General features: G+C 39.9%; 1 protein-coding gene across 3 annotated transcripts; it reads right to left on the bottom strand.

Moving 5' to 3' along the window:
- Positions 1-48,383: 48,383 nt before the first annotated feature.
- On the bottom strand, positions 48,384-106,865 carry KCNK10 (potassium two pore domain channel subfamily K member 10). Of its 3 annotated transcripts, none has more exons than XM_064714423.1 (8): positions 106,654-106,865; positions 105,739-105,796; positions 82,438-82,778; positions 76,929-77,046; positions 73,813-73,973; positions 61,789-61,975; positions 57,749-57,891; positions 48,384-55,848 (listed from the first exon to the last, which is right to left on the bottom strand). In XM_064714423.1, exons 2-8 carry the CDS (start codon positions 105,788-105,790, stop codon positions 55,216-55,218), a joined length of 1,635 nt encoding a protein of 544 aa, XP_064570493.1. In that variant the 5' UTR covers positions 105,791-105,796; positions 106,654-106,865; the 3' UTR covers positions 48,384-55,215. The 3 variants fall into 3 exon arrangements, with proteins under 3 accessions (XP_064570493.1, XP_064570494.1, XP_064570495.1); XM_064714424.1 differs by lacking the exon at positions 106,654-106,865 and adding an exon at positions 106,341-106,484; XM_064714425.1 differs by lacking the exons at positions 105,739-105,796; positions 106,654-106,865 and adding an exon at positions 99,238-99,303.
- Positions 106,866-113,615: the final 6,750 nt, after the last annotated feature.

Below are 113,615 nucleotides of genomic sequence, written 5' to 3'. Positions count from 1 at the left end.
TACTCACCACCCACTGACCAATGCCAGACCCCACTTCCTGAACCCAGATCACCCACCCTTCTGGGTAGCTTCCCCCAGGTTATCAACTGGGCAGGACATTCTATTTTGTGGGATATCCCTTTGGCCAGTTAGGGTCACCTGTCCCAGATATGCCTTTTCTCAGTTTCTTCTGCAAACCTCCTGACTGGCAGAGCATAAGACAAGAAAAAAGTCCTTTACTTAAGATAAACACTTAACAAAACCAAAACACATCAGTGTGTCATCAACACCATTCTCATTCTGAATTCAAAACACAGCACTGTAACAGCTTGAAAGGAACTTAACTCTACCTGAGCTGAAAACAGGACAGGGAGGGACAAAAAATCATGTGTAAAACTTGAAGCAAGAAGGGTCAGAGTTGATATAAGGAAGAGTTTCTGAGCTATGAAGAACAGATAAGCTCTGGAGCAGGTTGCACCAAGATGTTCTGTGTGCTCCATCCTCAGCAGTTTCCAATACCCAACTCAACAAAGCTTGAGCAACATCTGACCTTGTAGGTGACCTTCCCTTTAGCAGAAGGCTGCACTTGAGATTCCCTGAGGTCCCTTTGAATCACAATTGTCCTGTAATCCTGTGGGTAGTCACTATTCTGACCGCTGCTTTCCTCCCTGGAAAGTTACATTCCCTTCTTTTTTGTTTCCATTTATTGAATTCCGTTTTGATGTGGGTTTGTGTTTCTGATTTGGGTGGGGTTTTTTCTGTAGTTCCTTCTTATATATGATAAAGGAAGAATTATGCAAGCAGCAATGTAAGTTACTTAATCATGATCTTTTTCCACTGCTGACCTATGTATTTTGCAACAGAATGTGAAATTTCACACTGGCATTGAAATGAAAGCAGAACCAAACTTCACTGTAACTTCATGGAAAAAAGAACTCAGTGGTTCATTTTTAAATCTTTCACATGTCATAAAGGTTGGAAAGTTAATTCTATTTGGGCTTTAAATTTAAAGAATTTAAAATTAATTTAAAGAATAATGAAAACTGAAGCTAAGCAACAAAATTGAGTCAAAATAAACCTCTGTGTCAGGGAGTAGAGAGAGCTGGCAGCTCCCCAAGGGGCAGTGAGCCAGGAGCTGAGGGTGACAGCCAGGCAGACTGGGCAGCATTGTCGCCAACAAGCCACAGTGCCATGGCACCCAGCAAGGCAGAAAAGCAGGTGTGGCCAGCTCTGACCACCAGACAAATCTCTGGTGACAAGGCAGGTCACGGGTCAAGCAGGGAAGCCAAGTCAGGAAGGCAAGGTTGGGATCAGCAAGGTACAAGGCTGGACATGGCAGCACCATGTCAGCATTGCGCTGTGCACAGGCAGTTAATTCCTAATGTAGTAGGAGAAGAGACCACAGATATGTTGGCAAAGTCACCCTGAGCCTCTGCAAAAAGCTTCATTTCCACAGAATTTCACCCTGAGGTTTTATATTCTTTAATATTTCACCAATGCTCATGAAAGCCATAGCATGGACCAGCTTACATGGGTATCTGTGCATGTTTTTCATAGCATCATTTCCTGTGGTGCCTGCTGGAGATTCAATTCAAGATAAAGGGAAACCATGATTGTGGCTGGCCCCATAGGCTGGCCTTCATGAAAAAACTCAGATAAGTCCAGGGTCCTATCCCTTTATGATAATAAAATTTAGGTTTCTAATTTCTTAGACTGCTCAAAAATGCTTCTGCCTCAGCCAGCAGCTCCTGGCAGTCGCCAAGCCCTGTGAGATGGCAGCTTGCTCCTGCCCAAGGGCACCAACTCCTCTGCCCCTGCAGGGTCCCCAGTGGGGCTGATCCAAGGCAGCATCTGATAAGTGATGCTCTAGCACTGATAAGGGGAAAGAGCAAAACACATAGTGCATGTGTTTTTCATGAAGTTTTGTCTTTCATTGCTGCACCACAAATTGCTAGCCTAAGCAGACACAGGGAAATTTTGTCTGTTCAGGTATAAATTAAAAGTAACCAAGATATGTCACCTAAATCCTTTCATACCTTAGAAAGAGATAAAGTATGTTCTGGACTGTGACTTCACTTCAAAAGAGAAACACAAACCAAAGCAATAATAAAAAAAATTAAAAAAAAAAAAAAAAAACAACACAAAAAACACCAACAAAAACGAGACAGAAAACATTAGGAGAAGACTGCATCGGATGATATGTAAAAATCCTGATCAAGGTGAATTATGAAGATGCTGCACAAAAGAGTCAGATTCTCATCTCTGCCAACCTAGAGTAATTGCCATCAGTGTATCACTTACAGCCTGTATCCAGCCTCTGTACAGCAGAGTGTGAGTCCTATAGCATCTCTCACTGAATATCAGAGCACACACATCATATCACTAATGTGTCATGGAAGTGCTAAAATAGTGGGAGGTGCAAGAAAAAGTGGGCAAATAGGTCAATTCCTTTTTTGTTTTCTTTTCACAATTAACTTTGAATATTTTGGTGATGGGAGCACAGACTCACAGCTTCTTTAAATGGAGTGTGACAGAAATTGAAAAAAAAAGATGATGTCTCAAGAGCAAAGGTAGCTGGTACTTTGAATTTTGTATTTTGAGAAATGTTATTGCTATAGCAACTGCTAAAGGTTCAATACAGGGATAGAAGATTCTTTTCTTTACTTTTGTTTAATTTTCTTGGTAGTGTCAAGATCTGTTGCTGGATGAAAAACAGAGCTGATGACCGAGTGGGTAAAAGCACTGTGCTAGAGCCCAATCACATGTAACCTTTGTGGGGTGCTGGGGGATGAGAGGCTGGACATGACCCTGCAAGGTGCACTCACAGCCCAGGAATCCAAACCTGTCCTGCATCCAAAGCAGAGGGGCAGCTGGACAAGGGAGGGGATTCTGCCCCTGCTCTGCTCTGCTCAGACCCCACCTGCAGGGCTGCATCCAGCTCTGGGGTCCCCAGCACAGCAAGGACACGGACCTGTTGGAGTGAGTCCAGAGGAGGGTCTTAGAAATGATTAGAAGAATGGAGCAGCTTTCCTATGAAGAAAGGCTAAGAGACTTGGGTTTGTTCAGCCTGGTGAAGAGAAGGCTTCAGGATGACCTAATTGTGGCTTTCCAGTACCTGAAGAGGGCCTATGAGAAAAATGGAGAGGGACTTTTTACAAGGGCATGAAGTGATAGGACAGGGGGGAAAAGCTTCTAACAGAGGGAAAGTAGGTTTAGATTAGATAATGGGAAGGAACTCTTTTCTGTGAGGGTGGTGAAGCACTGGAACCCATTGCCCAAAGGAGTGGTGGGGGCTCCATCCCTGGGCGTGTTCAAGGCCAGGTTGGGTGGGGCTTGGAGCAACCTGGTGTGGTGGAAATCTTCCCTGCCCATGGCAGGGGGGTTGGAACCAGGTGATCTTTCAGGTGCTTTCCAGCCCTGGTCACTCTATAATTCTATGATGATTCTTCAGATCATTTAGATATGGCACCTTGGTTGCCTTTCAAATGACTTACTGAAATTCACTTAACATAAACAATGACTTGCACAAGCTTTTCACAAGAGATGATCCTAATATCCCTAAAGTTTGCTAAATTTCATACCTGCTGCAGCTTTACTTTGATTTCTTGTAGAATCTTGGTCTTACCGACCATTTCTCCCTGTTTAAAAAAATCTTCCTTCCTTTAACAACAGGGGAACAGAGTAATGGTTGTTTTACTGTCCCCACATGAAGAACTACACCAGGAACAATCTTATTTCAAATCCCTAGCATTTTACCACGGATGTTTTTTACATCTCACTCCCACTCATATCTCAGGCATACATTGAACATCTGGAGGAATTGTTACCACAGTTTCCTTCATCTGATAGCTGTTGCCTTACCAGATGTCCCAAAAAGTACTAAATCCAGAAAGCTACAGTCTAAAGGAGAGATCCATACACTGTGTTCTGTTTCACTTACTTAATTATATGTGTGATGAAACGCTGTGAGGAAAGTGCTGTTGATCCTGTAAATCAGGAATTCCTTAGACTCACATCCTTAGGCTCACATCCTTAAATGAAATGAACTGGTGAGGCTGAGGTGACTATCCTAATTTGAGGTACCTGGTCTGAATAGGCGGTCTGGCTTATGGCAGTTCATCTTCTTAGATATCATTATACCACAGGAGACCCAAGGACTCTTAAACAAAAAGATAGTTCTTAGTGGGCAAAAGGAATTCTTAACTCTGCCAAATACCTGAGATTCATTGTGTGCTCAAAAAGAGAACAAAAACACATAGCTTCACTGCCTTTGCTTATCCTCATGCAGTGCAGCCCAACGAATATTTCTCGGTAAACCAAAGTTTCTGTTCCTTCTCAGAGTGTGTTGCAGCAGAAAAAAAAAAAAAGCAGAAAAGGCCAAACTATTGAGGGCTGCTGTATTCATGGTAACCCCATGCAATCTTGTGAGCTCTCCTTCCTGGCATGCAGAAAACAAGCACATGTCACTGTCTGGCAGCTCAGTGTATGTGAGCCCAATATAGGCTCTGTGCATCACAACCAGCCTAGGAAAAAGCTTCATCCTGAGACATTATGCAGGAAAACAATGCTGCAGTCACATTTGTTACAGAGTTTGTGCCAGAAATGTGTGAAATTCAGGATATAATTTCTTGGACATCTGCTCTGATGTGATCAGTGCCAGTCTTCCTTCCCTGTCTGATGGCTGTTGGGTCCCAATGCAGGGTCTAAACCCTGTTCATGCATGACTCAGACCTCATAACAGAAAGATAAAGATACTCCAGTGTATTGTGAAGGGCTGCTGTGTATTGCCTGTGACTCTACATGTAACTTTGCATTGAATTTTGCAGCTGTGAAAATTCCCCATGCTCTAAAAAGACCATTTTATGGTGAAGTCTAGTGTTCAAACTTAGAGGATGATTTACTTTCTGTGGAAAGCAGGAAATAAATTTAGCCAGTAGCATTTAGCAGTATAAAATTAGACATGTTTAGAGAGGAAAAAAAAATCTTGAAGGTTTTTTTGATCCCTAGTACACTGCTAGTAGATTCCAATTTTGATTTTATATAAGTCTGACATATGTGGTTTCAAAAAGATCTAGAAATATTCATCGGCAGTAAGCACCGTAACTGTATCTCTACCAAGGCAAGACAAAGAAAATAACTTTATCTGAGGGAAAAAATCGCTGATTCTTCCTGTCTCACTGTTTTTTATACTCACATTTTCTTCAGAATTCGTTCATGTGGTTACCTGAAAGTCACAGCTCTTGTATTTGGAGGTTCATGTGTATTTTCCCTTACTCCCCCTTGTGTTTTATGTTCATAAACGTACAGTCTTTACAATGTTCATTTTAAAAGACTAAATGTAGGCCAGGAAAAATTAATCTAAAATATATTATATTTAACTGTAATTGATTTTTAGATAAAATCTTAAGAGTGATTTCCTATGCATTTTTTTAAACCTTAACAGTGATTTTATTTCTTCAATGTAACAGGAAGCAATTTACATATGGTGTGTCATGGTGGAAATAATAGAAAAGTGTCTTGATCACACAGATCAAGAAAAAGGAACCTGCAAAATGGATTTAGCTGGAAGCCCTTCAAAAACTTGCCAACATGGTACATAGGGATTTATCTTTTCTTGCACATTCACTTCAATTCATTACAGACATACTAAAAGTTAAACCACTTCTTGATCTTCTTTGGGTTTTGGCCAGTTATGCAGTCTGTTTATTTTTAGCAATTCATTCAGAGAAACAAGGAGGAGGAACTCAGAGACCTTTTGCAGCACTACCTGTGCAGAAGGCAAAAGACACCCAACAGAGACATTAAATCTGGCATTAGACACCCAACACAGACATTAAACCTGGCTCTTCACTCAAGATGCCTGTAAATACATTCTGAAGACAATAAAGTAAGCATCTTAATGATTGCAGGAACACCTGTGCTTGGATAGATATTATTTTATGGAAAATGCCTGTGTTCCTGTCACTTCAGCAAATACAGTTTTCCTTAAATTCTTGGGGTTTTTTTCTTGCAAAATATTTTTTATCATTATCACTCAAACTTAAATGCAGTGGAACATTAGGATTACCTCAGTTGTATTTACAAAAGCCTTGTGTAAAGTGAGTGAGCTGAGAGGCTGTCCTCACTAGGTGGCGATTTTGGCCTGTTCAGGCAGGCTTCATGGAAAAGCATGAAAGCGTCCCTAGTTAAAGCTGTGTTTCTAAACAGAAGCAAAGTCTGAGAAGGGAGCTGGCCGCTGTGCCCGAGCTCCCGGGAGGCTGCAGGAGCCACCACGGTCCCCTCAGCCTTGCCTTGAGCTGCAGCAAGCTGTCAGCCTGTCAGTCATCACACCCAGGAGCAAACCGAGCAGCCCAACAGGGAGCCCTGAGGGCTGTCTGCAGTAGTACACCATGAGCTCTCGTTTTTCTGGCTCAGTCATCTGTATCTAAACATTACATTTTACAAAGAAAAATGTTCCGTGTTATGCCATGCAAGTCCATCCAATAAGAAGCCTTAGGTTTCTCTTCTTCCTTCTTCTACCTCCATTTCACTAGTCCTTATGTTCATTTGCTTCTTTTTTATTTTTCCAGGGTTCATTCTTCTATATTGCTCCTCCCTGGTCCATTATGTGTCCTGAAGAATATTTATTAAAAATCTCTGCTCAACTCCTCACATCTTTATTACCAATACAAGCAACCCTGAGCCATGGCACAGCACATGGAACTGTCATGTTGTTGGGGAAGGGAAAAAAGAAGCTCACTAGGTATCAGTATTTTGGCTGGGTCAGGGAGAACATATTTACCACAATGCCAGCTGCAAGCAGGATTCAGGAGAATTTTCTCCGAGCTTAAATGAACTCATATGAACTTCATATGAATGTGATGGCAAAATAAATGGATGTCGTGCAGCCCAGGTTCCTTGTTACTGCAATCTTCTGTGCTTTTCCCTGCTTTTTCCCCCTTTTATTTGGGCTATTTTTGTCCCTGTTAGTTACTTCTCTGAAGAGCTCTTTAATATGCAACTGAAGTAACTTGGAAAGTGCACTTTTGAAAGTTGTTTGCTAGAATAAACATAATTTACCTTACCTTAGAATACTATGAGCATGATCTAAATTCGTACTGAATTTCAAGAGATTACTACAGAAAGATAAATTATCTTGGTCAGAAAAGAGAAGATCTTGCTGAGCTCTTACATCATATTAATAATTATGTGTGAATAAACACAGAACAACTGTAGAGGGCTATATTGGGCAGGAATAACAACTATTTATTTCAACAACATGATTTTTCCTCTTGCAATGAAAAGCATGGGAAAAAAGACATTTTCTCCATATTCTCAGATATGAGTGGCAATTAGAAAAGTATTAAATGTCTTTATTTGCTTTGAAAGGTTTTGTAGATATACAAGCATGGCAACAAGGTGCTCAAATAATTATATGAGCTATGCACATTGAAATGGTGTCCTAGCTATTGACCATGGAGCTTCATACAAGAGCACAAAAAACCTTCCCATTCTTCCCTTTTGCAACCTTGGAATAGTTGTGATGTGCAGAGCTGAATGCAGGGAGGATTCCTGCTCTCATCTCAATCACTATTGACTCTCTTGTGGTCTGTAGTTGTCAACAATGCCAACAATGCTCATCAACAACAAAAGCAGAACTAATCAATAATGCGTCAGGAGGACCAGTGTTATGTTCAGGTGCTGGGAATATAAATCTTTGTCAAGAAAACACAATTTAAGCTTCAGGCTCTGTTACTTCAAGCGTTGAAGTGTTGGAAACAGACTTTGTTTTTTATCTCAGAATATGTTTTGGTAATGTTCTCAGTAGCTCCCACCAACATTATTACTATTAATATTTTTAAAATAATTATAGTAGTAATAATAATAATTATTATTATTTCCCACTTACACAATCTTTTTTTCAAGAATAAATGGTTGTTTAATTTACCATAAGAGTAATACATCCCAATAATTCTCACTCTATGCCATTCAAGACAGAGCAAGAAAATATGTGCCCAATATTCTTATCAATAAGGAAGGTATCTGAAACATCTGGTTCTGTGGGAGCATGTTCATATGAAACAGATATGAAAGGAACAGAGAGCCCTGATGCTGTGCGAGTGTCTCATGGGCTGGAGTCACTTTGCCCACACTCTTCCCTTTCCTGCCCCACTGCCATCCCGGGATGGTGCTTTGCTCTTTTCTTGTGTTGGGCATCACTTCTCCTTGAAGGTGCAGTGCATGCCGTCAGCAGGGGAGCAGCATGTGTGCAGGTATACACAGCTGCCATCTAAGACTGCTGGAAAATGGCTTTGCAGAGAATCACTGTAGCCAAGAAAATTCCCGTAATTCCCGCTGAGTTATGGGAAGCCGTGATCCTGTGTTGCATAGCCACTCCTACCTAACCAGTATTATGCCATCTTAAACATACATCACTAGCACAGTCCCTATTTCTTAATGAATTTAAAATCACAGATATAATAGCTGTTATTTTACAAATACACTTTTTTTTTCTATATTAACTACTAGCAAACTGCAACTACCAATAGTATTTGCTTTACCAGTGACTGTGCCAAAAAGTGAAAAAAGGCTATTGCTGAGCTGTTCAGCCACACACCTGGATATAAATTTCCCACAGCAAAGATATAAATAAGATCAGATTCTGAATACAGTGCAGCTCAGAGTCTGAATACAAGTGCAGCTAGGAGTCCAATTATATGCATGTTATATATGTCATGCACATATCAAGTGTTATAAAAAACCAATGCCAAGCAGACAATACAGAGCTCTAAAAATAACTTCTTTGTCCTGAGATAATTGTATTTCTTCCTCACTGTCAGCTATTTGTGGAAAAGCATTAAATTTCATATGAGGTGCTAAACCACAAAGATTCCTATAAAGAGGATATAAAAGAAGTCATCATCTCAGCCCAGAAGGGAAGAACCCTCTTGTCTCCAACCTGGCTCTCATTTTTCTATCTATTTCAATTGAGAAGTCACATAAAATATGCAGCTATTACAAATTGCATGTACATGCTGACTTTTAACTATAGCATGCACTAATTCAATAAATTAACTCAGCTAAGTGTAAAAGTGTTTCCTTGGGTATGGCAACAGTGAAGGGAAGCACTTGTGGCAAGTTATATTACTTATTTCTCTGTCTCATCATCTTGTCTCACCTTGTTAATGTTTTTTTCATGCAGCAACTTTTTTCCAAAATCAATATGAGTGTAAAAAAGGCATAAACTAGCTCCTGTCAGATTGTGAAGAAAGATTCTTGGGGAGTTTGGTGAGCTCTGGGCTATGCTCTGTTTCATCAAATGAGTAGCACCTGTCATATTAGTAATGGCAAGTTCAAATTTTAAATAGAAAGTAGTATTTAATCAGTGTGATTCATTTTTCCACAACTGTGTCATTGCTAAACATTTCGTTTGGTTAGGCTGCTTTTATGGAGCATCACAAGTATTAATATATTGTTTGAGAACACTCTATTGCAAGTGAAACTATGATCTCTAACATTACCAAGAACTGCCTTCTTCAATCAAGTTGTGGCATTCCTGTGCTTATCACCATTTCAGGAGATGATGTGGTACAGTACCTTCTGCTGGCAATGTGCTTGTCACCTCGCTGTCACTGACTGCAAACTGTGGGCATCTGGGGAGCCCTGCCAGTCAATCCAGAGCACACTCAGGCACTGCAGCAGTCATACCTGAACACATTATGTGGTTTCTCACCCTGGCATTCTGTTCTGAAAGTGAAATTCTGCCCTTGGCTATTGCAGTGCAGCTGCTGAGCCCGTGCTGGCGCTGGGATGAGCAGCACTGTGAGCACTCCTGCCTCCTCAGCAGAGTTATTTTGGTATCTGCTGGGGATTGCTACAAGTGCACGTTGCAGGCTGTTCCTGCTGGCAAGAAATTAGCCCCAGTGCTCCGTCCCAGTGTAAACCAGTGCGTGAGACGTGAGCCACACCCAGATCCATCTGCTCGGATCCATCTCTTCCCATCTGCCACCCTGCTCTATGCTTTCCCCAGGACATGGCCCCAGAATTGTGAATCATCCTCTCTAGGCTCTCAATATCCTACTGTAACAGATGGGCACAACATATATTCCATAATATCCATTCTGGATATAGCTCCCTTTGTTACACTAATGAAAAAGGAGCCAACCACCTGGCATTTCTACATTACTGACCTTTCAGGTAAAAAAGGCTGAAGTCCAAGTCTGTGTTAGTAACCCCAGAGAAGGCACACCTGTGAAATAATGCATTTCTTCTTGCTTTGACTGGAAATCAATACGTGAGGTAGAGTCCAAATCTTTGTTAGTACCACAAACTATGGCAGAGTAATTCCTAGAAATAATTAGTGCTGCCTTATGAGCAGCACTAAGAATAAATAAATGTAATGTTCAACACTTATGACATTTTGTCAATACATCAGTAAAGAGAAATAAATATTTATTAGGAGTGAAGCACAGATGAGTCCACAATAGGAGAGAAGCATCTCTCTTGTTTTGTATGATAAAATGTTATGTGCATGCCAATTTTTAAGACATGTGAACTGCTTTCTGCTGCACAGTCTAAATTTCACAAATGAACATCCAGGTACTAGAAAAATATATTGCATGTCTTAAGAATTCAAGATATTTGATCACCCAAGAAGTAAGCTGAGGAGTAATTTAATCACTTTCTTACATGTTTAGACATTGAAAAGGTGTGTGTGACAGGAGAAGCTTATCTGACTGGCTACCCAGAAAGGATCACAGGTCCAAGTGCTTAGAAGGTGCAGTTTGACATATGGAAAAGGCCATTTCTGCACAACAGTGGTATTTAAACATTGTTAAGCTCCAAGGCAGCAGCACTGTCACTTGGAGTCTCTAAAATGAGGCAAGATGATTTCAAAAAACCTATAATCCATTTTTTCCCCATAAATATTCTGCATTTAAAGATGCAGGCTAGATAAGCAGGATGTGATGACCAATGAGTGACTGAATCTTTGCCACTTATCCTGAATGCAAGCAGAGATTTTCTACAGTGGCTGAAGGAGCTGCAGCAGCCAGCAGAGGAGTGTGTTTTACCCACTCTGTGCAACACAAAGGGGGGAACAGACTGTGCATTGAAGCTTCATTCCTGCTGCTCCCTCAATATCACAGCTACAGCCACTAGCACTGAAATCAGTAACTCAGTACTGAGGACAGGGACAGAAATACACAAAAGCATGAGGCTCAGTGTGTGCAGTGAGGCTAGCATAAAGGATTGCTGAGGCATTTCAAAACCAAAGAGCACAAAGGGATCTTCAGGCCTCTCACTACAAAAATCTCTGTTTCCATTCTCCAGCAACAGTGGCAGGGACTGGTTCCCATTGGGCTATCAGATTTTTCTGACTTATTGTTTCCACTGGATGTGAGGGGTGGAGGATGTGGGGTGTGGAGATATACAGAATACAGCAAATGGTCTCCAGTTCTGTTGAAGATAAACATTTCCTCCGCTACTTTGGAGATCTCTTCATTGGTGATGTGATTTTTTTCATCAGCACCTCAAAACTTCCAAAGAAAGCAGTTACTGTAAAACTGTAATTGGTGGTACATGTGACTCTCTAGTGGTGAAAGTGACAAAGCCAGGCTGCATTTTAAATAAGCACATGATTTTTGAAGGCAGTTGTCCATCTGAATTCAAAGGATGGAGGACATTGCTAAATGAGTAGCTTCCTTGACTTATATATACTGATGGCATCTCCATGAGAGTCTACTGTCCCTTGCTTCCAGGCAACAAAGCCAACTTGCTCTTAATATTGAAATCCAGGAATAAAATGTGCTTTTTTGCAATGGCTGTGGTAAAACTTAATTTATTTTTCTTAATAAGTGACAGAATTCATTATCATAATTTAACAGGTTTTATCTAAACATTTTATTTTGTTTTCAGTAATCTTGTATTTGCACTCAATTCTACAGTGGCTAATTAAGATTTACAAGCAAATCCAAAAATTAGACAAATTCAGCTGAATTAACTGATAAAACAACCATAATGCACATTATTATAATGCAGCTTTCTACTTATGAATACCCCTTAGAATGTGTAATTCCAGGCTATTAAAAAAATGCTTTCCCTGCATTTATTCAAGATTCATACTAATGGCTCTAAGCATGGTATCATCACTAATAACAATAATAATTACATTCACAAATCATTAAAGGAGTTATTTCTGCAGCATTTCATGCTGTTCTTCCACCTTTAAAAATCTATTTTTCTCCTGCATTGCTGAAGGAAGGGCTCTGAACCCCCCTGTGGTTTGCTGTGGATGGCCCCTAGCACACAAAGCAAACCCAGTGCACAACTTGTGGCTGAGGCACCAGAGGAAATCTGCCCTGTGCTAGGAAGCAGCTGGCAAGAGACCTCCTCTGCTGTAAGATTGCTCTTGGTGCCACCTTATTTAAAAATACTTCAACACCATCTAGAGAAAGGGCCTATGCTAGCAAGAAAACATCTCTCCTTACATTAATAGCACTTTCTCCTCATAATCCATCTAATAGGACAAAGAAAGAAGCAGCTGATTACTATGACTGATATACTAAAGGGAAAAGAACCTGTCTTTGCCACTATTCCCATTGCATGCCATTGCCATTCTGTAAGTGTACTGCACTTTTGCAAGAGATAATTATCTTCAACTTGTTTCTAGGGAATAACTTTCAAAGTTTCTCTGGAAACAGCACTATCATGATGGATTCATTTATTGAATAACCATGAGACACCTAATATTTCAATTTAAAAATTCCTCCCTCAACCTGCATTTCTCCATTCTTCTTGAAAAATGCTATGAAATACCTTTTGATAGAAATTATGTACTTTCATGCTTTCACCCATCCAACATTTGCTTCAAGATCACCATCAGTTAAACTATGTCAGACATCAAAGAAATAGAAGAGCCAGTTTCTGACTTGCTGTAATGAGATGCAAATCCAGATCTTGTTTATTCATTATCTGAATTTTTCTTGAATAGGGCAAAGTTTAGTGCTGGCTTTTTGCAGGATTAATTTGCAGATATCCAACTAAAGGAAAAGTGGGTAAAGATAGGAAGCAGTAGGTTTAAAGTTGTGATTTGGAGTCCAGAAAAATTTTAGCACAAAAGTGTGTGTTCAAAGAGACCTGATGTTAAAGGCACCCTGATGGCATGTATGAAATTCAGCTGTGGTTTGAAGACAAATCTCATAGCAATGAACATTACAAGACACTATTATGAGTTTAAAAAGGAACTTCTTCAGTCTAAAAAAAAAATCATTACTACTTCTGTGTACCCACATTGACAAACATGAGCCAAGTTCAGCCTTTTTTTGTCTTATAGACTTCAACATGAACAGATCAAAATCCTCTATGAAAAACAATCAAACTCTCACTTACCACACAAATGTTATGTGCCATTGGCAGACACGTGAGACTCTTGGGGATGGTGCTGGGCAGGACCTGGAACTGTACTCCATGATCCTTGTACTCAGCTTATCCCATAACTCTGTGAATCTGTGACATACTTGAGTTCAGAACTGGAAAGACTGAACACCAGAGTCATTTCGGGTCCCTCATTCATGATCCATATTCAGAACTATCATCCACTACTCAGACAGACAGACAGACAGACAGACAGACAGAGTTGCCCTAATGCTCTCCATCAATGGCAGAGGATGGAGACCACCCCCTTGTCCCCAGGCCCAGTTGTGCTGTATCCTCTGCAGCTGCACAGCTCTCTCCCCAGAGCTTCATAAAAGCAATGAATTGGTGACATGGTTATGGGTCTGTTGCAAAGTTTGTGTAAAATCTGTAAACAAAATCAAAGCTGGCTATTCTGAAAAGGAAATAATTGCCAGATTGAATTGGGAAACAGATTGTTATAATTAATTCACTTGGATGACACTTCAATCTCTATAAGCATGTCACAAAGACTCTTCATTCAGGAACACAGATGTGACTGTGTCTTTCTATTCTTTATCTATTCCACCATAATTGAGCATGAATAATGTGCACTAAAAGCCAATGTCACCCAAATTAATGCCATTAAGAAGGAACAAACATCTATCTGTTAGCTGAACTGTTGCTGAACCTGCAGGCTTATGTGATTCTTGTCATTAAACATACCATCAGCATTGCATAATGGCATGTAAATGAATAAGAATTGTTCTGAATGAAGATGAAATGGTTTGAGAAATAGGAGGCAAAAAACATTTGTGCTACATATCAAAATATACACCTAGAAAGTTCTTCTGTCTCTGGTGGGGGTTGTCAGTCTGATCTTTTTGCATTTCACTTCAGGTGAATCTGCTAATGGCCATCCATGTGCCCCTCTACTTATTCCCTTCTTTCTTCTGCTTAGGCAAGTAATTCTCACCTGTAATTTAACAAAATAGATATACTTAACTTATGTATTATTAGGTAATAATTGAACAAGACTAGCTTAAATACAATACACTTGGCCAAAAGAAATCTTTACATTTTTATGTAAACAGAAGAAAAAAACAGAAGCTAGCAAGACTCCCTGTTCTGCCTGTCCTCCTTGCCTGAAATATGTATTTAAAGGCTCCAGAATGCTTCACAGAATGAATTCATCATTTCCACTTTGAAGAAGGAGAAACTTAGGACACACTGTTCACTTCATGTGAAGTTCATATGGTCAATTATAGCTTTCAATCATTTTGTTCAAGCATCATAAGGTTTAATGTCCAACTCTGAGCCCTTTACACAGCCCCAGGGCTCACACAGCCTTTTAATCCACAGTGAATCTTGTACATATGCTCTTTTGTGTTCACATATAAATGTATATTTATACTTCATTTTCTTTCTCTGCCATATCTGTGTGCATACAGATAACAGGCAGAAAGGTACAATTTCAACATGAGAAACATTTTGGATTTTTTATTATATATTGAAATGTAAACTTACAGTAAAGTGACTATATAACCTAAACAAAAAAAATAGCTATGAAAAATACTTCCAAACCCACTTAAGCTTTTACTGCTTATCCTCCTCATCAATATGTGTTGATTATTAATTTTAAAGCAGACACAGTGCAGAGCCAAGACAGCCTCTTTACACTAATGGCTCAGAAGACACTGTTAGTATGCTTACAGCTCTTTTCTGAAAATCAAATTATTTCAGTTTCAAACAGCATTCAAGTAAATTACTGGAGGTGCCCTTTGCCACTTAGTGCACAGCCAATTACCAAATGCCATTAGTTTCAAATACAATGAAATGTTTTGGTACCACAAGGTTAAAGAGGAAACCTATTTGGAATGAATGAAAGGGCATAAAATGTCACACACAGAAACAGAAAGACAGATTGAAGAGCCACAGCAGGAGTCAGAGGTCCAAAGCACAGATGAGCTGGTTTCCCCAGCATGATTGCTGGCGGTGAATGAAATGGGATATTCACCTGAGATTCAGGAGGCTCTGCACAGCAAGGGATATTGAAGTAGATGCTAAATGCTTTGTGCAGCCTCCTGTGAGGAAGATAAAAGGTTTTTACTTTTATGTGACATTGTGTTAAAAACATGCAAAAGAAAAACTTTTAGTTGAAAGAGCTGTGCTGTGTCAGGTTAATCTTTCTGTATTTCAGTAATACCCTCTAAATATATGAATATTGTTGGATTTGTTGCTTTGTCTTTTTTTTTTTTTGCTTTTTGGTTTTTTTTTTGGTGAAACATGTATGACAGGTTTAAAAATTTACAGATTTACATTCTGTAATGTCAGTACAACAATCTGTAGATAAGAATTACCTTTGAGGAGAAGTTTGCCTGCTGTAGTTTCACATTCCCCTTTCATGAAAGGCATTTTGCAATCTAAACTGAAATAATTTCAGATCAAAAACAGTTAAAAAATCTGGAGTCCATTTTCCATGAGAGAGACTGTCAGCTTGAAGAATAAATATAAGTTTGGAGCATATTCCACCTTCTTCAAAACAATGATATTATTACATATATGAGAAATCTTGGTGGTTGTGTAGGTACACACATTACCTATCAAATCAAAGAAACTGCTGACATCAGAAGAGGCTTTCCAAATATGTTCTCCATGATCTGTCCACAATTGTAAGTAATCACTATCAAAATAAAGTAGCAAGCATGTAGGCAGAAATTAACCATCTAAATTAATGAAAATACGTCATCCAGGATATTTAGTTTCTCTCTACCCACAAATTGGCTCTGTAGAACAGCTGCAGATTTTATCTTTTGTTATTGATGTCATTTTAGCTGTACTAGTGCCTATTCCCCAGCACTGTCTCCATTTGTCATTTCATTTTCCTCCAGCTACTGATTTATGCTTCCCCTTCTGGCTAATAGTATCTCATTTCAATTATTTCACTTCCTAAGTCCAGTTCCTACAATTACTTGAGAAATGTCTGTTTTCTTTATTGCCCTGGGCAGTTTTTTTTTACCACAGCATTCCCCATACCATGGCATCTCAGAAAGGTTTGTGTCTGCCATCTAAAATTGTCTTTGCAGTATATTTCACCATTCACATTCTCTTTTTGGTTTGTATTCTGCCTTTCAAATCCTTGAAACTTCTTTAAAGACTCCACTTTCAAAACAAGCTTTCTGTGGTACATGAAGATGTGAAAACCTTACCAGATCAATTAAAAGGTACTGGAATAGTAGAAATGTAAGACTAAAGGTGAACATGTGAGCTTCAAACACGTGACTGCACAATGGTAGGCACAGCCGGACCAAGGAGTATTGATTCCCCTTTACTCCCACAAGCCATAAAACATTTCCCCAAACCTCCCTAACAACCTTAAACCCTTAATAAAACACATACAGGCACAAATAAAAATTTAAAAATTGAGATAGCAGGTGAAACCAAAGACATTGTTAATGCTCAGGTTCTTTCCCACAAGGGAATCTGTTTGATAAAAGAGACCCAAGGCTGCAATCCCACCCTACACAACCACAGACAAAACCATGAAGATATGTAGCCTAGACTGGCCAGTTACTGCCATGAGATGGGGAAAACTTCCTAACAAGCTCCACTCATGAGAATAATTTTTTTCATCGGTTTCTTTTTCAGCTTCACATTATACTTCTAGTTGTGTGTGTGAAATTTACTAATTAAAAAACTTCATCAGCTTATGTAATGCATCACATAAAGTCTAACCCTGCAGGCAGTGTAAAGTCTACTGTATCATATGGAGTCTAATTACCCTGCAGTATCCCTGTCATTGAAGGTTTATTTTGTTAATATACAGTTTAAAAGGAGCCTCCATTGGAAAAAACTTTAATCCCTTGGTATATATGTGGAAAACACGTGAGCCAGGCTAACTTACTTGACTGAAGGAGTATGTTCAAACCATGCTGCAGTGCTGCTTCCCTACAGGGCCAAGAGGGCTGCCTGCATTTAGGGCTAGTCCAGCTTGCTGAGGTGATGAAGGTAAGCTGACTTTGAAATCTCCATTTTCTCTCTGAATGACAGCTTCTCCATCTGGGAATGCACCTGGTCATGGGAGAATATTTCAGCACAGAGAAGCACAGAGAAATGCAGACATGGTAACAGAGGGATCTCCACAGGAGGTGTTCAAAGAAGAATGATGTGAGGCCAGTGCAAGCTTTCTCTCCAGTACAGTACCAAGTAAATCCTGCTTATAATACATCCTTTATCACAGCAGCTAAGAGCTTGTTTTTCAAATCTTGCACCCATGATAGTGGCTCTCATAGCTGAAGAAGAAAGGCAAGGAAGGTATTCAATGACATGAGTGGCTAAAGGAGTGGAAAAAGATGAATATAGGAAAGACCTGGTATGTGTCTCTGTCTCAAGCACACTAACATGTCTGCCACATGTGCCTTCTGAGAGCTGACTGACACTCTCTCAGTGGCCAGCCTGCCAAGCTATGAAGAAACTGAAATAAAAGTACTGCCTTGTTTAGAACTGTCAAATTATAGGTTAAAAGGGTTAAAATAGGAGTCAAAAGTTTCAAAATACCAATAATTTGTGTTCCTGCTTCCTTTCTGTGCCTTTGATAAATTTCCCCAAAAGGCATTTCCAGAAGTAGATGTGTTTCTCTCAGTTTGATCAAGCTTTTAAAGGCACAAATCAGCTAATAATCTGAAAGCGTAACTGAAGAGTAAGAAATTTAAAAATAAAATTATTAATATAATCCCTGCTTTACTAGAAAGAAGAAGAGAGAAAGCCAGTGGTTTCACCTGAACTGTGCATAATGCACTGCAGCCAAAGGTGCTTGTGCAGAAGGCTGAGCTTCATACCCCTCGAACCAAAGGCAGTGCTGCTTGCTGGTAATGAGCTGCACCCAGGTAATTAACAGCAGACAGGCTCTAAGTGCTCGGGACCAGGTCCGGAATCAAGCACTGAGTGACAGCTGTCAGTGAGATGCAGAGCTGCTGCCAAGGGCTCCTGAGCTGCCAGTCATGCCATCCAACCCACGGCTCTGATTTCCAGCCGCTCCTCCTTCCAGAGCGACGTACATCGGGAATGCTCTCCTGGAATCAGGTAAACAGCAGGAAAGGCAATGCAAGAATAATGGCATGGGCAATCAGACCTGTCATTCAAAGGGCTGCTCTGAAAAGAGACAGCAACCCTGAACTGCAGCATGTAAGGTGAAAAAGAACAAAACCTGCAACAATAGTAGTGGGAACAAAGTAAACCACAGATAAAGCACAGTTCTCTTTCTGCAAAACTGCCTATTTTCTAAACTTGCTCTAATGTGAAAAAGATATTTTGAAACTTCAATTACAAAAAAAAAAAAAAAAAAAAGGGGGAAAAAAAGAAAAATACAGCAGCAGGCTTTGCTTTTACCAAAGCCAGTTACTTGTTCCAATTGCATTTTAGTTTGTTTCAAAGTGTCCTCTACAAAACAATCCAAAAGGACAGGGATAGCACCTGTAAGTGAACCAGAGCTTTGAACCAAAATCAAAACCAGAAGATATAACAGTTTCCTTGTACATGCAGTGATCATTAAAGGAGAAGGGATTTTGATTACAGGAAGACAGCTGATTTTGTTTTTACACAGAAATAATTTTTTCAAAGAATAAGAACCTTTCCTATTTGATAGATCATAAAGATTTGTATATCCTATAATGCATTTTCTCTGTAATTACTCCAAACCTAAAATACACTGGAGACAGTGCAAATTCAGAAAAAAAGAGTTCAGTATAAAACTCTGAGTCTTTTCTTTCCATAATCCCTGTTGATATTGCTGGTTATTGCATACAATTTTAAAAACTTTGTGTAGTTTTTAATCAATTTCACAGTTATATTGTTCCCTTTATTTTTAATGGGATAAGAGAAATCATTGTACGTGGGGAAGCATCACTTTAAGTGACCAGGAAAACAAATGAACCAAGCTATCCTTCCATTAATCAATAAGAATAAGTAATTATTGCACAGAAATTCTAATTTCCTTGTTTCTTTTATATCCTTTATGAAGAGGACAGCTGAACAGTCTGACAAGCCCTGAACTTATTAATGTTATTATATTAACTGATGCCCTTGGAAACTGAATTATCCAATGGTTGTGTTGTGGACAGCTGGAGCCATGAGGCCAAATTTTTATACAATATTACATAAACCTGCAGTGGGCTTAGTGCCACATCACCTCATGTCCCTGTACATTTATTCATACATTAATTATCAGAGCAAAATGGGAATAAAATATCTCATAAGGGTGTATTGAAACTTAATTCATAACACAATTTGGGACCTGCAGATGACAGCTAATACATTAAATGTGTAAATAGTTACTATTTTTGTAACCACTGCCAAGGACTGATTTCCCACTTTCTCTTGTATTACATCTGTATTTCAGTGGTTTGCTGATGGTCCTCAGCAGCTCCATTCTCAACCTGGTTGCCAGGTTCTCGTGTGTCCATGAGAGACCCAAACACTGCACATTGTCCATTTTTCCATGGTCTTTTCTCGGTGCATCATATTGCTGCCATGGAGTTAGGTGTTTAATGTTACTGTAGTACAGACTCAGCCTGTCCTGAGGTTCTTCCACACTTTCTCATGAGGTGCCACAACTGTCAGAATAATACAACCAAGCTTATTCCATACAATATCCCAAAAACTATCTGTGCCTGATTTCTGGTCTGTTATGGCTCAAAATGCATTTGAACCAGTGAACTGGAAGACAAAGACTTGTTTTCTGGGCATTACTAGTCTTGTGATTAATCTGCCTCCTGGTTTATCATGGAAAATAATTATTCATTGTCACTATAATTTTTCTGATCCATAATCAAAGGAAAAGAATCCTGACAGATGGTCTGGGACTGTCTAGGTACAGACAAACACCCCACACAAGATTGTGAAACTCCCTGTGCTGTAACCTTTAGTATTTTGAAAGGATTATTCAAAACTGTGTAATACTTCAATAAATAAGACTATTGGACTTGCCTACATGTTGCCTGCTGCCAAAAGAATATGTTAAATATTCTGAGGAGCTCAAGCATTCTGAAGTTATTGAGCAATACTATACCTTTCTAGTATTCTTCAGAATAAAAAGGATAAAGAATCATTTATTAACATACCAAAATCTCATCACAAAAAAAACAAAAAATAGAGTTTGAATAAAGACTTTCTGGCCTTTTTAATGTTTATAATTTTGTTTGATACATGTGCTACCACATTTTAGGCATCTTATTTGCCTTTCTAAAGAGTAAACAGAAGATATCTAGTGAAGTTTAAATACAGACTTTCTTACTTTAGGTCTGAGGCTGAAAACCTGAAATAAGAAAAATTGCTGAAAACCAGGATTCCATAAAAAAAAAAGTCTTTCATGAGTTGTTGAAATTTCACCCTATTTTTTAATTTCTTTACAAAGTGACATTTTTGCTTAATGTTCCTGGGTTTGGTTTGTGATTGATCTTTCATCAAAAAATCCTGTTTTCCAGGAGTGCCTAGGCCTCCAAAGAGGTGCCAGATTCATCCTTCTTAGAAACAAGTGCATATTTCAATGAGCTGTGTGTCACAGCTTTTGACATTTCTGCATAACCTAACCTTTGTGGTTAAGCTCTGACACTCTGAAGGCTGCACCCATATTTTATTGGACAGGTAATTGACCCTGGATTAGGAAGGAAAGGTCTCCTGTTCCTCTGTGCCCCTTCCATCCCGTGTCAGTGCTGGGTGAGTGATTGAGGGGCTGGGCAGGCTGGCAGCTGCCCCAGACCCCAGCCCGTGCTGGCAGGCAGCACCATGCCAAATTTCACATCAGCAAAGCAGCCTTGGCACATCAGGAGTTTCAGCTTTCTCCTTGCCATTTTGCTGGAAATCTGTATGCTTATCTATTTCTGCGGAAAAATGATAAAGCAGGCATGGGAAACAGAAGGGAAATCAGATACCCTTTTAGCACACACCAGTGGAAACTCACAGGCTAGTGTTTCATCTCTGAATTGAATAATGAAATTAAATGGTTATAACAAAAGAGCAGCCTCAAACACAGCAAAACACAAAGAAAATCATGTTTATTCAACCATTTCTTTTCTCCATAATGCTGCCACTGGCGCCTGGCTGGGATGTGGATAATATGATCAGATATTTCATTGGTGAACATGAGGGGAAATCTCTAAGAGATGGGGGGGAAAAATGGACTGCAGTGCTCAAAAAAAATTTGCAGGCAACTCCTGCTTAGTGTAAGAGAAGGTTTTATGGATGATGGGAAGGTAAGGAGATCTCTGTCCACCTTCTAGCAGATATCCTCATGACAAAGCTCATGGCATTGTCCAGTACTATTAAGGCCAAGATGAAAAGGACAAACTTTTTATTACTGTAAACATTTATTCTGCTTCACAGGTAAGGCCAGTGGCAGAAAGAAGATGTCTGTGCTGTTTACTGAGTTTACCTGTACATGTTCTACCTGGGCTGTGAGTAGCCAGGAGAACAAGTATTAATAAAAATATAGTTTTTCTCAGGTCTGAGTTGTGTACCAGCACCTGAGAAAGCCAGTTTAAAATTTTCCAGATTAAAATGGTCACACAGGTCTCCTGTCTCACTACCCAAGGGCCACACGCTTGCAGCTCTTACCAAAACCAAGCTTTCACCAGTTATTTCACCATTATTTCTATCTGGATGAATTTTAGCCTTAATTGAATTATGTATTGCTTTCTAATTTTGCACCTCAAAGACATTGCACTGTGCAAAATGGAGACCTTGAGGGACTTTCAGCTCTTTTAAAAGGCACACACTTTGGCTTGAAAGAAATATAGAACTACTGAAATAATTTGAGCTACACTGATTTAATATATCTTCTTAGGCCAAATAATAAATTTGCCTTCACTTTCATCCATGCCCAAGGACTGTTTTTCAATAAATGTGAAATTGATACTGCCTTGATGAAGCATTAAGAGATGGAAATTTTATCCAAAAGCTATTTTCATGATGATAATAATAATGCTGTGGTTACTAATGATGCCATGGAAACAATCCCTATGATCTATAGGAATGTATCTGCAAACCTAATTAGCTAAAAAATGAAATTATCTAGCAAAGTCATCTGATAGGTTTTTCAACTTAAAACCACATATTTTCTTCTTTGATAGGATGACAACTTTTAACATTTTTCCTCTTTTACTCTGAAGTGACATCTTCAAAAGGTACCTAGTTTGATCTCAAGCCTGTAAAAATTAATAAGCCTTACTACTGAATTCAATGAGATTTATCTCTGGCCATTAATCTGTAATGATTGTTACTAGCTTATTTTGCACCAGTTCATTTAAAATGATAAAGCATAAAGTGTCATGTTGCAAAAAATATCATTAAATGCAAAAGAAGCTGTGTTTCCCTGCTGCTACCACCAAAGTCTCCCCTGTGAGCCAATTTATTCAGATACTTATCTCTGTTTATCACATTCATTGCCTTTAATCAGAGAGAGGTGGAGAGGAGGAGAGCCAAGGTGATGTCTGTGAGGTTCTTCAGGCTCTCTGCAAAATCCCTGCTTCCTGCACTACAGTAACTGAGCTCTGTGTGGAAATCTCCTGTTGCAGTCCATTAGATGTTCTGACATGGACATGAAACTCCATCTGGAATTGCACAGCTGTAGGTGGGGATGCTGGTTTTCCGTTGTCTTCAGCTGAGCCCAGAGGTGCTGAAGTCTCTGGGAAATTTGCCATCACATTTAAGTAGGCAGCTTTGCCCCAGTGTTTTCACAAAGTTCCTAGCAATACTAGGGCCTGTTGCAGCTCAACAAGAGTAATTACATGCAACTAATTTGTAATCATGTGGCAGGCTATCTTCTAGTCTGTCAGACACTTCCTCCCTTAACAGGATTTCCCCCTCATTTTAAATAGAAGGAAATTGAATATTTCATTACCTTTCTTTTCTATTTTTTTAATGAATGCTATTTTTAGGCAAAGAAAACTGAATTTTAGTCTCTGGTGCTCAGACAATTGAATCATCTGACAATTTCAGGAGAAAGAAATGCTGAGCTAATGCAATGCTGCAGATTATTCAGCTGGGTGCTTACGTGTTTGCAGGTACCAGGACCACAGAATGTACAGTGCAGCATTCAGATTGAAGAATTGTTCTTCTCTGAAACATTTCTGTAAGAGGGCCTTTTGTCTGTTTACTAGCAGGAATGTGCCTGTGAGTAGTGTGCATTTCCATTTCCCTTGAAGCCTGTCTTGCTGGCTCATTGCACTGTTGGAAGACAAAAATATTCAGAACTTGAGTGAAGATAAGAAAGGGGCAGAAGAAACTCAGAGAGGTGACATGACTTTTCATAGGAAAAATAATGAATTGCATGTATCTACCAAGATATATTTCTGCTCTTGCTTACATTACTCAGTTTCCCATCGTCTGAGCTTTAAATTAAAAACATTTTAGCTTTGCCTGATATATTTTATCATAAACAAGTACTTGATCACCATGACAACCATGGTACTTATTGCAATGATTTTCACTTTTAATGAGGGGCAGGAAAAGCCTCATTTGCATTCTACAATTTATTTAGTCCTTTTGCTTTTCAGTTCTGTAGAGAGTGAATCAAATATTTGGGGCCATTTCCATTTTAGTCCATCTCTGCTGCAACAACTCTGGTTCTACCAGAAATTATATTTTATCCTTTTTTTTTCAAACTGCAAAACAAAGCAAAGATTTCACAAATCAGGAGGAGCATTTAGCTACTATAAAGTGCTCTTGTTAGTCTGTACAAGTAGCCAGGATGCTCCAGCTTTAAGCAGCACTGGGATGCTGTGGCTGTGATTCAGAGCTGCTCTCATGGTGAGCAACGTCGGGATGGGCCCTGTTTGATGGAGCTCCAAAAAACACCTACATGCTGCAGGAAATGGTGAGTCAGATGTCAGCAGCTTCCCTCTAAAACACTACCAAACAAATGCCTTAGTATGGTGCAAGAGTGATGGAATAAAAATTAAGTTAAAGCTTGAGGTATGTCCTTTCAGATGTCACAGCTGTCGCAGCCATTGCAGCCAGAGGTGATAAAGTGTGGTGCTGTAGGCTCTCAAGCACACCTGGGTCAGTAAGAAGTCACTTCTAGCTAAAGATATCTCCAAAGTCTTTTGGCTGACAGGGGTATTGTGGGGGCATGGTGTGCTTGGATGTCTTGGCATGACAAGATTAGGTACTAGCCTGTGTCCTGTGTGTCATCACCACAGTGCTCAGGATTTCAAACCTGAGGCTTATGAGGCTCTGGTGGTGATGGATATAAGGTGATACTGTGGTCAGAGGGCCTTGGTTTTGACCAAAGTGGTTTTTACCTAATATCTCTTGCACTTTTCGCAGAAATGTGGGTGTATACCTGTACATTGCATAGGCTGGAATAACAAGCTCAATGCCTGGAGCAAGCTCCCATTCTAATGACCTCATAATTGCTCAGATTCACCCTTGCAGTCAAAAAACTGTTGTGTCCTTGCTCACAGCCTGCCTGGTGTTAGGCCCTGTGGCTCTTCATCATAACTCCAAAAAAAATCTGAGCATGGGTCCAGAAGGAAGCTCAGTTGCAGGGTTTTGAGAGACCACATTTCACAGCATCACCTGATATTACACACATGAAAGAACCATCAAGCTTGATTTCTGTCATGACCTTCATAGGCTTCAAAAGTGAGGGTGGCAAGAAATAGTATTCATCCATCTGAGAGATAAAGAGGTGCTGATTTCAGGGGTTTTTGAGAGTCTAGGAGCATCTGGCCCCCATCCTTCACACATTTCTACTCACACAGCCTGCACAATGCAGCTGTGTTACCTGTAATGATTTTCTTGCATTCATTGGGGCAGAATATTTCCTCACTCTACTTTAGTTAGGATGAGAGAAAGGAAGGCAAAAGATCATGCTTAAGGGTTTGCATCAAATAATCCAGCTGCTGCAGTTTTCTGGTTTAAGTATACCTACAATTCCCAGAGACTTTTTGAAGGCAAACCCTCCGTTGGGGAGGCTGTGGTCTTGACCTTTAGTAGCATTTGTTACATGTTAAAAGATGAATGTTAGCCCAAGTATTCTCCAAGGAAACCTTTCATGTAGTGCTGCTTTTGCTGGCAGTCAGTGGCAAGATGTACTATAATCCTTGGGTTATGAATGAAAGGACAGAACATGACCTCCCATAACTAAACTTACTCAGATGCTTATTTATTGCATTTCACAGAGGTTGCACCCTGAGAATTATTCAGTAAGGAAAATCACAAATCTAATAATTAACATATCCAAAGCTTTGCAATCTGACAGTCAACAATTCAGGAAAAGTAGAAATCTTCAAACGGTTATTTAATGAAACTCCTGTTTCCTCCATTGCATACCGGTATTTTTAGTGTCACACAGCTTTTATGGAGCAGTAGCTATTCTTATTCCTTACACAGATTCCTCTCCTGTACCCATTCACTAGGCACCTTTGCCAGCCATTCTCCAAATGTCTGCAGGGAAAGCTTTTCTTCCCTACCAATGTTTTGCTCTAAGACTGTGCAAAAATAGTCTGGAATGTGACAGTGGGAGGGGTAGATGAGAGTCAAAACTGAGAAAACAGCACATAATAAATTTCTAAGTGCCTAGTCTTTGTAAATAGGAATTCTTTTAAGTCATTCCTTTTCCATTGATCTCTTCCACTGATAAAAGATATTTAATGAAAATGTCTACAACCAAAAGAAAAACTTTTACAGCATAATCTAAACACAGGTTCTGGGTTTTTTTGCTTTCTCTGTTGAGAACATGCATGAACAGTTTTATGTGTCTGCCACAGGATATTTGTGACTAATGTAGTGTTGAAATATATTGCATGCTTCATTCATAAAGTCAACACATTCATGTGGACTGTCTTTTAGGTCTTTCATTACCTGAATCTGGTACATCTTGTCTAAACACAAATGTTGTGTGACACTTCCTTTTACAACTGCAGGTGAACTCCTGCTTGCTGCACCAAACTCAGCTTGAAATAAACATGGCTTTAAAATGAATGTAAATGAACAGCTTTAAAATAAACATAACTTTCATTTCACTGCCTTCTGACTTCAGGTGTGTTTGCTTCATGATTTCAAGATATTGGAGTCTTGGTTTTGGTCTTGGTCTCTATGAGATGCCTGTCTATATCCACTTGTGCGGCAGAAACCAGAAAAGGGATTTCCTTCATGCTTACTGTTCTTTAACTGGATTTAATTTTTCTTTAAATTAATTTTCATCAGAACTCTGCTCTGCCTCATGGACCATGCCATTAGGATTTTTCATCTGAACCATTCTGTCCATAGTTCAGTCTCTGAACACCAAGGAGCACCAAATCTGCTAAGTACTATACAGAAAGGGAGAAAAACAAAAGCATCTTAAACTCTCACTAAGGAGAAAATGAAATTATGAAGGTCAGAACTAAGGCTTGGTGAAATGAGCAAGACAAAAAGAGCTTTTTCAAGATGCCCATTTGTAGATCAAAATAGTCTGAATTCCCCTTGAATCAATTCTCCAGTTCTCTTTTTGCCTAGCCCCCAGGAGGTTCTCAAGTGACCACCTTCAATCTGGAAGAAGCAGGCACATATGGGCTATTTCCACAGCCATCTTCTATAAAATAAATCCTCACAATAATCTTCCTATTAATCAAGATTTTGTTATCTCAGAAGTCATGCAGAACCATCATCATTCTAGACAGCAGACGAGTTACTGACTGCGGAGGATGTGAGTGGGCAGCATGGGGACAAAACAGCCAGAATAAAACGGAATGAACTCTGCAAGCCAGCCATATTTGGTAACTGCACATTTGTGGGTTTTGTATTTGTTAGGAACACAGTTCAGCCTTGTACTAATTGTTGGCAGTTTGGTATGTGGAGTCTCACAACAGCCTTAGTCATGACCCAGCTGCTTTAGTCATGCAACAAGTTTAGATTCATGACTTCTGCTGCTCATTTCATTTCCCTTTGACAGCAATGTAAAGAACATATCCAGATGCAGAGATATCCTTCTCTTCTCACTGCCTGGCTGACCTTCCACCATTCTCAGACCTAACCCAGCTATAGAAACCGTGCTCTAAATAGTCAAGTGTATTTTTTGGAATTTGGTTGTCACTCCTAGCAATGGTTTTGGGTTAATTCTTTTTTTGTGGAAACCCACAATTGGGGCAATTGTTCCAGACATGCAAAATGCTGTATCTGCAGGACAGGTGCCTGGCACTGAGTGTGACCCACCTCATCCAGACTTTTTCTGTCTGTCACTGCATGCTCAGCTAGAAAAGAGGCTCCTTTCAGTGGGTATTGACAGACTGTCTCCAAAACCAAAACTTTCTAAAGGAGAATCTGGATTAAGTCAAAGTTCAGGCAGCTTCTGGAAGATGAAAGAAATCGTTTCCTAGGAAGATATCTGTCCTTCCTCCTGGAAGGAGAGGTGGGGTAGAAGCTGAGGATTTGCACACCATGGGGGCCCCTGGGATGGGCCAGCCCAGCCCCGTGAGAGGCTGTCCCCAGCTGCCAGCCGGGGACGTGGCCTGGGACTGACAGGGGTGGCAGCCTGCTTTATCAGGGACAGACAGACAGCAGCCAGCTCCAGTCAAAGCAGGCAAATGAGGCACAACCAAGGCCCAAGAAGAGAAATGCCTATCCCACTGAGACAGGCAGTGCTAGAATGGGTGCTGGGTGCCCCACTTGTGCATGGCTTGCAAACCCAAGGCAAACAGGCACAAGGCAGCATTCCCAAGGCAGTGTAGATACAGATTCCAACATCATATAGGCTTCAAAGAATACCTAACCGAAATGACTTTTAATCTACTTAAATTTTATTCTAGAACACCATTACAGTTTTTCAAAGCAGCAATTTTATGATTCATTTAGATCAACTGTTATAATAGCAAATCTTTTAAATTAGTGCAGTATCTTTGCACTAAAGAAGTGGGAACAGTCACGTGAAGTAGCTTACCAGCACGTTATGGAATTGTTCCTACATTCATGCCAATTCCAACAGATGTATCAGTCCTGTGTTACCCATTAACATTTTAAGTAACAGAAGATAGCACACAGAAAATATATAATTTAACAGCTGACTAGTAAAGAAAACAGCTCGCTGAAGAACATATTGAAAGGAAACTGCTAATAAATACATTTGGAAGCATGAAGTAGCATATTAACTCATTTACATGATCCAGAGGGACTTACGATTTGCCTTAATGAGATACCTTTGGGGCTTTTCCATTTGTTTTAATTTACCTGGAACACTACTGCAATCAAATGGCATTAAGGAGGACTTCAGAATGCAAATTCCTTACCAACTGAATGATGTTTAAATTATGAAATTAACCATACATCTATTAGTGTACCAGCACTCCAAGCTGGCAAGACAAAACCATATTCACTTCCAGATAGTTTCTGTAGTTTCTGCTGGGAGACTTGGAATATGATTTTTACAGATTGCAGGGAGGCATGGGAACTGATCCCATAATGAAATCTACCAGGTCATTATGAGCAGAGAAGTGAAGGTCATCAAATTTTTTACTCTGTGGAATAACTTCGTGAAATAACTATTCCATTTGCAGTGTTTTCCCTCAGAAAGTCAGGATTTCCCCTTAAATATTTCCCTACATTCATAGCAGATGCTGTCAGATACTGTGAGTGCAGAGTGGCATATGATGTAGGTAAGCATAATTTTATATTCTGGATAGCTGGAAAAGGTTGATGTAGTACTTAACTATGCAAAATATTGAGAATATATACTTACATTTAAAGTTGATAAAGATGTGAAAACCCCTCTGTTCAGCAATGTACTTACTCTCCAGTACTGTTGAAAGTTGTTTCTGCTACACAAGTTCTCCAATAGTAAGCTACACCCTCCTTTCTGAGAAAGGAAATACACTCTACCAATACAAAACAGTTTTGGTACTGACGAGGAAAGTCCTCAACAGACAACCAAAACTGAGCATTTTTGTCTGCAGAATGCTCATTAAAATAATGTCTGAGTATTGCTGTAACTCATAGCCAGCCAGAGCAGAACACATGGTGTACCTGAGGTAGCCACTGACCCCTGAAACATTGATCATTTCTCAATCATCTCTTATCCCAAAACTGTAAGAGTGACTCTGGGCCACTTCTCATTTCCCTGCTTTATGTACCATGGAAACATCTGCAATATTGAATTTCAATTCAAACTTTACTAATATATTTTTCCTGTGTTCAGTCTATGTTTAAGAATCTGTCCATATCAGCTGATATTTCTAAATCTTAGCAACACTTTCTAACAAGAAATGTATTGGATTTCATAAGCTATTTAAATATGAAACATCACTGAAATCTCCTTGATCTTTTATCTTTTTCTGCTAGCTATAGATATTTAAGAATATTTTCCTGTCTTTCCTTCTTCTCCTTCAGCTTGTCACAGAATTAAATCCTTCAAACAAGAACAGCATGGCTTGTGCAACAGTGATTATTATTCGCAAGAAATTTGGCGTGTCACACAGTATGTATTCATTTTTGTTGTGCAATTGGGGAGCTTTGGAGGTTTGAACATCACTGTAGAAAACCAGAAACTTAAGCATCTCTAAACCTGCAGTCACTGTACCCAAATCCTCTGCAGCATGTCCCTTATAGAAGTATTTGCATGCACTCAAACCAAGAGCAAACGTTTCAAATGTGGCTTTCCTGGTGCTGTCCAGGCAGAGCTCTGAAGGGTGAGCTGGTAAATAACCATGCTCAGCACACCAGTACTGGGGCCAGCTGAAACAGCCACCTTTGGACAGGGCCAGAACAAGTGAAAAAAGGTGAAATGCAGGAGAAAATACCAGAATCCTTCACTGAAAAGCTAAGCACAGAGAAGGTTGCATGCAAAAATGGCACTTATAAAAATGAGATTCAAATGTCCTTGGCCTCAGAGGACATTTGCAGTCACTGCTGTGCCACAAAATACAGAGCTCAGCTTATCTCACTTTGAGACACAGCTTCTCCTGAGTTTCTGCTTCCAGTTCAGATGGAAAAGGCTGCTCAAGAAGGCTTTTTAAAATTTGACCAACTGCATTCTACGGCAGAAAATCTGAACTTCAGCAAAATTTACCCTGAATTTACCTTTTATTTTAATGGGATTTTTAAATATTCACTATAAGACAGCAGCATTCTTTGTTGATCTTTAGGGGGATCTTTTAGGTTCTTTCAATATTGACTTAGAATACATGTGAAATAGTTCCCAAAGGATAAACCTTATCAGGGCTTGTTAAAGAGCCTCACTCAAATCTGTTTGGAACCTTGATGAGAGAAAGCCAGCAACTGATGGTGGGTGAAAAAAGAGCATAAGCAACCTGCTCCTTTACCTGGTGTGCTGTGCTGGACAGGCTATTCTTCCCTGCAGCTAAATGTAAAATTTCTTAGGGAACAAAACAACAGACCCTGTTCTCAGAAACAGAGCCATTTGTGACCCAAGCAAGTCAATACCAGCAGGGTTTCCACCACCCTCTGTAGTTTTTCAGAGGCTCCTTTTCTCTTGCTCTGAAGACAGAAATATCTATAGCTCTTGCAGTGCCCTTCTGAGTCAACCTTGTATCAGCACACTGGTGGTCCAGAACTGAAATGGGATTAACCTTTACTCCATCCTGCAACAATTTCACTCTGTTCTGCTGGAGTGGAGCCACAAACTATTTTTTGTCTGGGTTTTGAACAACTTAACATTGTATCATGAGGAGAGGAGAAAAGAAGACATTATAGAAAGAAAATGGGGTAAGAACTATGTTCTATTTTGAGGGGGAAAAGAAGAAACTGTACAAGCAACAAAGAACAAACTTTTTGAAGAAGGAATAAAGTATAGGCATGCAACTTCTAGAAACTTTTTCTCTTAAAGTTGAGAAAAAGGTTTCTCAGGAAAAAAAAAAAAAGATATATCCATAGAAACTACACACATTTCAGAGGCAGTTTTCAAGAATTTCTGTATAACATCTAACCACTTAGGACAAAGACCCCTTCACCTTATCACCTCAAAATACAAATCTGATGTGGTGATTTTGGTGCAGCTAAAAGCCATCCATGACACAGACGAGCATTAGCAAGGTCAGCACAGAGGTGTTGGCCAACACAGTTCCTGTTGCTTCATTCAGACAGGCAAAACCTGTATTTGAGCTCTACCTCATTGCAGAACTGGCTGGGCCTGTTCTCCCCAAGTCTGTAAATTTGTGAAAATGTCAGCCACAACAAATCTGTGGCTTTGCAGGTATGCCAGGAGCACGTGCCCATAACAGGACTTGGCAAGTGAATCCCTGGAATGCAGTTCAGCTGGACTTGAGCTAAGGGTAGCATATTCCCACAGTCACTCATGGTGAAGTAGGTTTCCCAAAGTGATTTTAATTCAAACTTATATGACCGCGGCTTAAATACTAAGGATACACTTCCTGTGAATTAATTACCAGCTTAGATGAATGGACAAATTAATATCTCTACAAAATAATTAATTCCCCCCAAAATCTCCTTTTCCTGTTCATTACTGAAAGCAGAATACATCTGCAGAACTCATCAAAGTAAATATTGCCATTAATCACCATTCAGGAAAGCCTTGGGGAGTGAGAGGTTTCTTTGGATTTTGACTGTGGCCTTTCAAACACATTTCATCAGAATTTGGTCAAAACCTCTGTTAGTTTTGCAATAATTGTCTTTTTATTCAAGCAGTTGATGAAATTAAAGGGGAAATGATACCAAGGCCTGATTTTGGATATTCCTATTTACACATTAATTTTAAAAAAATTGTTTTAATGTAATGTATTACATACATATGGAACATTAGTTCTGCATATATATCTAATGCTTTAGTATTATAATACAGCCTAACATGAGTCAATCCTTCCTCTCCCTACACTTTGGCTAAAAGATGCTAGTCACCTGTTTTATTGCAAATGTAGTGCTTTGGTTTCAGTAGGCTGGCAGTTTGCATACATTGATATTTTGTAGCTTTCAGTTAATTTTTTAGCTTATTACCAAACCTGAAATTGATAATCTTAGGTGATAGGCAAAGAGAAGATATTTTACACTGGGAGGACTCATTCTCAAAACATGAATTAAAAAACTCAAATTGTCCTGTCTGCCTGGAGTAATTGCAGAAGATTTAAAGTGTATTATTTAAAAAACTGTTATTGAAGGCTTCTGGTGATCTGTTTTATTTTCCTGTATCATTACATAGATATAAATTCCCACAACTTCTGAAATTTATGTTGCCCAGCATGGACCCCGCTTGTTATAGATCAGATACCTCCTTGTCTAAACAGACTATGCCTGTACTATGAAGAGATGCCCTGCACAGAATTAGCAGAAATAAAGCTCTGGGGTCTGCCCTTATTGTCCCTCTCCTCTGTGCCTTTGGCAGAAATGAGGGGCCCAGGTCCCAGCTGATGCTTCGTGCAGCTCTTACTCAGCAGAATTCGGCTACTAATAGAAATATCAAATAGGAAATGCTACAGAGTAGCTAGCTGGCACTGGCACACCTCCTAAAGTCTCTTTTCTTTTGGGCTGCTTTGTAAACTAAAGGCTTAATAGGACTCTTGACCTTAAGCTCTGTCCTTTTGGTCATTTGGACCCAAGGCAAAGGGAAATGTTCTCAAGCCAGAGGAAGCACCAGAGGTACGGTATTCACCTTAGAGGGGATCCCGGAATGAGATCTGACTTGCTTACATAACCACAGACTCAAATGCAAGCCTGAAGGTTATTATTAATTTGCTTACCAATTCTTTGGCAGCTGAGCTGTGTAGGGGGATAGAATATAAGTTCTCTTACCCCCTAAAGAGTTGCAGTTGGGTTAATTACTAAAGGTTGGGAGCAGGCCTGATTTACCAGGCCACAGCTGTATCCAATAAGAAGAGTGTTATAAAAGAGTGGATTGGTTGACTGAGGGGAGTTGGAGTCAGTTGGCTGCTGTGAGGACAAGGAAGAGGCAGTGCCTGGAGGAGCTGCCTGTGAGAAACATCAAGGAGGTATGACACTAGCAATATGGAACCCTTGCAATGTAATAACAATAGAACTCTTGTAGTATAATGACAACAGAGCTGCACCCTGTGATATCTGTAACGATCAAAGTCCCCTCAGTGGTCAGGCAGTGGGGGTAGGCTGTGCCCAGGGCCTGCACCCTGGGGCCTTGGGCTGCTGGGCCATCCCTGAGGCTCCGGCCCTGGCCGCTCCCAGCTCTGCAGGCCCGGCAGATGGGGTGAGCTCTGGCACTGGAACCCTACATACATTGGTGCCTCTCACTATTGCAAAGTTTATAAGGGTTCCAGCAGGAAGATGCTTCTCTTCATGTGTTAAGAGTGTGCACAATTATGCCTCTGGCATTTTTTGCTAGAATATTTCAATTCACTGTTTTCAGACATTTCCCCATAAATTTGATGTAAAATCAGTTCTGTAGGATTTTTGGGAGGAAAAGGTGCATTGATTTCTTTCCTAGCTCATGTCTGGGAGCAGCACAATATTTCAACTTTGACAAACAGAAGAAGCTTGTAACTGGATTAATAACTGCCTTGGGATTAAGGAAAAACAACACGAAATCAGGGTCTTTAAACAAGCTGTTTAGCAGCCATTAGACAAAGAAACCCCTGAACATCCCAGCTATGAACACGAATCTGAAACTATTGACCCAAAAATTCCTTTGAGCAGGTTACCTGAACAAAGTCAGTGATATGGATGTAACTTTGAGCATGAAAGCTTTTCTTCTCAAGTGGTCTAAACTAAAACTAAATAAAAATATTATTTCCTTCCTTTTAATGGTCTTAAGCAAGAATCACTTACCCATGACAGCATTTTTGAGAATTATGAATTTTTGAGAATTATGAATTTTTGAGAATTATGAATTTTTGAGAATTATGAATTTTTGAGCTATTAAAAAGCAAAGTTGTGGCAAGACAAGAAATTGCACACAAATTTACCCAGTGACCTTGTCAATGCACATCTCTGAGGACTCTCATTTGGCCACTGTAGGATTTTCAGGTTGGAGTCTGCAGAAGAGGCAGGCCCTTCAGAGTTTGGGCAAGACCTCACATAAAGAATAAACCCAGAGTTTTTAGATAGTTTTGACATTCTAGAGTGATGAAGGCTGAGATTTCAAGTGCATTTTGTGTTTTTGGCATTATCTGGCTTCAGATAGGACCATTGCAATCAGAGACAGCTTCCCACAGAGCAGCACATTTATCTCCTCACCATTTGTTTCACTTCACAAGGAACCAGATGCATCCATCCCTGATAAAATTCTGGCTGAGGAAAAAGAAACATTTAAAGATGACCCCATATGTGATTTAAATGAAGAATAAGGCAAGGTATCTTCACAAGTTTGTGTGAGATGTAGATTAGGACCTGCCTGAGCATGTCCAAGCACACAGGGCAGGTTCATGGCAGCAGGGATATGGGTCCTGCTGCTCCCTCCTGGCATCACAGGCAAGGTACGGGGACAGTGCAGACACAGGCACGCCCACACAGCTTTGCAAGCCAAGCACACCTCAGGTTTCCAGGACTGGAGTGTTTCCTTGGCACTAACTGGTGTATGCACTGGAGCCTTCTGTACCTGTAACAGAGCCCTCACCCTCATTTTCTAGTACTGCTCCTATTTACCTGTCCTAGGTATTATAAAGCTGCTGCTGGGCTGCCTTGCTCTCCTGGAATTGCTTCTGACAGAGATTTCTAACACTAAAAGGTTCACTCTCTCTGTGTTATCTTCCAAAGTTGCAGCTCCTGCTACTTGCAGAGTAAAAATTTAAATTCTTTTCCATTGTTTTTTTACTCTACTCCCTTGAGCCATCTGGATGATAAGCATTAATATAAATGATTGCTTCAATTATTAACACTGGTGACCTTTGCTAAAATGCAGCAAGGAGGAGAAAAGTGTAGTCAGGGTGCTTTGCTAATAGTAATAATCAGCAGAAGGTCTCAGTGGGAAAGGAAAAACATGGAGTTATTATCTGGCAGTTCAAGCAAAGAGGCAGAGGAGAAGCAGAAAGCAGGAGGAGAAGGATTTGATGCATGTTAGACTTCTATCTCTGTATCCCATGGTACTGTCATATAAAATATTACAGATTATTTAGTGAGACATGTAGCCAAGAGAGACACTTGGTCTGGCCCAGCACAGCAATATTCTTACTTGGCTTGGAGAGCTGAAGCACGTCTCTAAAATGCTCTAAATGGTGTGATTCCCAAATAGACAATTAGTTTCTCAGGTAGTGTTCTTGTGTTTTTGTCCTGGATTGAACCTCTGAGGACCACACACCAATACAAACCACTTGGGTATTGCCAGGCTTCTTTCAAGTGTTTGTGTTTATGGCAATGCTCAGGCAAGGCACTGAATAAGTAAACAACCTTCTCCCCTGGGGATGATGGCCTTGGTCTGTGCAATGTGCAGAGTTCCCTGGTTCCTTCTGATTGCAATCCCTATGCTGAATGGCAGGTGGGGAGATAACACAGAGGAGAGAACAGCAGCTCCCCCTCCCATATCCAGCTGCATTCACTCCACTTTGGGGTGAATGCTGTAGCTCTGTTTTAATCTCAGCAAGGAAACAGTCCAAAAAACACCAGAGAGTGAAGATTAACAAAACAGGAATCCAATATGGCAGGATGCTCAGGCAGAGAAGCTGCTCCCCTCCCCAGAGAATTTAGTAATTTTACCATCTGGTTGTTCTCCAGTTCTCAGTCAGTTTCAGCCACATGGTTTCCCCAGGGAATATGACAGCAATTAATGGTGATTTTCTCAAGTGGAGACATTTCTGTAGTGTTGTGGATGAGCTCCTGTGTGCTGGTTGGAGCAGCAGTGGTTTGGGTGATTTCCATGCACTCATCCTGAGCAGTAGGGTAAAGGCACAGCTTTGCTTCCCAGTGCATGGAGCCCTGGTAGCTCAAACATGGAACAGTGTGAGACCACCAGGATTTTCAGCCTATGTTCCAAGAGTCCTGGTACAGAATTTTGGTGCAAGACTAGCAACGTACTGGGTGAAATACAGTAAAGAGGTTAATTAGGGTTTATCCACTGACTTGTGAAAAAGTCTGTTCTCTTGTTGAGATGCATTGGTTTTGTTGCTCCCAGTAACATCACGGTTATAAATAGCTGTGCTGAAAACAGTGCCCAGGGCACTCAAGTCTTTTACCACACACAGTCAGAGCCATCTCTCATCCTCAGTTCCTTCCCCCGGCTTCTTCAATTCCCAAGCACACAGCTCTCCTAACCCAGAGCATGGGCAGATTCTCCTCTTGGCCATTCCCCCCCTTCCTCTCCAAGCTGAAGGAGGAGCCCTCGACTAGCCTGGAGTGTATCAGATGGGCCATCCAAGCTGATCCAGGCACAGCAGCTTTGGGGAGGGCACATACAGCACCACACCCACAGCTGGCATAGGTGCTCTGTGCTGCTGCAGGGGGTCTGAGGCACTTGGTAGTGGTTAAATCTCCTCAGCTGAACACTGAGGGTTGGATTTCCCAGACTACAGTTTTTATTAATTCAGTCTTCACAGTTTTAAGCTGGCAAAGCATGTGACTTGATTTGATGTGCTAATCCTGCTCCCCCAGTGTCCTCTTTGATGGGACAGCTTAAACTGCACCACGCCCTTTGAGATTGGGAGAAAAAATTGATAGAGGCTCATCAATTAGTCTTCTCTCTTAAGGACTGCACCAAACGCCTGAGAAAGGCTCTTACTCTTTCCTCTCCTGGAATAGAAGTGTTGGCAACATTGCCTTGTGGTACTGAGGCTCTCCCTGAATTAAGCAGTGGTGACTGCCAGCAGCACAGTGGGTTTTACCCAGGAGGGTGCCCACAAGCACATCCTGGGAGTGCTCCCTCTCCCTGTAACCCCAGCAGGATCTCTGCCCAGACATCAAGTGGGTGCTCAGGGACCTTCCCCAGGATCAGGGGCAGCTCTCCCCAGCTGCACTTTATCCAGGCACTGCAATTAGCTGTGGTGTAATTAGAAGCAAGGAGCAGAACATACTGTGTATGCAGATGTGCTTTGGGAACCTGAGGCAAAAAGCTTTTGTCTATCAGCTGGTGGGCTGAGTGACTTAGAAATTCTTAAATAACTGGTGCTGGGCTCTAGAAAGTATTCAGAGTTTAAGAGAAGGAATTTTTTCTCTGTTTTTTATCTGAGGAAAAAAACAATAAAGGGAATTAATAGGAAGTTCCCAGGGGCTTCTTTTAAAAAAATAGTTTGAAATACTATCAAAGACTTGTGTATAAAAACCAACACAACCTGACCTGTGTTGACTTGATATTTTGATAACAGAATAGTTGGAAAGCTATGTTAAAAGGAATATAAATAATCTAAAAGATATGGTTCAAGGAACAATTACTTCACTGTTGAGCTTCTGTTGAGTTCAGACAATGGCTGTGGTTTTCCCCACACTGAAAGAGGCATTTTTCAAGTGACTGTAAGAGCACCTGTTATCTTCTCTGTCCTTATTGTGAGAGCCGCAAGGACACAGCACAGACAGGGCAGGTGGGGCAGCCTGAGGTGGGGAGGAGCTGCCACCCCAAGGTGGGTCAGAGCAGGAACACCCCACAGACACCCAGGACTGCTCTCACCAAGGGTTAGCAATAAAGTCCAGAGCCACCCCAGCACATGGAAAGGAATATTCATGCAAAAATTTTCATCTCACCTCAGGAGCTGATTCTGCTTTCCTACCATCTGCTTGTTCTATATTTACTGTGCAGTGAAGACTGAAATGCTTTAGAACAAGTAAGTAGAAGACCAAGCCATGTGGGTTCCAGAGTCCTTTGAATCACCTGCAGGCTGATCAGGAATCACTCAGCTGCCTAGGTGGACACTAAGACCTCACAGAACCAGTGACTCTTGCATGGAGATAATTCCTTATCTCTTTCTCCTGTGGATCCCCTGAGCTTAGAAGGAATCCCAGCATTTATTTCACCAGTACTGGGCAATCTCTCACTTCAGAGCCACAGCTCATCAGCACTGAGGGCTGAAAGGGGTGCCAGAAGCCACATACTACACTAAGTAATGGAGGGCAGAACCTCTTGTCATGCCCTTGTTTGCCTAAAACCACTTTACCACAAAGCATCTGGGATGCACAATAGCATTGCCACAAGGGACAGCAGGTCCTCTGCCAGGTCCACTTTCAGCTGGAGAGGTCATCCCCTCTCCTGGCTTGTGTTACTGATTTCAGACCTCACTTTCTGGATGCTTTGGTCCCCATGACAGGAAATCAGCACCTGCCAGGCACAGTGACAGTACAACCCTCTGGATGAAACAGCACAAGGCCTTTTTGAAGTTAATCTTCAGTAAAAATGTATGAAATCCCAAGAGGGGGAGGGAGACAGGAGCCTCTTGGGCCTGTTTGAGAGAGGCAGATGTGAATAGCTCTAAGTGACATATATGAATTTTATTCATTAAGCAAAGGTCTTTGCTGCCTTTGTACCTGCTTAGGAGACTGCAGAAAGGAGGCATTGCTGTCAAGCCATTCTGCACTGGCAGGGATCCACATTAATCACTCCACACTGGCTGCTGACCATCTCAGACAAAAAGGGCACACCCCACTTTGTGGGGTGCTTTGAACTAGTGTGATGGTTAGAAGCCATTTATAAATTAATGCAATAACCTCAGAAAACTATGGCTGGCTAATACAAATGTGGTGACTCAAAATTTGAAAAAATGAAAGGAAAACATAATCAATAATTCAGAAGATTTCCTGAATGAGATACAATTCAGTGTGCTCCAAACCCTTCAGCTCTCATCTATTCTCTTTCTGCTTACAGCTCACTGAAGCAAGTTAAACATTTTTTGCTCCCTTTGATGCATATATAAACAGATAAACTCATTGAAGTGGCATGGCATGAGAACATGTATTTATGATACTGGACATGCACAGCCCTTTTTATCTAGCACCATTAGCAAGGGTCCTCTGAGACATATTGCCATATTGTAATGAAGTCCCCATTGTACCCAAGACCAGTCCCCATCCCTGACAAGTGTCACACTGGCTCTGCTGTGCTCAGTCATCAGCTAAACATGAAAATGCAGAGCATAAAGAGGTCTTTGAAAATGCTGCTTCAATGTCTTGGCAATTTATGGCTGTAAATATTTCCTCATGGAACTCAAGGGTAACTGTGTCTCCATCCCTCTTTGCTCTCAGAGGTTCACAAATGTTTACATTAAATTTAAATGACTTATGCAAGAAGTAAAATTTCAGATTTATTCCCCTGCTCCCTCCACATTTCTCATAAAGGATTGAAATGTCCTTTGATAATACGTTAAAGCCACTTCCTCAATTTGAATTTGAGCTAAACATTTACTGTATAGAAATCTATGGAACAACAACTGTGACTCTTTGAAAAACTTTATGTTCCATGATTAGCAGGCTACTGAATTCAGAAATAAAGGTTTTCAAAATGTAGTGTTTTGAAGCTGGGAAAAAAAGGCAATTATTTTTTCATTCTAAATCCTTTCAGTTACAATACTTATAATAGACCTTGAAAAGTTACAGGATGAGCCTTAAATGTTCTGCCCTCTTTATGTTAGGGAATGTTATTTTTGCCCTAGAAAGGACTAGAATGGTGCAAAAGTGACTCAATCTCTAAAACAGCTGGTAAACACTAGGCTGATAGTGTGGTTCTTCTCTGACAATTTGCTGTACAAAGCTGGTAACTGAACCCATCCATGTTGTGGTGTGCATTCCAAGCCATGGCAAAGCAGTGCCAAGAGTAAATACTTTCTACTTCTTACCTCTGTTAGCCCAGCACAATTAATGCAGCCAAGGAACTGCACTAAGGTTTTTCTGCATTTCACTTGGGCATCACTGAGATAATGGGATGGCTCAGCCATGACTGGAAGTTCAGCTGGAAACAACCTTAAGGCTGATAGACCTCTAATAAGCCGACCTTCAATAAGATACTGAAATAAAGAAATGACTATGTGATGTTCCAGATCAAAGACTCCAAGACCTCAGTCTGCCAGAGCTATTGAAAATAGTAGCAATTTTTATAAAGTTGCCAGAGGACGAACTGGGGCATTATTACGGCCACTTAAAACAAACAAGCAAAAAAATCAAATAATCACGTAACAAAATAACTAATCACAGGCTAAAGAAAAGATGCACTAAAGAAAAAGCACAGATTGCCACTCTCTTTAGAGATAATTATGTACAACTTGAAGGAAATATAGTGAAGTATAAACAAGTGAGGTCAAGCAACAGATTCCCAGTTTTAAAGCAAAATGTGCTGCACTATTTTAAGTCTTTAATTCAGTTTACAAATGTGCAACCCAATTTCAGTTCCCACTAAAATCTGTGATGGGGACCAATTTGGTGGGAAAAAGATACTTTCCCTGGAACTTCAACACAGTTTTTTTCTTCCTTTGTAAAATGAAAAAAAGAAGAAAAGTCTACCGGAGCTTATAGCTAACTACAACAAAAGGAGAAGAATAAAAGGAGAATTCTGCTCAGACTAAAGCTGTTTCCATAAGGGTATCTGCTCATAAGGGACTTTTCTGGGATGGGTGAAGATGGATATGGATAGGTCTAGTACATACAAGTGGCTTCCAGGACAGCTTTAAGTGTCCAGCTCAGAGGAAAATGTACTACACAGAGCCCTCCGAAGCGTGGACAGAAGGACAGCATGGGAGACAAACAGAAGCCCCCACTGCCTCCAAGACTGTTCCATAGCAGCAGAAGGTGCACTGAAGAGCCACTCCCTAGCTCCTGACAGGCCAGACTAGCTCAGGAGGACATTCCTCCTCCCTCCTGCTATTCTCTTTCTGCCTGAAGCTCCTGCTCCTTTCCCCTTGCCAGGACAACTGGCCATATCAAACACAAGAGACCCCTCATCTCCCAAGTGTCAGCTTCACCAGATGGCACAGCTGAAAGGACTGGAAACATCTGCATTGCTAACATCTGCATTGCTAACATCTGCCTTGGGGGAGGGAAAAAAGGGGTACTGGAAAAAATATCCCACTTGGCAAGAAAAAAGAGAAAAAGTGCTGGAAAAAAGGAGACTGGATGCTGGCGCGGTTGGACTCTCTGGAGAAGGGTCCTATTTCAGGATCTCCCTCACTGACTACTCTCTTGTTTCTCATTAACTGATGGAAGTGGGGAGAGAATGTTAAGAAATTTGAGGTCTCAGTGTGCTGCCCGTGTGGAAGGCAGTTCAACAGACAGTTCCAAAACTGAGTCATTGCTTCCATCCTTGATCAAAGAGTTACCCAAAATCCATGAGCAAATTATGAAATATTTAAGATGAAAAAAAACCCCAAAGTATGGTGTCTTGTAGTTGCAAAGCCAAAATAAAAATTCTGCCTGAAGTGAGAGGAGTGCAAGCTGTGCTATTTTTGAATCTAATTGTCACACATACATGTAAGTGTTCCCTTCAATGTCCTTTTAGAAATCTAGAACCCCATGACTCTGGAAAATTGCCCTTTTCATTAACTACAAAATACTATAGGTTTGTGAAGATTTTTGTATTTCATGTACTAACTTCTGCAAATTTAAGATCTCATAAAAGGACTTAAATTAAACTGCACACATGAAATATTTTCTGAAACATCCATGGTCTTCTCTATGTACCTTTCACTTTTCTCCACAGTTTAAGAACAAAGCAGCAGTAAGCAGTACCCCAAGGCACAGAAAGGCTGGCTATTCATAATACATCACCAAAAGTTCACTGTCTTACAAGGGAAATATTTGCATTATACTACTGTTTTTCTTTAACTCTCTATGCTGTATTTCCTTTTTACAGATGGATTAATATCTGCACGCATTGATATTCCTCTTTTGCCATTGCTCCAACATGGGTTAAGATATGTAAGGCTTTTTATCTGATGATCTTTTCAGAACTCAGAAAGAACTTCAGGACAAATTCAGTAACTTCTTTGGCATCTAAAACGTTGCTGCTGTAATAGCAAACATTCTTGAAGCCTTTCCTAATACTAGCTTCTGTGTTGAATGAAGAAAAGAATAAGTCTGAAGTGTCATTCTTCAAGCATTTTGCATAGACTTTAATGAAAACACTTGTATCCTTTCAGGATGTGCTATGTCTTCAAAAACTGATACAGAAAATAGACAAGGTCTCAGTTTGGGAAATTAAATCCCACAATAGAAAACTGCATTCTTTCTCCTTTATCTCCTTAGAAATGCTGAGCAGGACATATAACCAAGATTTTTTAAGGTGATCAGGATCTGTTTCATCCTCATTTTCTGGACATTTACCCCTGGAGCTGTTATATCCCAAGTTGCTACATATTACTTTACTAAAATCTCAGGTTCCAAACTCCTCAGACTCAACCATGGTGTTAAAAGAAAGGCCTTTTTCATCCTTTATTCTGCCCTCTGAGGGGAGGAATTGCACTGCCTTTCCCCCTGCAGCACCCCTCAAGGGTAGTCAGTGCTTCTGAATCATTCCTGATGCACTCATGATTAACACTGCTGCAAAGCACATGAGAAAGGATCAATCCACAGAGTGTGGGTGGAAAATCTTTTAGTAAATAAGGCCAGGGTTGATGTGGTGAGCATGAAGGAACAGACAAAGTACTCCACAACTGATCAGAACACATGGCATGAGACTGACACCCCATGACAAATATGAGGTGATGTAAATCAAAGGTTGTCCCATAAAACAGACATAAGAGGAGGAATTAAGGCACATGGACAATCTCAATTTTGGCATCTAGCAGTTTTGTGAAAGCCTGACTACAATTTAGCAATTAGTTTAAATTTTTTTTAAAAAAGTACATGGTATCCTCTCAGACCTTAATCCAGCAGTTTATTCATAGGAAAAGCTGTACCTGAGCCATGGTACAGTCAAGGAAGCATGGCTGGTCAGCTACTGGAGCACATAGTAACAAGTTAGAGTTAAAACCCTTGATGGGACACAGGCTTCTGTGCAACCTGAATTATCTAATTCATTTCCTATGTTATGAAGTAGGAATAAGGATATTTACTACGTATTTTGACAACAATTAATTGTTATTTCCTAGCACATGGGACCTGGGAAGAAAGTGTTCCTCTGGGGAAAAAAAAGTAAGCAAATATTAATCATCACATCACTAACAACACTACAATTTTTTCTGCACTTCACATTCTCCTATCTTCCTAATGCTTCATGTAAATTCTGTGACTTTAAAAATACAACAGAGTACATTAAATATGAAGCTGAAACAAGAGCCTCAAGGAAGAAAACCTCCTCTGTTTAGAATTTAAATTAATACACAGATAGCACTTACTATGCTACCAAAATATATAAATTATCAAGAGTTTGTACATGCCCTAACCTTAGCATTGGCTGCTCAATTGAAAACTGGTTCCTTATATTAAACTCCTAGTGGGAAAAGTCTATGTTTCCAAAATATGAGCTTGTTTTTTCTAGTGATTTAGTGATTGTGTTCAAGGCACACTGGTGAGAGCAGGCTTCAGAGCTGCCCAGAGATTTAGTGTACAACAGAAAGAACCAGCCTGCTCCTCCTTGAGCTATATATGCCTCCTGCTGGCTAAACCATCTGACCTCTCATTGGGGTTGACAAACCAAATTCAGTTGAATTATATGTTGGTTATTCATTTGAAAGACAAAACAAATGGGGGGAAAAAGGGGTTTTTTTTCCTTCACAAGCCTTTTTTTTTTTTTCCTTTGAAGTAATATATGGCTCCTCTAACTTTCAGAGAAAAGTTCATTTTAAATGGAAATGTGACATTTGCTTTCAGATTGAAAAGATAATTAATTCCAATTGAATTTGACTAGAGATTTTTACTGGTTTTGTATTTTAATGAGAAAATATTACTTCAATTTGGTTTGACCCAAAAATGGTGCCTTTTTTTCTTTTTTCTTGCAGAGGTTATCTTTGAACTGAAAGATCAGTAATTCTGAGCTCCAGCTCTGCCAATATTTCATCTCTTTTCCAGTCTGTCTTTAGCCCAGGTTTGTCATGACCTAATGACATTAAATTGTCATAGTATTTTGCTAGCCTTGTGCAATTTTGCCTCTAATATTTGATCAAATCCCTATTTCAAGTCTGATGCAAACACAGCATTACTTAATCCAATCCATTTCTATTTTACTTTCCTAAAATAAATTTTAAAAAACAAGTCTTATTATTTAGCAGAGTTTGCTTCTCTGGAAAATTACTCATCATGATACAACAGAATTTTTGTTAAAGTGGAAAGAAAAGGTAAGACTTTGCTGTTGTGGTTGTTAAAATACTCAGAAACAAAGTGAGTTCTTCTGTCTCTAAATGGACCAGAGATGCCAAAGAAGGGCCCTGACCACAGCAGAAGAAAGCCCCCTTCTGCCTACTCTGCAGCACTCCTCATTTAAAGCTGGCCCTGCAGTGTCCCCACAGCTGGTGACCAGTTCACATCTTTGCCTGGCCCAGAGACCCTGACACATCTGGATTTGCGGCTTGACAGGCTGGCATTTCAGCCAACGTTTTCTGATTTCTGCACTCCAGACACACATTGATTGCAATGCAAGTTATTGGTGGTTACATTAATGGACATGAAAATCTCCTCCAAAGAGGAGCTTTCTCTTTATAAGACAGTTCTTCTTTCCAAACCACACAGCACTGTAAAACAAAGTCCCTTTTCAAGTCCCATAGGCACCTGTAGGTCTCCTTTTACTTCTTTGTACAGACTGACCAACAAACTGATTGAATAACTGAGCAATACCACCAGACACAGAGAGGCAAAGACAAATATTCCCTCTTACTGAGCTACAAGGTGTGACATTGTGGGGGGATGGAACGTAAGAGAATAAAAATAGTGCAGAATACAATCTCACCCCTGAGGAGTTGCAGCTGTACTAATTACCAAAGATTAGGAACAAGCTTAATAGGCCACAACTGTGTCCAATAAAGATGAATACTATAAAAGAGTGAGTTAGCTAGTTGAGAAGAAAGCTGGAGTTTGTTAGTGATGCCGTGGGGGCCTACCCATGAGAAATCACCAAGAAGGTATGGAGCTTTTACAATAAGATGGCAACAACATATAATACTTTATTTCTTTGGAACTTCTTTCAGCACCTGATAGCAGCCCAGTGTACTCATTTCCCCATCATCTGTATACTTAGTGGAACTGCACTATACATGTTAATAGCAGGCAAGTGTGCCTAGACCAATGCACAGAGATCCACACACCAGAGATGGTCATTGCTTAAGACAAAGAGCCTGAGGACCAGAAATATGATGGTCACTATCATATTTACAGAAAGTATCTCCATTTTCTTGGCCTTCAAATCTTGACCTTACACATGAAAAAAACCATACATCAGTGAACCCCTTACAGAGAACTCAGATTAAAATTACTGCAGGCAAGTCCCTTACCACTGGTGTTAGTGAGGAGCAGACAAGCAGGAATCAGAAACCCAGGGAGGGATGTGTGACTAATGATGGGCAAGAGAAATTGCCAAGCACAGCCTGAACTGCTTTGCTGTTGCATTAAATTTTCTTATTTGGAAACTGCCAAATAAGAGCTAACAAGCTGGGATTGCTTCCTACAGGATTGCAAGTGGGCAGGGCAAATTTATTAGTAGTCAGCCTGGGGGAGGGAGGTCCATTGTACAGAGAGGAAGCCACCTGTTTTCATAGATTAGTGAGGGCTTAGCAAGGCAGGAAACTTAAGCAATCAAAAGAAGGAATGAAATTATTCATTTAAAGCTCTTGTTAAGCTGTGAACTATAAAATAACTTCCTGCTAAAAAGGAAGTAATCGTTACAGGATGTGATAGTAAAAATTTTATTTTCCAGTTTAAAAAAAGCCCAGATTTCAGAGATTCTTCCTCTTTTCCTTCTTGTAAAAAATGCAGTCGTACACCCTTCTTCAGACAGCAAGACTTGCTGTTTCTAAACAACATTATAAATACTGTTATAAATCATTCTCAGCAGGCAGCTGAAGGAATCCAAGGGGGAAAAATTACAATTGCAGCCTTTAAGGGGATATTTGTTGCTATTTTGTATTTAGTTGGGTTTTTTTTCTTTCTTAGATTGACAAATATGTTTAGTTTGCCAAATTGTGCTACATCAGACTGAGAAATGGAAATGGCAGACTATAACTGGCTTCACAGCACAGCATGAATTCCCCACAAGATGGACCTGCTCTAGGGTAGAGTCTGGGCCAAATACTTGAGTAGGCTGCTGTTTTACAGACACCCACGTTTGGAGGATTAAACACTTTGGTGTAAATCTGACAGCACAACTTGTATCTTTTGGCAAATAAGGCACACCTGAAATCTTGTTGTTACTCAGATCGTGCCTATTATTTCCCTTGTTACAAAACACACAGTCATCATTCATTTGTGCTTAATCCCTCAAACACCTGCTGCTCTATTCACTGTGGAGGAGTTATTGATTAGCCCTGCTCCAGCCTCTCCACACTTCAACAGATGTGACAATGATTGTCAGGGCTCCTGTTTTTCCTGCTGCGACATCTTCAAAGTCACTCGCAGGTCTGTCATTTGACATCACAAAAATGATTGAATGAGGTTCCTGTCTGTATTTAATGACTCTTTGCAAAACAGCCTCAGTTTATGTGCTGTTTTGGTTCTTTTTCAATCACAATGTTCCCAGCTTGTGCCCTGGAATGCACTGGTTATTTTTTTCCCCACAAACCCTTGTAGGAAGAAGAGATATGCAGGCCCAGCCTCTGTCCTTTGTGGAATTTTTGGTGTCTTTTTCTGCCCAGATATTCATGCACAGGGGAAGCAAGGTCTTCATGTGCACAACCAAGATTCACAGGCACCACATGCTTTGGAATGTAATACAATCTTAATTTACAGCTTTATTCTTCCCAGTCAGATAATTGTACTTAGAGAGTAATAGTTGCACAGGTCCATTTAGCTAATTGCTTCAAGTCAAACCAATGGTGTCCATCCATCCTGTTTAAATGGGGTTTGGTAATGACATTTACATTGCTCTGCTTCAGAAATGGCACTGTCAAAAGAGCTCTCTATCAAGAAAAACATCAGCACCTTGTGCCAGAATGAAAGGAAGGGATGACCCAGAGGCAGCCTCCTACAGTGGGGAGTCTCCAGGGTGCCCTGTGGAAATGATCTAAAGCTTTGCTAGAAAGCTGTGACAAGTGCCAGGCCAAAAAATGTGCTATTCACTTTTACTATGTTGCTTTATTATTATAAATTAATTTATTGTTTTTAAAGCAACTTTAATTGGTTTTATACCATGCAAGAATTTGTTTCAAAAATAGTTGGTATTATGCAAAACAGCAGACTGTACTGAGAAAATAATTTTTCAGCAAGAATCTTACTGCAACCCTCAGCATCCTGCATACAGATTTTGGAGGAAAAAAATGGTATTTCACAATTTTTCACACGTCCACCCTTTGTTTTTTTGCTGGCTTGTTGGAATTTCTTCTTCTTTTCTTTGTCTTTCTCAATCACCTCTTGGAAAAGTGACTTGGGTCAGTTTGCTCAATAGTTCAGTTTGCTGGAGAACTACAGAAACTTAAGTACTATCTCTATATCCCAGGCAATAGGTCACAGAGAAAACAGCTGTAGCTTGATAAAGTCTGGACCTGGAAATCAAGCGGACAGGCAGAATGTGCATAAACTTGAAAATGCAAATAACCATTTTTTCATGAAAAATAAGAGTGATACAGAGTAGCTAAAGTAGGTCCAATTAAGACACTCATAAGGGAAGAGAGAGAGAATTTTGGAGATGGAGGTGACCTTTGGAGAAATATGCATTGACTTGCACCGTTAATACACAACAAGTGGCCCGAATCAGTATGGACTGAGTAGAACAAACAGCATATAAAAAGTAGCACAAATACAAGGGAGATTGTTTTGCTCAATCCAGAGAAGGTTTGTTGAGTTGGTTTTTTTTATTCTCAAAGTCAAGCAAAAGCTGAGCCGTGAGGGATTTCTATACACACTATGCAGAACTAGGAACCATGATTCTGCAAATTTTTATCGCCCCAATATGCTGACAAAAGGAACCATAATTCAAGAGTTTGCACCCTCAGAGTGGACTGGCCTGTGTTGCAATTTCCCAAGCTAAAGGACAAACAAGGCAGTAAGGGAATCTGAGGCCCAACATCGAAAATAGTCAACACAGACATTAAAAAAGCTGCAAGAAGACAAAAGAATTCACAGTAAGACAACTCCAACCTTCTCTGTGCTTCCCAAGGTCAAAAAGCTTCACCTCATTTCTCCATCCATAACCTCTTCCAGTCATTCTAGCAAATAGTTTCTATGTAAAGAAACTAGGAAAGAGAGAGCCTTCTCCAGGTTCTGATTTGTGCTTCCCTATTGACTGGTCACTAAATGCAGAAATGGTTAAGTATGAATAGAAGTATGGCTGGAAATTTGTGTCTCTCTTTTGAAACCAGTCCAGCACCATGGCTTCCCAAATTAGACACCCAGGAAATATGGGATTGGATCATCAACCAAGGAGAAAAGGCAGAAGGGGCAAAAACAAGCTCAAAGTTCCAGCAAGAGTGATATTACCAGCACGCACTGTTTTCTAGAGATACACAAAAGAAATTTATCACAGTTCCTCTACCACTGCTGGATGATAAGACAACAGAAAGAGAAGAAAAAAGAACAACAAGGAAAATATTTTCATCTGGATGGTCTTTGTTGCAATTTTTTTTAATCTTTCAAAACATTACATCATAAAATAAAGACAATAGCAGCAAAACTTATCAAGTTGGTACAAGCACATTCTGCTCTGCACTCTGGTAATGACATTTCTGAAATTTTCATTTTTCTGAGATTGCCTTCCTAAAGCACCATTGAATCTTACAGAAAGAGTGAAAGAAGGACAGAGACAAGAAAGTAGATAGAATATCCTTGCAAATGGTTTTACTGATGGTTTATAGTATAATTTGAAGTTGATCAGGTAAAAATTTTAGAACAGCATCTCAAAAAAATGTTTCCCCAAATTTTAAGAAATTTCTTTTTTAAATACAAAGCTGAAAATGACTAATAGTGGTTTCTCAGTACTGTCCAAGATCTACATCAAGTTCTATTAGAACCTGGAAAAGAATCACTCTAAAACTACATTGATACACTGCCCTGAATAAATTTAAATTGTTAGGAAGATATGATCTAGACACAAAATCTGCTTTTTTTCTAATTAAAGTTACTATATGAATCCAGGATCTGAGAAACTGCTAAATGGTTTGAAAGGTGGTTTGAAAAATAGTACCAGGCTGAAAACTGGTATGTTCAGCTTACATCTCACAGCACACACCATAAGCTTTCCTCTTGAGAGCATCCAGCTCTCACAATAAAAAGAACTTTGGGGATAGAATGTATTTGGGAGGAAAAAAGTATTCTCACATGCCAAGTATCACCTGCCTTTGCTTTGCTCTGAAGATCAGCAAGGGAAAGCAGATCCTCTTTGCCTCAAAAGGATAAATGCTGTAGAAATGTCCACTTTCCCCCAAAGCAGCAGCCCTGTCATTTCCTGCTGATAAGGCTTAGCTCAGGTTTGACCTGCAACCAGAGAGGAGGGAGCACAAGAGGTTTGCATCCATCTGCATGGAGCGAGGAGGCGTCACCAGTAAACCTGTGTGCAAGAGCCTGTTATGTGAGCCACGAGAGGGGTGCTAGCACGGGGCCATTCTTCAGCTGGTTCCTAAGAACTCACCAGTGGGGTGGATAAGGCTTGCCTTTAGGGTGACCTTCCCATCCCAGCATGATCCAGCCCACAGATTATGCACTGGCTACACCAGGACAACTCCAAATCAGCTTTTGCAGCTGCTTCCTCCATGACTTCAACAGCACAAGTCAACAGAGACTAACAATGTTATGAACTACAGTGGCAGAAGCAAAAAACACAATACAGTTTAACAATGGTATTAAGGACAGTAACTGTTACTGATAGCAAAGGAGATGGGGACCTTGGGAAAATTTCAGCAACCCAAAGGAATTTTCAGATCTACTTTTTTTTTGGTGATATATTTTAGCCAACCAGTTTCATACATTAATCTACAAGTCTTTTTTTGAGTTCTACAGATTTGTGTCAATTTGCCTGGTGTTTTCATTGATATTTAAATGCCTAGGGAACTGCTTCTGAAGCTCAGCTTATTTGTGTTTAGTATTGATATAATGCCATTCCAGTAAGTACAAGTTGCACAGTAGAGATTAATTATAACAGCAGGCCTTTGCTATAAAAAGCTTAAAAATAACAAGGCAGCTTCACTTTACTGCAGAGACATACAGGGGCAGATTTTGGCCTAGATTAGACAAAACATAGCTCAGAACAAGTAAATGTACAGGAAGGACTGAAACAGTCACCTTTCAAATTCATATCTGTTTAGTAGGAGACTTCCTGCTCTAGGTTAGTACACAACATAACATGATGCTTGGTCTTTACCTGTAATTTATTTCTAGTGGACGATGGGATAAGTGAGAGTAGCAGACATCATGCAACCTGTCAACACAAATAAACCCCTGAGAAAACCAAAGCTGGCAAACAAACAGCCCATGTACAGCATAAATACAAATACTTCAATGAAGGGCTTTTAAGGACAAGGTTTTAATAACCTGAACTCAGACATAATTTCATTTATTATGGGTTAGAGATTTTTGTAGAAAGTCTCTGGCATAGTCCATTAATGGCTTTGGAGGAAGCAGACTGGTACTAGCAACATCCTAAAGCCAGGCAGCAGAAGCTCGGGTGATTTATAATTTCATGGCCACAATCCAAATCAGGTTCCATGAATATAAATCACTGGTGGGGGGGGGGATTATTGTGTTTTATTTACTATTATTTCTAGGATTTATTAGAAATAATGTTTCCTATTAAGTAGTAATGAAATTATGAATCTTTTGAAAACCAGTAGCTGCACAAGTTCAGCAATGCTTATGATGGTTAATGGTTCAGAAGGATCCCCAAAGTGGTGTAGCAGAATTCTCCTGCACAGAGGGGGAAAGTGGGACTGTAGACCTGAAAGCTACAGGGATACAGCAGCTGAGTCATCCTCTGTGTGTGAGGGCTGCAGCTACAGAAAATCCATGTTTCCTTGCTCTTTCAGGTCCCAATTCCCATGTCAAGTCATGTTATGCTCAGGGCAGGATCAGAGAGTTAAAGTCAGTAACTCACCCTTCATTAACCCAGCCTTATTTTCAGGCTGCTGGGAAATAAGCTGATAAACTAATTTAGAGAAAGAAGTTTTGGATGTGGGTCAGACTACTTTTGCTAAAAACTTTCTATAATGGTGGAATAGCCTCACTAGAAATAACATTACAAGTTTTTTTATAGGTGTTACTGAATGCCAGAAGATGAGAATTTTAGCCATAAAAACACTTGATGTTTAAACTGATTCTCTCTCAAGCTGTTGCAGACAATTAAAACCAAGGGATGCCCTTTAAAAGGGTAAGAGCAACTTAGCTCATTAAAATGTCATCTTAGGTGTCCAGATGTTTCTGTCTGGCCCCCTATGAAATACACCATTTGCACTACCCACATTATAATAAAAATTATGTATATTGAGGTATTTAATAGACAACCATCTACAGAAAATATTTACTCCTGTCATAGCCTGGCAACTTTCTCAGTAAGTTTCACAGACAAAGAAATGGAGAGGAATGAAAGAGAGCATTTTGTTTTCATATAAAAGGTCATCAAATGCTCTGCTCAGTATCTCACTGAGAGTTTATTGAACATCACCTTTTGTCCCTGAACCATTATATCCCAAACCAGGGGATGCTGAAGAAACAGCTGATAAAATGTCAGCCAGGGGCTGCATGGCATGGCCAAACAGAAACTAGACTGATACACACACACCATCACGTAGAATATGGACAGGGGACAGATTGACAACTAAGAAAGTTAAGATTAAAACTATGCCAAGATGTCATTGTCCTTCTCTTGCATCAGAGCAAACAGTTCTGAGTTTGTCCAACAAATTTTGCCTCCTCACTTTTCCATGTTGATTTGTTTTCTGTGATTTTCCTGTTGTCCAATTCCCTGTTCACACAGACAATTCCTACAAGTCAGACTTTACTTTTCCTGACCTCAATCAGAAGAAATGCCCTGGCAATGGCTAAACTTTATATTTCATATATGGAAAGTGCATCTCCCATATCCTTACAGATGTCTGTGTGAATGTGCAGAACTCTTCTATTGCAGGCAAACATTTCTTGTGAGAACTCATCTGAAGAACAAATAACACTGCATGCATGATACTGATCTTGCCATTTGGTAACCAAGGAGAATTATTTGCAAAATTGAATGGATTGCATACTTTAAGAGTCAGATGAGATGTTTTTGGTGTCAGATCCTTCAGAGATGCAAAGCACAGGATGATGTAACAAGGAATTACTGCAATTCTCAGACCCGAATTATGCATCTTAGCACTTCTGAACCTTTTCTGAAATTCAAACACAAATCTAAACTGTAACTTTCACTCCTAACCTCCTACCAGATCTGAACAGCCTTGCTATATCCAGATATGCTATCCTGACACTACAGAATGAGTGATGCTCATGGATAAGACTTCAGAACTTTGCTCATATGTGGAACTCAAGGCCTGCCTAAAACCAGCAGTAACAGGTGGGTTAAAGAGCTCCAGAGCTTGAGGAGACCTGCACCTTGCTGGTGTCTGCCTGGGGCTTGAGGAGCATGGGATCCTGAGGTGGTCACCAGCCCCCGTGTTTGTCAAACCCAGCACAGGGCTGCCTGGCACAAAGGTCTCCAGAAGCCATGGCAGCTCTTGAGTTGAGTGGAACCTTCTCCAGGGTCTGAGATTACTGCCCTGTCTCTGGTAAGGTGAAGCCAGAGCGCAGCCCTGCCCCTTAAGAGATTCACTGGTGAAGTAAGCAGAATTCAATCTCTCTTGGATCATATTGAGTTAGAGCAATCCCAAATGACTTGAAATTTTTCAAACATTGCTTTTTCTTCCTTGATTTTCAGACAGATAATGAAATTATAAATATGACATTTCAAGAGAAGTAACCAGCAGACAGAACAAACTAAAAACTTCTTTATTCCTCTGCACTAGTGGAATTTGGCTCCGTCCTGCAATTTCAGCAGAGTTATTAGATATGCAAATATGTATACTCAAAATTTGCATACACAGTGCCATGCTTCCGTTCATAGCCATGGCAATCTTGAATTCTGGTGGCCAGTTTGGTTTTGAGTTGTCTTATTGTGCATAAAATCTCAGAAAGTATCAGAGAATCATACATGCAGTTTTGTGTGTGTAGACATCAGCATGCAATTCCAAAAGTCTGTGTCTGCATGACCTGTGGATGCCTGCATGTTTGACTAGCTTGCATGAGTCTCTGCAATCAACATCCATGCTTACCTTACCTATAAGCCTACAGTTTGAATTGCAAGAATATTTAGGATTTTGTGAAAACTCGGGGAAAACATTGCTGGTACAATCATGTGTATCTCATTTCCAGCATGCATAATCTTTTATCTGCAATGGCCCACCCAGTAGCCCACAGGCTGACACTATAAAAATTTAGTATGTTTGCAATTCCCATTAATTATTTTGCAGCATTTTCTTTGAAAACACAATTCCATGTTTCATATTCATATGCCCAGACCGCACAAAGGATTTCTAAAAATGCCCACAGTTTAGTTACATTTCACTTTAGTCTAGAAATGCAGAGTGCTCATGTTTAGTTCTTATCAATAAAAGGGATAGCAAGTTTCCAACAAAGATTGTACTTGAAAGAAAATGAACCAAATAATTCAAAATACTTGTTTAAAAAGTTAAAAAAATATGACAGCATTAATGGCACTTAAAGCTATAAGCACTTAAAAGATTACCACAATATTTTTTTCCTAAATTTCTTTTTTGTTTTTTCTTTTTTTTTTTTTCTGAGACTATGACAGCAGCTTATGTCTAAACCAAACCCAGCAAAAGGGAACAGAGAGCCCTGAGATTCTATGGTAGCTCTGGCCCTCATTTGAATCACATATATGCTTTTATGTCTATTTTTAAAAATTCAGATTCAGCTAGAGAACAGCAGTTTGCTGACATGCAAAAGCTACAGTTTCCCTTCTCTTCTTATAGTCTTACAGCGTTAAAATAGAAGGAGCTTTTTCAGTGGTGGAAAGTGTGAATATGAAATTCTTAAAAAAAAAACTTGGGCCACTGTTTTATACTTTTAGCCAAATATCATTAAATTGATGTTTCTCTTCTTTTAAACAACATAACATGAAATATTGTATTTTCTTCATATGCACTTTCTTGCTGTGACTTTACATTGAATTTTCCCACATGAGAAAAAAAAATCCATTTGTTTATTTTCTTTTTTATGTTTTTTTTTTTCATTGCTTAAGATAAATACCCACAGAGGATTTTTTTTGTTTTGTTTTTTCTTTTTTTTTTCTTTTTTTTCTTTTTTTTTTTTTTTACTGAAAAGAGCAATCCAATCCTTACTTATGTCTATGTTGATTTTCCAACCAGCACTCAGCTGCTAGCTGTGTCCATGGACATTCTTTTGGCATTTGGAAAGGTAATGCATCTGACTCCAGTATAGGAAAAAAAACCAAAATCTAGCTTGGATCACGTGCCAAAACGTAAACTAAGCCTTACTGAAAGTGTCTAGTTCACTCCAATCATTTCTCCTTTTTTAATCACCAGGGAAAGGCTTTATGGATGCATACTCCATTACAAAGATACAGTGTTTTTCATCCCTTTCATAGGCCCTTCTTGCATAGCTGCCCTTTGTCTAGTATCACACCATGGTAGGAGCCCTCTCGTGATACTGCCATGGTCCAAGCCCTTCCTTTGTGTCTTGCCCTGGTAATCTTATACAGGCTGAAATTTCCATGTGCGTAGCTTTCTGTTGCCATTCTGCAGTGCTGTGTTCCTGATTTGTTTTGGCAGAGCAAGCTTGAGTCTTTATGGCACAGTGAAATAATCTTGGATGATATATAATTCAGACTGAATAAGGAGTCTGTATAAGGCACGTGTCTCAATATATATGGATATAAAAACACCAACATTGTTAATTCAAGTCAAACATCTTTTACATTTAACTTCTCTCTTGAAGTAACACTTTGTTTTTCTGCATCCTTTCTTTGGCTTCATTGGAAATCACTCCATTTTCCAGGTCTGAGTGCTGCAGGATAGAGTTGGTCAGAACTGCAGTGCTAGAAGTATTCTTGGAATTACGCATCTTCTCTGTCTCCTCTTCCTTTTTTTCTTCATCCAGTATTCTATCAGAATAGTTTCTGAAGGTCTCATAAATTTTATGCATATCCTCAGGCATGGTCTTTTTGATGTCTTTGTTTTTCCTTTTGGTCATCTTAGCGGACGATCCAAATTTGTTGATGATGTTGTCCTCAGATGCCCCCTGCCCGTGCTTGTTGAGCTTCTCTGACCCTTTCAGGCGCAGGTTGTTGGGCCTGTTGTTGATGCTTTCCTGAGAGGAGGCCTTGAAGCGTCCTGTCTCCAGGGTAGCAAAGACAGAGCGTTTCTCTGGAGAGAGCATGTCCAAGGAGTGGGCCCGCTGCTCCAGGCCCAGGCGCCGGCGCTCCATGCTCCGGATGGTGGCTGCCCGCTGCAGCTTGTCGTGGATCTCCACGCTGAGCCGCCGCCGCGTCTCTCTGAACTCGGCTGTCACGTTTGCTTTCCACTCTGCTGCGTGGGCTTTTATTTCTCCAACCTTCACAACATGAGGAAAGAGAAATTAATTTTTTTTAAAGAAAAATCTTTCCTGTAGAACAGTAACACAAGAACTTTATTCTGTAGCATGAAACTGGGAAGAGGTTTCTCCACTGCATCCATCTGGTCCCAAACTTCAGTAGTAAAAGGCTTGCACTGGGCAAACTCTAAACCTACCAACTGATGGCTTTTGTGACATAGAATTCATCTGCCTGTGTCACTTTGCCACCTCACACATTTTATAGCTGTGTTAATTACATGGTGGGATATGTTCATGCTAATCCATCCTTGATTAAGAACAAAATTCCTGACTCATAATGTCAGCAATAGATGGTCAAGAGTGGGCAAAGTTAATCACATACAGTTAAACCAATACACTTCAGAGCAACACAACAACCAGTGCAGCAGTACAGAAATGTGTTTTCCTGTATTGTTCATGGATGCAGATATTTAGTCCCACTGAAGGTTCTGTTTAGAGCCACAGAGTGACAGAGCAGTTAATCTTTAATACCCATTAGCTAATTTCAAGTGGCCCTCTGACTCCCCCAGTCTAGGGTTCATTTTCAGGGACAAATGTAGCTGTCTTTTATGGAGATTTCCATTGCCCAACTGTCCAAATACCACACTGTCAAACCATCTGGAGGAGTTTTCAACACACATTCTGTACGGGCACTAAGACCATATGAATGTCCTGCTGTCTTTCTCTGTTTTACTCTTTTGCACTGGAGGCTGGAATAATAGCTAATAATAAAGCACCAAGCAATGGCTGTACTCAATAAATATGCTTTCCAAAATGAGAAAAATCAAGATAAATGACCAAGCAATATTTCAATTAAAATGGGGCTTTCTCAAAGTTCAGCTAAAGAACAGATTTAGGAGTACAGTGTCTGCAGGAGCCCACACAGTCAATGAGTTGTTTGTGCTGCTGCAGCCTGAACTCAAGTTTTTGCATCCCATAACCCACAAGGAGTTATCTTTTTTTCTGCAGGCCAGATGTGCATGTGTCCATTTAGCACTGTGACAGAAGGCATCTGTGTGGGAGACCTGACTCCTCCCTGTAGCTGCCTGCTGATCAACAGAACAGCCGCACTCTCTGCAGTCCCCTTTATTAATAGAGATGCATGGGGGATGCACTAGGCCTTGGGTGGTGCAGATGCCTTCAAAAATTAAAAACAGCACTACTCCCCTGCCAAATTTTGCTATTTGGTTAACCCCGCCAGGTAAACTTTCCTAGTAAAGCAGGGTTGCCTTAAAATTTGAAATTATATTATTAACATCCTCCACCACAGGCTTCAGCTCTAGAGGCATGGCAATTGCCTTTTTATTTTCCACACTTGAGTGTGGAAAATAGAAAGAGAAAAATAGGAAAATAGGAAATAGAGCAGCATACTCTTTGAATCAGGGAGGGCATCTTCTGAGTGAATTTAGTCATGCTCTCCTTGATGCTCACTACTCAGTTTCTTCAACTTTTAGAAACAGAGTACACAGTAAGGGACCTGAATCTAAACTTCTATTCAGAACCACATTCCCTGGCATAGGAAAAGACAGGAAAATCTCCTAAGTTTTAAGGTGAGGACACTGAAATTTTTAGTACCATTTCATAGCTAGTTTCAGAATAAAGACTGGCATCTCATTCCATAATTGCAATACTACTGATGGGTTCTGTGTATTTTTGAGTACTGATAGAGGTGTAACAGCCTTGGTTGTTTCCTTGGCTTTTTTCTCTTCCTTTGTGAAGGAGCTAAAGATCAGAGCTTACTGTATACCAAAGGCAGACAGTTAACCACAGGGCATATTTAGCACTGGCCATGAAGAGCAGCATCCTTATTTGGACAAGCAGGAATCAGGCCCTTAAATCTCTCTTGTAAAATGGCAAACTGCTGAGAAATTACTGATCATACCTCTTCTTGTGTCTTCTTGGACAGGACTCTTAACCAGTCTCCAATCATACTCAGAACAGCAGCAAAGTAGGCAAGGCCAACAAGGATCCAGAACCACACTAAGGGTTTGTACCATTCCATGTATGCGATGTTAGCATCTCCTCCTGAAATAAGCATATAATTATGCTTACAAATCATGAGGTGACAAAATCATTACAAAATATCAGCAATTCTGAAAAATGCCTAATAGTATTTCCTAACTCTTGTCAACAGCACTGCAATTCTGATAATAAGACAAAAAGCCTGTCAGAACACCCCCATGGAAGGTCAGACATTTGAGACTTGGCAGGGACCCAAACATTGGTTTGGATGTTAATCTCTCCCCATAGACTGCATGAATCACACACTTTGCAGTCTTTAAGAGTCTGAAACAATGGGAGGTAGGGACTGCTGTTGCTATGGTACAAGAAGCCTCTTCTGATCATACATGTCCCTGAGGAAGCTCACTAGGAAACAGATTGTCTGGATCTATCTTGCAGAGTAATCAGGTGACTGAGAAAGCATGAGACCACTTTTTTCAGCCTATCAGACACTGTGTTTTTTCAGGCTCCATGCACAATTTTATTTCCAACTGTAGTACAAAAACCTCCCAGATTCCCAAGAGCTGGGATTTGTTCTAGGGGAATAAGGCAGCATAGCTCCATTGACACTGCTTTAAACATTAAGGTAGAGTATTTCTGATTTGCTATTGAAGAAACAGAGACACTGAGAGATTAAAGTGACAGAAAATAAAAGGGGCAGAAAATCTCTCTCAAAACCAGCAATAAACCCCAAATCTCCTGGTGATCACCTGCCTTAAACTCTTATAATGATAATGCCTCTGAAGTTTTCTTATTCAGGGCCTTCCATATGATTTTTGGAAAATCATGCTTGTTAGTAGCCACCCAGCTGTGGATTATGTTCTCCTAATCATGTGCATATAGAACAATTTAATATTCACAGCTTTTTTTTACTATCACATTAATAAACAATACTGAAATGTTGTATTATTAAGAAAAATATTGTAAATTATTTTTATTTCACACTGTGATACCTCAAAGAATATCAGTTAATTCCTTTACACATCTAAGTGGTTAAAATGGACAAAGCTCACACAATCACTTCTGTAACTGAATGGTCCTAAAACTTTCTTTTTTATATCTGGGTCTTTCTTTGTTCAGTGACTTTTTTTCCTCAATAATTCATGTCTTCTATGCCAGTATGTCATGAAAAAGGAAGATTAGAGTATTATCTACAAAAAAGACTTGTCTACTTTCCTTTGACAAAGAAAATTTTGTAGTTTTATTTGATGTTTTTAACTCATTCTGTTTATAGGGACTAAGAAGCACAATCTGACTGTTTGTAACACAGGCAACTTAATACCTTTAATTAGGCCCACTGACAGGAATGAGGAGTAGAGGTCATGCACTGATGGGAAAAAATTCACTTATTTTAACCACCTTTTCGTTAGCAAAGCAGCTGTGTGAAAAAAAATGTCTCTCTTATCTCTCCAGCCAGCTATCTCAATTCCCTCTTTGGAAATTGTATATGGGTAGACATTTATAGTTCCTGCTTGTACTGTATTAATCTTGGAGAGTCTCCCCCAAGTACTGAGATACATACCCCATTAGTCTGTCTCTCCTACAAGAGTTTTCCTTAACAGGTCAACTGCAATGTCAACATTTCTGCCAAGGTTAGGAAACAGAATACAGGTTTTGAAATGCTGCAGCTCCTGTCGTAGCAGCCCACTACTGCATCTGACCAGAGAATTCTACAGACCTATGGCTCAGCTGTCCTTTGTAAAAGCTTCTTCCATTCATCATTTGGGCGGCTTGCTCCTGCAGTCAGCCTCAGACTGAGCACTAATGGACTAATACAAATCTTTAATTCAATGGGAAAGCAATTTTACTTTTCACAGAATCACAGAATCACAGAAATTCTAGGTTGGAAGAGACCTTTAAGATCATCGAGTCCAACCCATGTTCTAACACCTCAACTAGATCATGGCACCAAGTGCCACATCCAGTCTTTTTTTAAACTCTTCGAGGGATGGTGACTCTACCACCTCCCTGGGTAGATGATTCCAGTATTTGACCACTCTTTCTGTAAAATACTTCCTCCTTAATTCTAGCCTGTATCTCCCTTGGTGCAGCTTGAGACTGTGTCCTCTTGTTCTGTCTGTTGTTGCCCGGAGAAAGAGACCGACCCCCAGCTCACCACAGCCACCCTTCAGGGAGTTGAAGAGAGTGATAAGGTCACCCCTGAGTCTCCTTTTCTCCAGGCTGAACAACCCCAGCTCCCTCAGTCGTTCTTCATATGGCTTGTGTTCCAAGCCCCTCACCAGCCTCGTTGCTCTCCTTTGGACACGCTCAAGCATCTCAACGTCCCTCCTAAAGTGAGGGGCCCAGAACTGGACGCAATACTCCAGGTGAGGCCTCACCAGTGCTGAGTACAGGGGAAGAATGACCTCCCTGCTCCTGCTGGCCACACCGTTCCTGATACTGGCCAGGATGCCATTGGCCTTCTTGGCCACCTGGGCACACTGCTGGCTCATGTTCAGCCTACTGCCAACCAGCACCCCCAGGTCCCTTTTCACCTGAACACTGTCCAGCCACACCGTTCCTAGCTTATATCGTTGCAGGGGGTTATTGTGGCCAAAGTGCAGGACTCGGCACTTGGACTTATTGAACTTCATCCCATTAGATTCTGCCCATCCATCCAACCGTTCCAAGTCCCTCTGCAAAGCCCTCTGTCCCTCTAACAGATCAACACACGTTCCCAGCTTAGTGTCATCTGCAAATTTGCTAATAAAGGACTCTAAACCCTCATCCATGTCATCAATAAAAATATTAAACAGAACTGGCACCAGCACAGACCCCTGAGGGACACCACTGGTGACAGGCCCCAGCTGGATGCAGCACCATTCAACACCACTCTCTGGGCCCAGCCATGCAGCCAGTTCTGAACCCAGCAAAGAGTGCTCCTGTCCAAGCCACGGGCTGCCAGCTTGTCTAGGAGTATGCTGTGGGAGACAGTGTCAAAGGCCTTGCTGAAATCCAAGTAAACAACATCTACAGCCTTCCCTGCATCCACTAGGCAGGTTACCTGGTCATAAAAGGTGACCAGGTTGGTCAAACATGACCTACCCCTCCTAAGTCCATGCTGGCTGGGTCTGATACCCTGGCCATCTTGTAAATTTTGCATGATGGCGCTTAATATAAACTGTTCCATTATTTTGCCAGGTACTGAGGTCAGGCTGACTGGTCTATAATTACCAGGATCTTCCTTTGCACCTTTTTTGTGAATGGGTATCACATTGGCCAGCTTCCAGTCATCCGGAACCTCACCAGTGAGCCATGACTGTTGGTAAATGATGGAGAGTGGCTTTGCAAGCTCGTTTGCCAGCTCTCTCATTACCCTGGGGTGGATCCTGTCTGGTCCCATAGATTTATGAATATCCAAGCATTTCAGTAGTTCTATGACTGCCTCCTCTTGGATAATGGGGGGACCATTCTGCTCCCTGTCACCATCAACCAGAATAATTCATTGCATGATAACGGATAATCAGGACTTTCCAGGCTCCCGTTATCTACACAGCTGAAGGCACACAATCTACAAATGGCAAGGCACCTGGACCTTAAATCAGCCTGTGTTGGGAATTTAGCTGCTAGAGAATAGAAAAGTACAAAACCATGGCTAATTCCAAGTCCTGCATCTGCACAGATAGCAGTGTCCTTGGGCCTAGCTGTGGTATAATAACAAACAGTGAAAGAGACATGAGAAAAGAGACATGTAACCCCTAAGGAATGAGGAAGAGTTGATAGTATAGTTTAACCAATAGATTGCTTAGCTTACAGAATATTCATAAGCCTGGTGTTGTACTGCACAGTAATCCCAACAGAAACACCCGGCATGGTTTCACTGGAACATAACACATTGTGAAGAGCCTCCTCTCTATATCAGAAAGCAAATTCTAAGAGCCAAGGCCCTTGTGCAGAGCACCTTGGCTCAAAGCTGCTCACCTGCTACAAAGTCACCGAAGCCAATAGTGGTCAGAGTGACAACTACAAAGTAAATGGACTCCAAGGCTGTCCATCCCTCGATGTGTTTGAAGATAACTGCAGGAATGGTCACAAAGACAATGCAGCCTGCCAGGACGAATGCGATGGTGGAGATCACCCGGATCTTTGTTTGACTCACTTGTTTATTCTAGAAAAAGGAAATAACAGGAAAAAAAAAGTTTGAGTGGATTTCTGGAGCTGCATTCTTTGTGAATGACACACTGATTATGCTGGTGTCACCTGGTATGTCTCTTTCTGTCTTTTGTGAGCTTGTTGGATGGAATACAACCCTCTCTCCCTGTTAGTGAGAGTCCTGTGCAGCAGTAAACTCCCATGTCTGGCCCCAGTTTATCATGATTCCCATTTTTTATGCACGAGGAAGTGACTAATCTACCACAAACACCACCTGGAAAAACATTCCTAAGCTTCAGAAAGGCATCAATATACTCCATATCAGGTTCAATGCCTAAGAAAAAGTGCACATTCACATCTCCATACAAGTATGTGTACACCCACATGGCCTCACCAGCACCAAGCATTCAACAAACAGGACCAAGGTTAAAATGAAAATAAACCCCTTTTCCCTCATTGAAAAGTTGCAATTTTATGTAGAAATAATTCATGCTTTGGGTTTTCCAGACTCAGGTTTTCCAGCTTTCATTCACAAATATGAAGGTTAAATCTCCTTTTCAAAAATAGAAAACTGTATTATTGGTTTACTCCAGAAAAAAAGGATTTATGTCAAATACCAAACAGCCTGAGATAAAATTACCTATGTAAATCCACACTGGGAAGCTCTTGAACAAAGAGTATGTGTAACTGGCTTCTATAAACTGAATTCAAATATAGCAAGTGTAATTGTAATATTTTACCCTCCTAAATCATATAAACTCTCAATTTCTTTAATATACACTTAGATTTTGTTTCTGTTAATATTGATGCAAGCCTGGATTAACACAATTGACTCTGGCAGATTTATTTCAGATTTTCTCTGCTGTGAATAAACACAGCACCCAATAAAGTTTCATGAGAAACCTGTAAATTACTAGAAACCTTACTGTGGATTCATTTCAGTGGTAGTGTAAATTCTCTATTTATTCTGAAAAAGCAATGTGGAGGTCACTGTAAGTCATATTTCCAAATTAGTTTTTCAAATAAAGCATCTCGCTTAACCCAGGAATGAGATTTCATTTCAGATTAAGGCACTGCCTAGACAGGAAATAAGATCTCAGAAGTTATCTTTGTAATATACAGAAGGGATATTGTCTGAACTGGTTAATATCTAACCAGCTTGTGAGCAATACTGTGCTACCCTAAAATGGGAGCATTTCTTTTAGAGATGCAGTGTCAGACCCTCGTTAAGTACTCCTCTGATCTGGGATGCATTCAGAACCGGGTAGCATAAATATATTTCATACTTTTAGTTCTGAAACTGTTTAATATGATCCCTACGCTTAATATTTCATTTGGGTGGTTTTTTTTATTTTCTGTGTCTGGATGAATAGAAATAGTTCAATAAGATTAGTAATATAATGCCAAATATAAGACATGGAAGAAACTGCCAAGTACCAAGGGGAAAAGCAAAAAAAAAAAAAAAAAAATTGAATTAAATCCTTATTGCCTCTTTTTCCAAAGAGCCATTTTGAGTATTTTGCTAAAATACCAAAGGACAATCTATCTTCTTTAAGAGGTATGGACACACCCTCACAATGGCAGGATTTCAGATTTATTCAATGAGTAGTGAAAGGAAAAGAACAGATCACATGGGTGTTACATAGTGTCCTACATTGGCACCCCTGCCTTTTTTCATTGAGAATAAGGATTTAACCAAATTGAGGTTAAATTTCTAGTTTGACCAAGGTGACTTGTTTACTTCTACTAAATGCTTCAGTTTCCTGAAATGTAAAAATGAAATGTCAGAAACCTTGCCTTGTGGAAGTTAAGAGACAAGTGCCTCTTGGACATCCTTGAACAAAAAGTAATTTGGAGCTGCCTGGCATCAAAGTAGTGCATAATAATTCTTCCCCTGTCCCCACACAGCAAAAATTAAAATGCACTTCAGTATGTGTCAGAATTGTCTCATGAGAGAGGCAGGAATGAAAAGAATGGCCTTCAAATGAGTAACAAATGTTCAGGACATCCCCTTGTCTGTGAGCCATAAACTCAGCCAAAGGTTTTTGGGTTTTTTTAAGTAAAAATGGTAACAATGTTAATGAAAGGATCTGTAAAAGGCCTGACTCATGGTTATTGTGCACCTTTGTCACTGACACAAAAGCAGAGCAGCTGAGGGTACAAATGAAGGTAGAAAGTAATGGTGAATCAGGCACAGCATTTTTAGAGCTGCTGAAAAGAGCACAAAAGTAGACTCAGAAAAAGAATTACTTAATGAACAATAACACATGAAATGCAGGACTGACATGAAAAGGAGGGTCGGTTTACAATTAGGCATGCATTCAGACTAACTTCACAGTAGAGTCTAACTGCTACAGATTAATAAAAATGCTAAGGCATAATTGTACTGAATTGTAATGAAATATGTACATTGTAATAATGACGTACTACAAAAATTCAATCCACTGCAGTGTTACACCAAGTCATCATTACAATAAATAAATAAATAATCACATTTTATTACATTAAGGGTTGAGAAGTCTGAATAAGTTCACACAAATTTCTCTTTTATACAGTATTTTCAGCTTGGAGCAAAACATTGCCAAATAGCTGAGCAACTTCTGCCAGGCTAAGAAATCATCTGAACCCATCTTGTGGCATGAATACAGAATTTTTTATAAGTGTCTAAAAGAAAAAACAACAAACCTCTTCCTCCAGGAAAGGTAGCTTATCTTATAGTTGTTTTGGTAAAATTAAAACACCTTTACAAGAGATGTTTTCAACTCTTTTTCTTTTTAAGTTTGTTTACCCACAAGTTCTTTCCACAGTGATGAAGCAGATAATTTGTAAGACATTCCTCAAATATAAATAAATTAGTGCTGGCTAATGAGACCAGTTTAAATCCACCTAGAACTAATCTGGAAAACATCAAAGAAGTAATCTAAGATCTAAGAACTGAGAGTTTTCTGTGCACCCATCAGGGTCATTCCCATTTTCCACAGACAGTGCTGATTTTATTCTTGAGGTGGCTAAGTGCTAAACTGGCCAAACATTACTGATGCTTACATTAAATACTTTACATACATTACTTGCTTACATGAATTCTAACAACCTCCTGTCAATCTGCTCTAGTGCCAAGAGGGATAAAGACAGACAGAGTAATGAACACACCCTTATCAGTGGAATTTAGTTGTTATCCATCTTTTCCATCAACAACTGCAGCTTCCCTTTTTCATCATTTTGTATTATATATACAGCAGTTTTAGTAGTTTTGGTCTTACCTAATCATTTCAGGAGCTAAAATAAACCTGGAGTTTTTTACTTTCTTTTTTCTCTCTCTGGACCAATAGATCAAAGCCAATGTAGTGGATTATTTTATATTTTCTGCTTTCTTCAGCTGAATTAACTGAGGCACAATTTTTCTGACCTGAGGGTTGACAATAAAAGCACCAAACAGTGTTTTTAAGTTTGCAAACTGAGACCACACAGTTGATATATATTCCTATGCAAGAGGAGCAGGAGGCATTAAGTTGGGGGTCAAAAGAAGCTATAGTCATTTATCAGACTAGACTAAATGCTAAATATGGAGAACATATATATATTTCCATGAACAGCATATTTCATATAAGTTTATTCCAAGATTCTGTAGTGTCACCCATCATTTCATAGAAAGCTCCTCCAGTATACAGTACTACTAAACCAGAAATAGCACTGGAACACTTGCTGCTTCACAGTGAGCTCAGATGGTTTTTCTGTCTTCCAAACTTTTCCTTTTCTGAATTCCTGACAAATCTCCCCAAGGCTCCAGGCAAGCTGGCTACCTTTTTACTAGATGACCATTGGCATATTTGTAGAGATAATGTAATATACCTGCATGGAAAATGCTGTCCTCATCTCTCCAAAAGGCTCTGCATTTTGGAGCAGAGAAAACATATTTCAAACAAAACACTTTCCTTTAGTATTTCTTTTGTTCCCTTCACTTACTCCTAACTTTTTGCCCTTCCCCATGCTGCCAACTATTCTCAGAACAGATTGTCTCTGCCCATGCACTAATTAAACAGCTTGTCTTCTAAATCACTTTCTCTAGACCAAAATATTTTAACACTAGGAATGACAGTCTTTGTACCAAAGCCATAAACCAGAATATCACATATATCAGCTCACAAACATTTGATATGTCCTTAGTCAAAATATGTTTGCAAAGCTATTGTGGATGGTGCAGGCAGTCACAGTTCACACTGCTTGTCTTTCAGCTCAGCCAAATGCAAGCCAGTCCTGGTCCACAGCCTGGCACACACAGTGAGGTGTGGTGCCCTTCTCAACAGGCTATATGGAAAGACTGGCACAGCACTGCCTTGGTCATCAGTGATTTGGTCACATCAAGCTCTTTGCTGCCTGAAACAGTCACTGTGGATTTCATTGTAACTTGTCCAAGCTCCTTCATGTTCAAAATGAGACTGAAACTAAATGTATTTTAAATATCGCTGACTTGGACGTAGCACCTAAGAAAAATATAACAATATTTTGTTCTTCTCTCTTCTCTGACATTGCTGGCTCCAGTCAGCTCCAACAGACCCACCTCAGGGCACAGCTGAGTCACTGAGTTGACATGGTGGCACCTCTGGGAAAGTGTGTTTCAGAAAGGGCAGGAATGCTGGACAGGTAGAAGACAAGGGAGAGAACAAGGGAATAACAAGGGCAGGTGAGTGGGAGCTTTTCCATGACAAGGCTGGTACTGCAGGCTCTGCAACACATGGAGGACCAGCAAAGGAACAGAGGAAAAGAGTTCAGAACAGCAGAGAAACCACTGGGTTCTGACCCCTGCCATTGGCTGCTGCACCAGAGTGACTGAAGGTGACCCACATAAACAACATGGGTGGAGGAGAGGTATCTGGAGTCAAGCTGAGCTTGAAAAATGGGGAAGCATTTTGAGTGTTTGTGGGGATTCTGTTTCCAAACACTCAACTCAGTAATTAATTTTTTAATGCTAATTGTCAATAAATTAATTTAAAGTTCAACAGTCAAGTTTGTTTTGCTGTGAGAGTCCATGGTAAGTGACTTTGCTGTCTTTATTTTGACCCATTAGGTTATTTAGAGAACATTCCATTGTTCTTCCCATGTTCTTTCCATCATTGCAGGCGAGTGAGCCAACGGCTGTGTGGGTGCTTGCTGCCAGCCAGGACCTACTCACCACAGCAGTGAAGAAGACAACACTCCTTGAAAACAAACAGCAGAATTATAATATATATTAAAATATAGATGAGATTTCAGATAACTCATTACATGGATTACGTAAAGGAGGTTGAACCATTCTACCAGATATGGGCTTCCCCTACATTCTAAGCTCTTGGTGCCTGAGTGTTATTTTAGTTCTCATGTTTTATAAAGAATGCTGCTATGGCTGCACAAAAAGGTGCAGAATCCATCCTCTGCTTTGTAACTGTACTCAGTACCAGAGGAGAGACATATTAAAAGCTGTAAGCAGTCACATTTATTATTAAACTTGGGAGACACAAACCTGAACTCATACAAGACACAGGTCAGAGTAAAGAAGGATTTATGTTATTTTTAACATCAGTTTTCTCCATAAAACCACATTTCTGTAGGTTGTTTGTCTAGACCCAGATGGAATATGCAACAAGCTTCTCACAGAGCAGTAGCTTTCTCTAATATCATTTTTGTAAATCTCTGCAGGGATCTTGCTGCAGTTATAATGTGAGTACTGTCATGAAAATACAGAAACACTGGCTCAGACATTTTCTAGACTTTATACACCCTTTTCCAATCTTATTTCTCTTACTAGAAAGCACATAGAGGGATTTCTGATATGGACCCACTAATTTATGCATGTTGCTTATTACAAAAATAAAAATTATTATCCTAAACCTTTGCTATGGCTGAGCTGTATTCAGCCCAAGGGAAAAAAAAAAAGAAGCAAAAAACCAAACTGAATAAGAAGAATCCATGTATACATAGGGTTCTCTCAAACACTGGAGCAGACAAAGGACAACAGTTGATGGCATAGACTTCAGCAATTTTACAGAGGCCAAATTTGTAATGTGTTGCTCCTCTCTTCCCTCCTTCAACTCATGTCTGAGTTGTACCTATATTCCCCCACCCAAAGAGTGCAAAAATGGGTTAATAAAGATTGTTCCACATAGCTTCCCTGTTCTTGAATGGATCTGATCTTGCCATTCCTGGTATAACATACTCACCATCAATGACCAGAGGATAAGAACAAAATTAGCAAAATGTCTGCTACACTGAAGTTCCATCCCTTGAAATGGAATAGCTGTAAGCATCACTAAGCAAATTAAATACCAAGTTAGAGGGCCTAAAATATCAAAATCTGGGATTCATAGTGTTCCACTTGATTTTTTAGTACTAGCTTACTATCTTAGGTCTGTGCAGAAAAAGAAACTTTTCTGCAGCTCAGATATGATGGAAGCGGTAAGTGATCCAAAGAATAAACCCAACATATGGAAGACAGTGGTTTAACCTAAAACAGAATTCAGAGACAAATTTGGCTCTGGTTGATGAGGAATCACCACCTGAAGACACAACCCTCACCATCAAGCCTTCAAGCACCCCTATTTTAACCCTGCTCAGGAAATGGGACTCTTAGAAGGACCTTTAAGGTGTGACAGGCAAAAGAACAGATCATGAGCTGAGATTGTTTACGTGCATTTGTTCTGGGTTTGTTAATTGCCTTTCTAATCACTGATTTTTTTTTTTATTTCTTTGCCTTTTTTTGGTGGAAATGACTTAGCAAATTGTTAGTCTGAGGTCTGAACCCTGAACTTTCAGCTCATAAACCTTGTGTAATTTTAGAATAATAATGTGAATTTGCAACAGTAGGTTGAATTTCACACCCTGTCCTGACAGCTCTGTTCAGACAGGATGCCAGCAGATGGCAGATAGATCACTGCATCAGACAGTTACTCTGTGGAACTTATTTGATTAAAAATATATAATTTTATACATATTATATAAAAATTTCATATATAAATTATATAATTTTTAAATTTTATTTTTCTTTACAGAAATTAGCAGTGAATAACACTATATTAAAAAATAAAGTATAAAGTATTAATACGCTCAGTGATTTTTAGCAGCTAATAACACAGTGATGCTGGCTAGTAACGTGATGTAATTAAACAAAATAAAAGAGATTGTCTTCAACAGAGCAAATCCATGAACAGAGGGGAGACTATGAAGAAAGACTGCATTTTTAAGTGCTGCTCCTCTACACAGTTACCATCTTATACTAAGTTTTTTCCCCAGATTGTGTTTTCCATTCACTTTCAGGGAAGGAAATCCTGTCACTTTTGTAGTAAGAGATCAGAGAAGCCAAAAATCTCTAAAAAGAACTTGAATCTTTAAGTGAAATAGTAGCTAGAGTTGATCAGATGTATTCAGAAAGACAAACAATAAAGTTTAGGAAAAGTACAGCTTTGACAGGTGCTAAAAGAAATATTTCCGCCAATTCAATGTGACTACACCAGCCCCATCCCTATCTGCCAATTAAGAGGTACTTTTCCTAGGACAATACCAAGATTAGGTGATGTGTACTGTTATCTTTCAGGAAAATATTAACTGTAGATCACTTTCATAGCATGTGTCTGAAAACTAGAGCAAAACCTGTTCTCTGAGCTGAAAACCTGAAAGTGAAGCAGCAGAAGTGTGTATTGTGACAAGTCCCTGGTTCAGTGCAGCACAAGGTGCTCACAGAGGCATTGCCTTTCTGCACAAAGCAGTGTTCTGTCAGGGTGCAGCCTTGCCACCACTCATGTCTCTGGCTGCTTGCTCACATCCCAGTTCTGCAATTCACAGTCTACCAGCTGTGCTGCCAGACCTGTCCTCTGTGTCCTGCTGGAAACCAGAGGAGTGAAACAGCAACCAAGCCCAGGATCTGCTCACAGTGGCCTCACCTCAGAAGCCAGAAAATCCTGGAGTGCTCTCAGAAACTCATTGTGCCCCCGCTGAATTCCTGCATTTGTACTAAACTACAAGATAAGTGAAGATCATTTGGGTTATGCTAAACCTGTCTACTTCTGGTGAGAGTCTAAACACTCGTTCAAGGTTTGAAAAAAGACAATCTGAATTGGCCTATATTTAACTCATGATAATGGCAGCTGCTGTGTTCTGTGACAGAGTACTCTGCCTATGGAGTGCTTTCTATCTTTAGATGCTTGCAGACACTGTGTGTACAGAGCATGCCAAGAGAATGGAGCTTTGTTCTACTGTTTATTATAGAAACATACATACATGAGGGATCTTATGAACAACCTGTGAAAGATAAAAATACAACTTTTATGGCATTATGTCACCTTGAAATGCATATTTCATTTCTGTTGTGTATGGCCTTGTACATATTCATTTTCTGGGGAATCACACTTGCATGCATGTAAAAACAGACTGGGACTCAGGTTCTGCCCTAGATTATTGAATATGGAACATACAGAAATAACCAGGAGCTGAGAAGACAGGGTTTTTGTGGGGGAGGCTTTGGTTTACATCTCTGACCTGGCTGATGCTTATTTACTTGCACCAAATATAACCATTCCAGTAGGACAGATGGCATTAACTATTCAATGCATGGTGTTTGGGATAGCGTCATCCTGCCAGTGCCTCCGATTCCTAAAATGGTACATGAAAAATCTTATTTTTTACAAAGCATTATTTTGCAATGAAGTACCTCCAGCCCTACCTACTCATAAATGAGTAGTTGTTTTCCTGGCTAGTTACACACTGAAATAATGGTAACGTTTTGGATTAGAAGATGAGTGTTGGCATGTGCCCAGCTCCTCTGCTGAAATATTCTGTCAATACTGTTGGGGTAGTGTGTACTTGATAAGAGCAGATCTCTTTCTCACTTTATGTAGTTCAGATTGTTCTTAAAATTCCCACAGAATGCTGATTACTGCAGTAGCTAAATGTGGTATTCCTAAGGTCTAATTTGTGGTGTTAATTAAGGTAAGGTTTGTGAAGCTCTGCACAGGTCATGTCAGAGGCAGCAGAAATGCACCAGCACAAGTCCTCTGGGAGGAATCCTCCTTTCATCTTTGCAGATATGCTGAGGAATGCCATAGGCAAACCGTCCCTAGTGTGGCATGGGCACCATTCTCACAGATACACTGTTGGATAGAGCTAGAAACCTGTTAAGGAAATGCTTTTGGTGAAAGGACTGCAGTGACAACAGAAAATTCTTCCTGTCCTTCCCACGTGCCGGTGTGTGCACACTGCATCCTACCTAGCTTCAAAAATTATCCTAACCACAATGCAAGATCAAGCTGCCCTCAAGTCCCTTCAACCTGTTCAGGCAATGACATAGTTGTAAGGATTTCCAGAACTCTCACTGCCCTGACATCAGCCCTGCAACATTCCTAAGAGTGAAGGCCATAAACAGAGGCAACTGGATGCATACAGAAGCAGAGTGCTAAGGCAGATGAACATGGAAATTTGATGCATTATACACACTCTAAGTTTCTTCCCATTCTTTCCACAAGAAACTGGACTGTCCCAAATTGCCTGTGAGGACAAATAATACAGATAGATAGTCTGCACTCAGTGACTGCTCAGCTACTTCCAGATTTGTCAAGCACACCACCCAACATGTTATTATGTTTTTCAGTGTCTTTTTAGCCTATATTTGCTCCTTTTAGTTTCTTGAATAACTACTCTCCTAATTCTTATGTCCTCTCTTTACAGGTGGTAACAGGTGGTTTTACACCCACAAACATTAAGGAGACAGTTATAAAATTAGAAACAAGAGTTACACATTGAGTTAAAATTTGCTCAGTGCTCAGCATTAAATCAAGAACTCTTACTCTACTTGAGGTTTCATCTGATTAGGTACAAACATTTATGAAGCCTAACAATGTAAATATAATTTGATAACAAAGGAAACAATTACTGAAATTATAATGATTATTATATTCTGCATATGCCAAATGCTAAATAATCACCTGAAATGAAACCACTGCTATTAAGACTATTTACTGAGATGCATGTAAATTCTAAACTCTATCAGAAATATTTGAAATAGCTGAAACTCATCAGTAAGATTAATGAAGGAAACTATGTATAGCCCTGTTCACCAAATCATAAAATAATAGATGTAAAGGAACGTAATGGATTTATGACAATCAACATAAAAGGAATAAACACACATCTTGGCTAAACAAGAAGACCACAATCTCCAAATTCCTTTGAAGCTGACAAAATACCAAGGAGGAAAACAAATACTTTGGACAGCTATAAGCAACAAGCAACTGCATTGACTCAAGAAAATTAAGGAATACTTTGAATACCAAAGGAACTCACATTGTGTGCCAAATGGGTATATTCTGGATGAAACATTACTATCAGCAATCATCTGTGAATCTTAAAATACTTTGAGTACGGATTATGCTTTAGCAGGGAGGCTGGAGTAGATGATCTCAAGACATCCCTTCCAGCCCCAGTTATTCTGTGATTCTCTGGTTATTTTAATCATAAACTATCATACCAACAGTTTAATGTCTTGTCCGTGTCACTCAGAAATACAACACTCAGCTGACAATTAATCAAAGATTTTCTGACACTCAATCCATATCATGACTTCAAGATTGTAATTTTTCTTGGGCAGAAGCAGGCTGGAATGTTCAGAGATTCCACTGAAGTGAAGCAGGTGTAATAAAAAGGTAGACAAAAAAATTAATTAGGGATCTTAGTTGTGTTTGCAACAAACTGAACTGAGACACTTTTCAATAAGATTCTTTTTATTAAATGAAAATATAAGCCTTTTGAAGTGCTCTCCAGGCATGTACATGCTTACTCACCGATAATCACTAGTCACTTTTCTACATTTATTCTGATACACTATTTATGTCTGGTCTGGGACACCTAAAAGTCATTTAATCAAAATGGAAAGTGCTCATTCTTCAGTCTAATACTTAATTACTTCCTTCCAAAAACAGTTACAACCAATTTGTTCTCATCTGTGGGAATGTTTTAGAAATAGATGTCTATTAAACTAACCAGCTTGGGCAGCTTCTCATCCACTCCATCCCTGGAAAGACTTACCTTCAATTATGCCACTTCCAAGGGATGTATCACACAGGTCACCTCTAGAAGTTCTGCCTCAAAGAGAGAACCCCTGAAGTCAACCATTAGCAAGTTAGCAAAACAGCATTTGCCAGGTCTGTGGCACTGCTTGCAAAAGAACAGCTTACAGCAATTCAGACTCAAAACCAGAGGGTACTGGCAAAATAAAGGTAAATTATACATGAGGAAGTCTACACAAAAATTTAATGTAGGATGTCTTCCTGGTAGGCAGGGCAGAGAATGATCATGATTTCAGCCAGTGGCATTGCAGCAGTTTTTGTGATAGAGCTGCAGATCTACACTAACACATCTGTTGCTTTGCAGTGAAGGCACATCACTCAACCATCTCTCTTCCCAGGTTTACATTCACAACAGCAACCCTGCTTTCCTGCTTTTCTTTTTGGCTGTATCAGTAACACAATCAGGACCACATCCCTGTTCCTTAAGGGAACAATTACCTTCTTTCCATTTTCAGTGAATAGATGTATATATCTAAAGCTCTTGCAGTGTTTTGAAGACTGTTTTACAACAATTCCCTGTAAGGAAACTAACTTAGGAGATACATTCTCCTGCAACACGCTCAATAAGGAGATTCAGAGTCTGACCTATAACCCCTGAATCATCATCTAGAGAAATCTGTTTCTCTCCACTGACTACAGAGATCCTTACAGATTTTAACTATCATCTCAACATGTTTCATGGTGTCCAACATGTAAAAAATGCTGCAGGTAATAGCAACAAAATTAAGAGCAGGCAACACAAGCAAAAAACTGTCAGTGAACTTACTCTGAAAACTGTTTCCACCTTTGCAATACTCTTCCCAAAGATGGTTCCAAGCTGGTCTCCAATCCCAGCTAGCAAGAAGCCAAACAGTGGAATCCCAAATAGGGCATACAAGATGCAGAAAACCTTGCCACCAACAGTTCTTGGGGCAATCTTCCCATACCCTGAGGAGAAAAACAGTTGTCAGACTCTCAGAACTTATACATGGCTTTTTAGAAAACAAACTAATCCGTTTTAAAAAACTGGTCTTCCTGCAGGCATATCTTTGTTTCATCTATAATTCCTATTCATAGACTTTCAATGGCATGATGTCATTTCCTGGGTAAGCCATCTTCTGTTATTCCATTTTTCTTGAAGCCTTAGCTACCCATATTTTCTGGACATTCTGTCTTTCTAAAATTGCTGTTTGCTTAATTGACCTAGCTGATGCCACAGCACAAAAATCCCTCCATGCTGGCCTGGTGCCTGCATGCTGTTGATCCTCTTGGCCTGTGCCACTGGTTTCCTGACAGGAGTGTGATTCACCTGAAAAGGCTCATTTTCAGTGGACAAGGCTCATTTTCAGTGGTTAGCTCATACTTTACTCAGCCCCTCATCATACTGGCTAATTACACTGCAGCCTCCAAACTGTACCCACACCACACAAATCTGCCCTTGAACTCTTCTCAATAAAGGATAATTACTTCAGTAGACATGGTATTTCTGTTAAAATGCTAAAGAGAAAAAAACCCCAAGAATTGTGACAGTCATATTTGCACCTTTTTAATTTAAGATCGGCTATTTTAATTGAAATGTCATAGAGATTTTGATTTTCACTATACATAATTACTTAAAAATTACCATATAATCACAAACCACTGATGCAATAATGATGCCTTGAGAGGCTACCTAGAACAGAGGCTAGACCATGTTACAGGAATAAAGTATTTATTAAAAGGCCTTCAAAGGATACACCTTGGGCAGTACAAGAGCCTGGCCATGGCTACACCCAAGATGGACCCTGCACCAGGAGTTTTCACACTTTTATAAGTTTTGGTCCATTTAATACTGCGGTTAATTGTCCAATTACAGCTTCAGGTTATGAGGTCCTACCTTTCCAAACTGCTCTCCTCAATTCACTGTTGTTTATATTTTTTGGGCCTGAAGCTGCAATGGTGTCCTTGGTTCTCAGGCTGGAAAAGGATTGTTTTGCCTGACTGAATTGTGAAGGGAACTTGCTAGCACTTTATATGAAGTTCAGAGTTACATACTAATGCAGTAAAGAATCTGGAAAATATGAAAGCTAAATCTTAAGGCGTCAATAAAGCATCCAGAGAGGATGAAATCTATGAAAGTATCAAGTCCTATTCCTGCTGGATTGGCATCACTGGCACCAGATATACCTCTCTGTCATGGGATGCTGAAAGAACTATGCTGACACACAATAATGCATGTCCCATAACATACTGCCCTTTTCAGACTGCATCTATCATCCCAGATGTCTCCTAAAATTCCAAGAAAGTCCAGGCTCCATGGGCCACTGGACTGAGGTTGACCAGGTAATCTGAGTTTCTGCCTAAGAGGAGGCCTAACAGGCCTCTGGTGCATAAACCAAAACCATGTTCATGCCCTGACACAATACACAGATTTTATGCAGAATGAGATTTATAAAAATCTCATTCATAGAGAATTTCAATAAATATGGGCAAAAATACAAGGTCTTTTCAAAATTATTTAAATAGCAGATGTCAATGAATATGCCTGCATGAACTATGCCTACATAGTGGCATTTATTTAATGAGTAATTTAAAAGCCTGTCATTTGGGTCTATTGAGCAAACAAATATTAAGGAGGGTGTTTTCTTACATATGAATCAGAACTCTTTTCTTTCTTGCCACCCCCTGGTTTTATGCTACCATCAAAAATACCTGGTAATGTAGCTTAATATAAAGAAACACTCTATACAATCACTCTTACCCCCTCACTCTGACAGCAAAGAAAAGGCAGACCCAAAGACATCTCTAACTCTACTGTTAGAAATGACCACCACAGCAAGTCTGCAACTGCCACAGGATGCTTTTTGTTCTTATTGTATTACCTGTTTTAAAAGTCTACAGAATTTAGTCAGATTCTCATACTTTATTGAAGGGTTATGTGATTATCAAGTTATTTGTCTGTACAGTCACCAATGTGTGCACCACAGCTGTAATGTGGAGAAGCAATTTATACAGTATTGAAAGCAGAGTAATACTCATAGAAAATGCAAAGAAAAATCAACAATTTGCCAGTGATTTCCAAATAATTAGATCTCTTGATCTGATTGTTATGACTGCACTGAAATCAAGCTTAAAATTATAAAACTACTACATAATTGTCTGCAGATTAACTATATCAACCATGCTGTTGGTTTATTTTCTTTTTCCTTCAGACCATCTTCTGAAATCCAAGCTTGTTGAACATTCTTCAAGAGAGGAACTGGCTTACAGAGGAGAGATTAGAACGCTTAGCATATCTAAGACCAACATTCAGAAATCCAATACTAAATAATTGGACACAATGCATGGGGAGAGAGATGATAAGGGCCTGAATAATTATCTTGTTAAAATAAGGGTTCAAGAAAAGTAAATGGAGCAGTTTAGTGTACCCTTCATTTAATACAGAGAAATGTGTCCATAATCAAGGCCATGAATTCTAGAAAGAAAAAAGGGGGTTTTTTATACAATGTATCATTTGTGTAATTCCTTTCAATTGTTAGTATGAAAGCAAGTATGAATTTTTAAAAGGATGTAGTAGTTATGAGAATATATTTCCAGTTATGGAAAGGAGGAGGATATGAAAAGAATTGCTTGTTCTCAAGCAATTGCTTGTAGATTGTTTCAATCTACATCAAGAACAGTTATAAAGCCTGCATGAGTTTTACCTGTTTTCAGCTCAACATTGCTACTCTACCCTAATTATGTAGACAGCTTCTGACACCTACCCAAAGACTCAGTGCCCTTGACACATGCTATTTCTCTTCTGCTAACAGAGAAATACACTTCAGCTACTTTATTTCTTTTTTACCTACCTTCCTCAAATTTATTTCATTATCTATGTCTCAGTGTGACTGTGTCATTTTAAAAAATAAACAATAAACATACCTATAGTAGTGATGACTGTTCCAGCAAAGAAAAAGGCACCTCCAAGGTCCCAGTGACTGCTCTTGTTAGAGAAATGTCCAACGGGATTGACTCCTGAGTCCTCAGCCTCAACAGCATGCTGCAAAGAAAACACAAAGAATCAGCATCATGCATGCCTTACTGTATCCTATGCCAGTTGGTATAGGCTCCAAAGGGAAACTTCTAGGACCATGGAAACAGCCTCAATTTAAGTTTCTAATATTTGCTCATAGTATAGTAGCCTCTTCTGTACACATAAGTTGAACACACGACTGAACTGAATACCCATTAAGGTAGAAGAAAGATAAAATGCATAAACAAATGACAAAAGATACGAAGCAATTGGGAAGTAAAGGACCAACACCATAAATTCGTCCATAAATATTGTTCTTGCAGCCACTAATGCCAAAGGAAAAATTCCTCATTGGGGACAGTTATGTTAGAAGCAGCTAGAAAGGTGGTAAATACAAATAGTGTTTGTGAAATCAACTGAAGCTAGTCAGCCAAGAATTTAAATTCCAAGGCAATCAGTAATTGATAAAGTAATTTATATTTTATGCTAACAAAAGAAATAAATATGGCCTATGTATACCCTGTTTGAAATTAACAAATAAGATATCTATGGAAACATCATAAATAAACTTTGTGATCAGCTCAAGCTTCCCAGTTGCCACACTACACATGATCTCATGTCCACAAATACAACATGATACACGGGCTCCCAGACAGTGCTTGAATGAAGTATATTCTGGATAGAAGCTGAGGTAGCTACACTGCTTCCTGGTCACTGTCCTGTGTCCCACATAATACTGAATCAAACCAGGCAGACATATCAGCCTCCTGAATGTTTGTTGGGAATTTCTAAAAATGCACCATATTGTATCATGGGGACATACACATTCACTGTTCATTGCAGCCTCACAGTCCGAAGGAAGACAGAGCTGAACACATCAGCCTACGAAGTACAGAAATAAATCTCTCATCAGCATCCAGTATACTCACCTGAATTGCTCTAAGATGACTTTTCAGATGCCCTTCAGCAGGTATTTTCAAGTTGCATTTAGATCTCATACAAGGTCTTCTTCATCATAGAGAAATTCAGACCTCACTCTTGAACCGCAGCAGCAATGTCTCCCTTTCTCCCAAATGTTCCCAAGTCTAATTTCCATAAAACCACTGCAGAGGAACCAAGATTCTTTTTTTCTTCCTCCTAAAATTTCCAACTCTGCTTTTCTCCCATTCTGGTCCAGCCTCACTTCATGTTGCTGTTATCAGCTGCTCACCCTACTGCCAGACCTTCTACTTCTCTTTCTGTTGTTTGCTCCTCCTCCTAAATATTGCCACCAATCTTTAGCCTCGGTAGTTTCAGTGAACTTATTGCTGGGCTCAACAAGTGAAGCAAAGTGCTACTTCTTGCATCCTCTGTTTCTTTGGCATGTTCAAAATGGAGTTTCCACCTATCAACACAGATTTGACTTTTCTTACTGCATTTCTTTAATTAGTTCTCTTTTCCATATGATTTATGAATTGTCATGGTGGTTTTCTATTTCACCTTTTCCTATACTGTCCATGTGCAAAGCAAGTTTAGCCATTCTATTTTGCCATTGCCCCACTTCTTACCTGGTCATGTCTACGAGTTATCTCTTAATCTTCTCTAAAACTTCACATTCTCTTATGGATTTAGCACTGACTTTTAAGCATCCATTTAACACCTTCTCCCCCTAGCCTTCAGGATAAACTTTCCTCCTCATTAATCTCTTTCCACCAATGCTTTATTTACCACATTCTTACGTCCACTTCCATTTTTCTCACTCATTTTTTGCCTGTATTTCCAACTCACTTCATGGTCATAAATGTTCCTCTACTGTTTTTTTAGCCTGGGCAGATTAGCCTTAGCTAATCTGCTTCCCAGCTTTTAGGTATTCACCACATTGCCTCACAAAAGGGAAAGGAGTGGGAGAAGAGGTGTATGGGCAAGAACAGAGACAGCTACATCTAAAGACATCAGTATGGGACAGCCTTTTTTAGAAGTAGAGCAAGTACATGCCAGGCTAAGTTGATTGTGAAACTATAGCACAAGCAAGCTCCAGGCTGGACCAGTTTCATTTCATGTGGGCAGAAAGCCAGGGTTCCTCAGCACATGTCCATACCTCAAGAATCAGGGATATAGAGAATGGATGTCCAAAAGCCCTTTGAAAGGGCTTCTGTACCAGTTGCTGGCATATTACAGGTGGTGTGAAAGCAGAGATCATTTGTTGGTTTATGCAGAACAGCATAAATCAACACAACAGACAGGTTGCCCGTTTAAATAGGCCATGACACACTGTCAGCTACCCTGGTTTCTTCTGCCAAAGAATGCTGTCTGCCCTCCCCGTGAGTGTGTGAATGTCAGCAAGCTAATTACACTCAAATCACACTTGAGTTTACACAGTTTAGCAAGTCTTTCAGGGCCAAGCACGAACCCCTGAAGTGAAGGAGTATGCTGTTGCCTTAGATAGCTTTGAGATTCTCACACTCCCCTCTCATCCAGAAAAAATTCATTTTTTCTTTAAATCTTCACTGACATCATTCATTTATAAATATCCAACTATTCCAATGCTGTCTTTTAATACATTGTATTTTGCATACAGCGATGGAGGACAAAAAGAGATCAGCAAAACAAAGCAGCCGGCAGCCTGCAGCTAACAGCACTTAAACAACCAGTTTCAGCTCATGCATGAGAAAAGGATGCCTTACTACTACCACCACAAGTCCACCTACACAGAACTATCGTGCTAGGTGGAAACTGACACAAAATTTAAACAATGATACTATTACTGGCAAGACTCTCCCCATTCACACAGACCACGAAATTTTACAAGTTTCCCATCTGAAACTTCAGATTGGTTTTGCAGCAATGACCTGAAGAGAGACATCCTCAGGTTATCTCAGAGTAGGAAAAAAGCTAATTTCCAGAGTGCTAAACACTTTGCTAACAAACCTCACATATTTAAGATATTTTAAACTAGTAGTTTCAGCTACTTCTATAGTTGAAATATTGTTGACAGTGAGAGGTCATCAGAGTACCCAAAGCTGTTTCACACTTGCTCCTTTCCCCATCTCTTTTTTCCTTCTCTGGAGGAGCTATAAGCACAGTACACAAGTACACAGTATTTTTTCAGTGTAGTTTATAAATTGAACGTCCAATCTTCTTTACTGAATGACTACCAACCTATTGATCTTTTTCTTTTGAAATGCCACCCATTTCAGGGAAGGAAATAATTTGAAATACCTCAAAGGGCAGAAATTGTCTTTCTGGATGTTCAAGTAATGCTAAAGCAAACAGACAGGTAGGAGTGAAGAGAATGACAAAACTAGTGAAGTAAATAAAACTACTTGATATTATTTGTTTTTAAAAACATGTATTTTTGATCACAGTTTTCTGGTTTTCTCTCCATCCTTGCATAGATGTGTGTTTTACTCTCAGCCCCTTTGGTATCAACACAGTAAAGTCCTTCTGGAAGAAAAAAGACATGGTGGGGTGACATGATCTGCATGGGACTGAAGGCAAATCCCAGAGCAGAAGCCCAGCATTTGTGGTGATACTGGGACAATTGAGTCCTGCACTCCCAAAGAGAGTGAAACCAAATTGCATCTCAGTCTGAAGTACACTTCATCAATTCCACTTACATAAGCAACAAGATAGCTGGAAGCCAGTGCAGCTGGTGAGGAGAGAGAAGAGCAAAACAGACTGTTTCTGGTTTCTCCATGAAGAAAGGTTTTTATCTGCTTCATTTGTTCATGTTTCTGTAATTTCTCCAGAATGATCCCAAGTAGAAAGAAGAAAAATATTTTTCAAGGATAAGGGTAATATCCCTCTCAAGTGATGAGACCGTCAAAGATGTATCTACTCTACTTGTTATCAAGGATAGGAATTTGGTAGGAAAAGAAAATTCTTGTCCTTTTTTTGCCTAGCTCTATTAATTCCTGTTCACAGATCATTCTAATCCAATAATTATTATCTCCCTCTACAATTCTATTTCCAAGCAGATTCCTATCAAGCATACAAAGAGTTGCTTCAATTGCCTTTCATGCTCTGATATTTCTCAATTAGGATTATTAGGATGCTTCTCATTAGCAAACAGCTTTTAATAACTAATTCTTTAGTAACTTTTTAATATACTCCCTACCTCTCTACTTATTCTCACCACCCCTTATAGAGTGATTAAGTACCCTCATTATAAATTGACATTTATTCACTTTTCCACAACAGCATTTTCTAAGGACCAAGGCCAGCAATATTTTTTCTGGTTTAATCAAAAGTAACAACTTTCTAAGTCCATTCCTTCAATATTTCTAACTATGCCACAAAGGACTTTAAGAACCAATCAACCTGGAAGGGATCTACCTATGTACCTATACTGAGGCTGAAGTTTGAATATATTCCTTAGGTATGTTGCATTTCTTATCTAATCTTTGTTTTCTCCAGGACTACATAAATCCATGCTAACTGATAGGCTTCTACGTGGAATTCCAAAAGAAACTCTACTGAAGTCTTGTAAGATCCATTTTACTTTCCTTGTCTAGAGTTTTAATCAATTAAAGATAGATAAATCTATCCCTGACAGACCTTTCTTGCATGTTAATATATTTTCCACTTATCCTTGCATATTCGATAATTGTTTCCTTCAAAATTGATTCTAAAACTTTTCATACTACATCAGACTAAAAATTCCAAAGCTTTTAAATGACAGTTATTTTTTGATTTGCATACTTCATCCTCCTTAATTTATTTAAAAATTACAACAGTAAACCTGTAAGTTCAGAATTCTTGGCTGAATATTTATTTCAAAAATCCAACCTGTCATGTTCTATGTGCCCTCCTGGCTGCTGTGTTTAATTTTGAAGAAAGAATTAAGAACTTAAGACTACTTGAAAATTTGTAGATATGAGGGCATAAGTCTTGCAAATCTATCACCTCTCAAGTTTTTTCCAGATATTAGGTTCTGCTTTTCTTTGCACACACCTTTCATAATTCTAGTGAATACAAGTACCAATTTCTTCATTCTCATGAGCAGTGACAGGACTCAAGGAAATGACCTAAATCTGAGTCAGGAGAGATATCAGGAGAAAGCTTTTCACCCAGACAGTGGTTGGGCACTGGCCAAAGACACCCAGAGCAGTGGTCACAGCCCCAAGCCTGACAGAGTTCAAGAAGCATTTGGATAATGCTCTCAGGGTCTCCTGCATAGGGTCAGGAGTTTGACTCCATGATCCTGATGGGTTCCTTCCAACCCAAGCTTATTCTATGAATCTGTGGTTATATATATTTACAACATTTTGGACACCTATTTTCTGCTTCTCAGACCTTAAAATGACTGGGAAAGAGCCTGCTTCACACTGCCCATTCCAAGGTCTCTGTGAACAATTTTGCTCCCCACCAACTCAGCTGGTCAATAAAGAGCTGTTTCTCCTAACTTCCAAGAAGTACCATCTTCTTCACATGGCCTACCTGAATGAGTTTCTCCAGCTCTGGCTCAGAGACACAAAGGTGCTCCCGAAGAAACTCAGCCTTCTCTGACGCGATGCTGCTCTTCTGCCTGTTCTCAAAGGGCTGCTCCAGGGCACGGAAGACGAGTCCTCCCACCACCAAGTAAACTACCACCACGATAAAGATGGCCACCACTGCTCTCCAATCCATGACTGCGTGCCGGCTTTGAGAAGTGTCTTCCATGGCAGCAACAACAGTGGTTTGGGTGGAAACGGCGACTTTTGAAGGTGGGTAATGCCTGATAGTTTTGGTCTCAGGCTCACGAGCCCTCACTGCTGGGGGAACAGGTGGGGGAACAGCCGCTGAAACAAAAAGCAAAAAACCTTATTCAAAATCAAAGCTCTTAAGGTATGACCTTGATTTACATTTAAAAAATCTTAAATAATATTTTCTAGACTTTTACATAAATCATGTTCTTCACATAGATATGATTCTTCTCATCTGGAAAGTTCCATGTCTTCTTTGTCTATGCATACTCAATGGACACCTCAGGGGTTTGCTTTGCCCATTACCTCTAGAACTTCACCTATTACCTCATTACCTCTAGAACTGGACAGGCCAGTTACATGTGCAAAAAGCTCAGAAATATGCAGAAAACCATTTATGCAAAATGAACATGGAAATTCTGACCAGCTAGCATATAAATTACACATGGTGTAATGTGTATGCATGGTGGTGTTTGGTGAAGGACCCTGGCAGTGATTTATAAACTTAAACTTTATAAACTTAAATCATAATTCTAACAGTATTCATAGCACTAAGAAATTGAACTGCTAATGAACACTGATCATCACCTGGAATTGACAGAAATGCAAAATGCTTGGCAAACCACAGTGCTATCTGGCTCTAACATAAAGTGGCCCATACCATTTATCTGGATTCACAAAATCATCACTCATGGAAATGTCCTTAAAGCCTGGAAGCTTCACAAAGTTTAGGATAAATCATGTGTCAGACAGAGTATGTGAGATGTCTGAGGTCAAAGTTACACACCAAGCACAACTGTGGACCTCTCACCTTGGGACTGAGACACTGCAAAGCCCAGGTGACCTCTACAATACATCAGAGCTAACCAGTCCTGACCTCCAGCTGGACTTAACAGCCCAACCACTGTGTCAAGCTACCAAGGCAGGACAATCAAAGCTCAGTCACTTCCAAATACTTCAGGTGTGCCATCATCACACTTCCCCACCCTGTGTTGCTAGTGTTACCAATAGCAAGATGAGGCCAGGTTCCTCAGCATCCACTGATATAAGGGTACCACATGTAGGATTTGAAGATGCTGGATTCATTTTAAACCAAATTCCTGTGTAATCTTACCATGGTGCAGCTGCCACTGGCCTGTTATTTCATTGAAACTAGATTAATTTTTTGCATATCAGACCTAAATCAGATTACAGTTAAAATACAGCTACTTTAGGTTCATTCTCTGAACTTATTCACAATGTGTCTGTGCTGTTTCACTTAGAAATTAAAGCAGAGAGATTTACAACATCCCATCCAAGTGGCACTGTAACTGCATTCTCTAAAATTTAAACATACAACATGATTATACCTTGATTCTGAGGTGGGCCACAACTCTTTCCCAACAGAAACCATTTTATGATCCTGAATAATTTCAGGACTTGGGCATTTACTACAGTCGTATTTTCCTGCAAGCAATACAACTCTGAAGCATTGCATGGAGGGTAGAGCTTCCAGCTTACTTGATAATCAATAAACTACAGAAATCTATAGTTGCTTTATACTTACAGTTAATATTTCATTTCATATATGATTTAGAGTTCCAGACACCAAATAGATTAGAAAGGATCCAGGATCAGGGCAAAAGCCTTTGTGGTTGATTCCTTTTTTGTTTGTTTTGCAACACCTTGTGGCATAGCTGTTCAGTTTGACCATCAAAAGGTCTTTATGGTACCCAACACTTATTAACCAGGATGGAGTAATATCAAACTTAAAAGGATATTTTCTCTTACCTCCAGATGTATTTCATGTGACTATTAGGAACTTTATGTGACAATAGAAAGAAGGGCAACAGTATTAGAAAAAGTCACATTTTTTGTAGAATGTCAGTATATTTATTCTCTAAATCTCCTGAAAGTATTATTGTAATAAATACAGTGAATTTCAACAGGAAACACCAGAAAAGTATGCAGACGAAACATAAAATATTGAGGTTGCGTGAAGCAGTTAGAACTACCCTTTCTCCATAGACAAGTATCCTAAACCTGAGTCACAGCATCTCCTTAAGTGAACTAAATTTGAGTACTCACAGAAGTGGCTCAGCTGATGTAACTCAGTGTAGCATAGCTTCCATAGATTCCATAAAATTCATACCATTTCAATTAGTTAGAGCCCATAACTACTGTTTATATTGTAAACCAACACAAAATCTGCAAGGCTGAGGACTGATTTTTCACACTTCAGATTACTCAGCGTCAGGATCCAAGGCTCACATGGCAAGAAGAGAGCAGAGTTCATGTGACAATGCTATCATTTTTTGAAACAAGTATCCACCTTACCACAACTAGAATAGTCCAGTGTAGAACTGGGAGAGTCTCTCAGTGGAAAGCAGTGCTTGCCTTTGATATGACACAAGTAAGTCAAGAAGATGGAAGCAAAGAGCTGGTACCATTAAAACAGTGTTTGTGAGTTTCCTTTTTCTGTCTGCTAGTAAAAATATTTTTTCTTATTCAAATAGTGTTTCTGGCAAAGTGTTAGTAACAGTCTTACAGTAAAATCATGGCCTGTTTGATTCTGTCTTCTAAGGAGAATGTGTTGTACTAATTTAAGAACAAGATGGGAAGTTCACAGAAGAGAACACAAAACGTTCTTATAAATATTTTGTCACTTAAAGAGCTTAGTGGATTACTGTGCTCAGCCTGCTTATCTCTAAAAAGAAGGGAACTGTTTCAGTTTTTCATTTTCTTCTATTAGTAATAGCTATCCTAAGTGAATGTAGAACTGTTGATCCTAAAGTATTTTGTGTTATGTAAATGAATTCACAGGAAGACTGTACTAAAGCAGCTAGTTAAGCAACTGATGTGTAACAGAAATGGTCTTACAAAGCTAATGCACAAGGCACAGCTGCAGTCAATACTGCTGAGATTTTAAGCAGGAGTTAGATATTGGAAGAACACTGTAGATACTCCATCTAGGAGCTATCCCACTCTTTACAAGACAGTGGGGTTAGTTCAGCACTAACTAAGTTAGTTAGTTCACATATGTTTGTTAAATCATATCCCACTCTTTACAAACTAAGTTAGTTATTTCAGCATATGTTAAGAAGTCATAAATCCTAATTTCTGTTTGGAACACTGTCTCTGTGAACCTGAACTCTCACAAAAGTGCTGCCATTTATCTTTAAATAATGGTGTCATCAACTGCAAAAAGATAAAATAGTGCTGACTTTTCTACAAGCTCCCTGGAAGAGTCCATTTCTGAAAATAAGAGCTACATAAAATTCCAGAAGTTTAACAGGTAGTTTTACTAAAGTCAAAGGATGAACTACACTGGCAATTCAACAATGTGCAGAGGTTTATACCTTAAAGCTTAAAAAAATAAAGGGCTATATAAACTCTTGCATTTGTAAAGATGTTTTACACAACAGTTTAGGACAAACATAGAGCAAAAGAGAAGAGGGCATGTTTACAATAAATGCAGAACAATCCCTACTTCATTTGTTCAAGTTTTTTCAAAACAAGCTGCTATCAGAACAGGCTTTTCCCCAAACAGAGCCTCATCCATATGTTTGTTAAATCATATCAAAGAAGACTTAATCAGCCCCAGTGAAAGCCATGATAGATATCCATTCACATGCATGCACTATATTAGCTGACAGCTAATCTCATAGGTGCAAGAACACTCAAAGGAGCACTCCAGTGTTTCAAAATAGGCCTTATCCCAGTAAAAGGATGCCAAGGAGCAAAGAAAGGTATATTCTTGATTTTTTTTTATAACCTTCAAAATTAAACAACTGAAGATATTGATGTTATAAGTGAAATTGCAATGTTAGGATCTATGCAGTTGTTCATATCTGAGATCATCACATTACCTGTTCTTCTATTGGCGTACATCATTGCTAGGTCTCACGTGTCAGGAGCTTAAATGCCTCAGATTTCTGCTAAAATTGATGGCAATTGAGGAAGCAAAACTCTCACTCCTCATCAAGATGAGTACATCTTGACTGGTTAAAGTTGCAGGCAATTCCCTCCTGGGAAGGGCCCAGGGTGCTGACCGGGCCTAGCCCACGGCAGAGCACGCCAGCCCTGGGGCCTGGGGCTCGGCCATCACCGGGGCACCTCCAGCCTGGCACGGCCCTCACACCGCTGCCTGTCCTGCTCTGCCACAGAAGGGGCCGAGGAAATGGACCCCTACATGGTCCAAGGGTGATTAAACAGGACTTCAGGGCCTTCAGACGTTTGGTGAGGCAATCTGGGTGGGGGTTATGGTCTGCTCTCTAGTTACAGTTGAAGGCGGCAACCTGGGAAGAAATGGGTAAACTGAGTCTGGGGCTCCACAGCTGGTGTCATCATCAGAATTTTGGGGGTTTTGGCAATGGAATGGTTGCACACAGCCCCAGGAATGCTGGCATCAGACAGGATTCACCCTTCCCAGTGGTGGAAAAGAGTCTTTGCTCAGGAAATAGTGGGGCTCACTGGCAAGGCTTTGACCTGGATGTGAGTCGGTAGAGGGGCAATATGAGGCTTGTCCCTGGCAAACGTGAGAGGATATAAAAATAGACAGATGGACAGACAGGGTGCTAGGGAGGGCTCTTTGGAGTGACTCTGAACTGTGCCAGCCATCCTGGACCATACCAGCAGTCTGAGGGAGATGAGCCAGGGAGTCCTAAAAGAAGCCACAGGGAAACACCAGGGAAATATCTGAAAGGAATAATTCCTTTAGGAAGGCAGCCTGGAATTCCCCAGGAGCAAGACATTGGACAAGGAAGGCAAGAGACTGGTGTAGCTGAGACAGAGCAGGGAACTGCTGGTCAGATAAAGAGATGAATGCACAGACAGTGGAGACAAGGACACATAACCTGGTAAAAGTACAGAGATGAAGGGATGGGGTAAGGAGGGCTATGACAAAGCTGAAACAACCTCACAAAGGACACCAATAATAACAAGAAGGGCTTCTACTGGTATGTTAACCACTAAAGGAAAGTCAAATAAGCCCCCTGATAAACAACATTGGCAAACTGGTAACAACAGATGAAGAGAAGGCTGGGGTACTCAACAACTTTTTTGCCTCAGTCTTCACTGACTTTTGACTGTGAAAATATCAAAATATGGCTTTGACACAGTGACCTCTGTCCTGGCAACTATCTTACTCAATATGCTAAGAAGATAGGAGATACAAAGGAACCTGGTGTTGGGGGAGAGCTTCTTAAATAGTTTAAACCAAATAATTTTTTTTTTAAATAAACATGCCCTTCTCTTTGTTATTGGTGTCACAATTTCTATTGTGAAAAAATGTAAGTCAGGTTTAACAGTGTCTTATTTAGTACCTCATTTTCTTCCACATTCCTGTGTTACACAGGCACACAGCAATGTATGTGCATTTAAATGAGCCACTAATAGACACATCTAATAAAAATGCTGCTTTCATAGGATTCAGCACAGAATTACATAGAGGCCATATGCACTTGCACATTCATAAACTCAGGCCCAGGCTTGAAGCTTGAAACATGAGTTGATCAAAAATGAAACTCAACATTTCCTCTCCCATTTTAGTGGTGCCATTGAAGGAGGGAAACAAAATACTTTCAGCTCAAGTAAAAAGGTTTTTTCATGCATGTCTAAAGGTACATATCAACATTTTTTCCCAAAATCCTCATAATACAACTGGAGGTTTCTTTAAAGAAAGAAAATTATGCATTCTTCAGACATGTTCATAGTCAAACACCCAAAATTTCCCATGAAGCTTTTCTATGTTTATATTAAACTAGAAATTTAGTTAGAATTATAAAATAATCTCATCATGTAGTCCAGTTTCACTGAGAAAATTTGGGAGCAAATAGTCTTCTATACAGCTTTTACAAGGTCCTACATTGGGTTATTAGCACTTCTACATCCTTCCTGCAGCACTACTTAATAAGCCAGCATTCCTTCCTGAATTAATACAGAAATACAATTTTTTTGTCAAGTTATGAAGTTGCAGGACAGAGCACTCATGCACCAAAGCTCAGAAATGTCTGTGAGGTGTAAACAAAGTCCACTACAGCTTCCCTGAACTGACCACCAAGAGTAAGTGGATCTACCTTCTTTAGAATGGATCATAAAGGACTGGTGAATGAAGGGACCTCACTGACCGTAATTGTTTTAAAGTAATTTATTTCAATTAAACTGGACAGAGTTTTTTCCTCCCCCAGTTCCTCTTCTGAAATAGCCACACGCTGAATTTAAGATTAAAAGACTTCCTGACTGAACAATATAGAAGGCAGGGAAATGAGCAGCCCACCAGTGGATAAAATATTAATCTTTCACTCCAAGGCTCTTGCTCATCTCCAAACAGAAATTCCTGGGGGATGTGGGCATCTAGCATTTGCTTCCAATCTCAAATCTTTCCCACAGACTCCCCAGGTTCTTTCAGATAAGGGCTGCTGGAGTTAGGATAGCAGGGCTGTGCTTGGAAGTCATAGCAAGTATAAGAAGTATGTTAGAGAAATAGTGGAGGCAAACAGTGTATTAAGCTATCACCTATTGGAACTTCTCAAGAATATGTCACTTACAGAAAATGCATGCAGATCAATGAATGAAGGGGACTGGATGGTCTAACAAGAAGCAGGTGAAAGTATTGAAATGCTAAAGTTTCTATCCGTGTGTTACCAAAAAATTATTAAACCATCAAAATTTTGCATTTTGAGGATATGGCAAATAATTTCCACTACCTGATTTGCTTGTTATTCCACTCCCCCTCATCCCCCATTCATCTTCTGTTGTGTTTTCTAACAGGTTTTGTAGGGAGCATCCATTTAACCAGCACAATGAATGTTGAATTTTTATAACTGGGATTCAAAAATCTGATGCTGGTTTAGAAAGTCTGGCTTTTGGAACAAAATCCCAGTAGAAAATGATCATGTTTGCCTTTGTGTTTGTGCAGCATCTTTGCATGATGCGGGCTAATTAACAGGTGACATTACAGCTGTGATCAAGAAATGGGAGAAGAATCCTGCCTGCAGGCTACGATTACACATATGGGACAGAACACTGGTATCCCTGTGGCAGTTTTTCTGGATTGAGGAATAGGAATAATAGGAATTGCTGTCTGGGGACCATGGGATTCCAGTCATGGATCAAGAAAACTGTTATCAGTGCTGACATGTTTTACACCAGCTTGGCCCTCGTCCTTCTGCCTATCCCCAAGGCACACAAATTGAGCAGTGGAAGTCATGGCAAGCTTGCCACACAAGGAGAATTTCACCCTACTCCTTCTACAGCCTTTTGCTAAGAACTGCCACTCAAGTGAGAAGCATTACTATTGCATTTACTGGTCATGAAAGCAAGGCTTGACATATTGTTTGTTAGGAAAACACAGAGTGGCTCAGAGCATAGAGCTTTTCACTGCAGCAACAGCCCCCTGGGTTAAATCTAACACTGTTTTCCCTGAAGAGGATTCTCTAATGCAGCATTAGTGCTGCTGACTTCAGCAACATCTCAGCTGTCTGCTGCAAATGCAGTCATCAGCAGCAAGGCATTACATGGAGTATGAGAGACAGGTAAAGGCAGAAAGGGCAATGCACATTAAACAAAATAGATTGGATGTGCTGTTACAAGAAAAGTAGCATTGATTCCTCCCAATTGCCCCTTTCCCTGAGTGGGGTGGTGAAAAAGGGGGAGTAAGTTAGGTTACAATTCTGCATAAGGAATAAAGGCACTGTTTTCTTCCTATTATAGGATAATGTTAGTGAAATAGAGTAAAAGTTCATAATAGTAAAAAAATACTGATTTGTCTCTGTTGGTGGGGAGAGAAATGTCAGCACTATGTATCAGAGGGAATTGTATCTGGCAATTGTTTTGCCATCCCTGGCAGCAGCTTTGGGAAGCATGTCATACCAAAAGGGTTCTGTAATTTCTGTACCATTTGTCATATATTCCCATCTAGTGCTCAAAATAATGATTCTCGGTAAGCTTACAAAAAAATCTACGTAATGCTGCTGTGTCAGTTATAAATGAAACATACAAATTAATAGCTCTTGGAATACCCCAGCTATTTAATTAATCTGGAGCACAGTTGTTATGAGAAAACAAAAAGGCACTGTTTTATAATGTTTTTCATTCTTTTTCATTAGAAAACTATAGTTTAGACCAAAAAAAATTAAGCAGCCTAAATTTGATCATGGTAGAAATTAAGAAATCAGTATGTCTGAGTTAAGATATCTCTTTAGAAAAAGCTTTCCAATGATGAGAGTCTTCACATAGTGGTAGTGCTGGTGGCACTGTAAATCATCAGAACTAAGGAGAACCTACGCCTCTTGTCTCTTCCCAAAGAGCTTCTTTAGTGTCAGACAAAAACTTAGCTATGCAGTAAGTAATGAGAATGAATTTTACCTTCCACTGAAGGACAATATCACTCCTATCTGAAACCATTTTTTTCCAAAGAACAAATCTGGAGGGTATCTTCTCCAGTTTCCACTGTCCTACTACCAGAACATACTGCTCCCATTTACCTGTGCAGCAAGTGCCTGGCAGAAACAAACACCTGGCTCAGGTGGCAAGGTGATGGGAGCAGGGTGGCTACAGTGGTGGTCTCTGTGGAAGGCCTGGGGCTGCCCCTTTCTGAACACAGACAGTTCCTACTGATTCCCACAGACCCACAACAGAACACAGCTGAGCTTATCAGGGAAGCTGGTAGCACTTCTGTGAAAGCATACTTTAGAAAAGGAAAGTATTGTGCAGACTTTGAAGAATGAGGAAAAAAGTGTGAGAAAGAATCCTAAAAACACCAACATCAGCGAAAGAGAAAGAGGCACTCCAGGAGCTGTAGGAGATCTTTTCCTGCAGCCTGTGAGATTTGGAAGAGATCATGATGGATTTGGTATTCCCCTGGAGCTCATGGAGAGGATCACACCAGAGCAGATATTCACACTGCAGTATGTGGAGGAACCCAGTCCAGGGCAGGTTGATAGTTCCTGAAGTGCTTCTACCTGTGGAGAGACCATGCTGGAGGAGGTCTGTCCTAAAGGATTGCAGCCCCATGATATGGACTCATGCAGGAGCAAGGAAAAAGTAGAAGGAGAAAGGTGCAGTCTAGAGGAGATAGACCCACCAAAAACCCCCACTCCCTATCCCCCCTGCACCATGTGAGGTGGGGAGGATAAAGAACAGACAGGAATGAAACAATAAAGTTGCTAGGAAAAAGTAAAGCAGGGAAAAGTTATTTTGACCTTTGTCCTTATTTCTTACCACCCAGATCTATTTTAATTAGCTATAAATCAAATAAACTTTCCCCAGTTCAAGTCTCGTTTGCCTGTGATGGCAATCTCTAACTGGTCTCCCTGGCTTTATCTCTGAGGAGGCAGAGATGGCAGGTGGGCACCTGGTAGCCAGCCAAGGTCAAGCCACCACAGAGAGTTTGCACAAGTGCAATAAAGATGAGGACACAACTCAGACTGTATTGTTCAGCAGTGCTTTTCCTCTGAGTCCCACCAGTTACTTGCATATGGATTTTGTGAAAAAGTCATCAGTCCAAGCACTAAGAACATCAATGTATAGATCAGGATTTAAAGAACAATGATGAACAGGAGTTAGCTACAGAGGGAGCAAACATCCTTTCAACAATAAGGCATTTCTGTTCTTCTCTACTGGAGCTGGGTCAATTTGGAACGAAAACATTCATTTGTCTTGTTGAGTGGATTTGATTTTTTCACTTTTTATTACCTTTCATTCTAGTTTTCCCTTCTCAAACATAAGCATTTTATTTCACTCACTTTCTACACACATTTAAGAAAAATGGATGCCAGCAGCATACATTTTCACATAAAGCTAAATGTCAAATTGATTAAATTTTTCATGTTGGCAGGAAGTCCATGCATACATAACCAATGAGGTACCAATACAATCCGACGCCTCTGAAAACCCTAGAAAAGTGTCAGAAAACCTCAGTCTTCTTGTAGATGTTAAATGGCTTGAAATTGGATGCTGGGTAAACATGACAGGTTGGATTACTTATTAATCTAGTTGTAATCAGTTTAACAAGTATGCAAAAGATTAAAAAGTCTATGCAATTATCATTCCCCTGAGCTATGCCATGTCCCTCTACTTTGTGAGGCTGTTGTAAAACTCTGCTATTCTATAATTTAGCAATTCTGAACCTACTGTCCCTAAAGAGATAGAAAAATGTATGTATCAGAAAATTTAATTTTAGTCAAGAAAGTGTAGTGAGAGAGGAGGGTCTGAATACCATTTTCATGCTTATTCTATTTCTGAAAGACAGTGCCATTTCTAATTGTGAATGTTTTAAAGCACAGAAGAATGGCAGTTCAAGCATCTCACAGGAGCTTTCAAAACAGGGAAAGGAAAAACTCACAGTGGTGGTCTAGGAAAATAAGAAGTCTGAAGGGCTAAAATCTAAGTGCCCTTAATCATATAAACACCAGAAAATCTCACTATGCCAATAAGTCTGTTCCTAAATTAGTTTTTATATACGTCCTTATTAATAGTCAATGCAGTCATCTTTTCAACGTCCCACATCAATTTCCATTGCAGCTTCCAAAGTATTTGCTTAACATAAATGAAAATGCTGTATAGATTATATGTAAAAAGGTGAAGTGTAATCTCACAAAAATAAGAAAAATAAGACACTGAGTAACTAAAGAGAGTGATAAATTCTTTCCTAGATCTCTTAAGAACAGCGCAGGAAATAACTGATAATTCTGTACCAAGGAAGTAGGGGAATATATATTAGGAAAAGTCTAGCCATAAGGAGAGCTAAGCATGGGAACAGCCATCAATATATTGAAATGAGCTTTATTGGAAGTATCTAAGAACAGGGCATAAAATCACCTGCCAGAAACTGTCACTGTTATTCATGTCCTGCATATCCCTGTGAATCCAAGAAGAAAAGCTACCAGTGAAGGGTAACAGAAAAACAGGCTAATATTTTCGTATTCAACAGCCAGTTAAAAAAACCCCAACTACTGAAATGTTAAAGATATATTATAAATAAATAAATAAATAAATAAATAAATAAATAATCATTCATCTTGACAATCTACTCTCAACTCCTAGCAGGAAAATGCTCTTGAAATCCTTTTCCTCCCCTTCAGTGTAAGATAGTCAATCACACCTCAACATTCCTTATTGTATCAGTTGTGCCAAATCTCATAGCATTTCACAAATAATAGATAAACCCCTGTGACACTGAACAGAAACAACACTGTGTGCCTCACGTAAACACTGCCACTGAGAACTCAGCAAATTAATTAAATTCAAGAGTTATTTCAAAAGCTGATTAAACAAGCTGTTTTTCATATGTGCATCAAGAAGGTACAACGATTTTTCATCAATGTATTAGCAAATTTTTAAGTTCTTTTAGGGGAAGTCCTCTTTTCCACTATGCATTACAGAATGCTGTTCTATCTGTTACAAAATTAATGGACAGCCATAAACCAGATTATTTCTTTTGTTGGTTATATGATGACCACATGTAAGCTGCTCTAGATGATTATTTACAAGAACTTCCAGATTCTGAACCAGCCTCTCCTCTGTCAGAACTGCAGTCTGAGCATGCTCGTAACTGAAAACAGAGTGCCCAAGAGTTAGTCTCTGCAAACACAGCCTTAGAGCTCCTGCTACTGAGGCTATGCAAATGTCCAGGAAACAACAGGAAGCCCTAGGCTGGCTTGAGCAGGTATCTGCCAGGACTTATCCACTGACATTAAAAAAAAATCTGCAAAAGTCATGGTCATGGGATACCTTCCCCTCCCTCCTCCCTCTCCCAGGCACTGCGCTATTCTAATGCATACGTGACAGCTCACTGGTCAAAAGAATGGATGTGCTAAGGCAGGACATGAACTCCAGGAATAGCTGAAAGCATCAGAGTTTTTTCTCATTTGGCTTCAGGACAGCAGTCCTCAGGGGGGTTCCTAGCTAGCACTGGCATTTGCAGGAAGATGCACTGCTGCTGACACCATTTGTAGCACTACTTACAGAGCTGCCAAGTCCAGACGAATACTTGATAGAGGTTTGTCTTGTGCTGGATTGTACACTCAGTGCTGGAGGGCTGTTTGGATTTTGTTTCCCTTGCTTTTGCCTTCTCTCTCTCCTGACCTCTCTTCTACCCTGCCCTCCTCCAAATCCATCCATCTGCTCTTGTCCCTCACTTCTTTCCAACTGTGCTGGCAGCATGGGAAGTAGCATACCCCTACCTCCCTGTTCAGCTCCTCTTCTCAGCACTACCCTTCCCACAGCCCCCGACACCTGAGCCCATGTCCATGTGTGACAGGGCTCATCAATGAACTCCAGGAGAATGAAAAATTGAGCACAAGAGCATTACAATGAGGAGCAGGAAGTGCTGAGGGGAGATTAGAAGTGATTGACAGGGCAAGTCCCAAATATGGAACCATCCTGCTTCAAGATTGGTGACTGTGTTTGTTCCAACACACTCATTGGCAGCAGTGCTATTATCAGCTTTATGAGGCTATTTATAGAGAAACCGAATACAGAGAAACCCATGAAAAATTCTCACCTTTCTCTTCCTGAAATAAGACTAAAACCAATAGATCATGCTAAAACTTGTTTTCCTAGCAATAGATTGGTAATTCTTGCTCCTGCTAAAATTGAGTGTTCTAGTTCATGAAGGTCTCTGCTCTGCCAAACAGGAAGCAAGTGCTTTTGGCTCAAGATCTTGAGGTGTAGAGATGACTTTATGAAAAAGAGTTCCTGTTAAAAGAAATTACTATACCATTGTTTTTCCTCACTAGGTAACAAATAGAAAAACGGATTTTTTTGTCAGTGTGGTACAAGCACCAAAGAATAAACAGCTGCTCTCTGGCTCTCTGCAGATTTCACCCTTCAGTGAACAACAGACAGATTGAATATGATGCTGCTATTTATCCATAATCTTCTTTTTACAGACTAAACCAAAATTTCTCATTACACCATTATGTGCTTTGCATGAAACAAGTTGTTTAGTTTTCCTCAATAGGAAGTGTCCCAGGATTCCAGCAACATTTAGGAAGAGTCTGAATCTCCCACCACAAGTTTTCAGTGTTCCTCTTCAAAGTACTCCCAGGATGATCTAGGGTCAGGGATTTTGCTGGAATCTTCCAAATATTCTGTCTCACAGAGTCAGAAAAGAAATTCAGCCAATGGTTTCATGGCCAGACCAGATAGTCAAGGAAACCTGAGTCTTGGAATTTAGCATAAGAAGGCCTGTGTACAGAGGGAGGTACTTTCTTATTAAAAGAAACTTAGGCATAAAACAACCAAGTGCCAGAGAAAAGAAGCAAAGATTTGTGCTGGCCTTCCTAGAAGAAAGCTATCTAAGCTATTTACATTGAAATATGATTAACACTGGCTGTCTGCCAGAGGTACAGCCTTACAGGGGAGTGAAGGAATTTATTGATCATCTCAGTCATGAGAAGAGGACTTTAGCAGCATCACTGACTGGACATCAGGCTAGAGGTGTGGCCCCAGTCTGATTACTGCATAGGAACTATAGAAAAATACTTCCAATTCAAGCAAACCTCATTAGCATTTCAACTGAGTGATAATTTCTCAAATTTTCTGTGCAACACAAATAAAAGTGAATCTTTCCATGTGGAAATGGTCTGAAATCTCAGTTCACTGAAGCTATACTATTTGCACAACCTGAGGATTCAATCTATTTTGTGGTCTTAAGTTCTTACATACATTAATACTCTTAGTTAAAGTGAATGAAAGCTTCCCAATACTTTAAAAACCTATTCTGGAACAGGATGAAGAATACATATAAAATAGATGGGACAAGATTAATCTGTGCAGAAAACATTTTTCACAAGGAATAAAAAGTTGCTGTTTGAAACATATTTATTCAGCATAGGCATTTTTATATCCTCTTATGCTAAATTCTTTATAATACACACATTTTTCTTTTACACTTTCACTGTGTAAGTCAACAGAAACAACCCTTGTCTCATTTCTTTGCTTGTCTGTAACTTGGATTACATGCCATTAATCTGTCAATACAGATGTGGTCAAATCGATCAGTGCAGCCCAGAGAGAATCTGCTGACCCGAAACCAGACATTAACTGAAAATTCTCCTGGCTCCAATAATCATATTTGCCTATAGCTCCCTAAACCATAGAAGGTTCTTAGAAACTTAGAATACCCTAGAATTTCAGATATCTATTTATATGAGGTTGTTTTATTCTCTAACTAAGTCACACTCAAATGGTGTAATTCAGTTGCCTATACCACAACCAAGTGTGAGATTATGGGATAACCTAACTGGCCTTAAGCTGTGCTCCAGAAGGGCAGAAGTCTATTACCTACCCTTATGTCTATTATCACATATACCAGGCCTATACAAATATGTCAGCTACCTTAAAGCCCCTTAAATATGAGCAGATGCCTATTTTTAGAAAACTGAATCAACAAAAGAATGTCTGGTAGCAATGAAAAATTCAGGTCACAAAGTTACATGTTATCTCATCATTGTAACCCAATAAACAGACTCTATTTCCTATGAAGACAAATCAGGCTGTAGGATCATGAAGAGGTGACTCTGAGGTGGTTTCTGCAGGTGTCATGATTGCTGCTACTCAAGGCCTCTCTGCCCAATGCTTTCCTGTGCAATCCAAACTTAGCAATGTTAACATTTAAGTAATCAGTGATAGATCTGGGTTAACCTAGAAGAACATCTTTGAGATGTTCCTGCTGCTTCCTGCATTTCAGCTGGGAGCTTCTGCAGTACCATCTTTCATAATTCTTTCAATTAATGAGGTCTTTCACACACAGTAGTTAGTGACTGTCTTTTGTTTCTCTAAGATGAAAAGATGAAATTTGAGAGGTTAAAAGCCCGGGACAAGCTGTCAGTATGTATTTTCTGTTTTCAAATCACACTAATATTATTATATTGCAGTATCAAGTAGGAAATCATTCAAACACCCTTCAACAACATATCACTGAATCTTCAAAAACTCAGTGGCACAAGTTGAAGTTGCCAAAATCCAAAATCCTCTTCCAGTAAAGTCAGTGGCATGTTGTTTTTTCTTCCCAGGGAAGAAAAGATGAGTCAGTCCTGCTGAGATATGAACATATGGCTCTAACAAACCTAGGTACTCAAAGCCTGGTGCTTAAGGCACTGTGATGATCCTGTGGGACAGTGACACCATAATAACTTGCATTGCTTTCCAAGAAGATTTTTTAGGGTGTTGTTTTTTGTCATCCTCTGCTAGCAAAACAGTCTATTGTCTTCAGCAAAAAAAGTATCACACAGTCCTGCATAACACGCAGATTACCAGAAAAAGAACTGAGGCAATTTAAAGTTCTATTAAATGCATCCATTTGGGGACAAAATAGAGGAACAAAAGGAGGAAACATTAAGCATGTTTCTCCAATAAAGACTAGTGAAATAAACAGATCATCATCTAAGACAAATACTTAATTCATGAGCTAAAAATATTTTGTAATATGTCCATGAGATTATTTATAATGTGATTTAGTTTGAGTCACAGAAGAGCTTGATACATGCCTGTGGCACCAACAGAGAACACAAAGATATTTCACGGATTTTTAAAATATGAACTATGATATATGCTTACTTCTAAAAGTCAGAAATAACATGTGCTTGAAAACAGTGAATTCTAGTTGAAGGCAGACAAACTCATCTTTACGTCTACACATTTATTCTCTTTTCACTGCATTTTCAGCCTTACCACAGGTACACTCTGTTCATTCAGCATTTTCTGCACTTCTGTCAGCAGATTTGACCCTGTCACACTTTGTACCCACGCTTTTGTAATCCATATTTCCTGAAGCAACTTATTTTGTCTCTCTCTGTTAGGTCTTTATATCTTTTCAAATACCTTCTAAAATTTCAAATAGTAAACTCTCATAATTTCAAAAAAGAAACTGAACCACACCCAGATTTTGCAACAGACTACTAGTCCTTTTCAGGACTCCAGATCCTAAGTGCAGCATATTTCAATCCCTTTCATATATGCTATATCTCACACCTCTTGTCACAACTCCAGTTTCCAGCAGGATGCTTCCTTTCCATTTTAAAAGCATAAAAATAAAATTAAGCCAGGCTTGTGCATTCTCTTCCACCTTTTTATTCTCTCATATAGATTTTGATAACATATTCTATCACCCTACTAGCTTTTATTTCAACTTCCAACACCATGATATACCCACATTGAAATTTCTACCCTAACCTCAAAATTGCACCAATGTTCTCCTATGCTCATCATATTTTAGGACAACTGGATAACACATATTAACACATGTACTTGAGAAATTTTGCCAATAGTAAGATTTGTAATAGCATATGGATCGATTAGTAATTAAAGAAAAATATTAAATCTGAATTCTTGGTTTCAGCATTTCCAAACCAAGGAAAGAGCCCCTAAATTCTGTGACTCATTAACGTGGTAACAGATACATAGTTCAGTTTGGAAGTATATTTTTGTTTAAATTCTCTGAGTTGATATTGATATTGATTGTGAGAAAAGCAGTCCAGAAAGTATGCTTGGAGAATAGCGGTTGATGGACTAAAAAGGATTGGTACTACCACAGCGAAGTACAAGGGTGTAGGATGTATGCTGCTCTCACCTGTTATTTTATCTCATTGGGGTAACCAGTGAGAACTGCATGGCACATCATTTATGAAAGTCAGCAGGTTCATCTTAGAGCAGGTTTCCCATTACATAATAGACAAACTACAGAAGTATAACCAATGTCTCAGGAACTGGGATATAAGCAGTCTCTGTTTGACAAAGGCAGGGTCCCAGGATGTTTTTAACTCCTACAGAAAACAAAGACCAGAGATATTCCTATGAAAAAGGTATTTTAAAAGGTATTATTTAGCCTTTTGCTGAATGTCACTTCTTTTACATAAAACTTCTATATAAAAAACAGATAACTGTTCAGCATTCATATTCTCTGCTTTGGCCTTTGCTATTACACTAAGATTATTATAAAATAAAGGTTAGGCCCTTGCATCACACCGAGGTCTTTAATAATCTACCTTGAATTCTAGTGCATTGCTTATCCCTTTTTTATATCGACCTCCTCATTTTTCCCTTCCCATTTCTGCACTCCAGGTGATTACCCTATTTAGAGCACAAAATCTAGGGCCTCTGTTTTCCCAGTAATTCCAGGCACTTCCTTACTCTTAACTTAGTAGCCTGCAGCAACAACACAGTTCTTTAAAAATGAAAAATTGCATTTTGCTCACACTGAAGTGAGTGGTAGAAGTCCTAGCTCTGGATTAAATAAGGAGGGTAAGAATTAAACTGTATCGCCATCTACACACACTCTTCTGTCTCAAGCTTATATAGTCCACACACTGGCTACATAAATCCACATAAATGCCAAAAGCTGAACCAAAACCTGCCCAATTACAACTGGTATCATATATACTCCATCAGTTCAGGTAGCATCAGTTTTTTCAAGAGTTGCCCAAGGGACTTTTCAGTCCAAAAGCCATTAACAGATTACTCTTGTACATACACAGCAAAAAAGAGCATTGGTATTCTTCACTGAAATCAAAATCCTGTCCTAACCTCTCCCACTGATGACAATTCTATTGCTCTTCCTATCTTAGACTTACAGCTTCCTATTGCCTTTGATTTTTTCATTCCCTTTTCCTCACACTACAGATGACATCTTAATGATACCCTACCCTCCACATTTCTTACCTTGACTAGAGTTCAGTCTTTCTTCACTACTCTGAGAAAGCTACTGTCAAGTCTTTTGCTCTGCCACTTTCTTACTACTAATTGAACTTTTCTGAATCCTTTGTTTTACCATTACCAGGGCACCCTAAAGACAACAATGAGAAAACTAATAGCTGTCTGCTGTCTCTCTTTCTCTCCTCATAATTAAATTGTATCATTCTATCTTACACTGGCATCCACAGTACTCATCCATCTTCTCTGCAGGTTCCACATAGCCTTCAGTAAAGTTCTGATCTTTTATTCTCTCCTATTTGTTTTCCAAACTCTAAATTTTCCATCTTACTGTATTTGGCACTATTGTGCCTACAACTTGCACTTCCAGGTGTCCTCCTGTTTTTCCAGTTTATATCCTCCTTCAGATATCTCATTTAAATAAACTCCCTGCAGTGTTCTACAATCCATACTTACCAGGCACAGCAGTCCCAGTCTATCAGATGGGTGGGTAAGTAGCCAATATGACTTTGTGGCACAATTAGACAGGGTCAGTACCCTCTGACCATGGGTCATTGGCAGGGATCAGACCTAATTTTTCATACATTACATTTTCCCAGAACAGCCTTCATCTACTAAGCTAGTAACAACCAACTTGCTAGTGCAGAAAGATATTGTCTAACTCACAGTTGCATTCTACTCCTTTTTACATCTCTCCTTGAAAACACAGGACAGAAACAAGCACCTTTGTTCTACTCATCTCTGCCTTTCTAATCAAGTTTACCTTCTGCATTGGTCTCTTCAAACAAAATAACAGAAAAAGCAGGTACTGCAGCAATTTGTAACACTTCACCAGCAGCACCAATTTAATTTGTACTGAGTATGGATGTTGAAGATTTTTCAAACAGTCATCAAGGGATGGTCCAATCCTGATACCTGATACCTGCATGAAGGCATTTGAGACTCAGCTCATTGTCCCACACATAGGTGTCCAGTGCTGCTTGAGGTGTCTCAGATCTGAGAAATCCCAAGGTCAGTGACAAAGGACCTATGGAAGATTTGAGCTTCTCTGAAGCAGCAGCTGGGGAATATCAAAGGTATTTTGGTACTTCTAATGGGGCATAAATGATACCAGTTTCCTCTAGTTGTAAACTGCAGAGAAAACCTTATTTCTTAATTGATGTGATCTGTGTATGATGACAGGCTGATTCGCTCCCTCCTAATTGTTTTAGCATTTAATTGCAATGCATAAGCTCTTCTTTCAATAGCAGATTTTAGATTGCTCTAAACAACTTAATCATATTTCACAACACCCTTGTGCATTAGGGAAGTATTAATATTCCTGTTTTCCAGTCTAGGAAAAAGGGAAGACAAGAAAGGGTAAGTGGCTTCCTGAAGGTTAAACAGTAAGTCAGTAGCAAAATTTGAAGAGGACCTCCAGACTCTCAACCACAGTTTTTATTTCCCACAGAAATAAAATTTACCATGCTAAATGTAAGAATGGTAATAAATACATGATTGTAGAGTTTCAAACTGCAAACAGTGCATTTGTGAAAGGATGCAGGAACTTGAATGCAAACTTCAGACTTCCAAAACTTTAGTGTTGAGGTAAACATTGAGATGGATATCCAAAAAGCTCTGACAATCCATATCACTGCAATGACACCAGGAACTGCAGGCACAGAGGAACAAACAAGACTGAATTCCATTTGCTCCCTGCTATGAGCATCCTTCCCTTGAAAAAGGCATCTCATCCTCACTGTAAAAGATAGTCACACTTGGGGATAATTTCTAAGCATATTTGAAGCTGTCTCATCTTTTTTTTTTTTCCTACAAAGAAACACCAATTTTAAGCAGATAATTTTCAGGAAAAAAAATTTATATTTCTGTAACATCCAGATGTCTCAGACAGGATGAGGGACACACTTTGTTTTAGGTACTATATAAAAATACATGTGCAAAGACATGAGCTAATTCAAGCACAGAAAACAGGTGGGTGTAACAAACAGCAGGAAGATTGCAAGAAAGGAGAGATATGAACAACAACTATGAGAATTGAAGTCTTCATATGCTGCTAAAAATCCAATCTGATATTCTGGAAAGTTTAGATGAGATTTGCACCAAATGTGAGAAGTGACAATAAGATATTGGCAGACCAAATGTTTTCTGATTGAGTACATACATGCTGATTCCACCAGCAACACAAAATAGCAAGCTTGTTTTTTAAAATGTAAGGCCAGGTACTGTGATATCATTTATTCCTACTCAACACGTCCATGCTCCCTGAAACATTCTTGGAGTACCTGCTTGGGTTGTTTTTAGTCATTTCTTAAACTATTCATTCACTGAATATTAATTACATGGGTTTTAATCAATATATATCAAATTCTAGGGCATATTTCACATTGGATTGTTAAGGCCAAGTCCCAATGATTTTTGTGATTTAGTTTGATCTGTTTGTTAAGGGGTTCATATAGTTTGATTGCCTGATTTAGTATGAGGACTTCACTGTAGGAATCCAGACTTAACACTTCCAAATTTATGAAATATTTGATTTATATATAAAACACACTCAGCATTTACATGCAACACAGAGATATACTTTATGCCCAAGACACATGAAGATAATACACAATTTGATAAAGTCACAGTTTCATCTCCATGCCCTGCTTGGACCAGTTTAATGGCTAAGAGATCAGTGTCCCATCAGCTGTATGTCAGACCATTCTTCATGTCAATTATATTCTTTTAAACATCTTCTCTCCACTCTCCAAGTCTTTGTTGAATTTGTGGCCAACAAAGTCTTTCTATGGTATATTGATCTTTGCTGATGCAAACTGAGAATACCAGTTCTATGCCAGAAGAGTCACCTGCAAAACCTAATCTATTTATCTATGTAAATATTTATAATTTAGTCAGCATTGTGGCATTGAGCATTAATTCATTTCAATTACTATCATTCTGACCTGGGTTCAAACCAGTAATATCATCAATTCCAAGCCGGCCACATCTCCAAAAAAAGAGTCCCAACCTTTAGAAATGTGTATAGTTTCTAGAAAATATTGCCTGCAATAATCAGGTCTAAACAGTCTTTGAGATGCCATAGCCCTCACTTATGTCCTTGCTATCTTGCTTGCCTTGAGCATCAGTTGATCTATTCCAAATACTGTTAGCACAAGTTATCACAATTCCTACCAGACAAAAGTATGGAAACTGCATGTTCTCTGGCTGACAACCAGAACAGGGCACAGTTATAAAATACACTCTGAAATGAGCCTGGTATTAGAGTGAGAATGCTAACTGGACATGAGCTGTGCTCTAATACTTAGAGCTCTTTGCATCCCTTCACCCCCAACTTTCTACACATTGATTGTTGTATCTGAGAAAAGCTACTTCAGCTCTTAATTCCAGAGATACCACACAGGATGCAAATCATAACATCATTCTTGTATGTGCAGAGAACAGCCTATAAGTGTGATTGTAAATCAAATTCATTTTAGAGTTTTTAGTTATTTTACACAGGTCATTGGTAACATTTATATCTACATAAATATATTTGTGTTTCAAATATAAAAGAATTCTGATCTACTTTGTCTTCTGCACTCATAATTCTTCAGTGGGACTATGTGAGTATAATGTCACTGCACTGTTCCTCTGTTGGTTAAAGGACTGGGACTTTGACAGGTTTTCCTTGCCAAATTGCCTTCTTTCTATTACACCAAATCTTATCTATTTTCTGAGTCTCTTGGAGAATTAGAAAATAACTTTTTTTCTTCCTTCTTAGCAATACATCAGCATCCTTTCTGTCTACCTAACAAAGTCAATACACTGAGGGGAAATAACAGGTAGGATTCTGATTTTTAGCAGGCGGAGAGGAAACCTGCTGGGTTTTGGGTCTTTTAACTGCTACAGTACTATGATTTTATCACATCAGTAAATTGTGGCCAACCACCTGTTGGATCCATATGCTTTAAAGCTGATTGCCAAGCCAAGAGCTGCACACAGAATGCCATCATACATCCTCCTATGTGCCTTGTCAGAGAAAAGAAGGAAAAAGATTTTTTCATTAAAAGACATTTTGCAATTCATAAAATGGATTTAAATTAAACTGCAACAAACACACATTTAGAAAAGCACCTGGGTAGACCAAATTTTCACCACAAAGAATTTAGACCCTAGCATAAGGAATATATTGTTATTTAAATAATCAAATCTCTGTTAGCACTAGTACCCATGTGCTCATTAGAAAGATGAGGGCAGAGGAGGCTGATGTGTCGATTTCAGCCTTCACCTAATTAAAGATATACTAAGGCTTAAACTAAACCTGAATTGTGTGTACAGATTGTTCTGCTGTATTCCTTCTATAACATGAGAAACTGTTTCTAATGTTTCATTTTGTAAATGTGATGGCATGGAGGATGACAGGCAAATTGACCACTAAAACCAAACCTGTGGAATAAAGGGGAGTAATCAAAGCCCATGTTATCACTTCATAATTCCTGCAAGCACTGCTGTACAGCAACTGGCTGCCAGCAGTTCTGCTGCAAACCTGAGCAATGGCTCCAAGTTGTTCTGCTCCTGTACCAATGCACAAAAATATGACACAGCAGTGTACAAATTACCAAAAGAGTTTTTTCAGTCACTTCTGTGGGATGCGGATGAACCTCCTCCCCATGTCAGGCAAGGAGACTATTTGACTATGGTTTATTTTTAAATACTACTTGGATCATCTTATTGAAAACCACTGCACTGGCGTAAATCTCATTCCACCATCACACAAACACATTTCCTAAGATTGAGTCCAAACGTACCAATGTAGTTAATCAAACTGTCCACTTGGGCTGATCAGTTGTTAATAGGACACAGTAAAGAGTATAAAGGTCCCTTTGGGCTCCCTTATTAATGTGACATTTTATACCATTCAGACTAAAGCTCTGTCCACACTAAAGGTGATATTGCTGCGGCATTCTGCTCCTGCCAACAAACACGTGCCATCGAGGACCCTGAACAAGCACTCACATCTGTGTCCACTCCTGTACCACCCATTTAGCAGAGACAATGATCACTAGAAACAACAAAGGAGCCACTGATAAAACAAACAATGCTGTGAGCCAGAGATCACTGCCATGCCAGCCAAGTTTGCCTTGAAAATACTCAAGAAAAAGGGAGAGGGGGAGGCAAGAGAGATATCAAATATAAAACTGTAAAACTTATATCTAGAAGAGGTTTTAGCCATGCAGCCACCCAATCCGACATCAGTAGCATTTTCTAATGCACTGCTATAGAACTGAGCAAGAAAGAGTGAGCAGTGCTCATGGAAAGCAGACAAACATCCAACGCCTCCTCCCATTTGGAATCATATAGTCTGCTACGAGTCAATAGACACAAGGAATAATAATAATTGTTATTACAGGAGTAATGATAGTAATAGAGAATCACCAACCTTGAGGATCCCAGTTCACCTGTTTTCTTGGAGTCTCAATTGGAAATTTCATCGCTTCCTTTTTGCAAACGGAGTAAAAAGAATTAAATAAATTCCCAACCTTCCTGTCTGATGCTGCAGTCAAACAAATTAATTTCAAATTATAGGGAGCCTGCGCCGTTTGACAGAGGGAAACTGGTGGTTGCCAAGGAAAGAAATACACAAATAAATCGAAGAAGGTGGGGAGGGGCGGGCAGGGGAGTGGAGTGGAGGGGTTTGCAGGCACCCCAGCACAGAGAGGGGTATAAGGGATGGACTGAGGACAGGAGAGAATCTGGAGGAGCAGGAACGGAGCAGACTGAGATAGGTAGCGGGTGCAGGGCGCTGCTGGCTCCTGGGGAGGCTCCCGCAGCTGTTTCGCCCCGTCCACCTGCAGATGTCAGGGTGGCGGGGTTCCCGCTGCAGCGCGGCCCCTCTGCTGCGCCCACCCGAGGGGGACCCGGGCTGGAGACAACGCAGGCTTGCAAGGATGGGGGAATCGTCCAGCCTCCCACGCCCCCAGAGACACCTCCCACACGTGCACAAGCTCCCTGGCCTCAGCCATCCCCCAGAAATGAGCGCACCTCCGTTCAGCCCCGGGCTCTAGAGGGGTAGCAAAAGTCAGCCATGGGGCGGGAGCCGCAGCAGCGCGGCTGGGGCGAGGCAGGGGCGAGGCCGGGACCACCCCGGCTCAATGCAGCAGCAGCCTGGCTCGCCCAGGAGAGCCGGAGCAGGAAGAAGAGAAGGAGGAGGAGGGAACCACCCTACAGCTTTGGAGGGAATTCACGGAGCCCCTCTCTGCGCTGGCATAAAAAGGGGGTGGGGAGAGCCCGCGAGTCCCTTTGTAAGAGGCAGTGCGGGTGCCTAGGGAGGGGGCAGGCTCCGGCTGGTACTCACGAGGAATCCTTCCCGGGAGGGGAATGCAGCCTTGTTTGGCGGAGTTTGCAGCCGGAGACACGCTCGGATAAGCTACGAGCAGCAGTAGCGGCGGCGGCAGCACATGGCAGGAGTACGGCAGCATCCAGAGGCTCTGCAGCGCAGGGGGAGGGGAAGGGCAGGGGATCGCCCGAGCCCCCGCAGCCTCTGGGGACCAGGACCGGGTACCCCGAAAGCCAAGGCGCCCCTACACTCTTTCTGTCCCCGACCCGCACTGTGGACAGGGACACACACTTGGCGTCAAGGCAGTGCCTGGCACAGCGGGGCTGGGAGATGCGGCCAGGCTGCAGGAGGGGGCAGGAGGCTGGATGCTCCTCGAAGCTGCCCTAAGCTGTCAGGAGCCTTCGGGGAAACGGAGGACACTTGTGCAATTACCAGGCACTTGCTTCTTTCCAGATCTGAATTCTCCCTCCTCTTCCTCATTCTCCAGGCTTTCCCTCAAACCCAAAACAGGCTAGTAACACCAGAAAGGTCTCTACTTGCAGTTACAATACAAGCCCCAGCTCCCCTCCCTTAGCCAGGAAAACAAAACCCCAGCCCCTCTGGGGGCCTGAAGGAAAACTGTGTGAGGTTAACCCTGTCCTGCCTACTCTCTTTCATAGTGGAAACCAACTCTTTGTCTGAAGGAGATCACCTACAGGGGATGGTTTAGTGGACAGATCCACAAATTCTCATATGTCATGGTCAGAGACCCATACCAGAATCAGTCCAGAGGTCCATAGACCTTCTGAATTTTCAGGAAATGTGGTTGGGATCTAAACCTGATGCCTGTGATAATTTGTGCTCTGCTTTTTTCCCTGTACTTTTTTTCTTAACTGCCCTTTTTCTGTTTTTCTTTTCTATCTGTTGCTCGAGGTTAGCTCTGAGCTAACCTCGTAACACCAATAAGGAGAAATCTGCCCTGACGAAGAAAAAAACCCAAACCCAAAGCAGTCCAAAATGTGCGACTCCCCTTAGGAAACTCTTACTGTGAAGACTGGCACACTCTTTTCACGTCCACATTGTGAAACTAAATCCATGCTTTCTCCCAGTCTTTGTTCAACCTCAAACAGGAAGAGGAAATCGGTACTGGGGAATCCACGCTTTCATTTAGGGTTGGGGTGCAAGGTCCTGTAAAGCAGCACGTAGTTTGAAGAAACTAGATGGAAGTAATACCGCAAGTTTTCTTGGGGGAGGTGCTAGGAGTCTCTCCTTCCCCTAATCTGAGCACCCCTGTGGCTCTTGTTTTGTGCTGTACAGGAGGAGGAGGGAGAGGCTGCTCTAAGGGAGGACATGGTGAGAATGATAATGAGCCTGCTCAGTCAGATTGAATTTGAGATGATTGCAATGATGACATCAGTAGCAGAAGGTATTTCCTTTGCAAGCAAACCACAATGCATTCTGAACACACTTCGGGATTTCTGTTGACGTTACTTCTGCAAACTGATTGGGAACAAAAGGGAGGGTAGGCTTTGCTAATTGTGCTGTGTAATCACTTGAATTATGGTTACAGTAACCTAAAAGGCTTCAGAAGCTTTCTGAACCCCCAACAAGACAAGTTGTCAAATACGTATCAATAAAGAACAATTCATGTATTTATACACACACATGTATAATATATATATGTGTGTAAATAACTTTTCCTCAGCATGCAGAAGTTTCCAGCTTACTGGCATCTTCCTTGTATATTACCAGGGAAAACCTAACATAAAGACAAATGTCACTCAGCTGTGTCACCCTAACCCAAGCACTACCCCATCCCTCCACCATAACTATCAGCAGTTAACTGATGAAGTGTATTCTGCCACAGACACCTGTACACTGAGAACTCACCTAAGACAGCCAAACTGAAACAGTCCACTGATAAGCTGACAGCATTGAATTCCTGCTGAGACATGCAAGAAGTCTATAGTCTGGAGGTGAATTCTTCAGGTGTATTACCAGAAACGCATCCTGATTGTTACTGGCTAAAGAAGAGGAATTGTCATGAAAATGACATGATGGAGACATCTCACAATTGTTTGACTTACTGTAAAACTAAATAGATAATAATGACACAGTAATGACACAATACCATATTTATGTTTTTTGTATCCCCTTTATCCCATACTCCCAAAAAACATCTGTAAGCTCTACATACTTGCTCTAGCTTTATGATTGAGAAACCTTGTGGCAAATCAGTTGTGGTCTATCGAGTACCTAAATGCATGACATCATGTAATTGTTTTGCAATTTTTTTTAATCATGTTATGATCGTGGAAAACTTGCTCAATTATTTCAATGCCTCAAACCTGCAATTTTATTGAGTGGGCCAATTTATTCCCAAAGTAACTCATTTAAAATCAATGGGGTTACTCCAGAGATAAATTTGGCATCTTTCACTGACAGCACAGCTGCTGCATAGAAATGTAACTATTATCTTATGCAAATAAAAGGCCTTTCACCCCTCAGTGATGTCATATTCTTATGACAGGGAGAACTGGTGCCTTGAAGCTATAGTGTTTCAAGCTGTTACTCTGTCAACTTTTATAAGCTAAGTGGATTCAGTAGTATTTAATGTATAAATGAAAGATCACCAAGAAAAATAAACCTATTTTAGTACCTGGACAAGAATTTTCAGGATTTGATTAGTCTTCCTAAATTCTTACTTCTTCTTCAGGGTTTATTGTTCAGACTCAAAATCCTCAGAGCTGAAGTTAGTTGAAAATCAGCACCTTACAGGACAGGGCCCATGACAGTCACAACACAAAAGATAAAAGGCCTTCTATTAAAAGCCATCTCATTGACAAAAGAATAAAATGCAAAGTGCCCTTTTACTGTTCATTAATGTGGTGAGTGATTTAGAAGTGAAATTGGTGTAATTCAAAGAAAGCCATAGAAAAACAGATGAATAAATACCTCTTATACCTACTTAAATCTAGTGAGCAGGAATGGGAAAATAACTTGATCCTTGATAGTAGACAGAAATTGTGTGTAACTTGTTCGTTCCATTTCTTAAATGCTCTGAAGAAATGAGGCAGGGCTAGATGGAAGCCTAGACAGTCTTTTTCTAGACTTAACATTGTACTCATTTGTGTATATAAATATTCAGTTATATAGTTGTTTGAAATCTGTTGTTTCTAATTGTGAAGATTATTCTTCTTTCAGTTTATTGGCACGGGAGTGCTGTTATTTACACTGAGACCAAGAGAGCAACTCAAGTGAATTGCATCCTGTTCTTTATATTCTATTGACCCATCCTGCAGTAGTATTAATTTGGACGTGATCCAGCCCAGAATCCTTTTATAATTTCTTTATTCTCCAGGAAGCTTTCTGTCAAGGAGAACATTTAAAGCCTCCTCTTTAGGATAACCTGAAGACTTCTTGTTCAAGTAGTTTTCAGAAGGTTTAGTGTCTTTAGGAATCAGAGAGTTAACTAAGAATCAGAACTATGCAAGGAAAGGAAACATGTTGATTTTATTGTCTTTCATTGCATGGAGTTTCTTATCACTTTTTAAGTTACAACATGAAGTGCCATGTTTTCCTTATTTCATGGATTAATGCTCAGAACAGAAAATGTTCTGATTGGCAGAAATGGTTTCAATTAAAATAGTGGCTCTGCCCGAGGAAACTTCACATCAGCATTAAATTAGGCTAGGATGGTACCACAGCCTGTCTGTAGTTCCTTTGGTCAGTGACACTAAACAGAATACACCATGATCCTGCTTCTCACATCCTAACACATCGATCATCCAAGTGCCAGAAGAGGACAGGGGGTACCTGGTTCACAGTTTGTAATCATCTTCACCATTCTTGGCTCTTTTCTGGTATCCATTCCTCATTAGCCAGACTCCTGCTCTCAGACACCTTTTATATCAGTCCTTTTGTATGGCCAGCAGGGACTATAGTGTAGTAGTTCCCTCACTTTTTTGTTCTATTTGAAAAATTACATGGACATTATTAGTTTATTAGTATAGTGTGGACTTTTTTTTTTTCTTGCCTTGTAAGAAAATATTAACTAAAGCTGCAGAATACTGAGTCTCTCTGAACCCACTTACATCTGTTTCACATTAGTTTAATTTGACTCCAGTTCAATTACTCCTGCATCACACTCATAAGAGAGTTACAATCTGGCTCTCAGTTTCCATGATGTCCCTGAAGAATTCTCATAAGATAAAAGGCTGATATCTGACAAAAATAGCAAGTCTGATTAATAAAAACAAGCCACCAAGTTCATCTTAAGCAGTACTATTCTCTTCCCTCATGTCACTTTTCAAAGATTTCTTACTTGATAGATACATGAAACTCTATCTTAGCCAGCTGATAACTTTCCTCCATATTAAACAGGAAATTTGGGAGTTAGCTTTCGAAGATAGATTCCGTTTCTTTGCCATCAACACCAGCAGCAGAGCCACGAACGGAAGGGTGGAGGGCGGTGGCAGGAACCAGCCGAGCCGCTTTCAGGACCCTGGACAGGGACACCCTGTGCCGCCCGGCCGTGGGGTACCCACAGGTCCGGGGCTGGCGGGGAGGGGACACGGGCTGTGAGCCCGGCTGGGCATGAGCGCCCGCGCCCCTGTGAGAGTCCCGCTTGGCATGGCAATGCAGCGCCAGGGCAGTGGCACTGTCACCTTGCGAAGGAACTGGGCATGAGCGTCCACCCCTCTGTGAGAGTCCCGCTTGGCATGGCAATGCAGCGCCAGGGCAGTGGCACTGTAACCTTGGGAAGGAACGCAGCAGCAAGCACAGAGGAAGAGTAGCACACAAAATATCCAGAAAGAGATAATGAGAGGCAGCAGATGAAAGATGATCAATATCAGGAGCATAGTGACAGAAGCATAGGCAATCATGTTAGTGGGGAGGTCAGAAAGAAACAGGAAAACCCCAACACTTGAAATACAAATGAAAGATCAAAGAATAGATGGCTTTGACATGAGAAGGGTAACGATAAATAGGTGGGAGAGACTCGCTAGCTTGAATACAGAACGAGGGATAAATGAGTGGAAGAAATATATTAAACCACACCTTCAAATGCAAGGTGCAAAATTGCACCACTTGAGTAGAAAGGAAAGGAAAATAGAGGCAAACTTCTCACAGTTTTATGTATATGCTTGTTGCACTAATGTCCCTTTGTTTAAAGCTTTCAGATATAAGAAATAAACCTACAAACCTTTGCACTTAGAAGACACAGAGATCTTGGGTAAGAGTTCAGATTGTTTTCTGTGTTGCTGCCTAGCCTGCATATTTGCTTGTTACTCAGCAGGACCAGCAGAACGAATGCAGTTACATGGAAGAACGATTATCCTGCACTCTGACCTTACCTCCCACAGGCCTGACAGTGGCCTCATCAGCCAGTGGGGCAGGATCAGGGGCCATCCACACCAAAGACATTAATGCTGATCTCAGAAGAAATGTCTTACCACCCATTTTGACTGAAAACTTCCACATTTCTTAGAATCAAGTATTCCACTAACAGCAGCTGTTCCTTTCAGTGTTTTGCAATGCAACATATCGTATCAGCAGCCTATTAAATGTGGGGATTAATGCAGCTATAGAACAGTTGAAGTAGGGAGGAACAGTCTGCACAAACACCATTCACTGTGACCAGTCCTCCTATAGCTTTCAGTTGTGCCTATTTCTTTTCTACTCTCAACAGAAAGAAGCTATACTGAGCATTTGAAGGGCTGACTACAACTCTTGCATTAATCATCATCACTTTTACAGTACTCAGAAGAGCTTTACTACTTTCTAAATTCAGTAACATATTTCTCACATGGCTCGAGTAGTAAGAAGCAGTTCCCAAAAAGTGAAAGCAATGGAATTGAGATTGGAGCTGTGGAATAAGGAATGAGATGAGGCTTTCTATTGAATTTCACTCCAACACTGTCCCATGTTTTTCCTCAACCTTGTAGTCCTGGACATGCATTTTTGCAGCCAGATGTAAAACTTTTGCAATCACTAGTTTAGCCATTGTTCGGAAGGTTAACACTGGGATTTGCCTGTGTCCCCTTATCTGCACACCATTGCCACCTTCAGTGCAGGAGCTCTCAGGGGAAAATTGCTTTAAAACAGGATGATATTTCAAGCAAAATCAAATCAATAAATTATTATTCTGTTGTAGGAAGAGTGAGGGCTGTGTTCTGAGTGTAAGTTAGAAATCATCAATATTAATAGTAGGAACAGTGTGTCAGGCAGTATAACAATCATGAAAACAGCTCATGACTCTCTTAATATACTCACAAGGAAAAAGCTATTTCTGTATTTCTGAAGATGCAAAGCCTAACAGTAGGTGCATCCCAATTTGGGTTTCTACACAAATTGTGCATACACATGCATCTAGAGTCACAAAAAATCCCAAAACCAACCAACCAACAAGAAAACCCCCAATACAAATCCATGAGAGAAATCTAGCGCATTTGGTAAAAAGAGAGCACTGAAAAAATTGTATTCATCCTAATACATAATGTAACCTTCTGAAACAATCACCATTCTCCATTTCATTAACTGTTTTATAGTATTTTGTGGGAGAAGACGTAGTGGAATTACAACAGTTTAGATGCAACATGGCAAGAGAATGCAGTGTTATTCACACATGGCATATTCTCAGCAAAGTGAGAACCTACTGTGAATCAACCCATAGGCAGTGACTTCTCACAGTCAGCAGATCTGCTACAGCCTACAGACCAAGAGGTGACATGCATTTCATTCAGCTACCCATCTAAAGAAATGTGTCACTGTATATAATTGTAATAATGTTCTGGACCATTTGTATTCTGGTAATATAAAGGCAAAGAAGAGTTTATGTGGTTTGGGAACTATAATGCATTTTTGAAGCTAACATATCTTCATGTTGAAGAATGGAAAAATGCAATGTATATTAATTTCCTAAGCCAACATTTGCAGGTTGTCTGCAGGCAGCCTCCTTTATACATTTACATTTTGAATGAACATTTCCCTCAAGTCTT

The sequence above is a fragment of the Zonotrichia leucophrys genome, chromosome 5 (genome assembly GCF_028769735.1).
Source record: "Zonotrichia leucophrys gambelii isolate GWCS_2022_RI chromosome 5, RI_Zleu_2.0, whole genome shotgun sequence".
In the NCBI taxonomy this organism is placed as follows: domain Eukaryota; kingdom Metazoa; phylum Chordata; class Aves; order Passeriformes; family Passerellidae; genus Zonotrichia; species Zonotrichia leucophrys.
The sequence above is the reverse complement of the archived record's forward strand: the minus strand, read 5'-3'. Positions and strand labels throughout refer to the sequence as shown.

What these genes read in the sequence shown, in the direction of transcription:
- KCNK10 (XM_064714423.1), bottom strand. Translation starts at nt 105,790, where the DNA reads ATGAAATTTCCAATTGAGACTCCAAGAAAACAGGTGAACTGGGATCCT. An exon ending in AACAGTCATCACTACTATAG is followed by an intron (nt 73,974 to 76,928) that starts GTATGTTTATTG and finishes TTTTCTCCTCAG; the next exon opens with GGTATGGGAAGATTGCCCCA. An exon ending in CTTCGGTGACTTTGTAGCAG is followed by an intron (nt 57,892 to 61,788) that starts GTGAGCAGCTTT and finishes TGCTTATTTCAG; the next exon opens with GAGGAGATGCTAACATCGCA.